Below are 115,341 nucleotides of genomic sequence, written 5' to 3' on the forward strand. Positions count from 1 at the left end.
ACTGGAAAGTCCTACTAGCACTGGTATGAGTAGAGAGCAAACTATAATGAAAAGAATTTAGAGAGGTTTGTTTGACTTCAGCTCAAAGGAATACCTTGTGTACTTCAGCATTTACCTGAAGTGCCTGGCCTGTGCAGGATCCAGCTAAATGAGCAAGGCAGCTCCCATTCCTTGGTCCTAAACCTGCCTCTACATTTGCCTTGCTGGAAATGGCAAAAATAGAAGGCTCTAAACTAATGTTTAACTTAGCTCTGATCCCATAGGAGCCTTTAGGGTGGACCTGGAGCACAGCAGCACCTGGCTGGCAGGAGTCTGTGAGGGAATAGGTGTGCGTTGAGCTGACAGTGACCTCCTGGGATGTGGGGGTCCCTAACAGCACAATTCTGGCTGCCCAGGGCTGCATGGTAGTACACAAGGAACACTAATGTGAGGTTACTTGCTTGATTTAAAATCATGACTGCTCTCTGATGTATTTGTCCCAAATTTTTAATCCTCTAGTTATGCAATGTCTCTTTTGGATGTAGGAGGTGAGCTCTGTCCCAGAATTGTTTGGCTTTTGCTTTGTGGGAAGGGCAAAGGAATTTTTATTCATTGCAAACATCCTCCGTTGGAAGAAGGATGGAAGCAGTGAGACCTGGCTGAGATACAAATATGCTATGGAACAAAAACTTCTTTTATTAGGTTTTAGATGCAATAGATAATTCCATAGGAAAGTTCCATAAAACCAGAAAAAAAATCATTGTGAAGTATTTGTGATGTTTTAATTTAAGAACTTAAATGATGAAAACAATTTAAAAGAAAATTTTGACAGTAAGCTTGAAAAAAATTTAAAAATTAATGTTGTGTATTAATTAAATAAAAATACAGTGCAAAGATTCCAGCAGCGGATTAGGAAAAAAAAATATACATGCTTAAGGGAAAAAAAATCTTCTTTGTGCTTTAAGTATACATCATAACATGACCCTCAAGTAGTAGTAGTAGTTAAGTTTTCCTGTTGAAAGGAAAGTAGTTAAGTTTTTATTGTTCATAAGTTTCACCAGTTGGTTTTAGTCCATTGGAAATATTCCCTTGGATAGCACTTATGGCACTTCAGGAAGCTGAATGGTAATCTTAGTATCTAAGTTTTCTATTAATTATATGCAATAGTATTTGAAGATTTCGTAACATTGAAAAATCACAGTAAGACTTTTCTGACAGGAGATTTGAGATGTTTTCCATAGCTAGGCACAACTGTACCTTGCCCCCGGCCTTCCAACCAGCATGGGCATGCCAAGAGTACAGCACCTTCCCCACAATACCTTTATATTATATAGGTATATTATATATAAGGTATATATTATACCTTCCCCACAATACCTTTATTAGCTTATCCTACTTCTATGGTTTTGCTCCAGATAATGTCATGAGGCAAGTGTGGTGAGATAAGGGGGCTTTCTGTCCTCTGGAAACCCTGCTTTGGGATGGGCACTGGCAGAGCCAGGTGCCAGGCTTAGATTTAGGAGACATGCTGTGAGGAAGCAGCTGTTCCTGATGCCATGAGAATGTGAGTGGCTTCAAAGGTGCTCCAAAGGCTTGCAGGATGGCTTTGGACACCCACCTTTGTACTGTGCTCTTCTGAGCCACCAAACAGAGCAGCAGAAGGGCAGTCTCACAGGGTGACTTATTTGTGAAACAGGAACTGTCTGCTTAGGTCCACCAATTTGTCCATCCTCATTACAAAGGATTTAATGAAAGGCAGACTGTGCTCTTGTCCATAGTAGGGATTTTAGTCATTACGGCCCTGGAATCACCGGTCTTGATGTCTTTGGATCAAGTCTTCAACCAGCTGATTAAAGCCAGATGCTGCAAATGTGTGAGAATTTAAGCACTGGGCCCCAGTAAATATTGTGGCTATTCTATGAAGGAAAAATGCTTGTTTCCAGAGCTATTTTTTAAGCCACATCCTTTCCTTAAGGCACTGAAATCCAAACTATATAGACTGAGTTGCTGCCAAGACTTAGTCCTTAAATTTCCTACCCCCACATAATATGCTCAACTGGAAATGAAGCAGGCCCTGGAAAGAGCTGGAACTAACCATTCATTCAAGAGCTTATGTTATCAAAAATCAAATCCTGAGGGAAAACTAAGAGGAATATCTTCCTCTCTCAGCCAGGTCATTATTCTTGCTGCATGAGCTATGTCAGCCTGAACTTTCACCATGTTTTCAGGCACAAATGACAGGATGATGTGGAGGATATATGGGCAGGCACAGGATATGCCTGTGTTTATCTCTTGCTGGAATTTCTGCCTATAATGTCACATGTTTCAATCTCAGACTCCCAACTTACAACTTTTGTGAGAGTGCGAGGCTTAGTATTTAATACAACACAAGCTAAATGATGGATGTTCATATTTACTTTGCATCAGGTGTTCAGTCCAGTTCATGCCATAACAGCACAAATGCAAATGTCACACAGAGGCAGAATATAGCTCAGAAAAACAGTGGGAAGGTGCAGCAATTAAATCCTGTGTTGGTGCCAAGGACTTGTTCAAGAAATAGAGTGTTGACAAGGGCCATATCTGGTCTGTGCTTGCACTTCATTTTCCAGTGCTCACCGATAGAAATAGAGAATATAACTGTACCAGGAATCCAACATGAGAGGTTAAGTAGCATAGACATTTATTTTTTACAGAAATATTCATAGCTGAGTTTGTCTGAATTCAAAGTGAACATTAAGGCAAAACTAATGGAAATGCCTAGACATATTCCCAAGTATCTGATATACATGTCACTGCATGGCTCTTCTCATACCAGAAAAATGGTAATTCTAATTATCTTTTTATTACTATGGGTCATCACCTCATTGCTAGGTTTCATTTGACTACTTATATTTAAATTAAATCCTGATGTATTGAAGTTACTTTGTGATGGCTAATACCTGCTGTTGAAGCAGTGGTAGAGCAGCAAGAGAAGACAGGTTTTCTAGCCTTGAAAAATTCTTTATGCCACAAACAGAAGTAACAAGGTTCAAACCAAGAAGAGAATGAGAAAAATTTAGTTTAGAATGTAATTTACTTGTATTCATTTACTTGTTGAGAATTTAAGCAGAACTTTGCTTGTGAGCATGCAGCTGAGTTTTTGCAAAGCTGCAAGTAAGAACATGGCCCTGTGGCCACACACCTCAGATAATTTTGTTTCTCAGGGATGCACAGCAAAAGCTATCCATGGCACCCTTAAAATTACAGTATTTGACTATACAGCTGTAAATGACCCTACATATGCAAAGATGTTGTGTGGATATGTGTTATAGGATCCCAGATATGTTGGCAAACTTCAAGGACTTATGTTATAGCCACTTAAACCTATTTATAGCATTTTAATCCTAATTAAATAACAGGCAGTTGAAGTCATGGAGCAAGAAAATTTAAAGCATTTAACAAAAATACTCCATTGATATATCATAAAACATTTTGTATTATAAATGTCTCTTCTGGATCTATCTCAAGAAAACTATCTGAATTTGATTGTAGCTGATAATACTTTGTAAGTAATGAAGCAGGAATACTTCAACAGCTACCTGCAAAAAACAGTTTTCTATGAGCTTCATTGTTCAGAATGAGAAAACTGTATCAGTTGAATAATAATCTTAGCAGGCACATGGAAAATGAGGCATTAAGGTCTTTTTTTTAATCAGGTGATGTGTCTACAAACTATGATGTTTTCAAGCCAAACCACTTTAGTACACTGCAGTAGATGTACTAATTAATAGCCATAACACTGTTGAACATTCAAAACACTGTTTTTCAGAACAGGTTTCAGGCAAATTTTCGGTTTTCTTCTGTTCCCTTCCCTAGCTTAGGACCATTCTCCCCGTACCTGGAACAGCTCTGTGAATGCAGACAGGGCAGATGAGCATAAACACTGAAGAGTACATTGTGCCCCAAAGAAGTAAGAGCCTAAATCTTTAAAGAAATTGTCACTTTTCTAGCACCAAATTTGCCATGCTCTGTTAGACTACTTAGAACAGAAACAGCACACCTTATGTGATTAATCTGTGAAATACGAAATGGGATCTTTAATGCACAATCCTGACCTTTCCAAAATATGTTGGAAAACTAACAGTGCTCTGAGATAGGATAAAGAGATGTGATCTGGGGGGAAAATAAGCCTGTAAATCTGCTAGATTTGTTTTTCTTCCTCTCCCTTGCAACTTTTAAAAGAATAAACAGCAGGTGTTTAGAAAGTGCTGACAGCTATTGAAAGGATATATTCTCCTGGATATGGTATGGTGAAATGCACAGAGGTGTAGGGCAGAAATGAAAGGATCCTTACTGAGTTGAAAGCTTCTGAAAGTTAGATTCTGCCTGGTGCACATCAGCCAAAGTCCAATGTCTTCAGCACAGCTCTTGTAGTTACTGTCAGCCTCTTACTAGCAATTAATGTTACTTGTAATGCTTACAAATACAAACCATGGAGATTAAAAAAGAAAGATAAAACACTCACACACTCATCTCAGATTCTACTACGGATCTAATAAAATATTTCTCTATGGCCCTGCAGCAAATTTGCATTTAAAAAAATGCACAACTCTGGGTCAAACCAGCTTTCACTGCCCTACAGAAGTCTAGCACTCTTTTCCACAACGCTTTTGTTTTTCATAGGACTGAGGGGGATATTATTTTCAGTGGGGTTAATTAAATCAATATTAATATTTAGGGATTTCTTTTTTAGTAGGCTGATGTCATGAGCATCAAAATGAGTAGAAAACAGATAGCAATCTCTTCTATTGGTATATGAGGTATCATGCAGAATTAACAGGAAAACTTTGAAGCCAGGGATCCAGGTAAGAGCAAACATAGTCTGAGAGCACTGAGTGATAGACATTTATCTTTGGAACAGTGAGAAAGCACACACACATCACTGACTTCTCATTTCTGCCTCTATCTCACATAGGAGTTGATCAAACTCTATGAAACATAATGAAGACCTGAATTTGTTGTGTTATTCCTAATGATACTTTCATACCAATTCTGAAGAATGACTTCACACTTCACAAATAATCTTTGTGACCCAGCCCAAGATTCTTAAAGGTTTTTATCAGACTGTCAGGAAGACTACCTTATCTTGCCTTCTCCTTTCTAGCAGTCCATGGGTATTTCCTGAAGGATAGGTGGGTAGATGGACTGTCCTTTTCCTTTCTCTAACTAAAAAAGTACTTCTGTTTATTCATAAGGCATTGACATTTTCCTAGTACAAATTTAATATAGTATAAATCTCTGAATAATGCAGGCTTACTTAAGTGAGATGAAGCTTTGTCTGTCCATCTTACTTAGTTTAACATCAGCCAGGACTCAAAATATTATTTCCAGAGGACTGAAGACATGCCAGCATTACTGAGGTTGCTTGCCCAGGAACAAGCTGTATTTGGCATAAGAATCCCCACTTGTGCAATGAAAATTAGCTTTGCACCTAGCAAAATAGGTGATTGTTACTGTTATAAACACATAGTCTTCATGGAGAACACAGAGGAACAGGGAGTCCTGGAAATCCTCCACAGATTAAAACAGATACAGGTGTTGGGTCTCACTTTCTTCTTAATAAGAAACTCCTTGCTATGTTGCAAGCAGATCTGAAAAGATGCCCTTAGCTGATTGGCTGTATTTCTAAGTATTCCATACCAATGGAGTTCTGCCTTTCACTCAGATGTAATGGATATAAATAATTTTAACTCTTGCTAGATTTTCTCCTTTTGGCTGTGGCCTTATTCTGGCAAATTTGTCAAGTGTAATAAGAGTCTAAACATTTAAGTAAAAATTCTGGTTTAAGTTTCTCTATGTTTGACTCTAATAAACCTGTGGTCTTGGAGAATTAATTTTCTATGAGATAACCAGTGGAAAAATGGAGTAAGGCACCAGATACAGAAAAAACAGGGCTTACATACTGCTTTTTGTCCTTTAAGAAAGAAATAAAAATGGGTTTTATCTTCAACAGCTTTCCTTCCATCTAAATAAAAGTATAAATGTTACAATGTGTTATTAGGAAAGTATGTATCACTTAAGAAATACAGCTACGACTTGCTCAAGCCCAGAACTGCACAGAGCTTTAGCATTACAAGCAGAGTAGAAGGGCTGGTCACATCTCCAGAATACTGCCTTTTAGTCCATCAGTTCTATTCTGCAAGAAGGCAGAGATATGCTGCAGTGAAATGTTTGTTTGCTTTACCCACAAGCAGTAGAATTATTTTTTTAAATTTTATTCTGCTTTTATTTTTTAGTGAGTAAGACATACAGATATTAGTATCATTGTGCCAGAAGGCTGTGCTTGTGTGTTAGCTCACACAATGTTGCATCCCAAAAAAAGGAGACAGCATTTTGAATATTCAGGTCAAGAGACCTCATGCACAGCAGGTAAATGTTTTTTAATACATCTTTTAAAAACTAGCAAAAGCTAGGAATACAAGTCATTCGGAGCACAAGTAAACATACAAGCAGCAAGAGGTAAACATGCAAGGAGCAAGAGGAAAACATGCAAGGAGCAAGATGGAGCACTTTCTTCCCTCAACTGCTTCAAAAATCCAGGAATCCTGAGTTTGAAAACTCACCTCTCTTGTAGATCTGCTTGTCTGGAAATTGTCTTGATGTAAAGATGGTGTTTCCCATGTAGAACTCAGTCACTAAATTGTGGGATATGTGGTGTGTGTCCTGTTAATTTTGCTCTCTCAGGTCAAGTGGTCTGTGGTAAAAGGCTGTGTTTCTTTATGCAGACCTGTCACAGCTACAAGTCATGTGTGAATGAATGGCTCTGCAAACATCAAGAACTGTAAGATGCTGAGAATATGTATGTAAGTTTATTACCTATGTTTAGGAACAATGTTGAAAGCATTTCCTAAAAACTTGACAGGGTCATCAAGCAGATATGAAGGCCTTGTTGCTCCAAAATGTGGTAAACAGGGATGGCTTTGAAACATCAGGGTGCCTAGTGATGCTGTAGGCTTAAGTGGCGATACTTGCATGAGCAGCCACCCAGAAATCCATTACAAGACACTGACTGTACTCTTTGAGACTCAGCTTTCCTCAGTCTTCAAACATGGTCAGGAAAAAGGTGTTACTCTTTAGGTCCTGATCTCAGAAAACATATTCCTCTTCCTCCAACACCACAGGTTAAACACCACAGACTCCTGGAATTTCATTATTAGAGCTAATATGCACTCAGAGGCTACACCAAAGGGCACGGAGCTCAGTTTTGCAGCTGAGTGGTCAGAGCCCCCATCTTAAATCCCACTCAAGCCTTGATTGTGTCTTAAACAACCAGTAAAACTCAAAAGTCAGCACAAAGCCTTTAAATTTCTTGATTAAAGGAGGTCAACAACCTTGCTTAACAAAACGTATAGAGTTATAAATATTTGTGTGCATATGTGTGTTCTTCCAAACAGCCCATGAATCATTCAGTAATTACAAAAGGCCAGGCATAACCAGTGGCATGTAAAAATGCAATATTTAGAATAATGATTTGTTAAAAACCTCAAATTTGTTCAGAAGATATGTGGGGTTTATGAGTTGTCATGCTAATGGGAGGCTCTGGGAAATATACTGAGGGAGCTTACAGTCAAGATGGAGAATTAGTGTCTTTCTCAGTGTGTCTGTGAAAAAAATAGCAATATATTTGTATGAAAACAGAGATTTATTTTTTTTTACCTTTTATTTCATGATCTAGATGAACTAGACCTGCAATTAGATGCCAAGTGAGGTAAGCTCTTTGCTTTGCACAATAGAACAAAATTCCTAAAAATTCTTGTAGTGATGAGCTAAGATTGATCAGAAATTGCTCCAGATTCTTCTAAACTTCTCTGAGAGTAAAAAAATATTCTTGGCTTATTTCCACGTGGTTTCAGTTTTTGATAATAACATGCCTCTCCATATTCACCCAAATCTCCAAGGGCAATTTCAGCACGTCTGTAAGATTAAACAAAAAATGTCAACTAACATCTGTTCCTGTATGAACTCATAAACACAAGGATAATCAATAGCCAGGTACACAGAGTTATAAATGTCACTGCTCCATACTCACGGCTCTCAGATTCCAGGTGGGGCAGCTTGCAAAGATCAAACCTTTTCATGCTCCAAACAGCTGGCATTATACTGCCTGTATTGCCAAGAATATGAAACAAACAGGCAATTCCAGTGTTGTTGTGTAAGAGGCTTTCATTCATTTGTCAATTTATTATTTGTTAATGAACTGGTGGTTAAAAAATGAATAAACAACTCTAGATACTTTTCCTTGAAAATACTAATGAAATTTAAGCTGTTCCCAGAAGGAGTACCTACTGAAGGCTTTCTGCAATTAGCAATTAGGTAGTATGCTAGACTGCATTAATAGGAATAAACTTGTAAAATTACTAAATCCACACAGCTTCCTCTTTTTTTTTTTTTTTTAAGTAATGGAAATGCCAAGATTGGAACAATGCTGTGTTTACCATAGCACAACAGGATGACAACAGGATGATCCTATTGGTCAGTCAAGTGAAGTTTGTTACCAACAGAATAAACAGAAGAGCTGGTAGGGGATTCATTTAATAAAGAATTAAAGGTGAAGGGTGTGATTAATGTAAATTAAGATAATAAAAAAACAGGTAGCTTACAGATCTTGGAAGGTAATTGTTAATAAAAACAAGAAACAAAATGTAATATTTCTAAAAGAATTTGTCAGCAATCAGAAGTCTCTGCCAGAAAATAGTTTTCTCATAATGCAAGAAAAAATATGGCACTAAAATTGCTTTAATTCTGCCTTTGAAATTCTGTGTTAAAAAGGCATTTACCATCAAGAGGATAAAGTAACCTCTTTAACTTCACATAACTGCAGGTCTCAAGTAAGCTAAACCTGATACAAGTAAATTCAAAGAAAAAATAAGATGCTTTCAGGAGAGCAAATGAACAAATATTAACTCAACCAGTGAAGAAAAGGAACATTTTTTAAACCACAACAAAAAACACACCCAATAAAGAAGAAGTAATTATAAACAAGAAAAAAACCCCTCTACAGAAAGCCAGGCTAACATCAAATGATCCTTTTAGCTTCAGAATCCCTAACTCTAGTCACCTGTTTTCTGTCTATATACAGAGGCAGTTTTCTTTTAGTAGGCCAAATTTTTGTTTTCCTTTTTTTCCTCCCAGTCTGGAAGTTAAACTTCTGGAAGACTTCCTGTAAGGTATTGGAGACCAGTTTTTTACCCATTTGAAAGATGGGGGAAGAGTGATGTCTCATTTTGCAGACTCAAGGTAACAGAGTGTATAAAAAGGTACATAATGGTATTGGTTTCATTCAGCAGCAGTGGAATTCATGGCACATATGGCCATGTAATCACCATTCTTTTTCTCACAAAACTGAAATATTTTCAATGTTTTCCAACCTCAATTCAACTCTGCTATTGATTACACTTCATATAATGTGTATCTCACTGTTTCCAGAAAAATTCAAAAGCTATAACAATAAAAGAGAAAAAAAAATCACATTAATTGGAACAGCTGCTCTTTAGTTCTAGAAAAAGAAAACATGAATAAAGCTACTACAAAGTGTATTTTACTCATGGATTATTTGATCTTTCATGATCAATTGCTGTCTACTTCCCTGTGATAATGAATACCTAGTCTACTTTTGCTGCTCATAGAAATTGCAAGTAAATTTTGAGAAAGTTGAGAAATAACTTGTTATCCCTATTTGACTTTTCTTGTAGAGAGCTCCACTGTGACAGTTCGTGCCTGTAATAATATTTATGTCGGTGTGGAGCAATTCAGGATCAAGGTCCCTGAAGAGCTTATGCATATAACTATTGCAAAGTCAGTACAACCCTTTGTAAGTCTGCCAGGAAAAGCTACATGCATATATTAGAGTTTCTTCCAATATGCTTTCCCTTACTTCCTTCTTTTCATTACCATTATTAATACATAAATTATATAACAGTACCAGTTTTATATCTTCTATTTAAGAGAAGTATTTATATGCACACATCCAGTACATTTTAATACAAGGTTTTTGCTGTCTATCTAAGTTATTTTAATTGTATGTATGCCTTTCATTTACTAAGGGTACTGTTTGCTTTTCTTTAAATAGATAGATACTATTGGCAGGAAATAGAAAACAGTAATGCCAGGGGTTTTCTGGGGTAGAATTAATTTCTTCTTCCCTGTATGTAGTGTTTTCAGACTAGACAGGAACTGAAGGGCTCTGGAGCATCATTTTCTCAGTTGGCTGGACACAGAAAGCTGAAAAATTAATTTAATGTCTTTTAGTTGCAAGCCACTTAGAGTGCTGTGAGCCACAAATACAAAATATTTATGTTATTTATGATCAAAAAACATTCCCCCAGATAACCCTCCACACCAAAAGCTGCATATTTTAGATCACCTGAAACAGCTTAAGTAATAAGTAGCAAACAACCCAGAAAATAGATTACCATTGCTTTATCAGTTTCAATATGGCAAATCTGTCTTTCTATGGCCTACACCTTTTACCATGACATTTCTTGCCTTCAGCTATTCAGAACACATTCTCCTAAAAAAAAAGAATAAAGCATGTTATCCTGAGCCATGGCCTCCCACTGTTGACTCAGGAGACCCTGGACTGCCTCTCTTGCTGCCACTGACCAGTACTGAATCTTATGGGTTAGCATCCACCACGAATATATGGAGCACCTGTGGAAAAATCATAATAGACAGAGCAAAATATTGTGTCCAGCTGAAAGTTCAGCTAAGGATCAGGACTAATTTTGATCAGACTTGAACAGTTAGCTAACACAATCTCTGTAAATCACTTTTGTGAAAAGCCTTTCTTATCTGTCCCCCTCTAGACATAAGTGCAGCTGTTTTACTGTCTAAAATATACTTTCTGCTTTTGGCAGTCTGAGATGAATTGTAATGTCCTTTTCTCCAGACATACTCTGATGACCAGTGAATGATGTCCTTTCTTTATGAAAGAGATCTTAAAAAATACTACTTAAACTATTAGGGTATTTGTTGCCATTTGGACCTGAAATATCTGATCTATTCCATCCTAGGTATTTTCTCCCAAGGACTTTTGTAAATGGTATATGATTGAAATAGGCTGATAAATGGGAAATTTAACTCTGTGACTAAAGTTTAGGAAAAAAGGAACAATAATATACTATTAAGAATTTTTTAAGACTATTATTAAAATTAGTTTTATTATAAATATGTGCCAATATGAAAATTAATTTAGATTTTTCAGGATCAGCCTTAGGGTTGGAACTGAAGAGAAATGCTACTCACAACTTCTCAGGAAGGGTGAAAATTTCATGGATAACATAATTTAAAGCAACTTGAAACTGCTCTAAGAGTCTGAGCTGATTAATCCAGTATTAACTACATTTGCAACTAACGTACTCATCATAATAAACAGAAAAAGAGTTTTTCATCTCCATCACCCTTAGTGCCCCACCACTATGCTCATCACACAGATGTTTTGATACCTGCACTGTTACCCTAAGCCCTTTTACAAGTAACAAATTGTTTCTGTAGCCTAAAGCGAAATTTTAAAAAGTAAACCCACCTTTTTTAGTTTTGCCCTGTTCAGCCTTAGGATGCATCTCAGGGCCCAGGGACATCAGGCACTTCAGAAAGGAGATATTCAGCAAGAATGGACCCTGTAGTGAAGAACAAGAAACATGGAGGAAAGGTTCTATTTTGAAATCCCGTCTCCATGGGGCTGGATTTCTTGATCCAGAGCTATCAGGATGTGCCTCTACCTTTTTGGGACCCCCTAGCCTACAGATTTATGCTAAAGCTGTAATCTTGAACCATTCTTTTCGAAGAACAGAGCCAATATGTTTCCTTTTAAAATCTGTAGGAAGGTGGTTGCCTGCCTTCTTGCACCATGCCATAATGGATTGGATGATTACCTGCAGAGGAAGGAACTGTATCAACCAGAGGGTGGCTAAACCCACGGCTCAGATCAGGTGAAGGAATATCCTGCAGTGACTGGCTTCTCTGAAAATTGTGCTTTCCTGAAAAAGCAGGATAATTCAAAATTCACAGGAACAGAGAAAGGGAAAACAAGGAAAACCATAATGTCTCTGGAGCCTGATGGCCAGTATATTCAACTAGAGGACACATTGCATTTCTGTAGAATATTAACATATAGAGCAGAAACGTTACAAAACTTATCTCTCAAAAGAAAGAAATCTATGTTTCAAAAGCAGAGGTCTTATTTTAACAATACTAATAGTTCTGTATATAATTTTTGATCTTAAAACTTTGCATTTTAAGATGAAGAGCAGTGTGTTTAAATTCCCATTCAGAAATAAAAGTATAGTGATATAATAGTTGAATCAGTACAATGAAAATGCAAAGTTATGGGTTTAGGTTCACACCTTCATTTTCAATACTTTAGTCAGGAAACACTGTCAGCTGGACTATTATTTATGTAAGATCTACCAGTACAGATTAAATCAAATATCTGGGAAAAGGAAGCTATAAATATTGTTAGCTCAATCGAAAGTCACAGCTCTTCACTCCAGTGGTTTTAGTTGGTTGCATTTGCTGTGCTTCAGACAAACCAGTGTTCATTAGTTTATATCAGTGAGCTGTTGAGCAGCCCATGTGTTTTCTTGCTACACGCAGGTGTGATTCAATAGCAGGAAAGAAACTTAAAGTGAAAACTTGATTAGGCAAAGGAAAGTTATCTGTTACCACTGAAGTTTTAAACTTAGGAGGGTTGTATTTTGGCACTTAGATTTTGAGACAAACAAGCTGGCTTGTGGTAGAATAGTATGAGCTCATGTCGGGCTTTTGTTGTATCTTGTACAAAAGGCAAAATCCTAGAATTTCCTCTCTTAATGTTTATGTCAAAATGATCACAAAGCGGGGGTGCATAGCATGGGCTTCAGAATAGTAAACCTCCATGTCTCAGGTATCATATATTAGTTGAATGTGTTTTCTTTATGTTAAAAACCATAATCCTAAAGGCCAGTTACTTTTGCTTTTAACCTGTCATCAGCCTGAGAGGTGTGCTCCTCTGGGGGTTAGATACTTTCTCACATAAACATAACCCCAGCTTCTGTTTTTATGGGAGGATGAGAAGATTTATTAGTAAAATAGTCCTCCATGCAGGACTTTGAAAATATAAATATATGTTTAAATGTCCAATATTTCAATTGGTCAAAACAGCTACAGTCTCCTTTTCAAATTAAATGTTGCTCCTGTTCTTCATATCCAGCCAACATCCAATATAGTTTTGCTGCAAGTACATCAAGATGCACAAGAGATGTAAGATATGCAATAGGAAGTAAGATAATGCAAGTAGGAAAACATGATGTAGATCTAAGTCTACATCCAGTAGATGACTATTTGGATCTATTTATATTTCCAAGTGGGTGCATTATTTTGTCAGGTAAGGATATCCCTTGTCCTTGATATTAATATCTTAGCCTTAAGCATTTGGTCTGAATGAAAAATGTTCATTTACAAATGAATTTCAGAGGAGCCATGGTATTTGCATATTAAAAAACACCCACAACCCTTTTTTCTCCAGCTAGCAGGATGACTACACATTGTAGGATGAGATTAATTAATGTGTCCTTGAATTACCTACTAATGCTTAGTAGAAACAAATAAAATCCACTTTTAAAACTGTGAAAACCCAAACTTCATAAGAATGCAGAAAAAAATCCCCAAATCCCCTCCCCGAAATTAATTTTTTAAAAACTACAAGTTCTAAAGTAAGTATTTTAAGTAACTAATCCTTTACACTTAATACACTAATACACTTAAAAGAACTTCACCAGATGTCTATTAATATTAAGACACAACTTTGCCACCATTTAAAGTGAAACTTGCTTTATATGCTTATTACTGATACCAGTAGAAATACTGAAATTTAGAGGTACATAATTCACTTGCAAATGTGAATTCATAAAATTCATTTATACAGTTATGATGGTGCTCTCCCATCAAGCTTGCTGCTGTCTTCACCCTCATTATACTTATCTTTTTCTTTAACGTTAAGTGGAATGGAAAATGTACTTTCAGAATTGCAAAAAAAAAGAAGAAAGTAGCAGGAGAATCATAGTTTCTGTACCTTAATGCAAAATCTATTTTCCTAGAAATGGATCACTTTTCACAGTTTTTCATACAGAACAGTTTTCCAACTAATTTGAAAGGTTGATATTGAATAATTAGTAAGGAGTATCTAACATAGTCCTTTTCTGATATTCTCTTAATCTCATAGCTTTTGATGGTGGGATTTCTTCATCCATCCATGCTGTGGAGACAGAATTAATTTTCTGTAATCCATGTTGAACATCTCTGTACAACCATTCCATAGATTTTGCACCATATTGCGAAATTTATTCTAGTGATGCTGGGACTCTCACTTGCATATCTGCCCTTTCAGGTTTTTCTACTAACAGAAATGGTTCAGTGTTTAAAACATTTAAAACTGCTTTTAAAATCAGGATCAATAACTTTTTGGGGAAGGAATTGCTTCTCCATCTCAAATTCCAGTACAAGAAATGTTCCTGAGAATTTCACTCAAATAATTCATGACAGCTCTGACAAGAAGATTCACAGTTATTACCTGTATCACAGAAACAGGTTTGATCACCTCACTTTTGTTCTATTGTTCATCTATCACGTATATCTATTTTATTTGCAGCTGACAAGGGGGAAAAACCCACCCAAAACATGAGTAACTTTGAGTTTCTAAGAGAAAAGGAGGATGAAACAAAACTGCTGTCTTAGTAGTCCTATGGTCACAGCCTTTTCAGAACATATATGAGGCAAAATCAAACCTCTCAGCATTGCAAAAGAAGCAGTAAGGTCAGGTGTTTAATGAGTGAGGTAAAAGGAAGCAGTGCAGGTGGTGAGAGACACTGGGGGAGCCATTAAACAGCTGGAATCATAAGACGGGTGAATACAATTCTACAACACTTTAGAAAAGATTCTCTGCTGCACTCTGTGATTTTCAGTTTTTGAAACCAGGAAATGAAAGGCTAAGAAGGGATGTATCTATAAATACACCAGGACTGTTATTACTGGGGAGGATAAAGAGCTATTGCAGTTAAAAGGCAACACTGGCACAGTTACGAATGGTTATAAACTTGAGCTGAATACATCTAGTCTGAGAATTAGAATACTTTCTTAACCATCAGGGTAGTGGAACCACTTCTTAGTGCAAGCACCGGAAACATAAGCCTGAGCTAGATTTTACAAGAAGCTCTACTAAATGTGTTTCTGGGATTATAACCCTGAAAGAGGATTTGACTTGATGATGTGAGGAGCACCCTTTGAATCCTTAACTTTTAATTCCTTGAGAAATAATGGAGATACTCCATGTGACCACATGAGTAGAACTGTGCATAGGCAAATTCTGTGGAAAAGTTGCAGGAAAAAAATTATTCTGTTCTTTTCCAGCTAAATCCTAGAAGATTTTAAATTTATGCCATCGCTATTAATTCAAGTCGATTCTTAAAATTCAAGTCTGCTGGAATCCTGTAATCCTTTCAGAGTGCTAAATTACCATCTCCAGTGCCTGTTGCACCACGTGACAGCAGAGTACTCTTGTGGTGGCAAAGGTTATCCACTTCTGTGGATATTGAGCTGTGAAAGTGAGGTCAGCAGGTAACTTGTAAGGAGATGCAGGTGGAGGAGAGGGAATCTCAGTGCAGCCTTCCGAGTTCTGGGGGAAATTACTGGGAAAGCAGAGGCAAACTCGTCTCCAGGGTGCAGAGCAATAGGGCAGGCAGCAGCCAAAGGTCGCAAGCAAGGTAAGAAAGTCAGTTTCATTAAGCAATGAAAAAGGTTTCTCACAGAGACTGGAATCTCCATCATTAGAGATTTTCAAAATGAAGCTGAATAAGGCCATGAACAAACATCTCTAATTTTGGAATTATCTCCACTCTGAGTAGGAGTTAGAGGTTCCTTTCAGATGACTTTTTTTTTTTTTTTTGATTGACACTGAGAATTGTTCACAAATTAATTTCTACTATGATTTTTCCAGATAGATGTGCACTTTAGATGCCTAACTTAAAATATGTAAGGATATTTCTAAATGCATATTTAAAATGCCACTTTTGCTAAGCTTGTCTTCTGCCCATTAGGTCTATCTGCTAAGTAAACATCTTCCTGCAGATAATTCAGCTAAGAGGCATGCATTAAAACTTTCTGGCTGACTTTACCAAGATTACACAAAATAAGCTTCTTGGTGACTTTAAGATTTGTTTATCTTCTCAGAATGCATTTAAAAGGTGCAGAAATGCTCAGTCTCCACATTACCAGTTGGATGCAAGATAGGTATTGAAATACTTGAAAAACTAATATCCTATTTTAGAGTCTGTTAACTCATTTCAGTGTTAGATATTATGATATGTGATAAAACCTCTGCAAAACCAAATCCACAAGAATCTTAGTTTTTAAGAAAAAAGCTAATGAAAGGAGGTTATGACACTAACAACTGTTTTTCAAGGAGTACCTTGCCAAAAAGTCCTTCATTTTCCTTCTTCTGACTCCATGCTTCTCATATCATGGCAAGCCCACTTTAATGACCTACTGTCTCATAATGATAGTTCTAAATCCATACTTTTTTTGGTTTGTTCTTTTGAAGTTTAGGATTGTGCAAAATGAGAGTTATAAATAATGAAGTGTGAAAAAGGACTATATCCAGATTCTCCAAAACATTGTCACTACTTGTCATTACCAAGTTATTTGAACTGTAAGTACTTAAAGTGTGTTGCAATAACTTACATTCCCCCTCCTACCCCCCAGAAAAATCTGTGACCTAGTGACATTAATCACCCATTAACTTTTGTGGAAGTTAAAATCACATTTTGAATGTGGTGAGTACCATATTTCAGTGATTTCACATTTGATTTGCACTTCCTTGGACACAAATTAGTTGGAATTGTCTCATAATTGTTTATCAGTTACTTTTCCTAACCACTCTAAACAGCTCAAACCTGGCTAATGGGTACATTGTTGCACATGGTGCGATTTGTTTTCTCTACTACTTAACTCTGGAAATGCAAAGTGCTCCCTCAAATAAAGTCATTCTACTTTATTCACGGTCAAAGCACACAGTGCACTAGGTCTATTGCCTTTTCAAAGTGGTTTCTTCACTATTTCAATAAAGTTACTAGACTGAAAAGGCTAATATATAAAATATATATAAAAAATCCAAGAAACTTATGTGCACTTATCCCTCCTTCAGAAGGAAAATCTGCTGCCTGCATAAAGTCAGTATTAATCTTCAGAAATTGTTGCAAGCAAAACTTTCCTTGCCACTTCCTAAGGATTAGAATCCATGTCATTTAGCCTGATATTGTCCAAAACTTGACATTGCTCTTACTTTGTAGGTATGAAATTTTGTGTATGTTTGAAGAAATTAAATTAAGGAAGGTATTATTAAATTATACTGAATGTTTCTGAGAGTATCTCAATGAGATCAAAGAACATTGAAAGTAGGTTTGATCATTTCTCTGTATGACAGGATCACTAATGGAAACTAAAGGAGTAAATGGATTAAGGTATTGGAAATGGGATGACATAATTTTCTGAGCTCAGCAACCTGGTTCTGCTTTCAGCATCCAGGTGTATCTTTTCTGAGCCTTCAATCAGTTCACTTTGCAGTGTGCAGAATTTGGATTTCACCATGCTCTTCTACACTTGGCTTGGATGTTAAGATGCACTTAAATGCCAAAAGTCATTTCACATGACTTGTAGAATGGCAAAAATAAACCCTCTAATAATTGCAATGATGGGAAAAATTCTGCTGATTTGAAGCCAAAATATCTAAACATATTCAACATATGCCTTGTGTTTCAATTTTGTTTTTCCATGTTAAAAATTTCCAAGAAAACTAATAGCATCGTGCTTGCATATTAACTATAAAGTTCTATGACTATTTTTCACAGAATCATAAATCATAGAATCATTTATATTGGAAAAGATCACCAAGAGATCACCAAGTCCAACCCTTAACTCGGCCAAGTCCACCATTAAACCATTAAACCAGTGTCATATCTGCATGTCTTCTAAGTAGCTCCAGGAATGGTGACACAACCATTTTCCTGGGCAGCCTTCTCCAGTGCCTGACAACCCTTTCTGTGAATAAATTTTTCCTAATATCTAATATAAACCTTCTCTGGTGTGAGTGAAGCAACTTTTTACTTGGGAGAAGAGGCTAAGCCTTGATAAAAGATTTTTTTCCTGTTTGAGACACATGTACCCCACCTGTTGCCAATGGGTCTGGTGCCATGAAAACTGAATTGTGATCAAAAAAATGTCAATACAATAGGTCTCAGCTAAGCTTGACTATATATATTGCAATAAAGTTACTGTATGGATTAAATGTCTCTCCAATTTTCTTCAATCCCACTGATAGAAATTCATCTTGTGGTTTGCCAAAATAAAATGTTAAATACAACCTCTAACTGAAAAGTGTCAGCATGCACACCATCATGGTGATTTGCTCTTATCTATTGGTGGTTCCACCACCTGAACTTCTGGGAACAGTGGCAGAGCCTCTCACAGCCTGATCCATAAAAATGCTTCTGTGCACATGTGGGTTACCTGCACATAAGAGTTACTTAAATTAACATTCATGAGAGTTACTTGGATTAACATTCATGAAGACATTCATTCCAGCAGAGAGACAACAATGTCCCTGCTAACTGCAAGAGAACTGTGTTATCTTAGGAATATATCCATAGTCCCTCTCCTTGGTCAAAGTGATATTTAATTATGTGTGAGGGAGTATGTAACCGTACAAGGTGCTTTACTGATAAATAAGCTGAGAGACTTAAGCTCTAAAGAGTTGTCTAATGGCTGAAAAGTATGGAACACAAGTGGTACAGACCTTAACCACTAATGTACCATTAATTTTACTCTTTGCCTGTGCAGTCGTTGGCACTGGGACACCTTTGAAAAATCTCATTACCTAATTGCTCCTTAGGTACTTAAACCTCTTACTAAATCTGGCCCCCCAGGCTCCCATCATGACCAAAAATCCATCAGGAGCTGGGCATATAAATGTTACTATTGCTTAATCTTGTTTTTGTTATAAGGAGACTTAACATATCTTTAAAAATGAGCATAAATTTTACTTTTATTGATATTCTATGAAATTTGTATAATATGCACTTGTGATATGAATCTTCATTTTTTGTCATCACACACTTCAGCTGTTTCCAGTTAGCTTGATGGACATGAATTTGAGGCTTCAGCAAGATCTTATTTAACACATGAATAAAAGGAGTAGGTTCACTTGAGATTCACTCTCTTTCTAGTGGAGTTATTAATAGATTATTGTGCAATAAGGAGAATGAGTTCAGTCTTGACTATTCAACAGTTTTAATAATGCACACATTACTCTATGCAAAGAAAAAGAATGAAATAAAAATTATTCTAAAATAAAAGTAATTGAATCATGTAGTTGGAGGAACAAAATGGAAAAGCAGCCAAAGGAAAGCATTAATAATACCTTTTTAATCAACAAATGAAATTGAAAAATAAATACTACATTCCCTTTGACTAAGAATCTAACTCAGAATTTCATTTTTCTCAGTAAATTCCCAAAGCATCAGAAAATTAATGTACAAAATTAAGCTTATATTGAACAAAGGAACTGCAGAAGAAGTACTGTATGGAACATCTATTTTTTTAAAAGACCCAAAACCCAACCAAAAACAAGACCAAGAAAACAGCATTGGTACCAAAAAAAAGTACATATTATTCCCTGAATAATCCATATAAAACTTAATCCACTAATTCAAGATGTTTCCCAGTCATTTTAGCACACCTCCTGTCTGTACTAACCTTGTCTGTTCAATTCCAACTCAGTGCCTCTGTCTGCTCCTGATCCTTCCTGGGGAAGGACTGTGCTCTGAACAACATGAGGAGAGCCACCCAGGCTATCACCATCCCCATGCCATGTGGGTACATCACTCTCAGTCTGATTTGAATTCCTAGGAAGATTTTATAGCTTCAGAATCATTGTGGTACCTTCAGGTTGTTCAGACCCTCCATCTGTGCATCAGACTCATGTGCCCAGCATCAAGGAATTTCTGCCTTCTCCACCAACCAACATGCTAAATTTATGATGCCACCACTTGGAAGGCACCCAGCTTCACTGATCTTTGTGTTGCAGTCTTGTTTTCCAGAATTAATTTTTCTGACTTTAGGTCTTAAACCCTCAAATTAGGAAGTGTATTACCCATAAGGTGAATACCTTTACTGAAACAGCAAAAGGATTTTAGAAAGCTATCAAGGTTTTCATGTCCTACAAACAACAGCTTAGTATTTTACCGTACTCAAGATTCATTCACCATGAAAATCAAATCTGTCAACACACATACTGAAGTTTTAACTTGGTTAACTGAACCAAGAATGAACTCCTGCTTTGCAAAGATCAGATCTGTACCTGTGGTGGCCAGTCACAATTCAATACACTTAGGATGTACCCTAATTTTCCATTTGATTACTCAAGAACATCCGAGTTAACCTGTTCAGATTTTGACAGCTCAGTATGCAATGTCACATCTAATCACATATCAATTCTCCCAGCCTGTTTTATAAATCAGATTGTGGGATTATTAAGGACAAATAGAAAACGCACTGAATACAGAAAGCTATGAATTTATTGCTAGTATAAATGAAATCTTAAAAATATAATCAGAAAGATATTATTAGAGATTATGTATTTTAATGAAAAAAGAAATTAAACACTGTTACAGAAAAGAAGTTCCAAAATAATGAAATTAAAATTCATATAAATTTTTTTTCCTGATGTCTATGCCCTTTTTACATTTTGTCCAAACCCTTTCATTGCCTCTTAGATTCCTAATGTTGACAGCAACCATTTGATGGTACTAATGAAATGCACAGCTGGTCATCACCATCTTATGTCCTTTGCCATGTGCTGTTGATCTTGATGGTCTCCTGTCCCTTGCTAGATGACCTGCCTTACAAAATTATTAAATTTGCTCATATGTTTTTTACAATTTGATTTCTCTTCATTTTTTTGTAAGTTCATGCTACTTCCATTATACTATGTGTGGTGGTTTTCATGTGGCTGCTCGTATTCACTCTTTGTTCCCTTTGTCCTAACCCCATCCTGAGCCCTGTAAGATAGTGAAGAGGTCTCCAGTGCCAGCTTGTGACCTGCCTGTGTATCAGGTCCTCTGATCCCATTTCTCAAGGCCTCATCTGTGATACCACAACTCTCTGTCCACAGTTTATCTTTATACTGTCCTCATAAATCTCTTATTCTGTGAAGACTATATTGTTTTATACTACCTATATAATAACATAGCTACACCATATGAAGAAAAGTAAAAGAAATTACATATAGGCATTAGAAAAGTTGCTGTTAAGCTAAAGTAAGAATGAATGAGGCTCCAGCCAGGCCAAGGGAAGTTCATGTGAAGTAAGCATTACAAGCCCCAACGCTGAGGCTTTGCAGACTCAGTACAAAGCTTTTTGTTTTGCCAGCAGTGCCACTATTGCAATTACTGTAGAGTTACAGGACAACTGACAGTCACAGCTGGAAACAGAAATCCTAACCTGTACCTGTGTGTATATAAATAATATCCAGATACAGAGTAGGATCACACCTTGCTGATCTGACCAAAACAGGGTGCCATTTGGGAAATACTTATTGGAGAAATATTGCAATTGCAAGTAAAACTGACATAATATATGTAATGAGTCCCAGCAAGATATCAAAGCCAATATCAAAGCTAGTTCATATTTGCTAGGGACAGCTGGAACAAATCCCGGAAAAGTTTAAGTCCTTTAAGTTTGTCTATACATTGAGACTTTAAAAAACTGCATAAATTTGTTTGATATCACTAAGTTTCTGTCTCATCATTTTTCTGAAAAGAAAAGGGGACCCATACTGGTTCCACTTGAAATAAACTAAAGCCATTGCATGTGTTTAAGAGAATGCTATGCACATGGCAGTCACTTTATCCTTTCTTCCAAATATTTTGTAAATTGTAATTATTTTCTCACATATTTCAGTCACAACCCATAGGCCATTAGAGCATTTGTGACTTCTGTTAAAATTGGAAGCTTACATGTTAGTGATTCAGCAAAATCTTCATAATTATTTTCCTTCATGAGTGAATTTTCACCATCACAAATTGTTTACACCTTAAGTACAAAAATAATGGAATGTACAGCCAATCTTGATTTTCCCAGTGTAACTTTTATAATCTATTGTCTAATAGTAACCTACATTTGTTAAGATATTGTTTCTGATGATTTATTCGGTAATCAAACAGTAGATATTTAATTGTCATAATAAATAAAAAATGTAGCTTTTCAGAGCTAATGTGTGGTAACTTGTGGCTGTGGATTCTGGATGGATTTTGTAGGAGTGAGGACCAGATATCATACCGCCATTCTTTTTTTGTACATGAAAATAGCTTTTCCCCCCCATTTTCCTCCTAGCTGCATGCCCATTACAGTAATAAATGGCACAATAAGCTTCTTCATGGTGATATTGGAAACTGTATCCAGGCAGAGATTAATCAAGTACTATATAGGTAATCTCTCTACATTCACAGCTAAATGTATTTAGATGGTTTGGCTAACAGGGTTTAGATGGGCTGTTACCATCTGAATAGATGTTAACACTTTGATAAGGGGTTTTATTACATTAGCTACATTTGGAAAGCAACTTGCATTTACTTATTGTGCATTAAAAGCAGAAAATTAAGATATTCAAACCAGACCAGTAATGAGATTGATCTGAAATAGCCATAAATGCTCAGTTTGGAAAAGAAGCTGATTTAAACACTGTACTACCATAAAGAGCAGCTCTTAAACATACATTTATCTTGGCCATTTAAATAATTCCCTAGGGATTAGGGAGGCACTAATGAATGAAATATCATAGGGGAGTACTGTAGAGTCTTGCAAGGGTAAACTGTGCAGCCCAGCAGATTTGGACTTACAGACTTATCTACATTCTCTGCAATACCTCTGCCAAAATCACCTTGGACTCCAATGCTGTACAATAATGGGACTTCTATGATATTAGTGCAGGTTATTGTATTAAAAAATCAAGAAAGACATTTTCAAGAACATGAGATTTTATTTAAATGAAGAGTCTTCTGCTAAACTCTCTCAGCAGTTATAGCTATTTCTACACCAGTGCCTTGGTTTAACCATTAATTATGAAAAGTCCCAGATTATAAAAACTTTACATAAGAAACAGAAAAATAACTTTCAGATGTAGTGTCTTCTGCAGTCCACATGGGAATGTATGACTGCTTGTGGGCATGCAGTACTTTCCTCCACTGAAAATCCAACAGGAAGGAGGGATATTTAAGGAATAGTATTCATGCTGAGTAGTGTTGGAGAATCTGGGATGATAGACTGGAGTCTCAGGCATGTGGGCACAATGTTAATATAAGCACTCTGAAACCCTCTCTCAACACCTTTTGTTCATCCTGGGTGGCTCAATAAGAGCAACCTTGTCCTTTAGTACCAAAGGACAGACAGGGTGAATTCCTACAGTGTTGCACATTATATTTATGACCTCTACATTCTTCAGTGCTCTTTCACAGTGTATCTTCTTTGGCTTGAAATATGGGAGCTCACACTGATTAAGTGATTAAATTTTCCATTGGCTTTCCACAGCATTATAAAACTTTGCAGATAGCAAGATCATTTTTAAATGTAGCTCCTTATTTTGGTTACCTACCCTCCCAGTCCTAGCCAGGACTCCAGGATTTCTGGATCAAATGTTATTATTTCAGCAAATTGTGGTTATCAGCAGCATAGCAGCAGATGTAAAACACCTTGCTTAGTCTGACAAACTGATATTAGCCAGATCAAATAAGCATAAGCAAATCTGCCTGCCTAAGGTCTTGTGAGAACAATTTATACAATAAAGAACCAGAAGAGAATCCACTCATGAGGAGCTGTTGTCATGCAGGCCTGAGCCAAATTTTATCCTTTTCCTTCTGCCAGCCCTATAAAAATATATTCTAAAAGAGAAAGAAGTTGAAAACAGCTGCCTCAAATGTGCAGACTGCAGACAGAATGTTGGGAATACCAAAAGAAAATGATCACACATGGTCTATTAGATGTTCAGAAAGAACTGAGACAAGCCACATCTTTAAATGACAGTTTGAAAACACTGTACCAATATTTTTCTGAAGTAACAGCTCAAGTAAAAAAACCTGTTAGTCTTGCTTAAGAATCTTCAATATAGCAGAAGTGAACCTCAAATGAAAGAAGAGGGACAAGAGAAAAAAAAACAGAACTTGTTTTTCAAAGTTATTGTGGCTTAACACGAAAAAGAAACCCCTTGTAAACTGTTTGTGTTTGGCAGTCGAGAACTGAGAAAATAACCCTCTTTTATTATGACTGTTCTTCTTTGTGACTTCTCATTTCACTCTAATCACCCATTTAATTTGTGATTGTAAACATGTTTAATCATTTATATTCACAGATGCAGAATCTCCACCTACCATTTAGTGCTCTGCTGCAAGACAACTTGTTGAAGTGCAAGTTAGGCAGCAGCATTAAACATGCTGATACACCTCAACCATTTTTCATAGTGACTAATTGTTTTGAAAATGGACTCATCTCTTCACTAGAACTTCACTGGGTACATAATTTCATTCAGAGGAAAGAACCTTTCAAATGGTGTTACAGATAACCTCTGCCCCAGCCTGTAATGTGCCACATCTTGAAAAGCATCCTATAAAAATGAAAAGCCAAAGTGAGATCTTCTGTGGAGATCAAAGAGAGCCCTGTAATATAAAAGACACCTGAAAATCAAAGGAAAGAGGTTTCAGAGCAGGCTGTGGGGTGAGGATGTCCAGCTAAACCTAATAACCCAAGCTGAATGACAGATTATTCTCTACCTCTCTGCCATTTCTGTCTCCCAACATGAACAGGAAGACAATCTATACAAAGAAGTACTCAGTTCTTGACATGTTAAACACTAGTTTTGTTTTCCAGAATTTAAAGAGAAAAAGGAATTTTCCAAGTTTTGATTTTGTTTAATATCTCCAGTGTATGTATTCTGTCTCATGTACATGTACTGGTACGTTCTTGCCTTTCCTAACATGTTTTTCTACATTCTTAGATTTCGCAAACATGTAAACTCAGACTTTTACAAGACATTTAAGCAGCAGATGTGTGAACAGTGCTTTGGGGTGCAGATGTTTCCTGTAGATGCAGTATTTCTCCTTAGACACTGAGAGCTTTAATCTATGAAAATAAATCTTATTTGCAAGATATGTCTAGACTAAAAGAAATGCTAAGTACAACAACTGGGTTTTAAAAAAACCCAGTGAAGATGGTTTCCTCAGATCAGTTCTGCACACAAAACAAAACACCAAACAACAAAAAGTCTTCAGATCTTTTTATCTAAAAAAAGTGTCTCGTCCTTCTGAGCAGATAATAGGAAATCAGAATGTTCCAAGTCCATTGAGTACTACCTTCTATTTCTCCTAGGTTCCCTTATAGTTCTCTGATCAAATACCTTCTATCTCTGCTTTCAAATCTTTTATTTTTATTTTTATTTTTGTTTCTGGCTGTGTGTGCACAGAGGGACGGGCGAGCAGATGTACTTGCTGAGAGATGCAACGCTGTAAATGAAAAGTTGTTTTAACGATGCTTAATCTGCATCTTTCAAAAAATATCTACTCAGCAGAAGCCCAGAACTTCACATGGTAGCTGATTAAAACCATCGCCAATTTTTTTCCGGGGAATTTTAAAACTCTTTGATTTTTATCCCTGAAACAAACTATTGAAGCAGCATGTTGTTCTGTTATGTAAGGGATCTATCAGTCATAGAAAAAATGAAGTTATATAAAATGTGCAAGAAGAATTGTTTGCTCTTGATAAACATTAACTGTTGGGATTTACCATAAAGAGATCTCAAGATAGCAAAAAATTCTTCAGATAATTTAAAAAAAAATCAAAAGAGAGGCATATTTATTCTCTATCAAGAGGAAAACAATAAAAATGAAGGGATTAAAGTCTTTAATTTAGCAGTCTTTTAAATTCTTTTTAGTGTGAAACTGAGGCAAAAGGCATTACTTTCCAATAAGCAGTTAAGTGATCATTTTTAGAAGCTGCATTTTTAACAATAATAAGAGAATGGAAAATGACCTGTTCAATTTTACTTCACATTGAGCCAGAATTCACTGTAAATCACTGATCCTTAGCATTCAACATTCAATTTCCTTCTATTTAAATGTGTATTTTTAAGAGATTGAGCTTACATGGGCTTCATGTATAATTTAACCTCCCCAGGCAAAGCTATTTTATTACTATAATCACATTAAATGTAAGTGATCTATAGAAAAAAATATTTAAGTGGGATGGAAATGGAAACAAATGGAAATGTGAAATGAAATGTAAATGCTGCTTGAATATATTTGTTAAGTCAAGTCTGCAAGTGAGAGAATATGGAAAGAAAAGTGGTAGTGGAACTCCATCTCTATGGAATCTACAAAAAATGCAGGAAACTGAAAAATCAGTGAATTGAAGATTCATCTCTTGAGTCAAATAATTCAAAAGGCAAATTAACATCTCCTACATGGGGACTTGAGTTCTTTCCAAAAATCTGATCCATTACTAAATGATAGACATTTTCAAAAGCTCTGGAACTCAAATGGGTTTTTGGTTGGGATACTAAACCCAGAGGTACACAGACTCAGCCCCAGGAAATTCAAACTACTCAGCCAGCTTTTCAGATTAATTTATTCTGCAGATTTACAGAAGTGGCTAAAAATATTAAAGACTACACTAGCTAAGAATTGATGTCTTCCATGTATGCAACATTCTTAATAGGTTTACATTAATACCTGCTTCCTGTCTAAAGTGTATGGATGGAGAAGGAAATCCACAGTAAACAACCTAACAGAATAATCCTGCTGTTAAGGAAGGGCCATCCTGAATGGCAATTGGAATAGCTGCTGGCAAGATAATTAGCAGTACCACTAGCACCTTTAATCTAATTGGACTCATGCATGCAAGTTAAATTATCCTCAGGATTTATGTCACTTAAGGGAAAAGCTGAACTGAATCAAGCATTTAAACATTATTTTTGGATCTGGCTCATTATACCACTTGGGATGGAATGTGCTGATCTGCTCTGATCTGCACTGACCCCTATCAGTAACAGTCTCTGCAGCCCAAAGGTTCTGGACTGGCACAGGAGCTCTGCACAGGTGCTGGGATCTTCACAGGCACCCCTGCTGCTGCTGCTGGTAAATTGAATTAACTTGTTCCTAAGTGCATCCAAAATGCTGACACCACACCATGATCTTAGGAACTTGTACACTGCATGATTTCTAATATTCAGGGAGGAGAGAGTTCTCTTCCTTTCTCACCAGATTTTTCACTGAAAACTATGTCATTTTTCACAATTATTTTCACTGTGAAGCTTCTGGTTCATGTTGTTGAATGAGAATCAACAATGAGGATTGGATTATTGAATTGCAGTAATTTTAGTGTTTAAAATGATGATTATTTTTAATCTGTTCTGGTTAGGACCCTAATGCCCTGAAATAATCTGATCCCAGAGGAAGGGAGGATTTTTCCTGTCAACCATTTTTTTCCGTCTTTGATTTATTCTTCATAAGTAATTTCATGACTCATATTTTGTGTCCTTTGAAAGGATTGATTCAAGCCACTGTAGGGACCTTCTGTGAATTCAGCACTGGAATTACATGGCATCACTAGGATGCACCAATAATATTCAAATTCAAGTGAGAGATGAATTATGGAAAATTTTAATTATGATCCATCACTCTGGTGATGTTTAATTTATGAACATAACCTGGACAATGTTAGAACCTGACTCTCTGTATGCTCTCTGGAAATGCTTCTCAAAGTGGAATCCCACAGAGATCTTCTACAAGATGACAAATAAGTCAGAAAGTGACAGAAAGTGTGTCTTGCACTTTCTGGAGAAATACAGCAGACAATTTAGGAATAAAGTCTAACAAAGGATATTCAATCAGTATACATTTACTCTAAAGGCGAGAGTTACAAAACCTTGCAAAGTCTCATCCTCCTGTGTGGTGGGAAAAATTTTTGGCACTTCAGTCTGGGTGAAGTCCTACAAACCATTTGCTTTCCAGTCTCTCCCAGTGTGCAATATCCTTTTGAGTGGATATTAAGACATCTAATTTGTTTCCTGCTACTCCTAGGGTATTGAATGGAGATTCTCTTGTTTTGCAGGGACTGCTAAGAGCTGGTGAGTCTGCCAGAGTCAATGCTCCTGCTTTTGTCTTGAAAAGGTTTTAAAGATGTGCAATAATAACAGAAAAGTGGCCTCAAGATTGTCACAAGGATGTTGGGACCAGAATCAATACATAATTTATGACAGACAATTGCCAATTTTTTGGACAGAAGATTCCAACCTTCTCAAAATTGCTGTCTTCCTAATTTCACCAACCACTTACAGAGAAACAGTAAAGTGAAACTTCCTCCCAGCCTGACAGTCCTAACTCACCTGGTCTTTGCTGATAGCTCATACTTCCCAGAGTGCTCTCCTAGGCAAACCTTGATAGCAGCAACAACGCAGGATGTGGCAGGTCCTAAGCCACATTCTTCCCCGCAGCATCTGCATCATGTTCCCCATATATTTTGAACATTTTAAGGCTGCACGGGCCATCCTCTGGGGTGCTGGTCTCTCCCTGCAGGTCTGTAGATAGTTGCAGGAGAAACACACCTCTTTCAGTTTGACCTACCTCAAATAGCTCCTATCCTTAGCATTTGAAAATGAAAACATTAAGTTCACAACAGAAATTCCATGAAATACTTTTTTTGCTTTGTGCTTTAAAAGAGACTCATTCTTTTGCTAACATCTGCAAAATCTTTCAGAGTTTTTCAATTATTACTATGATTTCCTTCCTTCCTTCCTTCCTTCCTTCCTTCCTTCCTTCCTTCCTTCCTTCCTTCCTTCCTTCCTTCCTTCCTTCCTTCCTTCCTTCCTTCCTTCCTTCCTTCCTTCCTTCCTTCCTTCCTTCCTTCCTTCCTTCCTTCCTTCCTTCCTTCCCTCCTTCCTCCCTCCCTGCAAACCTCTATCATTTCCATTTTTGCATTGCTATATTTCAAGCTGTTCAAAAATGTAAATATCAAACAAGCTTAGCCTGTGAGATGCTCTCATGTTTCACTGGTAACATCTTTTGCTTTCAGCACAGTTGGTTGCTCTCTATGCTCTAGCCTATCCCTTATCTTCCACACAATTCACACACTAATCCCTATCTTCTCCCTTCTAAATAATGATTGTCACATCAAATACTTTATTGAAACCCAGAGAGATTACATCTACTTCATTTTTCTTGTTTAACATGGTCTTATTTTATCAAAGAAAGTATCACATGTGTCTGGTGGTATCTTTGATGAGTACAAGATGGCACTCACAGACTCATCCAGATATACCCTAATCATATGCATTAGCAATTTACATCTCTTTCCCAACCCAAATGTACCCCACCACTATAAAACCATTTCACTTCTACAAAAGTCACACTTCTTCTAGGAATTAATTCTAATTTCATTCTTGTATCTTGTGATCTGAACCACTCTGAAGATCCCATGTAAGGCCAAAGGTGGGACTAATACCAGTGGAATCAAGTATCAGTGGTATATTCTCTGGGGAAAGTGACTTAAAAAGAACTATACCTGTGATTGTCACACCAGATAGATTTTATCTATAATAGTTATTGTGTTAGAGGCATTTTTCTGCAAATTCCCTTCTGTGAAAATATTAGGTTTTACAGTACCTGCAAGGAAAACTGATGTGCAGGTATTCCAGTAATATCTTCTCTAGTCCCACTCTTATACAACTCAGCCAATGCCAGTAGCAAGAGAAAAATGCTCCAAGAAAAAAAAAAAAATTCCTTTGAAACTATATAGGATTTGGCATGAAAAATCAGTATATTCATTCCCTACAGTAAATAAAGGATCCCATTCTCAGGTGAGGGAGTATTTCTGATGCTTCAGAGTAAAGACAAAGAAAAAAATAGTACAACATCTAATACACCTGACTGCTTAATAAAATTCTTCCCTGACTTTCACAGTGGATATAGTGAAGCACCCATGAAATATTCTTACATCAAGTTCAATGGAGCTGGTGTCTAAGTTCATGCAGGATTAACTTAACACTAAATATAGCTGCACTAAGAACATTGTCTCTATGAACCAATAGTTCACACGGGAGAAGATCAAATCAGCCAGATTCTTATCTCAGAGTTGAGAGAAAGGGATTAAAAGCACTTTCCAAGTTTCATCAGTTCATATGGTCAAAATCAGAGCTTTGGTCATGGTCCCACAGGTTTCCATAGTGAAAAATTACAAAGATTTTGAAAGCTGCAGCTCCATTTAACTGTCCATCACTCTCTAGCTCTCCTGTCTTCAGTCTCTTTCTTTTCAGGGTTTTCTTCTCTCTTATGTCACAATAAGAGACATAATTATATGTCTCTTATTATATGTCTCCCTGCTTCAATAATTACAGGGAATGGTTTTTCAGCCATCTGACACAGTAGATTTGGGTCTGGATGATGCCTTTTCTTTTCTTTTTGTATGACCAGATTGGGAAAGTGGTCTGGAACTGAAAATAGAGATGAGAAAGAAAAGGAGTTAGGAAAAAACTGTGAACTCTAGTACAGTCATCATGTATATTATAACATTAAATGACACCTAAGATGATCATGGAGAAGGTTCTAAAATAGTAATTTTTTTTCCCACTTCCAGCTAGATGAAAAAAATCCAGAACTTTTTTCCTTTTAGCTGAGAGGAGGGTATTACTAGAAAGGAATAAGTAGGTATCCACAGCACAGAAGCTTGGTGACTGGTTGACATTTACATAGGAAGTGTGAAAAGTAGACCAAGTAGGTCATCAAACCATGTGTGACTTGAAGAACACATAAGTCTCTTAATGGTGTAAATGAATCAGAAATTGTGACCGTGTATGCATTTTAGAAGGGCAGAATTTGTCCCATCATGTTGTCTGAAGAAAAGTATGACACACTGTAATGTGCTTTAATTTATTCTCCTGTGTGCAAACTCATTGTGAATGCAGAAACAGACATTGTGGTGATTAGATTTAATAGGATTAGGACTCCCTGATGCCTTGCTTGTACAGTGATTGTTCAAATTCTTGTAGAAGGAGCATTTTAATTTCATTTCTTTGTAAAATTCAAACTTCATTAGCTCTTCAGCTCATTTATAATTTAATTCATTACATAATATTTATTTTCTCTTCTAATAATGACACCATTACTTCACCTTCCTAACTGTGCTGGTAGAGGGCTGAGTTTTGGATTTGTGCTGAGCACAAGGTTGATAATATGGACATGGTTTTGTTATTGCTGAGCAGGGCTTGCATAGAGCCAAGGCCTTTTCTGCTTTTCCTACTCTTGGAAAGGAAGTTGAGGGCTAATGGGAGGTTGGGAAGGGTCACAGCTGGGACTGACCAAAGGGATATCCCAAATCACATAACATCATGCTCAGTATTTAAAGTGAGGGAAGAAGGAGGAAGAGGGGGACATTTGAGTGATGGTGTTGGTCTTCCCAAGTAACCTTTATGTGATGGGGCCCTGCTCTCCTGGAGATGGCTGAACAGCTGCCTGCCCAAGGGAAGCGGTGAATCAATTCCTTGCTTTGCTTTCCTTTTGTGCGCAGCTTTTGCTTTCCCTGTTCAACTGTCTTTATCTCAACCCATCAGTTTCCCAGCTTTTATCCTTCCAGCTCTCCCTGAGTGGGCTACTGTCTGGGGTTATGCTATGACAAGAACAAATGATCACTCTTTCTGTACAGTACTCTCTCTAACAGGCTTGGTACTTTTATTCTGTGGATGATTTTCTGTTGCAATTCTCTCTTTAGTCCTAATGACTACCAGACCTAGGTTCCTTTAACAGGATGCTCCTGTATATACAGGTAGTTACTTTCTTAACCCTTCCCTACAGTGCAAAACTCAATGTCCCCTTTTTGTTTAAGCACAGCTTTACTGGAGAGAATCAACAGATTAAAGGGAACAACTTTCAGATACCTCAGACTCATTTCCCTCTAGGTATCCATTATGCTCAGGTTTTTTTAAATCATTCTCAATTCTCTCTTGTATACAAGGTGGTGACTTAACCATGCCAATGACCAAACAGAGGTTCTTAGGTCATTGTTACTGCCGTGAGCAGGAGCATATTTCTGGCAGACTGTTGCAGTCTCTAGGTTTTTGTTGTACTAACTGGGATTGGACAAACAGGGTGTCACCATGCTGGTATCACTATCGATTCAAGATCCTTGTTGTTGGTGTTATTGGTATTGCTTGGAAAATAGGGCTGCATTCCTACTGCTACTCTCTCCCCCTTTTAATAGGAACTGTGAGCTCTGGTGTTAGTATATGGGCATCTTCTGGAGCTTCAGCACAGGGAGGTACCTGTAACATTTGAGCCCCTCCTTCACCCTAATAATTGACCACATGATTCCTATACATGTGCTTTGTAACCAAAGCAAGACACAAGCTAGCTCATCCATTCTATAAAGAATACGCTTAACTCAGTGTGGTCTAATAAGAAATCAAAGCTGGAATGATAGTACCCTTCTATAACAGATTGTAAAAAATATCTAAATTAAGCCACATTCAGATGACAATTTTTAAAATTCTACTCTGCAAATGGGCCAGCGAGTTAAATATAGTGTTCTCTTTAGTAAACTGTATAATCACAGTGGTCTATTCTTCTTAAATATGCCAAACCCCACAGTTTCTAACATCTTCTCAGTGCCAAAGCAATGGCTGGAAAGTTAATTTATTAATGTGGTCTTATGGTTTGGGTGCAACTGCAGTTTATCACCCAAAGCTCTAGAGGTGAAAACTTCTATTTCAGAAAAATAGAAGCCATTTCTTTTTCCCCTAAAGATCAAGGCAGAAGTTAATAGTCGGGGGTCACACTTGTCACTACAGCTTTGTAGGAATGAAGCCTAAAGCTGTGAGATATTTGGTGATTTCTTTCTGTTCTGTTCTACTGTGCTCTGAATTCTGTTCTGTCACAGTGATGTAGCAAGACCCACAGCCTTTGTAATCGTTCTTTTTTTAACTATCAATAGGTCCCTTTCACATGTAAAGTGTCTGCCCCCCACTGTTGGTGCAGGATATTTGACTACAGACTCATGTCCTCTTCTTCCAAAAGTATAAATTGACATTTGAAATGCTCCATGGCAGAGGATGAGAATACAGCCCCATCCGCAGACAGGACATCTGCTCCTCTCCCCAGAGCAGAGAGGCCTCTTCGGTAAGATTTGCCCCTCTGCCTGTCTCAAAGCATTCATGGATGAAATTAAGCTTAATTAATGGTAAAGTTAAGCTTAATTAATTGCCAGTTATGGGGTTTCTTTGGTTTGATTTGGTTTGGTTTGGTTTGGTTTGGTTTGGTTTGGTTTGGTTTGGTTTTTGGGGTTTTATTTTTGGTTGGTTGGGGTTTTTTTGGTTTGGGTTTTTTGTTGTTTGCTTCTTTCTAAGATTTAGCACTAAAGCATTAAATGCATTTTTCAATGGCAATTCCAGACTTTTTTTTCTGTTGCTTCAATGAACCACACTATTTGTGAACCTACAATTGTGAGAGCTCCTCTTGAACGTGACCAGGCTGAGAGTGACAAATGGGCTATAATCAGAATAAATCCCAACCACAGCCACCCCCTCTGATCTCTGAGGAGCAGATGGAACACAAGGAGTTTTATTTTCTGCTGAGTTTCTGTACTCTTCATGCAACAAGTTCATTTTACCCAAAATTATATATAAATTGATAATGATAGGTAAAAGATAAATACTGTCACTCTGCTTGACTTGTAATACCTGATCTTTCACATGTTGAAGGTAAAAAATATATGGGTTTTACTAATTATTTAGTAATAATATATAGTTCCATTTGGAATAGGATATTTGGAGGTACTTTTTTTGACATTGCATACAACATGGACTGTGAATGATCAGCCACAGTGTGGAAACACATTTCTCCTGCTTCTTAATACTCCCAGATGATGAGATAAAGAGTGAGATTGAAATTATCACTTTAGCATAAATAACTCTGTAAATCTGTTTTCATGATTCATTATGTAAGTTATAATAATGTTCCAGTACTGTATGAGTATAATTATCAGTGGTAAAATGACAAAAAAGCCTCTAATTAAAGAAAAAGAGACGTGAACAAACAGAAGATGCTTCCATTAAAGTCGAGGAAGTAGAAAAATATATCTTGGGCATCAATTTCATGAAGAGTAGCAAATATTAGTAATTGAAAGAGTAAAAAATCACCAAGTATTAACTGACATTCCTTCATGGACTTTGTAATCAGACTATAAAACTTTTAACAGTGCTTGACAGACTGCCTGCCTCAGTCCTAATTTTTCACATACTTGAAACTATCTCTAATCAATTTAGTTACAGCTTTCTAAAGGACTGGAATCATATGAAGTATGCTTATCACCTTTTAAATATCTCAGATCAAGCATTGCTGCTAAATTTCCTGTTAAGAATTATGTAAATCAAAAATCCTATGAAACTATCATAGGAATTATATAGGCCTATTTTTATAAACTGTACCTTGGTTCTTTGAAGATTATTATTCTATTAAAGATAAAAGTGTTCAAGGATGCATTATAATGCTAAAGTGATAAGTAGATATGGATTAATTGTGATTTCCTATAGGTGAATACAAGTTTGGATCACTAGCTTCTGTGGCATTAAATGCTCTTGGAGTATTTTATCTACTCCTTCATTTTTTTTGTATACATTTTAAAATGTTGTTCAGGGCACAGAGTTAAACTTAGCACTTAAGCAAAAGCAAAAAAATTATCTTTTTTTTTTTTTCCCTAAATCCAGAGGATGCATGAAGGTTACTTTGGCTTATGCCCACACTTTGAGATTTGGAGAGAATTTAATTTGTGACTTACTAAGCCTGTGATTTTTTCCAAGGTTAGTGACAACCTTGATAGTGCTGTGTCTAGTGACTTCTTCACTGTTCAGTTTTTGGTCTAAGATGACACAATTAATAGCAAGTGACCATGTTAGAAAATAAAAGGCAGAATTAACTACCAGTTTACAAATCATTCAAGTTCAACTCAGGCAAAAGAACTCAGAGAGAGGAAGACTCAGTGGGTCTAGAGTAACACAGGGCATTAATACAGGAAAAGGTGATTTTTAAGCATAGAGGTTATTTGGACAGACATTTGCACTGCCCATTTACTAAATTTTCTGTTCTTTGCTTTGTTAATTCACCTTACCTTCTCTTGCTTTACATACTAACTTTTCAATGGCGTATTTAGGTTGACCAAGAAATCCACACTAGAAATACATGTTTTGCCATGGTTTTGGGGAGGGAGACAAATAAATCAGTTCGATTAATAGCACAGTTCATTTAAAAAACAGAAGAGGCTAAATCAAATTATATAGACTCTCCTTCTTTACAGAATTGGTAAAGGACATTTTGCTGTAATTTCTTTATGAAAAATTTAATTTTCATGTACGCATACTTAAAATCTACTGTTGCTTTAAAGAGCTTGAATAAATGAAAAGTCATTCCTAGGGAGATTAATGTAATGATTCATTATCCTTGTTATTAAAAATAAAAATAGTGCCTTATTTTTTATAGATTAATCTAATTTCTGTAGCCATTAAGACTTCTGATAAAATACAGGCCTGTCTACTACCAGAAATTTCTTTCCCACATAGGAATTATAGGACCACCTGGTAAATTTTCAGTGAATGACTGGATTAAATTTCTCTATAGTATTACTGGAAAACTATTTCTAACATCTTAGATCACTTTTTTTCTTCCTGATGAAGCTTGAGTAAACTTCTTGTATTTTGACAATGACAAATAGACCTCAAACCAAAACAAACACGGGTGCATATCCATATCTAATATTGCCTTGGTATTTCCACACTGACATAGTCTAGAGTGTTTTAACCTTTTATTCTATGTGAAAAAGAGAATTTTTACTTATTTTTGGCTAGATTGAGAACAGCTTTTTCACCTATTGAGCAAGCTAGGACCTGCCAGATCCTCAAAGGTCAGTTGCTGCCTGAATGATAGACACCCACTTTTTCATAAGGGCCTCCAATTTTTTTCAGAATAGGTGCAAATTTAATCTTATTCCAAGTAATTTTATTTTTATGACTGTTCAGAAGTCTGGACCCAGCTCACCTTTACATCCTGTAGAAAGCCATAAACCAGATGTGTGTATTTTCTTTACTGCTTAATCTGATTGGTACTCTTAAAGCACCACTGGCTGAGGTCAGCCAAATAAAAAGATATTACCTTCCCTGCTGAAAAGTACCCTTTATCCAAGTTCAGCAGTAAAAGTTGCTGAGTCAAGTTCCAACTTTGCCAGGTTAAAACAAGACCTATTTCTCCTAATCTCTTATGATTTCCCTTTTAGCCCTTCCTTCACAAGTTGATATAACTTTACAAGAAATAGGTGTTCATTAAGAAGAACCTGTTCTATAAGGATCCTTAATTATAACTATCTTTATTCATAATCATAACATTTAAGAATACTTAAATTTATATTTATGCAGAAAGGCATATCTTACCTCCTTTGAGAAAGAGAAAGGTTCTTCTCTATCTTGACAGCCTGTTTCTGGGGCATTTATGTATTCAACATGGAACAGAAGAGCTTCAACAGGCATTTTGAAACTAAAGAGCCTCTAGAGCCTGTCTTCTCCCACCACCCCATCTGCCTTCCCTCCACCACTGCAAAATGTTCTGTAAATGGTGGTGCAAGGCTTGCTTTCAGTGGAGGACAGACTTGAACCTGAGACTACCATATGATACAGGGATTGCTTTGGTATTGATGATTATTTTTTATTTGTATTTCATAACTGAATGTATGCATCTTTAAATTCCAAAGGGAGACAGTGAACAGAGGCCCAGAGAAGTTGTGAAATTTCCATCCTTGGAGAAGTTCAAAGTTCAGGTGGAAAAGGTCCTAAGCAATCTCATCTGATAGCAAAGTTAGATACATCTTAAAAATTGGCGCTGTTGGAAGATGAGAAAGAAACAGACAATTGCATTCCAGCCTGAATAATCTTATAGTTCTGAAACTGTGTTCAGTTCTACAAAGCATTCCTCAGCCTTGGGAAAGATTGAGTTACATTCCATCTGTGTCCTCACAATTCTATGTTGATTGGGGAGCCTATAATTGTACTCAGAATTTATTGGTAGCATTAAACTATTCATAAACATTGCCACATTCCACAGATTACTATGGAAAATAGGAATCTCAGGTCATTAAATAACTGCTGGGAGCCTAAGAGCTAGGAGCTAAACAACTGTGCACTAATGTGGACTTCCTTTGTGGATCTGTCTGTTCACTAGCAAAACTGAAAAGGCCTTTTCAGCTTTTGTGTAGCTTTTGCATGAAGTTCCCATTACTGAAAATTGAGTTTAAGTTTTCTAAGTCTAAAGGTATGACTTTTTTTTTGCCATTGAAATTAATTTTATTACTCTATTTATTTAATAAAATAAATTAATTTTATTACTCTATTGAGGCTGTATCCTCAATTTTTTTTTCCTAGTTCATATCATTAAAACACAAAAGAGAAAAAAAATCTGAGAGTTCTCACCAAAAATTTGACTACTTTACAAAGAAATAGAAAAGCTATAATTTTTATTCACTATCATATTTGTATAGATTTGGAGTATGAAACTGTTTTGGTTGAAGAAAGGCAATAATTTGCCAGTTGAACAATGTCACTAAAATTGGCAAGGATCCATCATTCTCCCAGAAAACACAGCACACTTGTGGAACATGATTACCACAAACGAATCTGTCATTTCACACACTTGAGAGCGACATAATTGTTGCCTAATGTGTGATTTTGTTTCAGTTTACATTACCCTAAAAAATGAAAGAAGTGTTAAAGCCTACTATTCTTTACTCAGGTTTGTTGGGGGTTTTTGTGTTAAAACTGGATACATTTCAAAGATTTGTGTGAATTTTAACTGTAACATGTTCTAGAATCCCATCCCACTTCTGCAAAAACTGATGCTTTCCTGTTTGAATAAAAGCGAATTTTCATGTGGGTTGTAAGGACTGACCAATCCATGCTGTGGTCTGGCTGCACACTGCCAAACACCCTGGTGCATTAATTTGGTGTCTTCCTTGAGAAACTGCACCAAACCAAACATCTGCTTGGAGCTCTCCATAATCCAAACTCCTGGTTTATGAGAACTAAAATTCCCAGCCCATACTGGCTTTTGCCACCGGAGGATCTCATCCATCAAAGAGAGCAAACAGAAGGAAATCTATTCCAGAAGGACAATTTACCTAAACCTCCTGATTTTATACCCCCTTTTCATCAAATGCACTATTTATAGCTGTGATTAATTAGTTTTAACCCTGATGAGGTAGTTTGCACAGCTTGCATGTAGTTTCTGGCACAGAGGTGGGCCCAAAAAATGTGGATGTACATAACATTGGTTGCAGGCATCAAGAAAACTGACTTGCATTTTCTTTACAGAGAGCTGGTGAATCCTGGATAGTTTGAGTAGGCTCCTCCTTGTTTAGACAGACTTTCCAATGAAATTTTACTTTGCTCCAAGGTAATGTACAGCCATTTTTCACTGTCAAATCAACTCCACAGAGGTATATCTGAAATTGCTCTACATGTTCTCAAATCAGATTGTGGCTGTCAACGCTATATATGTTCCCAGTCCTACGTGAGGTTTTTGTATTAGATATTTTATAACCATTGCTGCTTTGCCACCTTTTGTTATGTCTTAGAATCCGCAACCAGTATCTAATATTTTAGAATATTACGCTTCATAGAAGTCACATGTCCTGAATTCCTTTGAGGGGAGAAAAGGACCTTAGCAAGTAGACTGAAAACCTATAACCTAGAGAAAGTAAGGTCTTGTAATTTTCTGTATATGTACTAGTACACTACTTTCTGTAAAAAATACATTTTCAGAATTTTTTTTTCCTCTAAGAATATGCTTTTTGGATTAAAAAATTATTTTTTGCTTTATATGTTTTGATGATGATGTAATTGTTTTTTCTCATTTTCATTGTGGTCATATAGTCCACCGTCTGGATAATTTCTATATGTTCTTTACATACATGTAGAGATAACTGGGCAAGATAAGGGAATGTGAAACATAGCATCATTGTGCTTCTAGGCCATTTCATCATTAATCCCATTATTCAGAAGACAAATCACTTCAGGCTGGATGTTGGTATAGATATATTTTGATTCTAAGCATATCATATATAAAACTTTTTGATTTTTGTTTTTCTTCCACCAGAGCTATATCTTTAGGCTCGTTATAGTAGCGTCAATATTGTATAAGGCTGCCCTAAATATTTCCTTATATAAATATTGCCCAAAGTAAAAATTTTAGTCCTCTAGTGCATCATATCATTTGCTTACATTAAATCAATGGTAAAATTGGTACACTTACAAGAAAAAATCTATTGCAATTACTCTGAACTTAAAATAAGCCTGTTGCCACCTTTCTCCTTCTTCTCTTTCATATCTTTCTTCTCTTTCTCATCTTTCTTCTCTTTCTCTTTCTTCTAGGGCTGAGTGGCTTTAGAGCCTCTGCTACCAAACCCAGTTTCTTTGGCATGTACCTCCAGGCCACATTAGCATGCAGCTACCTTCATATTTTGAAACATTTTTCTCAGGCCATGCAGGAAACATAGAGCAGGTTTTGGATAGTAGTGGTCTAGAGTCAAACCAGAAGATCACACTGACATTCACATCAAGATTCAGAGCTGGTCCTCATTCATGAATTGTAAAAAATCAATAGGAATATCTGAGAAACGGCCTGAAGAAGGCTGAGGGAGGGATCTAGGAGCTGGTTTTGGTTACCTGAGACCCCAGGTGCACAGTGAGAATAAGAGGCTGCTGACACAGATTGCAGCAGGAGAGGCTCACTGTCAAGAGGGGCTGCTGGGTGTCCATCCCTGGACATACTGTTTGGGGATAACGAAAAAGAGGAACTTTTGCTGCAGTCTCTCTGAAATTCAGCAAAATTTTCTCAGCTAACACAGAAACATGTTGACAGCTATATAAAAAAGAGGGCTCTCTTAATAGGAAAGATGGTGTCATCATGCTCCAAACTCTATGAGAAAGCATAGAAAACAAAACTCAGCCAGTTCCTGAGTAACCTAGTGTGACCTCACAGCTGGCTTCACTGGGGAGGCTGGGCTGCCCAATTTTCACTGCTTCCTTCCAGAATAAGTATCTCATGAATCTGTTCCACAGCAGTGAGGTTCATCACGTTAGCAAAAGTTTATATTACCTCTTCAAAAAATACTTGAATATGAAAGCAATTTCTTCTATGTTTCCCCAAGAAACTTCCCAATACAAGACCTTGTAGTCTTTTGTAAAAAAAAAAAATAAAGTTCCAATATACTGGTAAATTGTCTGCAAATATTACATTCCTCTTAATTCTCATATTTAACACAGTCATCTCAATTGAGCAGAAAAACTGTTTATGTTTTAAAAAAAGATTCATGTTTTCACCAAAATAATTCCTGTAAACTATTAAAAATATATTGTATTATATCATATTATATTTAAAATATGTTTTAATGTAAATCATATATCCTGAAATAATTTCTGAGCAATAAATACTTTTTTTTTTTTGCTATCTCACTTTTTCAATATTTTGGTTCTGAAACTAGCAGAAATATCTGTAATCCAATTATGTAAAAAGCCTACTTTTGGACTTTAATTTCATTTTCAAGAAGGCTGCTAGAACATTCTGAACTTTCAAAACGTTTAAGAATGCACAAAAAGACTAATGAGAAACTTATCAGAACTGGTGACTTTCTACAAAATATTTTTGTTTTGATCAGTCTTTTTCTGATGAAAATTACTTCCAAGATTTTAAATACTACTCATTCAGTTATGCTCTGAACTCTATAAAAATCAAGCTGCTGCTGGTGCTGCTTAGATAATAAAGGCAGGCTGATAAAAGCTTGCTGCAACAGAAATTCCAGTTCAGCCTTTTATAGGTATCCAGACTACATGAAAGTCACCTCTCTCTCCTCCATTCCCCTTCTCCTTCTTTGCCCTTCAATGTGCAGTCACTCACAGCCTACAAGAGTGAAACAATATTAAAGTAAACTCAATATGAAAGTAAGATCCAATTTCTGCAGGCTTTTTAATTTTATCTCTGCTGATGGTCTTTAAGACCTAAGGACAACTTGAAATGAGATCCTAAGGACAATACTATTGTTGTTTACTTCTAATGGAATTAATTTTGCATATTTTTCTCATAGTTACAGGCATAGAAATGTCATTTCCAATTATTCTTTGTGAGGGGATGAAATAGAATAGATAAAGACATAAAAATACAATAAAGAAGAGTAAGTAGATAAGAGTGAATAATTCACATTTCACCAATGTCCTTCTTTTTGATGGATATCCTCCTTATCAGGCCTATATTTGCCTCTAAGCCTGGCACTATCTGACTTCTATTACTGCAATAATATTGGCAATATTGAATTGTGGTACTAAAATGCTGGACAAATGACTTAAACGTAAGAGTATTGCTTTCACCCCAGTTAAAGCTGCTTGCACAATCGTTTTGTCCTCATTTTGCCTCAGTACTCTGTTTGTCATGCTAATGAATGTTTGCAGAGCCATACTTGCCAGCAGCCCTAGGCAGGATCAGCTCTGCCTCCTGCCATAAAGGCAGCAAGGAAAGTATATCTGCTCATGGAAACTTCCTAAAAAGCAGCTCATGGAGTCAAGGGCTGATCCTCAGAACCAGAAGAATTTTTTTCTCTATGACAGTTGTTTGCAGGCATAAATGCTTGCAGATACCAAAGTAGCAACAAGGGAGTATCAAGACTGAGCAAGATGTAGAAGGCGAGATATATCAAAAATACTAGCAGAATGTTCTTGTTGAACACCTTGCAGCTGTGGATTTGCATTCAAAGCAGGGACTCTGACTTGCAAAAAAAAAAAACCAAAAAAACCCCAAAACAAAACAAAAAACAAACAAACAAACAAACAAAAAAACCCCAAAAAACAAAAACCACCAACCAAAAAAGACAGAATCTCTCCTAAGATGTGATCCATTTAGTTTTATACATCCAAAACAGGCGAGCAGCCCCAGAAATTTTGCATGTGAGTTATAGTCCTGGCTAGATCAAAGAAAACACGGCAAGAGAGAGAGAGAGAAATAGATTTCCAAATGCCTGTGTATGGCTGCAGTGGTGTCTAGATATTGGTCCTGTCTTACTCTCTGGTGTCAGGTTATTGCAATCTTTCAGAAGGTGGGAGAAGCAGAAAGGACAGGTTATTTAAACACACTGCAGTTTTCTTCCTCTGCTGTTAAATTGTGAAGATAAATTTAGCATGCAGCTACAAAACATGAGATTTTATCCAAGCCTCTGCTATCCTGAGTCATAGTAACTTAAAAGGACCTGTCAATGGCAACAATGGAAAAAATATTTGGCAGAATAGACTCCAGTCAGAAAAAAATGAAGAAATAATAGAATTACCTTAGTGAACTTTCTAAGGGTTAGAAACTAGAAAGATCATCACCCAAGTAGAAAGATCATCACCCAAGAAGAAGAAAGATCATCACCCAAGCATGGAAATCACCATCTCTATACAAGTCTTACGATCCTTTGGATTTCATGTGTCTGGTGAACAAAACAATGGATAGAATATGGTTTGGATTATGGTTTTGGTTATAAATTTATGTCTATTTTTATGTCCATATACATGTTTGAGAGGCTGAAAAAAAAGGCATAAAGCAGAAACCAAAATGCACCTATTAACGTCCTAAGAAAACCAAAGAAAGTAAGAAAAATGTAACTTGCTTGAGAGTCAATATTTTAAGGGTGAGTTGATATTTTGAGAGAGATCTTGTACAATGTTCAGATATCTGTCTTCTGCTGAGTCAGGTTTACTATGCTTGAAAAATCCAAAACACATTTCTTTCTGTTTCATTCTTAAAACCTCTTCCTAAAGGTGTCCCTTGGGATAGAAAAACACACTGCACAAAACTGCATGAGAGAAGCTTTGTGATGGGATTGCACAATTCAAAATCTAAATCTCAATGCAAATTCTTATTCACAGCCATGTTAGTTTGTGGGAAAACAGTTTAGTGTCCTTTTTTTTGAAAGACAGAACTCAGTGTCAGATATTTTTAAAAGCAGCATGCAGACCTAAGCTATCACCCAGAAGTTAGTCTTAGCTTGAAAACACTTTCCTGTCATGGTTTATATATAACTCATGTAAGTTTGCACATCATTAAGTACCATCACCTATCCTGCCACCTCCCAGTATCCCAAGATGTGGGAACATTAACAGGCTAAGGACCATGTAAACATTCAGCTCAAATATGCCTCTTGAATTTCTCAGAATATGTTTCAAAAGCAGGAAAGGATCTAAGTACATAAAAACTAAATAATTGCAATAAAAACTTTTCCAGGACATGACATTTTTCTGCTACATCTATCAGTAACTCAGCATGTAATTCCTGAGTAGTTACATATTTTTGTCAGAAAATCAATTCTAGAAATATTCATTGTCTCTGTGCCTATCTTTTTATTTTTGGATAAATACTAAAGTATTTATTTGGATAAATACTAAAGTATTTATCTGTAGTACTAAAAGTAGTACAGATAAAATATTTTAAAGAGATTTCAGTTGCTAGTTCTCAACATCAATGGGCGTGGAGGACCTAAGTATCTTTTGAAAATCTGACCACTTTCACTGGACTGTTTTTTCTGGCAAATTCTCTCTGAGCTCTCTGATGAAGTTAAAAAACCCCAAAAAACTAAAGAAAATAGAGATTCCTATCAAAATTTTGTCTTTAGCTTATCATTTATCTTAAAAATGCATTGTTTAGTTGCAAGACATTTTGAAATTATGTTTTGTTTGTTCCTCTACACCATAATTTTTCCTAGAAGCCACATTAGATGGGCAGGAGAAAAATGATACATTTGCTTTCAGGACAATTACTAAACCTGAAAAATGAAGTACTACATTCTTCTTTGACAGGTCACCCACAAAACAGACCAAAAGGTCTTTTCAATCTTTCTGCTTTCTCATAGAGTCTGGAGCATGATGACACCATCTCTCCTATTAAGAGAGCCCTCATTTTTGTATAGCTGTCAACAGGTTTCTGTGTTAGCTGAGAAAATTTTGCTGAATTTCAGAGTGACTGCAGCAAAAGTTCCTCTTTTTTGTTATCCCCAAATAAACATAAATCTCAATTTTATTGATAAAGTAATATTATTTGTTTCTTTCTGCTGGTAAAATGACAGCAACATTTGCTTGATAGTAGTGCCCTGGAACATATTTTACCCACTGAAGGTGGTAAGAAGCTCAACAAAATTCTTTTGTTGACAGAAGGAAAACAGGCCTTTAAGGAAATTAATATTGTCCTTGGAAAAAAAAAAAAAGGATGTTTTATAAAAATTCCTTCAATTTACCACAAAACAGCTTCTCCGAAAAAATGTGTTTCTTACTCAGAATTCATATCTCCAACTTCCTTACCCCTTGCATTTCTTCTCTGATTGTTTAAGTTTCATACCCTTTTAAGTCACTAAAAAGATATACTTAGACTGTTATATACATCTCCTTCTATTCCTTTAATTCTGCATAAATTGCTTTTTGGAAATGGCAAGCCAAAGAAATTTTTTCAAGCTATCATCTATATTATTAATTTCTTACTATTCATTCTTGAATTGAGAATGAATGAATGAAGTCTTCATTGTGAAACTTACCTCTAGAAAACTAAAAAACTCTCTGTCTCCAATATGAGCTACCTGAAAAACTAAGACAAATTTAGGGGGGTATGAATTTTCACATGAATTTTTATTTACCATAAATAATTGCTTGGTTTTAATTTTTTCATTTATACTGCATCGTATTTCAGATTCCACATGTAATTATTTAACAGAAATGTAGAACTGATAAAAAAATCAAAAGAAACAGAAAATTCTGGAGAGCTGATGTTTGCACAGCTTGACCAGATAGTCTGCAAGACAGAAATGTTTCTGAGTCTGATACTCTCTGCAAGCATGTCCCAAGAGCTTTCACTTGTATTATCTGCATAATGCAGGTAATTTCTTATGTCTATAAAATAGGGAAAAATCAAATATTCCTTTACCTGATGTCAGAGTTTCATCTGAATTCCCCTCATTCTATACAGCTCACTGAATCATGATTGATTTTTCTATGATGCCTTTCACCAAGGTTTGTCTTTGAGCTTTAATGGTTTTTTGAGTTTCCTGCCTAGTCAATCATCTAAAAAATCACTGTGAACACAACTCCTTTAAATAAGCATCAAATTTACAAAAAAAAAAAAAAAAAAAAAAAAAAAAAAAAAAAAAAAAAGGGGTCGCTGGGTAAACCATAATTTCTGCCAAAAATATAAATGTTTTGTTAATTTATTTAGACCTCCCAAGTTCATATTGCATGTATGACAGCTAGTGAGAAAAATACATTATGCTAATCTCTATTACATATGTAGTATTAAGTTTCCTGGAATATTTAGGAAAATTTTGGAGAAAAATCCGACATTATAATGTTTTTGTGCATGGAGTACATGCAATTCTAGCCAGTTTCCCGTTAGATCATGTTTTAATCTGCTAAGGTTATTTAAGAGCAAGTGCCAAAAATCTGATATGATACTGTAGGTCAGGCTACCCTTCACAGGATCACTAAAAAGAAGGCACTACAATCAGAATAACATCCACTGAATGTTTACAGTCCAATAAAAATATCATCCAATAACCTATATAAAATTTCTTAAAAATCAGAATAATTATGTTCACTATATTGTTATTATTAATAACAATAACAACAATAAAAATATAACCCTACAACTCTCCAGTGTAACAAGGATACTCTAAAACTTGGCCTCTAAAAGAACAAGTTATTGCATCCAGAGTAACTGAGGCAGAGGACCTCCATTTCTGAATGTCAGGTAAGAAGTCCAGTAAACACAGAAACATTTTCAGGATCCCTGAAGAATTAATCTTCTGCTGAAATCCCATCTATAGCAGTAAAACACTTCTATTGCCATCAAATCTGCAACAAAAAGTGGAGCTGAGGTATGTTTCATAGAGATAATTTTTTTGTGAGTCCTATCTCTGGAGGTTTGACACCTCTTACCAGGTGTAGAGACTTCCCAGCCATCTCTAGCAATGAAAGATTTGAAAACTTGGACAGGTATTTCCTGCCACTGAATTCAACAGTATAGCCTTAATTTTATTGTAACAATAGTAGTTAGATTATCCAATATAACAGAGAAGGGATGTCATCTATAGCAAAGATGTGAGAATACAAAATGAAGCTGTTCATAAATATACAACTTGTAAAATATAAATAAAAAGAGCAAAACCAGTGGGATTCATCTCACTTGACTCTTATCACCCAAAATCTGTATTGGGGGTTAATTCCTGCATTTTTGCATACCTATTTAACAAGTAAAGGGTGTGCTACAGAACCTGCTTGTTTCCACTGACCACAAGAGCTTTAATGCTGTGAATTTAGATCTGATACCTGACTTTTAGCCAGCTACAGTCAGGTGAGATGAACTTTATCCTAAGTGTCTAGAGAAAATTCTAGAATGGGTCACCTGAATTAACCTAAAATATATCCAAAACATGGAGTTTACATACAGGTATTTTCATATGTGTTTGAGATAATCTGTTGTTTCTCCCTGGCACTACATACAGAATGTTTAAGAAACCCTTAAGTACGTAAAGATTCTCTGCAAAATAGACCACATATTTTGCAGTTGAAATTGAATTTCTCCTATAAATCACAAACCTCTTACAAATCACAGGGACTTTAAGTTATATAACAGTACTGTGAAAACTCCAAACTCCAGCTCTTTTTCTTTCGGAGACAGGACTCAAAAACTGATATGAAGTCTTGTCAAATGAAGAAAGATTTTTATTTTCACTGTCACCACCAAAAAAAGCTGAAAAAGAACAACTTGCTCAGGATTGCTGTACTTAAGGGATTTGTCTTTCCTTTTTCAGAAGTTTGAAAGCCACTAAGAGTGACAGGACTGAGTTCAGCATGCCCCGTTCCTAATGGACCATCCACACCTTGTGCCTCTGCCCTGGGAACTTTTGCCAGCGCTGTACACTTAGAAGAGAGATTGGGAAGAGGAGAGAGGTCATAAGCAACATTTTTGAAATCACATTTTAATTAAATGGAATAGATTCAATAAATTTAATTTTGTAACCTAAAACATTTTATTTTAATAAACCTGAAAAAACGGTTTCTCCAAGAGCTTCAATATTTTTGGTTTTCACTCTGAAGTGGAATGGAATATATGTCAAAGTAGCAACACATCAATTCTTGATGAACATATTTTAGACATGGTTCAAAAATGGCTCTTCCTTCATAGAAACATAAGTCATTTCTGAACATAAAACTGACTTTATAAAACATGATGTCTTTAAGAAATATTCTCAATATAGAACCCAAAGTTACTGAAATTTATTCAACAAATTCATATGATAATAAATTTATAAAAAACAGAATTTTTGCTGATATCTGACATCTTTTTCTATGCAGTTTTGGCTATATTTAGAATTATAATAGTTTCAATGAGCCAAAAAAAAACCTTTAGTAAGTTAGAATTTATCTAACATTATGAATTAATATTTTGGTTTTCCTTTAACAAATCAAGAATTTGTAAATGTTAGTATGAAAAATGAAATATTTCTTTGACAAGTCTTCACAGTGGGAATTAACGGACAAAGTTATTTCTCTAGAAATTATATTATTGGATTAATATGATTTCTTTAAGTTATATTATTTTCCAAAACCTCTGGACAACCCAGTGGGTTTATCACACATATTTTAAAAGGTTCCTTAAAAAAATAGCATTCCAATAATATTTTTTATATTTAGCCAAATGAAGTTAAATAATTTATCATTTTAGAGAAAAACTGAATAGGACTGTAATAACTTAGGGGGTGAAAAGACTATTAAAAGCACTTTATTTAATTACCTCAGTATTCCTATCTGCATTTTCTGATTCAGATTTATGCTGAAGACTTGCAAAGGAATTAAGTTTTTTAATTATATTAAAAATTATGTTGTTTTAGGGAAAAATAAAATGTGATGTATTTACCGAAAGCACTTCTAACAGCAAATGTAACTGCAGGCAAAAAAAAAAGAGCAAAAAAAGAAAAAAGTAATAATTTTAAATAATCTCAAACTCTGTAATGATTTTGAACTTGCATGAGCATTGTTCCTTAGCTTGAAGAGCTTTCCAAGTCAAACATCTATTTTGAGGAACTTAAATAGCCTACAAATTCTCTAGCTTATTGTTGCAATTTGCATTCCACGTTGTGCACTATTAGAGCACTATCTGATGCACCCACACAAATACATAAAGACTGATTCAATAAAGTTGGCTGTTCCAGGGCTGGTGTGCCTTCCCGAGCTATTGGGGAGGTGTTTCAGCTGCATAATTGAATAGATAAAATCTCTCTCAGTCACAAAAGGCATAGCTCACTTCCTGCAAGGGAATAATTCATGTGAATGTCAGGACAAATTTCAGCAAAAGCTGCAGAGTCATTGCCCTCGTGCCAGAGAGAGGAGACATCTAAACAAATTTCCAGATTCATGGTATCTAGATGTTTTTAAAGTTTGCAGGTAGAATAGGATAATGCTGTAGTTTTGATAAACACCAAATAACTGAGTGTGGTTGATTAATCTTTACATATAGATATGTGTTTCATTGACAATTAGATTTACATTATTTCATTGCAATTGTCATCTTCATGGAATGTGGAAACCCAGGGCACCAGGAATATTTCTCTGTCTGCTCTGGGGTGCCCTGACCCCAGGGGAGCACTGACTTTGACCCTCATTCATGGAGAAAGTTTCCTAGACCTCAAGATAGATTAGAATCCACAAAAGTGTGAAATAGATTATAGAGAGCAGTGTAGGTCTATCACTTGGTGAGAAATTTAGGTTTTGGGATTTTTAGTACATTGTGGATGGAAGCAAGATGGAGGGCACAGGGTGTCGTCCTGGGTTTCTTCTTCATGCTTCTTATTCCTTCTTCTTCTTGGGTTTGGGTGGCATTTTGTAATTGGGCAGAAAAGTCCCCATTGTGGGCTCTGTGGAAGCAGTTATTGGGTTAAAAGGGAAAATAATCCAGGTGTCAGTTCTTAATTGGATAGTTTAGTCTTAAAAGACCTTGTAACAAGAGATTGTTAGCCATTTTGTGCCTTCTAATGAAAAGCTGCCAAACTCACAGTAGTGAGACTGTTTTACTGATAAGAAATAATAAACACCTGAGTCCGAACATGAATTACTGTCTCAAGTGCCTTCAATCCAGAGACAGAGAAACCAATGTATGCATCTTAGCCTTTTTCTAAACTCTTAAAGGATCACCAGTTTTCTTCTGTAATTTTAAAACAGCTAAAATTTATCACCAAGACTGTCATTACTCTGCTGTGTTTTAGCTTAAACCGCAGTCCTTGCAGTCTTAATTTTCCAGGAAGGATGTTATCAGGCATGATGAACATAAATATAGTGAAATACTGGGAAGTGCCAGCATTTTAAGACATGTACAGTCTGATGCATAGTTTAGTTATAGAAGAATTTTATTTAAGTAAATGAACAGCTTAGAGTAGTTGACAGAGTGAAACCAAAGGAGCAAAAATGTTAATACAGCTGTCTACACCTTTATGTTTACTCTGTGTTTGTTTAATAAAGGAACCTTTTTGAATGATATGTGAAATATAGTAATTGAAAAATTTGCTGTCAGGGTCTTGGAACATTAAGCTAGAAGGATCCCTAGAAGATGTTATTTGGTCCATTCATACAGACAAAACAGGACCAACCTTAGCACTGTACTTCAGAATTTGGGGTCTGTACAGAGGTTCACAATCTTTCAAGTCACAAAGTTTTCCCTGACACCTTGTCTGAATCTTTTTTACATCAATAAAATTCTACTATTTCACTTACAAAGCTGAGACTCCTTTCACATACACCTCCTCCACCATTTCTTCTTCAGTCTAAACAATCTTGAATCGCTGTCTTTCTGTAGGAAATATTTTTTGCATTCCTATGAGTTGTGTCCCACTGTACTGTCTGCAAGTGGTCCAAATGTCTATCAGGGTGAAGTGGCCAACCCTGTTCTAATGTGTTACTCATTTTGCATAGGACAAGGTTATACCATTGCTCATCTCAAATTATTCTGTTTTCCAGAATGATATTTACCTTGTAAGGTATCAGTGCTGCCTCACATTAAATTTACAATCCAGACACCTCTGAACCTGTAGCCAGCTACAGTGCCAGTACCGTGTCCTGCAGCTGCTTCACTGTTTATACCTGCCAGGGCTGGGACTTAACATTTGTCCATGTCAAATACAAATTTACGTTTTACAAGCTATTTCTCCAATTTATCCACATAACATAATATCAAATCCTCTCAGCAAGTGTGCCACAAGACTATTTCTGTATCTTTGCACCTTCTAGCAGTACCTGGCCATTTACAAAACCACTGAATGGCAGCAGGGTTAGAGCAACCCTTACCAAATTGCATTGAGTTCTCCTTCTATTTCCATAGTGGCATGGAGCTATTTAAAATAAGCCTCCAAGCAGGTTCCTGGCCAGACTAAAAGCTGTGATATGGGGTTTTTTTTCCTAGACCATGCTGTCTGGCATCAGGACTACTCTGTAGTTTACAAGACTGTGTTTATGGAAGTTGTGTTGTTAATTAAATCTATCTTGCTATATATTCTTGACCACACTTAAGCTCTTGTCTTTGCTTAGTGAATGAATAACTCAAAAACAAATTATGAGCAAATATAAAAAGAGGCAGATGGAATGCTTTATTTTTTTCTTGTACTTGTTTACCACCCACCAGGGCAATGCTCTTGGGTCAGAATGGTCTGTGACAGGCAAGAAGAAAAGAGACCAGATGTTAACTATAAATTGTTGTATTAAATTAATGCTAGTCTGAAATACAACAAGCAATGGGGTCACTACTGCTGTGACACAAAAGAGAAAAAGCACAGACTGTGACAGATGTGTCTATTTTTTCCAAAAGGATTTTTTATTATTATTTATCACTAATCCAAAGCTTCAGTGACAGACGTTTCTATTACTAACCTCAAGACATACAGAGAGATGTAGATGCTTCTCAAAATTTTGTGGTTCCTGATCTGAACCTGGTCAAAAGTAGAACAGGGCTGTGCAGATACTAGCCTCAGTTGTGGAAACCATATTGAGAACCTAGTGGAATAATGCCAGGGGGCTAATTTTCCACTCCAAGGAGGCTCAGATCAGAAAATGGCCATGCTGCTGCCAGCGCCCAAGAAACCTTGCTCACAGCTAGGTCAAATATCTGTGCATGGCACTGTATCACATGGTGTAGGGATAAGGAAGTAAAGTAAAATCACATGGTGTAGGGGAAAGGAAGTAAAATACTACAAATGTCTGTAAACTAAAAAGTTATCTGATGAAATAATGCCCCCCACAAAACTTATAAAAAAAAGCAATCCTCCAATTATTCTAGTTACTTTAATTGTTTATTACTTAACTGGCAGTGAGACAGCTATACATATTATAGATGAATACTGCTTTTAAGGAAATTCCCAGCCGTGTCTCATTCTGAAGTAGATCCTTAGCCAGTGTAGAATGACATATCGCCCTTTAAAGCCAACATGTTGTAGCTGATTAAAACAGCTTCAGATGTGGCCCACTAAGACCTCTTCCATATGGCCTGCGGCCGTGACCATTTGGTGTATCTTATTTCTGTACATCTGCACTACTTCCCCTGCAGTGACAGGACAGGACCTTCTGTAGCGACAGTTGATGCTTGTTTGATGTGAGGTGAACCATGGGCATTGACAATAGATGTCCATGAGATAAGAACATCTTTTAAAATAGGCATAAGCTTAGAAAATTGAGTTGGATTCACAGGAAAAGCAAAGGAAATGCTTTCAAAGGGAAAAAAAATCATGACACTAAATGAAGTGATCCATTTCAAAGGCTGAGATTGACTCTCTTTTAAAATAAACATTTTTACAGCACTACTATTGAGGTGACGGCAAAAATTTAAGCATCCATAAGGATAACTTTCAGTAAAGGGGGTGATTTAAAGGAACAATTGTAGGCATAATTCCAGTTGCTTTTACCAATACTAACATTACAGTGTAGGAGAAACTGAGCACATAGGCCACTGGTAGCCTACAAGTTTGTTTCTTGTGCACTGCAATACTAGTAAAGGTAGGGCCATGGGTATTCACATTTACAAGTTCTGAACTATCATTGTTAAATATCCCTAAAAGCAGAAAACCCTTGCTAGAATCGAGAGTGTAGCTGTAAAAGCATAAATGCTAGAAACACAAATTGTCATGGATGTATTCACTACCCACTCTACATGTAGCTTTTTGTTGTAATCTTGAAATGTTAAGGTTTACTGCATTTCTGGCTACTAATTTAATTCTACAGTATGGCAAAAGAAAATATAGCAAAATGCGTTCATATCTTTATTTCTAAATTTAATGCAGTGGTCTAAGTTTATTTTTCTTTTAGAAAAGCCTATATGGGAGATACATTTCTGGTCTTCCTGATTTTACTGAATATCTTAGACACATCAGAAATCTTTTGGCCTACTCACTCAGACAGCATCAACAAACATAGCATGAAGATAAGACTAAAATAGACCCTGCAAAATATGGTCCCTGAAGAAACATTACCCTGGAGGATAGAAAACAGAACAGGCATGTTTCTGCAATCCCTCCTGTGAAGAGGGGAAGAGATAACTCTGCTCATAGAAGGCATCTAGTACTCCCACACAGGGTCTCCTTCATGCGACATCAGTAATCACAAGCAGAAATGAAAATGGCACTCATTTCAGGTTTAAGTTTTACTCTGCTACATATATGAGAGGATATATTTAATATTTGATTATTATTGTTTAATCTACAGACATTTTATCACTGACCAGAAAATGTTAGCATGATCAAAAGGTTTTCTAACTTCCTAACTTTTATATGAAATGCCTTTTGTAGATGTACAGAAATACAGTCAGAACAGCATTGGGCATTTCTTTGTAGAAACACTTCCTAGATGTGAATTTCTCAACAGCCATCAAATTAATTTTTTTCAACGGGACAAAAGCTCTGGAAACCCCTGTAAATCCCTTTGCTACTTATAGAGTTATGACAAAATATTTTTCAGCCTCAATTCCTTAACAGTCAGTACTTGCATTCTTACAAGGGGCGAATCAGTATCTCCCTCATGCACTGAATGAAAGCAAAAAGAGACAAAATGGAACATGGGGTTTAGAGTGTAGATCCTTCATTTCAGAGTACTCATCCTAAATCTTCTGCCTAAACCCAAAGAATAGGACAGCTCCAATCCCCAGCCAGTGAGATGTGTACTTATAATGATAACCAATCTCATTTCTTCAGTGTGGTCACCTCCTTCCATTCTTTTATCTTGATTACCTCCTGACTTTTGCAGTAAAGCAGCATTTTTAGCTGCAGAGACACATTCCTATCAAATGGCAAATATGAAACAGTAGTGTCTTGGCAGCAGTGGTCAAAATTTGGCAAATATATTTGTCAAACAAATGGAAAGGTAAATGTCTCCATACATGATGATAAGAGTTTTTGATTAATCAAAAATTTAAATATTAAATTCTCATTTAAATATTGGTGCTTCTTAAAGTACAGGGGAGAAAAATGAATGTCCAAAATTGGATTACGTAATGCTGCAAATTTCCTCAAGATGGCCAGTTTACCATAATCTAAAAAGGGGCTCCACCTTACAAATAATTCCTTAAGCCCAAGGTGGTCTCATTTAGCAGAGAGAAATGATGACATTCACACCAGTTGATTTCCTTCTGTTGAAAAAAATCACATGCATTATGTAGTTTGCACTCTTTTTAAACTTTTTCTAATAACATTGATGTCAGATGAGTGCAGGCATTCTGACTTGACAGCGAGATCTTCCAGCCAGGCAGAATCGGAGTGCCTGATATTAAAATGTCTAGGGCCTTCTCCAGACTTCATCACCATTTCTTTGGCAGTATCAGTACTTTGTAAAGTAATTTCAGGTTTACATCTCATAGTAGGTGACTTCATACAATCCTTTAATGGGTACAAAAGCCAGTAAGCAAAATCACATTGTAGTCAAAACCTGGTAGATGCCAGGCACATATTGACTGGGTTTACCTGGCTGGTATCATGTAAGTTTGAGTTGTTATTTCAATCTTTCTCCTGCATTTAGTTCTGTGAAATATAGGAAAAGAGTAAGCATTGCATAAATTTTGTAGAAATTCATGTACTATTTTATGTTCCTAATACCTAGGAACATCCCAGTAGATGCCATATCTCACTCCCTGCTGATATTGCCATAACAGACATCCAAATAGTGCTAGTAAGAGGATTAAGAAGCTGAAGAAGAAATTTGTTGAGAGGAGTAGCATCTGGACATCCTTACTGAGGCAGCAGGAAAATAACCAGTCAGTGCTGACTCAGCTGTTTAGCTAGAGAGGGGCGGGGAGCCTGGTTGGTGGCTCTGTGTAGGTAACATGGGCAGTATGGCTGAACAAAGGTCAGCTATCCCAAAATATATTTGGGTGGATGGTTCTTTATTACTGAACAAGACATCTGTCTAGAGGCTCATATACAGTCTGTCTAGTCAGTGGAAATGTCACACCTGTGTAAGATGTTTGTTTCCAGATGTAGTAATTCTATGGCTTTAACAGTGTTTAACCATGCTGCTGGCAAACAGAAGCTGCTGGGCAATCTTTGAGCAGTCCAGATGGACTAACTTCAGTGATGATAGAGCTAGACTGTTCTCAGTGATGGCCAGCTACTGGACAACAAGAAATGGGCATGAACAGAATCACCTAAAACTCTATTTAAAAAGAAACTTTTTATTTTTATGGTAAGACAAGTGAAGTACAGGAAATGGTTGCCCAGAGAAGCTATAAAGAGAAAGAAACCCAACTGGAGGGACGTCTGATCAACCTGCTCTAGGTGGCCCTCCTTGAAGCAGCAAACTGGACCAGTTATCTCCAGAACTGCCTTCCACCCCAGCCATCCTGTGATTCTGTGGTGTCCAGGATTTGGTTTTGTCCTTTTGCAAATTTTGCAACTCATAACATTTCATTCTCATAACAATTTCTACAGAAAATGGCTTTAAACAGAATCAGCTTGTCTTGTGAAAGGCTGTTTATATTTCAGAAACTGGAGTATTATCCAGTGAATCTTCAACAGCCAAAAAGTTCAGTGAGATTATGCAGAGCATAACTGGTGCCAAAGAACAAACATGTGCATGGTTATATTGCAGTGCTGTTGCATCAGCTACTCAGCTAGGGACAGCTGATATGATTTATTTTGATTGTAATAGGATTTGGGATACACACAAGAGAGCGAACCTTTACAAGTAGATGACAATTAGTTCTGTAGATACCATGGAAAGTGGAAGTTATGGGAGCAAGTTTTCTCAGTTTAGGACTCTATCCAAGGGTGTTTTGATACATGCACTTGAAAGAAAAGTGCACAGAATCTTAGGAAAAAAAATTATTCTTTTTTTTATTCTAGTCATCACCTGTTAGCATCCTCTCCCTGTCCTAGCAGATATTGCTATCATTATTAGTATTTCTAATTAATAATACTTACAATTAATCACACAGAGTGATTCTTAACTAGTATTAGAATAATTTCAGCAGAGTGAAAGATACTGTGATACCATATATTGTTTCTACCAAAGAAATACCATATACATTTGACCCCAGACAGTGTTCGACTAAGACTTCACCAACTGATTTTCAGAGAGTTAGTTTAGCTGTTAAAAAAAGTTTAATTTATGTGGTCTTCTAAATATTGCCATGCACAAATATTTTGTAAATTTGCTACAAGGTCTTGAATGTGTCCAAAACATATATAATACTGTAGAAAATAACACAAATGTGTTACTGCTGTTACATATGTAAAAAAGTAAAATACAGTAAATAAATTGTCAACAGCAATGGGAAGATAAGGAAAGTTAAATAACAGCATACTGTCTGCTTCATTCTTGCTTGAGAAGTGATAAAAACTGAACTAAATTAATAGTCAGTGTATAAAATAGGGAATAGTGAATAGTCAGTGTATGTTTGCTGAAAATTAGAAACCTAAAGTGTAAAATTACCTGCTGTAGATCAATAATAAAAATGACAGCAGATTGATTAAATGCATTAACATGGCACAGAGACAGCCTGCAGGGCAATTTATATAATCTTTTCCAAATTTTAGCTGTTTTTGATGAAAATTCATTTCAGATCTGGATGATATGGGGTTTTAGACTGTCCATTTGAAATTATTTTCATCTTTAATGACTATTGCAAAATCATGTCTGGTCTTGCTTTAAAGAAACACTTTTTTTCAATTAATGAGGAAGCACTCTTTTCAAATGCATATGTTATGAAAAATCAAGTCAAGAGAAATATCACAATATTCAGCTGCTGTATCAGCTTTTGAACTGTGTGCATGTCTACATAAATGAAAAAAACCCACAAAAATGAACCAAAAAAAACTACACATATGTACACATGCACACACACATATTTCGATATATATGTAAATACTAAAATCCCAGATTAAATTCAATAGTGGCTTCTGATACAAATAGACTTTAAAGCTATTTCCAATGTTAGTGAAATTACATAGCATTATTCCTTCTATAATTCTTCTCCTTTTGAGGATTATTGCTATTATTATTATCCCAAATCCAGAGATATACATACCTTATCCATTATTGCCATATCCAGTTGCCTTCTGATTCTAAGTCACATATTCTGCAATATACTAATGTCATTTATATTCTATATCACATTTCATCCTGTACTTACAGGTACTGCTTTTCAGTTCTGCCAGGTTTTTTCAGTCTAAGTAAGGAATGTGTGGATTGTGTTTTCCAGTACATATATAATTAAATATGGGTACCTATCAGGAGCCAGAATCACTTCTGAAATGTACCACCAACTAACCCAAACTCAGTAGAAACATTTTTTTAATGTCACAGCTTAAATCTTGTATTTACTTACTTCATTTGAACAATGCACTAGGAAACATTTTTAGTACATTTGAACAGTGATAGGAAATAAGTATATTGTATTATCTTCTAAATTATACTAAACATGTACAATGCTACATATTTGGCTCCAAATATGTTAGTTTGATTAGTTAGTTGTTGTTTGATTAGTTGATGTTAGTTTGATTAATGAAAATCACAAGGAAAATAAAGATTAATATGGGCCTCTGACCATGCATAATGGTCACAGGATTTTGCTCATGTGACAGAATTTCCCTCTGTTTTTAGTTCAACACTAAATAGATAGCACAAAATATGTATTCTGGCAAATAAAGAGGCATGTCTAAATTTTTGACTGTCTTCATAGATGGTAGATATTTACTCTTTTGTCATGTTTAATAGTATTTTGATGCCTTAGGAAACAAATAGAATTCATACTATCCTATGTATACATGGAATGAGAACAGTACATTAAGAACAGAAAAATAACTTTCTAAAAAAAGACTTTGTTCTAACTGGCCTTCAGCATCAGTTTATACATAAAAAAATCTAAAGATAATTATTAAGATAATAATTAATAATTATTAATAATTATTAAAGATAATTATTCCTATTATTACTGCTACATTACTATTAATAGAAAGTCCTCTTATTCATCTATTTTCCTCTAGACTCAGCTTGCTTTACTAATCAATATGGGTTGTTACTAAAAGATAATAAGCTAACTGACATATAGTCTCAGTGTTTTTGTAAGATAAAGGACAGTACTTATAATAATTTCTTATTTCAAAGAGTATATAAATATCCACATACTTCAGAGATCAGGTTTTTTCTCGAAGAGGAAAAATTAAGATTTGAGATGTAATTTTGATATTTTTCTCTGTTTTAGTTGGGAAACACTTAAAGTTTCAATAACAGCAACAAAAGTCATGCCCATGATCAGTTTGGGTTATCACAGGGTTTTCAACAAGTTTTGAAATTTTACATGTTGTTTATAATAGTTTATGTTATAAAATAACAGTATTATTTCAAACTGGTTTTGCCTTAAAGGCTTTAGAAAAGCATTTTTTAACTGTTTCAAACCACTTTTTAATTTTCAATTTTTTTCCACATAAAAATATATTTTGGAAAGGTGGAACAAACTGAAACCAATGAATTCTTAAAAGGAAGATTAGATTTTGGTGAATATGTATATTCCAAATAAAAAAAAAAAACCAAACAAAACCACAACGAGTTTTAGCTAGTCAAAAATACCATTCCAACAACTTCCCACTAAATCTGTTGGAGGTCTGGTATTCATGTTTTATATCAACATTCACAGTGACTACTGCTGCAGTGAAGTTCCTTGCCATAATTTTTATATTTCTCCTTAACAAAGAATGAAGGTTTTGTTTTTCTTGGTCTTCAAACCCTAGGTAAATCCTAGAATTTGTGCTGAATTAAAAAGTTTCAGTGTTATCTGGAAATATCAATGGTTAAATTGTCAATAAAGTAGTCAGAGGTCCAAAAATAATCTTTCATTTGCTAGGGAGCTGAGCTGTAAAGCCTCATTAGGTTCTCTCTACAGTTTTCATTTAAAAATAATAATCTCAGAAGTGAGAGCAGTAGTCTGTGAGGATGTAACTGAACAGATTTCCACATCAAAGTGTCACCAGTTAAGATACTTTATCTGAAATATTTATAGTGTGAGATAGGCAATCACTTTCAAGTCACATGGCACTACTCTTGCTATGAGCTAAAGCCTTATTGCAAAAATAGTCTTTCTGAGATTAATTTATCAATATAGGTTTTATATTGATATGTCAAATCAATATTTTATTGAATTTTTCAGTACAAGTACCTGGGTGACACTTTTATAGATTAAGGCTGCCATGGCCCCTTCGTTCAGATGAGTGGCCCAAATTAATTGGTTTACAGATACTTGCTTGTAAACTGACTGGAAAATGATGAAGTAATATAATGCAGAGAAAAGAAGCAAATCTTTCAGGTTAACAGACTGATTCAAGAGGGGTGGGTTTATATTGATCATGGGAAAACTGCAGATAAATGTTAGATGCCAATAGGTTCAAAATGCATGGTAAATGAAGGAATTTATCCTATCATTTTTGAATGGTAGGAGATACTTTTTAAGTACAGATTATGACAGAGATGGTAGATATAGAGAGGTCAAAGTCTCACCAAATTTAAAGACAACAATGAAGAAATAAATGGCAAGATTCTATATTCCCCTGTCTACTCTACTAAAACTTCTTGTCTAACTAAATATACAATTATCTGTTCTCCACACACCATGTGACAATGTCCAATACTGGAATTGGACTGAGGTTGCTTACAGGAAAGGGGTTTGGGTATGGCATGTTCATTAATCAGAACATTTCAGACAATGAGTCATCAGGAGCTCTAAGAAGCAGCATCATCAGCAAAATCCTTTACTGCATTGCTGCTGGGAAGGATGCATTAATGACACTGATAATGTTGAGAAACTGACAGTGTAAAGATTACTTTAGAGTAAAAAGTACTCTGAAGAAAGTAGGTCACATAGTAGTTGCTCACATCCAGATCATATGGCCACTCATCCTTAATTTTAAATTATGTTTCCTGTTATGGGGCGGTTGGGTTTAGCATTTTTTTTTCTTTGATAACCTGAGAGGAATGCTTGATTTTTTTTCAACACAGTAATGAATTCTGCTACAGCAAATATACTGTAGTTGATAAAAGCAAACTATTTGACAAACTGTCAGAGATGCATATACAGAATGACAGCTACCCCCTTTAGTGGTGTTGGAATAACAGACTTGAAAATTAAAACCAGCTATAATTAACTTTTACAAATATTGGGATGCAGAGTAGAGTCTCCAGACAATCATTTCTAGGATGTTCAAGACTCAGACTTGACTCTCTGTTCTCTCTAATTTGAAGAAAAATCTACTACTTAGCAGTCTAATGGCAATAATCCACAAAGGAATGTAATGGAAGCACAAGAGGAGTAAGGACATGGGAAGTCCAGCCTGAAATGATGTGATTCCTCAGGAGTATGTCAATGAAAAGTTGTGTCATTTGGAACCCTTATTCTTTGCTGGCTTCTTTCTTCTTTGAAGCGCAGATGAGAAAACACAGTTAAAGGAAGAAACATTTACTTTATGTGCCCTCATCTCCTGCATCAGTGAATGTGGGAAGGTCTGCTTCCAACCTCATGAACCAATGTGCTGAGGAAAGAAGTGAAGCATAGCCCTCATGTCACTGTAGAAATCCCCATGCAATGGTTTCTCTGAATATCACTCCAGGAATTCTAAAACTTAACTGAAAACTGGCAGACTTTTTACAGGCTCTTAAACCTTCTATTACACTCTCTTCTTTATTCTGGAATAGCCTACTTGAGAAAGTAATAGAAGATGAAAGTGCTGGAAAGCAGTAGGAATTCTCTTCCAGTGGCTGAATAGGCTTGAATCTACTTCTCAGATGTTACCTCAAAAGACCTTACAAAATCAGGACAAAGTAACATTGCATCTCCTTCCCATATAGATCCTGGATAAGGCTCTTCTTTTATTTCAGTGACACAGTTCTACTGTTGAAGACCTCTCTCAGGACACAGAGAAAGCATTTGGGCTTGTCCCTTAATACTGTGTTTAGGAAAATGACTCTTATGAAGGAACATTGCATAAGAGGCATGTATCATAGGTTTTCAAGGTTTATTTCAACCTGTTTTCTTTGACATAAGTGTAGAAGCTTAGGAGACATAGAATGTTGTTCCATTCTCAGAAAACCTGACCTGTGCAAAGATATATCTAAAGCTCCTCTATCAGGATGATAACTCTCACAATGTCTGAGAGATGTTTTTTTCCTAGCCTATCAATATTACCTATGAATGCTACAGGACCAAATGTATTATAATTTGGTTGTAAAAGAGGCAAATCCTGAAAGCATTTGAACCTCACAAATAATATTATTTCACTGGTGTTACTTCAGGTTTTCACTAGTCCAGAGCAGAATCTGGCCAAGCCTATTAAAAGACTTGACAGTTGATGATACAATGAGATATATCCCAAGACACTGAGCAAAAAGTCACCATAACAGATGCATTGCAGAAAATCAATTTCATTGTACTAGAAAAAGAAAAAGCAGCTTCCTTAGTTTCAGAGGAAATTTTCTGTCATTGTAGAAAGTGGATTCAAATACAAAAGGTGGTGATCCTACATGTTCAGACAGGAAATTTCTGTCCTTTTCTCAGAAGAAATCACTAGTTATTCAATCACTGTTTTTTTCAAAGCTCTGTTCAGCCATTTTAAGGTGATGTTCTGCTGGGATGGTGATGGGTATTCTTAATTTACCACAACAGTACAGTAAATAAAAAGTAGATCAAACCTCAGCAACATGAACTGAAATGGAAGAAAGAAAAATAATATGGAATAATAAAGCAGAAACATAGGGAGTGATATTTAATTAATTACTAGCATTAATCAATTAAAACCATACTTCAAGATCACCTCAAATAAAGCCATTTCTATAGATATGTACAATTCACCTGTGTACATCCCATCCTAATAATTGATTTTTGCCTCCTTGAGATGGCAACAGTAATTGCAGGATTGTGTCAAGTGTTTACTCTACAGGAAGAAGATAAAAAGGTGTAAATTACCTGACACTCATGGGTGGCAGCAGATATGTGCAAGAGAAAGAACAGATACAGGAGATACTTTAAACAGGAAACCAATTCATATGCCCAGCTCCAAATGTTTTGGAAGTTCTTGTCTACTTGATCCCACACAAGAGGAACTCTTCTCATTCCCATGGCCCTTCTGCCCAGAGTCTTCATAAACAAAATCTTTTTGTGATTCACCTAGATCCAAGTCTGGAAAGGATGCTTCCCACTGCTAACAAACCGCAATATCAAGAAACAGTCTTTCTGTGGCAGTTCTTAAGTGAACTTGTCTATAATTTGCTAAGAATATGTCCCAGGTTGTCCTACTCCCAAACAGAAGGGTTGTCATGCTTTGGAGGTATCTGATGGGTACATCAAATACAAAGAAATATTATTTATATAAAAAAATACAACTGACAAAATGAGTTCAATTAGATCATTTGTAGTAATTTGGTTTATGCTTCACTAATAGCTTTCCTAATTGCAGACAAGCAACAGGCCTGTAATTCAGCACACTTACTGAAGATTCACTGAGAATTGAAAACACATTTGCAAGATTTGTCTTGAGGATGAAATGAGCAGAAGCTGAATTTTTGGTTTTTTTGTCTGTGATTGAAACCAGTCAAGCTATGAATCCAAATCCTAAGGAGAAAGTCAAATAATTCAAACTAGTAAATAACACACAGACAGAAATGTGGTTTGTTCCTAGCTCAGCAAAAATAGAGTGTTAATGTCTGGAAAAAGTCTTGGTCTTTATGATTGCTTGTGGGGGAAGCACAATACAAATGATTTAGGGGATCCATCTGAACAAGTGCAAGACCTTTCACTGAGTTTACTGATGGTGGAATTGCAGGGAAGAAAATGAATGGGAAAATAGACAAGTACTCCTTACACAGCATCAGTGTCTCTTGGGTTCTGCTGAACAGCCACCAGTATCATCACACACTCCCTCTGACAGACCAAATACTGCAGCAAATACTGCAGCAGTGTCATGAGCTGTGGTTTCTGCTGATATGCTTTCAGATTGCTTTGTGTTTCATCTTGAATAGAAAAGTGTGGTAACCCAGCTTTCCTACAAATGATTGTGGACATAAAGTTGGCTCAGACTGCATTTCTACACATGGTTAAGCCTACCACGTGGCTTACTACCACTAAAAGCATTACTCCCATCCCACCTCATCCCATCCCTTTCTCCTTCTTCACTCCCTCACTCCTCATATCCATTCCAGGAAATATTGTCTCTTGAGACAGATAAGGGTCTGGCTGAACTCTTCTGCAGTAGAAGAAGCAGAACCCACCTCAGCAGAAGACTACACTGTATTTTTCTAGATTATTTTTCTGACAAATTTGTGAGAAGCCATGGGGGAGAAGAGTGTGTACTAGAGCAGTCATGAGAGGCCACAGCACATGAGAGAGATGGGAATAAAATCTATGGGGAGAAGGATAGAGAAACAAGAAAGCCATGGCATGATGGGATGCGTTCACAAGTGCTGAGAGAGTTGGTAGGCATCATAGCAGGGCTGCTCATGATTATCTTTGAAGGGTTGTGAAGATCAGGAGCAGTGCCTGAGAACTAGAAAAAGAAAATATCACCTCACTTTTTAAAACATGGAGCTGAACATGGAGAAGAAATTCTTTACTGTGTGGGTGACAATGGACTGGAATAGATGGCCCAAAAATATTGTGGAGTTGCCCACACTGGAGATTTTCAAGAACCATCTGGACACAATCCTGTGCGCTGTATGCTCTGGGATGGCCCTGCCTGAGCAGGGAGGTTGGGCCCCTCCAACCTGACTCATTCTGTGATTCTGTGAAGAGGAGATGTGCTTAACATGACAGTGACCTGTCAGACCAGCTTTCCATGTCATAGCATGGCAACTTGGAAATTTGTCTGAAAACCTCACTTTGGAAATCACCCTCTTTTTCTCTTCTGACCATCTGCCATTTTTTACCTGTGTTTACCCTTTCCATGATCTGTTTGTTGTCTCATTTCCTCTCCTCTCTCTTCCAGCATTTCAGCTCTCACATTGATTCTTGTTTCTCTTGCCACATCCTCATTTTCCCCTAATTTTTTTTAATTTGCTTTAAAAAAAATTTAAAAGTCCCCAAAAATCAGTACCCATTTTAATCTGCTGCATAGAAAATACATCCTCTGTAATGTGTTAATGCCTCAAATCAAACTTTCATACTGAGAAGTTACATGACAATAGAGATGACAGCTGTATGTTAAATTCTAATAATTGAGATTTCAGACTGTGTTGACCTTTCTCTCACCCACCATTTTAAGATCTGTGTCTCACTTCATCCAGTTCCTACCAAAATGTTTTTAGAAGATGCTTTTGAAAGAATTAGAGCTGCCCATGCACCTTAGCAACCAGCAAGACACTAATCTAATCTAAGCACAAATCTCTGACATGTCCCATGTAGCAAAAATCATCACTGAGTGCTTATGAGTGTGAAGCAGCTCTTGATAAACCAACACAGCTCAGCCTTCACACAGACTCATCACAACAGATGAGGAATCTCAATTTCTGCCCTGCAAGCTCTCCTCTCTGTGGGAGGGTTTTCAGCATCACTGGAGACACAAAGCTCTCCCAAATCCTGCACAAAGGAACAACAGGATGCAGGAACCAGTCCTGCTTCAATACCCAGCAAAGACAAACAGGATAATTTTCCACACACTTCAACAGATGTGAGGAGTGAAATACACACGTGTCTGTGCTGTCAGATGCATGGTGACCCTGGGTGATATTGAGAATCAGCACAGGGAAGGGAGAGAGTGATATGGAAGAATTAGCACAGAGGAAGGAGTGAGCGATAGATACTGAGAGAAGAAGCCAGCAACCAAGCTGGGAGCTAATCTGGGTCTGCTCTGTTTCTAGGTCATTTTACTGAGGAAGTCAAATGCTGCCTTTTACTGGAGATAGACTGTGGGATGCAGTTCCAGCTCAGTGATCGCTGAGTCTTCAAAATGAGGTTCAGTCAGATTAGGTATTTCCTCTATTTCCTTAGAAAGGGGAGAAAGCAGCCGGATGTATCATTAAAGTCAGTATTCCAATAGCACAACTAATTAATCAGACTTTGTGTTTTTCACATTTGACAGCCTTGATTGTGTACAGTATTTCCTATTTTCTGAAGTGTCAGAGGCCCTCAAATTTTCTGTATTTTCTGAAACTGGACCTTGACCTCTGTAACTTGAAGACAAACTGTTGGAGGTTTTGATTAAATATTGATTCTTGCATTCAACACTGTTTGTAAATGCCTGTTATAGAACACGAAACAAACAGATCTCTTTATCACAGATATAGATATTTCATTTTGCAGCTAGTATATTTGACCGGATTAAGTTGTTTCCCAAAAGTATGTTATATATTTTGATAATTATGCCACAACTATGTGAAGTTAAATAACTCTCTTATTTATGACTATTTTCATTTTGGTTATCTGGATCAACAGGCTATTTTTGAAGTGTACACTTTCCTCTCTCACTGCCAAAACTATACTCTAAGCCCTTTGTACCAGCACAGTGAGCAGATTTTTTCCTTCCAACTATGCTTGAAGGATATTAAAGCCATTACTTTTTTCCCCGTATATTTTCATAAGCTACTTTTAAATTATATTATTTTTTCTTGCTACCATAGGATCTTCTCAGTTCCCAATTACTCGGCTCCCACTTAACAAGTTGTCAAGTGACTACTCAAGCAGCAAAAGGCATGCGTCTATAGAATTGTGAATTATTTATTGCTTATAGGTAGCTGAAAATTAGCCTAACCAGTCCTATGAAAAAGAAAAATAAAAAATAACTTCTTGATTAGTTGGAGTGCTTGGCAACACTAAACAGAAAGTTTCAAGGCACTATGAAGACAAAAGTATAATTGTAGAGATGCTGTTCCTGATCTTATTTGTCTGCTTTGAGAATTCACAGATATCTGCTCCCTACCTGCCTTCCCTAACCCTGTCATGCCTGCATAGTCAACAGCTTTTTGTATCCAGTCTGTTCTGATAGGAAGTGTGACATTTCAGTTTCTGTGCACTGATTCCATCCTTGAGGAGAGGGACTCTCAGTAGAGGGAGGAAATGGGAAGGATGGGTGCGCAGCTTCCAGCCTGGGAGTACAGAATCATCTCCACATGACTGCAGGTTCTTTGTGTGACAGTACCCTTCCTGACTTCACAGTGGTGCTCTGACCTTCTTCAGAGATCCTACCAGACCTATTAGAGGAATCCAACAAACCTTGCCTTTCAAGCAAACATTTTTTTATTCCCCATTCACCACTGCATAATATTTTGGTTTATTTTTTTAAAAAAGGATGCCACTGTGGACTTAAGCAAGTATGATAAAGTGTACTACTCACGTGATGCTCTTCTTAAAGTAGTAGGTCAAAAAGGCAATTTAGTTCCCTCTTCAGCCTAACAAATGCACGTCTACTATAATGAATCTTTAAATGCAAACTTCAAGACTTCTGTTTAATTTGGGCCAGTGAACAGCAGCAAATGAAACCATTTGGAAGTAGTGCAAGCACAAAGCAATAAAGATACAAGGGCTCGTTCAGACTGAAATTTTTGGCCAAATTTATTAATCCAATGCCTAATACACTGAAACAACATGGAGTTAAACTATTCTCTGATGCATGACTACTTACTATCTAGACATTTTCTTCTCTTCTTTTTTCCTCCCTTTGTCAGACTGGCGACCATTCACTCAAATTTGGCAATGTTAGAAACCAATTCTCCCTATGAACTTGGCCAGCCAATCTTTTGGAGAAAGGCCAATTCACTTCCCACCTGGTGGCCTGGACCCATGCCCATGTATTGTTTAGGTGAGAATTGAGGGTCACAGGGGGAAAAGGCTAGAAGCAGCAGGGGAAGAGGGAGGAAAAGGAGTTTCTGCTGGCTCTCTTGTCTTAACACTTGGCACTACTCCATATGTCTGGAGTCATCACTTTTTCATTTCTTGCTTTACATTGCTTTGGCTTCAAAAAAACTCCAAAAACATAAATGAAAGTGATTTCCAATTAGAAAAACTGACAAAATGTTGAACAAAATGTTTTTCTGGACAAAACAAAAGTTGTGTGCTGGTATTTAGCAGATCAGCAAAAAGATAGAAAATAATTACACTTAACACACTCAATTCAATTTTAAAAGCTGAAGACTGTCACTATTAGAAATTATTGCATTCTGTAGAGCATATGAGGCTTAATAGGACTTTAGATGCCACCAGTGACTGATCATCTCCCATTAGGCACTCTTCAAAAAGCGGAAAAGACTATTAGTTTAGCTAGACACTACTGTAAGTATTGAACACAACCCAGCTCTTACCTCAATTACTTCTCTTGTCACAATATTCCCTCATATATATCATTCAAGTATTTTAAACAAATTGGATATTTTATTTTCTTCATTTTTTGAAATAATGCTCTCATACACTTTTTTCAAGATTTCCTAGGCTACAGATTCAGTTTTATCTCCTCTGACTCAAACAAAGTCGAGTTCTACTTATCCCCTTCAAGAGTGAAAATGGATGAAAGTGTCAAATTAAGTAACAGTTTTCACCCAGCAGATATTAAGGGTACAGGAGGACACTGGAAGTTATGGATTGTAACCCTGACTTGCATAGTTCATTTTAAGAAGTACTGTCAGCTCTTTATTCTGATAAGATTCATCTGTGAAAGACCCAGACTGACAGCAGTAGATAACGATTTTAATGGAACAATATTTATAGCTGATTTAGAATGAACTGTAATGGATCATCACAAAGAAATGCCTAGCTGGCTTGTGTTCTCTCTGACAAATATTCCCACAAGTGTAATCGTATTAGGGAAGGTTTGCATTAATTTTAAAAGAAAACCATGTTTTATGCTTAAAATGGCATAGCTGGCAGCATTATTCCATGATTTTCATAACAGATTCATTTGAATGACAATATCTGCTCTGAATTAGCAATACCCAGATATGAGACATCTAAAGAGCCAGATGAAAATTTCTCCACCACTTTAGAAATGTCTGTATAAAATTAAGAGAATATAGAATTGTGTAAAACTTTACATTCAAAATTATGACCAGTGGTAGAGGAACAGTCTTCCTGGAAGGTTCTGGAGTATGCTGGAACATGGGAATCCCAGAATCAGTGGTGCAAATCATGAAACATAGAAAAAGGTAAGCAATGCAGCATCTTGTCATCTCTCCCCAGCACCTTCTACCATTGTCCATGAACTTGAAGGGAAAACCACTTAGAATGAAATTGTCTTGCAATCTTTATTTTTTGTCTACATCTTCAAGCCACCATTCTTCTCTGCGGTGATAGCTTAAGACCAACGGTGATTTTCACTGGATTATCCAGTTTTCTTTGTAATAGGATTTAAGTAAATCACCCAATGGACTATAGATTTCAGGAGCAGAAATCATTTCACTCCTCACATCTAATTGCTTGGGTACCAGAGGGTCTGCCAAACTTTCCTATGACGGAAGTCCCAGACCAATGAAACACTACCAAGCCCCTGACTACCTCTTGTGCTGGATACCTCAAGAAACAAACCAACTACACCTGTAATAAGGTCTTACAACATAAAGGAAATGAAACCAAGATGTGTGCAATACAATTATGCTGGAGGTGATGGATTAGAGCTCCAGGAGGAAAGAGCAGAGGATGAGGTTTCAGTGCAGACTTAGTAGACTTCTGCAACTGATATTGGCAAACTTTTATCTGGGTATTACACATTCAAAATTCAGTTTCAAATGCATGCAGTTTGATATTGCAAAACTGCACAGCACACAAAAGATGTCATTGCCTGTATTTTGCCCTTAGTAGAAGAGGAATAAACAGGTTCAAACACTGAAAGAAGCTACACTAAGCATTGATTCTATCAGTGTGGATGTAGGCATCTCTGTGTGCTCTGCAATGTGAAATGGACACTAGTCTAGCCCTAGACTGCCATTTCATAATGGCAGAATCTATTAGTCCTCTGACAAACATCAAGACAAGAGCAAAATACTCACGTGACAAAACTATATTTGCCAAAAAAACCCCTACAGCAATCAATTAAAATAAACCAGAAAAAATTTAGAATTCTGTTCAACTGATCTGCCATAACCACCTAAATTAGAAATAACACTACTTATAAACAGTGAAATACAATGCATCATACCTTATTAAAACTAATTTGATTTTCATCATATAAGTAAGAAGTCATGCACTTACAGAGGCACTCCCATGAATAATAAAAAACGGAAGGGTAATTTTATGGGATTAAATTGAAATTAAGGATTATTTTATGCAATTCATAGAAAAATTTACAAAAAACTGCAAATTCTGTGACATAGGAAAGTTATTAATATTCCTTCTAGTTTATACCACCATTAACTACAACAGCAGATGAGAGGTTCAAGAACTTTAAGGTGATATTTTGAACATCAAAAGTTTAAATTACACAGTAAACTGAAGGCATTTTTAATGACCTCTGAAAAGGGTTGCTACTAGCTCATACCATGAGCCACAAAAGCAACACAAAAATCATTCCAAATTAATATGTGCTTTAAAAGCCCAGCAAAGACTGAAGAGAAAACCTTCATTTATAAAACCAAAAGTGTGCAAGTTAATTTAAAAATTAAATGTTGTTGCATCTCTGCTGGATAAACTTATGTCTCGTGAACAGATGGGTGAACCCAGCCACAAAGGAGTTCAGTAACATGTTTAAAACCACATAGGAAATTACTGGTAGAATTCAGGACTGAATTTCAAAGTACTGCTCCCCAGTGACCTGCGCTGTCCCTTGTATCACACTTTTTAATCAGAATGTCTCCACTCCCAAACTGTTACTAATGAGTTAATCATCAATTTCTACTGCTTAATTAATTTTAAAAATTCTACAGGAAAAAAAAAAATGTTTTAATAGGAGAATTTTGGAAGAGCACAGCTAAGTAGTCAGCTTCCACAGAAAGGCTGAGGAGGAAAAAAAATAACTATGGAGGAAAAGAATTAGGGAACTGATCGTGATTCCATCTATTTAAATACTCAAAAGGAAGAGCTCTCTTGATTGCAGCACATCCAGGGGCTACTGAATAATTACAAGTGAACTTATGTTGACTTCTTCAGAAATCTACTGAAAATTTCCTTTGGGGGAAAAACTCTGTACGCAGGAGGTTTCTTTTTCTTTTCAAGCATAAATACCCATAGCCCACATGACACCATTCTGTGTTATGAAATAACTGAAGAAAAACAGATCCCTGTCTTATAAGAAGTACTCATCACTGGCATTTCAGCTAGGCTAATGCAACAGTGTGACAGACTATCTTTATATGTAAGAATCTGGGACATTAAAAACCCCTCATCTTTGAGCAACTCATTTTTTAAAAATTATTCTCTCCATTTTGAGCCCATTTGAATGATCATGAAGAATTTTTTGTTTAGTTTTAGCAAATATATGTAAAAATGATGCTTGATTCCAAGTTTTAGAAGAACCAGTGTATTTATGATGATCAAATGGTGCATGTATTTACACATCCCATCTTGTATTTGATGGGATTGCACAGGATGTGAATGAGTGGGGAATTTGTTGTGTCATGACTTTTCCTCCTCTCAGGAAGAACAGATTTCATTTCTGTGAGCATGAACACTTTTAAATTTAACTTTTCCTCTTCCTTTTTCTTTCCTTCAGCTCCCAACACCATCTGGAGAAAGGGATGGAAGCCCCTGGCAGCTCCTTACGGAAGACAGAGGGTGACTAGAGGCTATGCAAGAAGGGAAAATGCTGCATTAAATTAAAAATGCATCTTCTTATGCAACAGGGAGATCTTGTTCAAGATCTGGTATACGTAGAATTAACTAAGGAACATTCAAAATACCACCATTTTTCATTCCCAGTGCGAGGCATGTATTTTGACCTTGTCATTTCCAGTGCAAGCACGTGTCAGTATCTACGTATGAAAATTCAGAAACATAACACTCCACTGCACACACTTCTTCCCCTGGGGAGACAGTGAGCGAACAAACACATGCCAGATGGTAGTTGCATTGCTCAGTGCACTACTGGAAGGCACTCAGATATTGCAGAGACAAACACAACACACACTGAAAGCAGAAGGTCTCCCCCCTTTTGGTGCTGTGTGCTCATACAGCCCCTAGCACAAAGGATTCCTGGTCCACAGCAAGGTCCATGCATATTTGCAAACAAAGTAGCATATCCTAGATTTTATGTGGTGGATATAATGGCTGACAGGTGGAGTAAAAGCACCTTGAACAAGAAAAAAAGCTCTGGATTCAAGTCAGACATTTAATCCTATTACAACATAATGCTAGGGAGAAGACCACCAACACACAAATAAATATCCTAACACTTATAAGAAGTTAAAAATATTATCAGGTTCCAAGGCTCATACTGCCAGCCCTTAATTTATGGAATTTCAAATGAAACCTGCAAATCTCGATACCATTTTCTCAATTCAGGCAAAAGTATTCATCATCTCTTTTTTTAAGGGAGAATTTGTAACATTTAAAACAGTTGATAATTTTCACTGCAGAGGGTACTTTCCACTGCAGTAGGAAAATTTACTTTGAGAATTGTACTGATGCCAGTGGGTGTGCCATCCTTTAAAAATCAGCAGTAGAAAACAGGCAGTAACATGTTATTTAAATTTATGCTATGCAATTTCACTCAAATTTTACAGGATGGTTTAAAGGGAGGGAAAAAACAGTGTTTCCCTTCTGCTGCTTGCACTTCTTGAAAGATTTTGCCAAGGTAAGGTGACTGAAAACAGCCACTCAAAATAGCTGAGACAGCTTGAAATAGCTGTGAAGACCACTGCAGGAGCAGGAAGACCAGAATGAGCCAGTAAGGCTGTGAGGAACATCCCACAATTCAAGTGCCAGGTGGGTACTCAGGATTCAGGAATCATGGCAGGTTCTGGGTCCACAAGGCCATAATTCTCAACAGTACTTAACTTTAAAATGTGCAATTATTTATTTTCTCTTAGAAAATCCACACAAATATGAGCAAATTGTGTCAAAATAGTGACAATTTGCTTTGCCATGCTGGTTGAACTCTGCTTGCTTTTGCACAAATGGCAGAAACAAATGGTCAGCAAAGGGGGGTATGTTTGGATGGACAATAGTGAAAGGGGAATTTATTTACTTCTGGGAATCTAATTTTTCTATCTAGATAGTAATCTTGTTCTAAGCACCTAATTATTATTAGTTATTTGTGGGCTGCCCTCACAGCTGATACAAAAAGAGTTTGTTATTCAGGAGTTTACACAGCAACTAATTATAAATACATTAAACTTAAAGTGAATTGAAAGACCAGAAAACCAACAGTTGTACCTGTAATTAGAAATTAAGTGTTTTCAATAAAGGAGGCTGGGCCTTGACAGCACTAATGAATGGATGAGCTGAGCAAATTTATAAGAGGACAGATGCATCCACAGACACCTATCAGGTGTTTCTCTGAACCTGTGTATTTTCAGTATGGGACCTTCAAAACTCAAGTTCAGAGGCCTGGACTTAGTACTTATGTATTAATACATAAATATTTCCTCCATCTCTAGAATGCATGCATAAATTTAAAAGACATAGAGAATAAAAACCAGCATACTAGAAACATATTTTATTATTATTATAATTATAAAATGTATATTATAAAGTTGCACATTATTAAAAAGTGTAGGCATGGGCCCATGAAGCACTGCTTCACTTTTCTGCACGATAGTGCAACAATGGTTGCACTCGGTCTGTATCTTTTTTTACCAGCATAAAATAGGGCATAGTGCAAGGCATGCAGAGGGTTATTGTCCTGCTGATGTTCCTCTCATTCATTTTTTTGGACATCCATGCATTTCTGCTTGTCATGCTGTAATGGCTTTCTTGCCATCCAAGCTTTTCCTTTTTTTCTGTTTTCTTAAAACTCAGAAACTTAGTATATATATTTTTTTCCAAAAGCTTGCATGTTACAGCTTAAATTGAAGTAAAAGAATCTGAACAACAAACACTGCAGCTGAGGCTGACATATCCACTGACAATGTGGATATTTCATAAGTAATTTTATGAATTCTACAACGAATAACTACATAATCTATTTTAAATGTGTCAGTGAGGTACAGGCCCTTGAAACTAATCAAAATACACAATATCAGAAATGGAGAAGGAATGAAGTCAGATGAGAGAGAATAAAAAATATCTTTAATTTTTTCCTATTATTCTTTAAGTCTCAGTCAGGTAATAGAAAATCAAACAAGAGTCATAAACTGTATAACAAGACTCATAAAAATTGCTTACAAAAAAAAAAGTTTTTTCATGTTTACATCTCACGTATATTGGTCAAATCTTGTTGAATCAAGTTGTCTTTTATTTTCTACAGTCTTTCTTCCACTTTCTCATCTTGCAACTGCACAAACAGCTCACTGAAGAGTAATTGCAAAAACAGCTCACTGAATTTCCCAAAATTTCTGCTCTTCTTTTCCCCAAAGAAATAACCCATGGAACTCCTGACACTCTGTATAATTTATAAAACAACAACGGCAAGCCCAGCCAGTTTTGTTACAAATAAGAATATCACTGACCTGAGAGATGGATTTTTTTTTTTCAAGTACCATGCTAGCTGATGTCACTATCAGCAAGGTAACTGGGAGTTCAAATTTTAAAAATGCACTAGAATTTATTTCTCAGCAATGTACTTCAAAAGAATTTGTTTATAATGAGCTCCATAGTAGTCTGGAGATGAAAGATGATGACTTATTAGAAGAGATTGTTTATCTGAACGTTACCACAAACAAATATTTGATGGAAGTGTCAGCTCAGTATTCAGAGATTTACTTTCTTCTCTGGCATGCCAGGGAAACAGAAGACTATCTACAGGTTTTGAAGGTTTGACAACATGTTGGCTGCTTAGCAGTCTATTGGAGACTGGAGAGAGAGATCAAAGCTTATTTTTAAAATTCATGGCTAGCAATGTATAGAGAGAATGTCTCTGAAATGGCAGACACTTCTGACACACACATTTCAGAGAACTGTTTCTCTGCTTACCCACCTATCTGTTAGAGTCAATGTTAGAATGAGGAAGTTTTATGCAAACACTAGTCAATATTTCCCCCAGAATTTAATAAAACAATCCTTGCTATTTCACTCTGAAATGTTTCCATTTTTATTATAATAAATAGAGATAAATTTCTATGAGCTTTATTTGAACATGAGAGTTTGAAAAAATATTTGCTGTTGATGTCTTCATTCAACCCTTTAACTCAATATAGAAAGATTTTACTAAAAGCTCAGGAAAAAATAGCATGTTTGCTTCACATGACATCTACATAAAGAAAAGTGGTTTTTTTTATTTTTAGTTCTGCTGCATACAGAGGAAAATCTTCTTCCTGGAGATCAACTTTGCCTCACTGCCAATATCCAAACTGAGAAATCCTGGGGCCATGGATAATTTGAATCAGTTGCTCTCCAGCATTTGTAGGGAGTATCTCCATCCTTACAGTACACTAGCTTTTGCAAGTGTCTGGCACAGGAATTTCACTAAGGTATAGAAGCATGTATCTGTCCTGTGTACAAGAAATTAGCCATATGTAGCCAAAAGCTGCCTCAGAGCACCCTGACTGTCTTGCTGACTACACTGAGGCAGAATTACCCCAAGGAAGGATGAAAACACAAGCCTGTCAGGCAAAGGAGGTCAAACACGTGGAAAAGTGGCCTATGTCTCCACTGGAAAATATCTAGGAATTCACCAAGGGAAAGGCTGCACACCATGGCTGTGGAAGTGCAGGGTCCAACAGCTGCATTCTCACCCTGCACTCACAGGAGCAGAAAAATCAAGTCTGGAAAGGCACTCAGCAGTCATCTGGACTGTGCTATGCCCAGAGGCAGAACTGCCTGTGCACAGGCTTCTCCCTCTGCTCACACACTTTATTACTCCCAGGGGTGGTGGTACTTTAATATTAGTGCTTCTTCATTGTTGGAGCTTTCTCCTTTGTGTTTGTATGAAAATATATACAGAGAGGATTGTCATGTTCCAGAACGGAGAGATCTTTGTGAAACTTTATTACTTTTTAGAAAGTTTTAATATATTAAGCAATGTAGATGAAAATTGAGGTAGCTTGTGAGTTTTCTCAAAGGGAAGATTATTTCCCTCACTTTAATTCAGAAATAGTGATCTTATATTTTTATGTAAATTAGCTGAGTGAAATTGGGTTGTAGAAAGATTATTCCTTATGCTGACCAAATATTACCTTTTTTTGTGTGTTCCATGGAATTATTTTATTCAGTGATGTACACAGAAAAAAAACTTTTTAAAAAGTTAAATGAAAATGTGGAAACAATGTTTAATTCTTCTCACTGTCCCTTTTTTATGGGGAATAAAATTAAATGCATATGAAATTAAATGCAAATGTTTCATGCAAATATAAAATATCATGAAAGAAGATCATCAAATTCCCTGAACTATCTATCTTGCTGACTACACTGAGGCAGAACTACCCCAAGGAAAGATAAAAACACCAACCTGTCAGGTAAAGGAGGTCAAACACAAGGAAAAGTGTTACTCTCACCTAAATTTTAATTAACTCATGTTTATTAATTTATTATTTGTGCTCTGGACAGGAGTGTTTGTGCTGTGGATAATCTATCTGTGAGGAACTGCATAGAGGAATTTGCAGTTCCTCTATCTGTGAGGAACTGCAAATTGCATACAATTTTGTAGCATGGGAAAAGGATGTCCTGGGGGAATTCAGTTTATTAAACAAAAATAAAAAAAAGAGCAGAAAGGAGGCAAAAGAGAACTCTGCATCCAATGGGGAAGGGGCCACAGAGAAGACGGATGAGAAAACATGTTGATATCTAAGGTGGTCCTGATGGTCAGCTGATGCCTCACAAAAACTGTTGACTCACTATTACTCCCACTCTGGTTGCAATCAATTGCAATTATTGGAGTTCTAGGATAAGAACAGTAGTGAATCCTGATCACTCACTCTTGTCCTTCCAGGCTGATTTAGCAATAGGCATGAAAGTCAGTAGCTCTAATTTATTTGTGGAAAAAGGCTCAAAAAGTCTCTTAATGTTGAAATATATGGAGTTGATTGGATTATTGCTGTGAAATGCTATCATAATCCAAAATGCCCTCTGAAGAATGATTTTGAAATACAACCTACTTGATTTTGAAATACAACTTGGCATCACTCTAGCAAGCTATTACTCTTGCACCCTGATAGAGCAGTAAGGTTTTAAACTCTACCTCCCCTTCTGTGAGACTGCCTCTGTAGATGTGATTGAAACCTTTAATTAGGATTTACAATTTCCTACCCTTATGTTCTTAAACTGACAGATTACCCTTTGACTGCTAATGTTTGTGATCAGACAACACCCATCTACTTTTTTATTCACTATAGAAAGTAAATGAAAGTTTCTCTCTAGCCTCTAGCTCTTTACCCTTTCCTCTCTTTCTTGGGGCTTAGTATATTAGAGACAGAATCGGAAGCATCAGATCATGCTGATTAATTACCACCCAGAAATATGTGGAAAAAGAAGTGTTTGATATCAATGTTCAATGACAGCTTCATAGCTGAAGCTCCTCATACCAGAATCTGAAAGGATTCAGGGGAGAAATCATGCACTATTAAAGTTTATGGCATAGTTTTACTGAGGTCAATGCTACCCACAAAGAAGGTAAAGAAAATGAAAGCAACTTTTTCTCTTAGTTCCTCAGAAAACAAATTGCTGTTTGTGAAGAATTTTGCAGCAATTTGAAAAGCTGTATCAAAACCCAAATTTTACTCAAATTTCCAAACAGCTTGAAACACTGTATTAAAACAGAAAATTCATGTATTTTAAACTGTCATGACTGAGGCCTTCTGTTCTTCCAAAAGAACAATTGTATTATCTCAAATCAAAGCCATCCATAGTCCAGTAACCAACTCCACTTTTTCCCAAACCATCTTTTCATGGTCACTTATGAGTCTATCGACCTCTACTTCTCATAATTTAAAAAATGTCCTTGTCTGCTTGCCATGTATGACTACCCCTCTGTAACTTGTTCATCCGTATTGTTCCTCTCTAAATCTTTCTGTCTTCTGTGACAGAAGTTGGCAAGATCAGAATTGCATACTTTGTTGAAGGTTCAGACATACTGTGGAATTATAGACCAGTAAAATTAGATTTTCTGGGTTTTTTCCTTCTCATTTATAGCATTTTTAGGTGTTGCAGGGCAGTTAAGTCTTACTGGATAATGAGTCCATGCATCTGCAAAACACCTGTAATTTTAAAAAATATTTCTGAATATTAATATTCATTTGGTTTCTGGTTTTTTAAGGTGTTATTAAAATATTTTCCTTTAATGAATTATTTTTTATTCATGTACATAAAATTTCCACTGTTACCTAATCATTCAGTCAGTCAAAAATGAGAACTTATTTACAGACTGTAAGAAAAATAAGTAGGAAAAGAATTTTGCTAAAAAATATTAAGTTTATTCTCAGAGCAAACCAGAACTTAGAAGGTTCTGCATAGCCAGTGGTGTAGTCATTTTTGCCTCCGGAGACAATGTCAACATTTGGATGAAATGTAATTTTTTATAATCCAGATAAACAGTGTAATATGCTACACTGACATGCTGTAGGATATTTGCTTAGAAAATAATTGCTCTGGTTCCTCTACTGGCATGTGATAGAACCTTCATTCACTGGGCTCCCTCTCAAATTAGCTGCCTTTTTCTTCTTTGAGGCCTTATCTAGGCAAAAAACACACACAAATCTGGGTTCCAAGTGAGATAAAACCACACAGCAAACCCACCATCACCATCAACAATAAAACCCAGAGAAATTCAGCTGTGGTGGCAGGAAGGCTGTACCAGCTGTGGAGAGCTCAGCTGTCGCAGGGCCCAGCGAGGATGGCTTTGCACAGCACCTGTAAGCATTTAGGGAAGCCTCTGCTGTGCCAGCTGGAGCTTCACACACCAGCGGTAGCAGGAGCAGACCCTGGAGAATACCATGTGTCACTGTGCAGTGACAGCAGTGCTGGCGTCACTGAGCAAGCTGAGATCCTTCTTCTGGGAAGCATATTGAGAAAACATCATCTGCATGCATACAAACACAGAAAATAACAGTGCTTTGCTCAAGTGAGAAAGTCCTTGTGCCGCTTCCAGGACACCTTGCCTGAGTGCTTACTTTTAAAATAAGCCATGTCTAAGTTATTAGGCCAAACAATGGATCTAAAAAGCAATAAATATGTACTCTCATGTCTTATGTATTTGCATCTATACAAAGAAGAGTGAGAAAAACTTGGCTCTGCACATGTGTAAGGGTTAAAATATGATGTCCACTACCACTGACTGGCTGCAAGACCTACAAACTAAGCCTCAATTGCAACTAACATAACCAAGGGCTTGGTAGCCATAATGCATTAATAACATGTAGCTGCAGAAAATTTCATGATCTTCATGATCTTCATGTAAATCAGAAGCATGTACTAATATTAATGAGAATATTGAAAATATAAACATAGGAAACATCAAATGTAGCAGAATTGAGAGTAATTTGCTTATTGACTACAGGAAAACATCCAAATTGCTTAATTTTGCCACAGGGCTTGTAAATCAGCCTTAGTTCTGCAGCCTTGCAGAACAGCATTTCAATATTGTTGGGCCTAGTGATCTGTAGAGCTGAAGAATTTTAAATGAAGGGAGTGCAGATCTGTAATTTTTGTGGCTAACTATCAAGAAATGGTTTAGAGATCATCAAGAAACTACTATTAATTGCTGACATACTGACACTGACAGCAAAAAGTAGGTAGCATTAGTTCAAGATGAAAAGATGCACATTCAAAAGATATCTATTGATGGAAAGTTCTGATTTGCTGAGACTTGAATAACTGCAAAGCCAGTGAAAGAGCTTTGCATTTGTAAAGGTCCATATGAGTTTGCTTCATACCCTTTGCAATTGTGATTTTTTTTTCTTTTTTGAGTGTTAACACTTTGACTAAGGGAGGAAAGCAATATAAACATGCAAGTGTATAACAGCACACTCTCTAAGTGGTTCTATCAGAGAATTTCTGACTTACACAGTAATTTCATTAAAATTCACCCACACAATATTTCAAAAAATTTACTAGCCCCTGCCCAATCAGATGTAGCCTCAACCAAGATTCTCATGCACCCTGAGCAGCACAAACTGCAGCAGCAAAGGGAAAGGCTACTGCTGCAGCAAAGGGAAAATCAATTTAAGAACTGAGAAATATCTTCTCTTCAGTCTTAAGCTGAAGGATCTTGAAGAAAGCTCAATGCAGCCCAAGGCAGGTTCTCCTCACTACAAATCCAGAGCTCAAAGCTGCACCCCAGAGCACCCAGGCACAGCAGGGCAGAGAAAGCTTGCCCTGACTTCTCAACGTGCAGTGCAGAGCGGGTGGAGTAAATCCAGCCCATCCCTGATCCTTGCTTGATTCATTTTATGCAAAGTCTCACTGGGAATGATCAGGGATCTAACACACGGCGCTCGGACGCTGTTCAGCACCTCCAGCTTGCAGTTAAGCACTGCTGTCAAAGGGGGTCTGGGGGATACTGCAGGGATAGATATTGGAAACCCAGGGCACCAGGGATATTTCTCTGTCTGCTCTGGGGTGCCCTGACCCCAGGGGAGCACTGACTTTGACCCTCATTCATGGAGAAAGTTTCCTAGACTTCAAGATAGATTAGAATCCACAGAAGTGTGAAATAGATTATAGAGAGTAGTGTAGGTGTATCACTTAGTGAGAAATTTAGGTTTTGGGATTTTTAGTATGTTGTGGATGGAAGCAAGATGGAGGGCACATGGTGTCGTCCTGGGTTTCTTCTTCATGCTTCTTATTCCTTTTTCTTCTTCGTGGGTTTAGGTGGCATTTTGTAATTGGGCAGAAAAGTCTGCATTGTGGGCTCTGTGGGAGCAGTTATTGGGTTAAAAGGGAAAATAATCCAGGTGTCAGTTCTTAATTGGATAGTTTAGTCTTAAAAGACCTTGTAACAAGAGATTGTTAGCCATTTTGTGCCTTCTAATGAAAAGCTGCCAGACTCACAATAGTGAGACTGTTTTACTGATAAGAAATAATAAACACCTGAGTCCAAACATGAATTACTGTCTCAAGTGCCTTCAATCCAGAAACAGAGAAACCAACAGCTGGTACCACCCCAGGGCTGTGCCCACAAATACCTATTGTAAGCGGGGAATCAAAGAGAGATACATCTTAAAGATAACATGATTAACTGGGTACCTAGGAAAGTCTTGCAATTTTTCTTCTGGTGACAAGAAGAAATATGTACTTTATATATATACTTTATAATTTTTATACAAATATTTAGTCTTTTTTTTTTTGTTGTGCACCATGGAAAATGCAAAAAACACTCTAGTTACTTCGAAAACATTTTCAGAAGGCCTCAGGAAATCAGAAAAAGGAGAAAGAAATTAAGAAATAGATATTAAAAGGATGACTGTTGGATTTATAGGTGCCCTAAAATGCCTTCCCTTTCCAGCCTGGAAGAGATTGCAGGAAGCATGAAGTCACCAATCAAGTCACCACCATGGTCAAGAGAAGACACTCAGACTGTGGAGTATAAACTGTGATTTCTTCCAATACTCAGGTTTTCACCAATCATTTCGATTTGGGCTCTGGATTTCTATATAGACACTAACAATACAACTATAGTTCCCATTCATCAGAGGCTGCAAATTCAAGTACTTCCTTTGGATGCAATAGGAGCAGCTGCCTACCTGATCTCTTGGATGAGCTGTCATTCTGGTCTGACATTCAGAGCAGACACAAGTGCATATACCAAAACAACTAATTAAATCAAATGCACCCATATGAAATTTACAGCCTCCTACACAACTGAGACTAATAAAAATGTGAAGCCCACAGGAAAATTTTAGGTTTAAGAATGATATGCTATTTAATATCTTCATGAAGTAATTACTTAGGTGCTTTAAAAATTATTAGGTAGTTTTAAAATAAACCCCAAAAATTGGACTAGAGGTTGAGAAGACCAAGATTATGTCAGTTGCATACTCAGTGGCTTTTATTGCCATGCAGAATATTTCATTGCCATGTTTACCTAACATACAGTTTGGCATTGCTTTATTTTTTTAAAAACTCATCTTCTAGGGTTTGGTTTTACAACATGAAGCTGTTCATTAGAGTAAAGAGGTAGAAATATTTGTTAACAAATGGCATGAACACAGTCCACAGAGTATCTGTAAAGCTTTTATCTGATAATATAGGCTGGAAGCAAGGAGGTAGAACATTTTGTACAATGATTCATAGAGCAAGTCTGCATTGCAGATGACTGAGCAGTGAAAACTAGAACAAATGCACCTGAGTGAACTTCCGGCTACCCCACTCCTGACAGCAAGAGTATTGCATGTGAAACTGGCTCAGATGTCTCTGTACCACACAGCATTGTGCACTGGGAACCTGCCAGACACTCAAACAAATCACCTTTCTAAAACAAGTATAATATCACCTTTTCACTCATAACAAAGACTGATGCTTCTCAGCCATTGTGGCTCAGAATAAGATAGTCTGCAGTGGTGAAAAACAACCCATTCATCAAAGAAATTATTCTTACTTGCATGTCTTACTTGCAGTTTGGTTTGTTACTGTGGAAAGTTTGCTATTAGTGTTTTCCACATTAAACAGAGAACTTTGTCTTTTTTTTTATTGTCCAGTTTGGAGTTTTGATCAGCTTTGTACAAACTCCTCCAGAATGTCTTTGAAAGAAATGCTCTCTCCACTAGATCTGAAAAAAAACTGTCTCTGATAAGCAAGTGGAAGGAAGGAAGGAAGAATAAAATTTTAGGAAAAGTAATGAATAAATACTGTTAAATGCAATAGAGGCTATGTGCTGAATTATAGTACTGAGTCATGTTTCAGTGTCATGGCCAAGGTTGCTTTATTGATCTGTTGCTTTTCTACCAGTAAGCAGACTCCAGCTGGGACTTTTCAAAGCCATCTAAACTTGAACATATACTTTTTAATAAATTGGTGCCCAAATAACTTAGACTGAAAACTGTAGCCTGACTAAGCTGACATCACTTCTTGAGGACATTATGAACAGCTGTTGTCTGAGGAGAAGCTCAGAAAGAATTTGTGAATAGCTAAGGCATTAAGAATCTTTCCATCCACAGGACCAGCTGGTGCATAGGAGGGATGCACAGGTTTAACCTTCCCCCAGCCCCTGCACAAATTTCATGAGAGGACTCTCACTCATGCTCAGAGGAAGGCAAGCTGATTACTGGCAAAGCTGAGAATCATATCCCCATACAATTTCATTGCAGAGGGGAACATTTACAATGAATCTGTTATCCTGGCCCAAGTACATCTTGTGCAATACAGAATGTACTCATTATAAAGCCCTCCTTTAGTGGGCAGGCCAATTGTACTTCCCTGCGGGCTGCTTTTCCCCTGCACCATTGTTTATTGTACTCTCTACTTGATGATACAAATGAGGTTTACTTTTTCTGAGCATTTCTGTTCACTGATAACATTTGCTGTAGAGCCTGAAAAATACCTGTAACAACACAGCTAAGGGAAAGGCAATCAGAGAGGAAGAGAGCTGGAGATGAAAGGAGGAGAGGACTTGGACAAATATGAGCATTCTTTCTCAAAGCCAGCTTTATCACTGCAGCCAGAGACATGTAGTAAAATGGCAGTACAGTCACAAAAGGTAGGCAATAGCCAGTGCTCCTTACATACTGAAAGAGCAGATGGCTAAAGGGAGTCAGTAAACAGTGGGAGAGAAGGAAATTGAGGTGCCCCTAAAGTAAGTGCTAATTCTTATCATTCCCCTCACAGGGATGGGAAGTCACCTTACCATTTTCAGGACATAGGTAACACTCAACAATTTTAAAATATTTAAAAACTTGCTGTGAAGAAAAATAAAGAAACAGTTGCCAGCACTTTAAGAATTAAAACTTACCTAGAGATAGTAAGAAAGAGCAGGAGGAGAAGGAATATACAATGATAGGGAAAAGAATGGAAAATAGGGCAAAATAAGTGCAAAGCCAGACAACACGATGGAGAGGGAGCCTCAGGGCTCACAGAGCACTGGACAAGGCTGGGCTGCCAGGCTGGCAGAGGATGCTGCTGGGAAGCAGCAGGGTCTGTGCCCAAGTGACAGGCTAGGCGAGGGTACTAATCCCACACACTGCCATAGTGATGACAGACAATATAAACATAGCCATAAGTTGCACCTCTGTTTAAGGGGCTCGGCAACAAAAAACTGATTTAGTTTACATACATAAAATCTGTAACTCAAAAATTATCTGAATAGGATGATGAGGTCAAGACTTTCAGGTATGAAAATATTCTTTCTACCAGCCTAGCCTATTGCCCCTTTTATCTTCACTTCCTTATCTATGCACTCATTACCTCTTTTCTACTTTCATTTTTAGCACTTGAATAAGATGAGGGTTACCATATTTCTGTTGAAGATGCACACTCATGGAGGTTCATGCATGATGGATGTTACTTTTTCCACATATGTGGTGCATTTCACCTCACCATTTCAAGCTGTCATCAGTCCGAAATTTACAATAATAGATACTGAATAACCAGCAAAAAAAAAACCCGTCTACATAAAATTTCCAAAAGAGCACACTTCCTAGCAATCCTGCATACTACTTTACTTAAGGACAGTGAAAGGAGAAGAGAGGAGAGAAAAGAGGAGGAGCGGAGAAGGGAGAGTTCATTTTCCAAATGCAAGATAAAAAAGTGACAGAAAAGTCCAAAATACCAGTCCAATTTTTTTGTCATTAGGGCATGCACAGGAACTTTTAGGGCTTGAGTTCTCTGATTTAGACACCCACTTTAGGACTGTGCTCTGAATATACCTACTTCTCCCTATCATCTTTCATAGGAGTTTAGGATTATTAGCTCCATACAGCAAAATGAGTATCCATGGACAGAGCCACTGAACCATGTTTCACAAGCACTTTTTGTGTTAGATAAAAAGTAAGTTTCACCTGGGTTTTGACCCACTCACTGTCTAACTTCAGACAAATTGTTTCTGTGTCAGTTCTCCTGTAACACTTTGTCTTTTATCTGTCACTCTTAATACTCACGAGAGAAATAGAAATGTACCTGGTTATCACGAAAGCATTTACTTGGTTATCAGAAACCTGCTCTGAGAAACAGGAATTAGTTTACCATTGTAATCATCTGCATATATCTTCAAAGTTTTATTCAATCTGTGAGTAAAATAAAATGGGGTAATTTTTCTCTACGCCTAAGAAAGTCAAGCTGGGCTTTGCCCTTGTTGAGCATTGGGGTCTGCACAAAATATCTGCCAAACAAATAGTCCCTCGAGGGCCGTAGTGCAGCCCCAGTGCCTACCTTGTGATGGACATGACCTCAATAATGAGCTCTGCTAATGGCACTCAGGAGGCACAGAGGCCACAGCTTTTTCCTATAGCTGTGTCAGTTCAACAAAGTTAAGAGAATTAAACTGAAATGGGAGCACTGCATGAGACAGTTGTTGAAGGTAGATCCAGATGAATGAACAAGAAACTGCAGCAGCTACATAATTTCTCCCATTAGGACTGTATTAATTAATTTTCCAATACCTCCATCTCCCTGTCCTTTAAAAAGGGGTAGTGCACCTTTCTCTACAGCTGCCAGAAGATTTAGAAACATGCTTGGCAAATGTTTGGGTCTTATACACAGCATCATCATCATCATTGTTGAGAAGCAGATAGATTATTTCAAGGTGCAGAAATTTTGCTGCCTCGGAGCAGAGACAATGTTAGTGCTGCAGGCAGAGAGGAAGGCACTGCTCTGTGCCCTGGAGAGCTGTCCTGTTGCCCTGAGAGCAGTGGACACTGCCAGGTCTCTGCTTTGGCAAGGGCTGTAGAGCAGACCTGGATGATTTGAGGACACTGCAACAGTCATTTGTGAGAGCATCCATATTGTTTCTTTAAAGTTCTTTAAACTATAAAAACAACCCCTGTGTAACATTGACCTAAATGCATTTGAACTGCAGCAGGGTAGGTGAGATGGCTCTTTATATCACTGTTGGCTGCCTTTTGTGTTAGGAAGGCAGATTCCCAGAGTGCAGGTGTCTGCCACAGCAGGTAGGACTCTGGGCAATGGCACTTTTATGAGGCATTTAAAATCTGCAATTTTACACTGCCCAAGGGAAACGGCAGATAATATTCACCCCAAACGTTCAGCAGGCAGATTTTCAATAATCACACATATTTCACTTCCCCCCTCTTATGTTTTAATCTATTCCTAGAGTTTCCTTCATATGGTGTTTCATATTTCTGAAATTTCCTTTACAATTCTGTAATCATCCTAGGAATTTACATCATCCTTCTTTCACTTCACGCAGCAATAAGACCCTTTCTTCTCCACTTTCTTCTCAAAGCCAGGCTGTTCAAGGTTCTGTTTCAAAGCCCAGCAAGGGTTGTTTGTCATATTGGAACACTACACAGACTTCAGAAATAATGATATGTAGCTGTATTCAGTACTTTCTATACTAAGTAGTACTGAAGAACTAACAGAATTTTAGGTAAAACTGCATTTTACGGTTGGTAGCTATAATGGGATTTAATTTATTTATCTTAATGGTAAGTAGTACTTTTAAAAAAAAACAGTCTTGCATTTACAGTATTCTAATAATCTCCTTTTTCTCCTTGACTTAATTTTGTCAAATTTTATATTCAGTCTGACACAAAAAAATTCTGATGTACATGATTTTAATCATGTTCACTGCACAAGACTGCAATTTAGCACATATTTTTCATCTCATAGTTTCTAGAAATACGAGTGTACTAATGGAAAATATCAATATGCTAGAGACTATATTTTGAAATCTAAGAGTGAAGTGAGTGAAAAATAATTTAAAATGTAATTAATTTTCAATACCAGCAGTAAAATCACAATTGTGATTAGTGACATATATTCAATTACAGCATTGATGAACTACTTGTTTTACAGAAAACGTGACTTTGTTGGGAAGTCAATATTACTGAGCAAATTAATTTTGAAGAGAAGAAAACCATCTGAGGAAGGAAAGAAGTCAAAGGTTTATGAACATGTGAAAATGTTTTCTTTTAACAATTCAGGACAAATTTCACTGGAAATAGTTAACAACTTTTATATGATGACAGAATTTCAACAGCAGAATGAAACCAAGTAGAAATGTTAAGGCAAAAATTACTCAAACTTTATTGAGACATGAGTAAGGCAGGGGAAGAGAAAGTGGCATCTATTTTGTCCATATCATGAATTTGCTTGTAAGAGGAAGATTATGACTTTGCTCATGATTCTGGTTTTTCATATCAGGTCACATCAGTACTCCAAGACCTCCTTGTTAGCAAATATCATGTTAATTTAATTTTTGCATGTGACTTCTTCATACATATATAGTAGCTTATAGTTAGAATTTATGTGTGTCATTTATCCTGACTTCTCAATGCCCCTCAAGGTTACTCCTTGAGGCTGAGCAAAAGAGATTTGCCCAAAGTCATCAGCATGGTTGGGTGATATTCATCTCTACATAATAATAGTTTTATCTAGCTTTAATACCATTGTTTTAATATAATTGCTTCAATTTTGCTTCATATTGCACTATAATAGTTGCTATAGCTCCTATACTCTGTTGCAATTCATTCTGCTTAAAGTATTTTTGTCTAATCCTTATAATAATGAATGTTTTATAAATTATAAATTTATAAATTAAAAAATGGAAATTTATGAATTCCATATCTGGTTTGCCATCCTTAATTCTGCAGGACAAAGCTGTATAAAAGTTCAATTACACCTGTACAATACTTTAGACATAAACGATTAATAAATCCATCTGGTTTTGGTTTGTTTAGGTTTTTTTACAAAACCCTAATAAATACCCAGATGCCTTGTGCAATATTTCCTGGAGACCTTACTAACTGTGAGACAGAAAATAGGATAGCAGAAAACATTAATGTTCTTGGCAGGACATATGGGACTGTGTCTCCTGAACCCTTATCAGCTATGCCCTTGGGTCTCTTGTTGAGCAATACCAGCACTACTCAAACAGATAACATGCAGAAGAGGAGAAGTATTATAGGTGTTTTCAGGGGGGAAAAAAGAAGTCTTTCTGTACTTTCTGTACTCCTGTGGGTGAAACTGGACTAATTGAAGGCCAGTTCCATTCCTTTACACAGGCATACTTGTCTGCTGTCGGCATCCTTGTCTGCTGTCAGCACCCGTGCTTCTGCCGCTGGTGCCGTCAGCGGCTCTCTAAGGATGTTCCACCTTGGCTGCAGGCCTCCTGACCCTTCTCCTAACTGATGCCTGCAGTCCACAATAATCCATATGACCAAGACTGACTTAACTCACTGCCTGCAAAAAGACGATCTTCTGAGACTAAGGACAGCCTGAATCAACACCCAACAGCTTTGATAAGGTATCATATATTCAGAACAAAAACATGACAGGGAAAAACACTCAGAAAACAATCCCGACTGTCATCCAAATTCCAAGCTGTCATCCAAATTCCACAAAGAGGCTCTAGGGCTGAAGTACCTCAGACCATCTCTGCAGACTGTCTGTATTGGTCAGTCCTGCTCCATTCCCAAAATGATTTAGCAACTCCGCTGCTTCAGCTAGTGGTGTCTGATCTGACTGAGAGCTACCAAAAGCAATAAAAACAGTAACAGCAGATGCCTCACTTCCCTGTGGGAGTGCAACTTAAGACCACTCACCTACTTTTCCTCAGCACTAGGGTTTTCCATTCAATTAGTGCTTTGTGAGGTGAACTTGTGATCTGAACCACTGAGGTGCACATATTTACATATTTGTAGAGTCTTTGAATATTCCACATAGCCTTAGTGTCTCCACTAGTTTCACTCAAAACTGTTTCTCAGTAGATGAGAAGCCTGTCTCTAGTCTTTGTTTAGAAACAGCAGCAAAGAGATTATAGGACCAAGCTGTTCTTCTAACCGAGGCTGCAACTTTAAGAAGCTTCTCAGTGACAGATGGTAGAGGAATATAGAACCATCACACTCACTATATCCCCAATCTGATCTGAAATTTAAATAACTTGACTCATTAAAGGATAATGCATATGCACTTATACAACATAAAAAAAACCCAACAAAACAACCTAAACCAACAAGCCTGATTTCAATGCTTATGTTAGTCTGTGGTAGGTCATTAAAGGGTATCAGCTTTGGCAGACGATAAAATTTCTCAGATAAAAATGACAGCAACGGGAGGTTGTCACAGGCACAAGCAATCTCTTCTAAAACACTGAGACTCTATGGCTGCAGCCAGAAATCCTGCCCTCTAAATCATGTAGGAATGATCCAAACCAGAGTTAGTTTTAAAAAAAGCAGTAGTACATACCTGCAAATTCTGTTCTTGACTAATACATTCAGTTAGCTTGGTATCCATGCATTGCAAGGCCTAAATCTGAAACTGTCATTTAAAATCTTTCTAGTGCCACACAATTCCCACTTTTCTTTCCTCCTCTTCTCCTCCTACACAGCATTAGTAAATTATTTTAAGGTAATGAGGGCTCAAGGGTGTTGTTATTTACATACACTTTACTGTGCCATGGGAGTCAGTAACATTTGCAATAGATTGAATCTGGATAGCTGACAAAATCTAGACATTAAAACACCGTTTGAGTCAGTATGCAATAATATAATGCCAAACACCCCGTTAAGAACAGCAATTGCAATGTAAGGGGAGTCATCTCTCAGAACTGCAGCTCCAGGTGCTGATATTATTTTGCTTGTAAGAGCACAGCAAGTTCTTTGTGGTAAAAGTAACCTGGCTGACTCTATCCTCTGCAAGGGAAGGGACCATGTGGAGAGGAAGGGACAGAGTATTGATGTGTTGCAGAAATGTGAAAATGCAGGGAGTTAGTCCAACAAATAAAACTGCAGGTTAAGTGGAGGTGGCCAGGACCTTTACAAGGCTAAGAACCTGGAGAGGTGAAAGGAGATGAAAAGCAATTCCATGCTATTGCCATATTTACTGGGATAAATGTATCTGAAGAAGGCAATCAGGGCAGAGACATTTTCTCAAAGATATAGTTTCAAAACTGCTTAGTAAAATTCCAACCACATAAAAATAATAAGAAGGAGCAATCAGTACTTTGTTTTTTTAAAATCATCCTTCTCAACAGAAAAGGCGTAAACAGATACATCAATAACAGGAAAAAAAAAAAACAGTGGGGATTTTTTAGTCATTTAAAGGTTTTTTTTTTAATTTTATGTCAGCTACTTGCCTGATTGTGACACTTTTCCTTGGTTATTTTACCTGATGTTAAATTCCATTTTCTACAGCAGCCTCTAAGTCATGTTTTCTCCTATAGTAAGCACCCTGGTATTTTTTAATTCCTTCCTTAGACTTTTATTAACTCTGATTCAAGAGTCTAATCCTATTGAGTGTTTAGTTCTTTACCACTTTCAGTCTGAGGTATTTCACATTTTCCTTCACAGGAAAGCAGTTATTACAGAAAAGTCTTCTATGGTATAGGATGAAGGAGCTTGTTCCAGCTGTGGAAAGGAACAAAGCAGGAAAGAGTCTGGAAAATATACTAAGAGTTCAGTAAGAATACATTGGGAATAAGGGGAGTAGCCACCTATCAGCTGAACCTCCTAAAATAAAGGCCATTTCAATTTTCCCTGGGTTCAGTGACTTGAAAAGTAATCATAAATCACTGCTGATAGAAAACAGAAATTAAATTTGAGAAAACCATGGAGGGAAAAAAAAAGCTATTTTACTTTGCATTTTTTGAGCAAAGTTGTTGTACTGAAGAGAGGAGAGGAGTCAGGATAAGCTCTGGTGTGCTGCAGCAGACTGCAAGGACACTGCACACCATGGGGTTGTCTGCTGGGACCCCCTAAGAAACAACTTCCAAACACAACAGAGAAGCTCCATTCTGCTTAGATAGTTACTTTTTTTTTTTTTTTCCTTGTAATTAAGAAGAAAGCTTAAGTCCAAGATACATTTTTACATGTTACGTTTTAGCATTGCTCCCACCCACTTCTGGCGAGCTCACCTTAGAAGAGGTGGTAGGGCTGGGGGCTCTGTGGAGTCTAGACAACAACATTCCTTTCTAATCCTTGCTTGAATTAGCTACCAGGAAAGGCAAGTCAGGTATTTGATACAGACAGTGGAGAGATAAAGGCACAAGCTGGAAGTGCCGGGTGAGCCAGGCTAGCCTTGAGTTCCCCAGCAACTCCTGCAGGCCAGTGCAGTCTCCGGCACTCACATCACAGGATGGAGAGGAAATCGCAGAGGTCGGTGGGTGGATGCACCTGCTCCTCTCAACTGCACCAAGCAGGATGAGACTGCCAATTCGAATTTATAAATCAAACTGTAAGCATTCTCTAAATCTAAGTGTAGCATCGAGCATTTAATCCTGAAATAGGGAGGAAAAAAAACAAACCACCAGTGCAGGAATGCTTTGCTTACTTTGGAAAATATGGTAATACTACTCTTTCACTGTTACACAGACTGTCACAGTAATTGCAAGCACAAAAAATGTATTTCAATTGTTCTTCTGAAATGCACGTGTCCTTTTGAGGTTTGTGGATAGCTGTTTCCCATCCAAGCCAGCTATGGTAAGGCTTCTGAGCATCTAGCTTTCAGCTGAATGTGTGCATATGCATGTGAGAAAAAATGAGTCCCCAACTTAAAAGACCTTTGAAGTCATTCATGGCAAACATATGGCTATTTTGCACCCAGACACGCCCATTTTTCTTCTTCCAAGGCTTTAATCAGAGTTATCCTGCTAAGCTTCTAAACAGGGCTGAAAAAAGAAAATATAGCTTTTCTTATGCTTGCTTGTAATTTCCCTTCCCTCTGTATTATCTAAATTCCGGACCTGGCAGGAATGTCATTACATAAAATGATCAGTACCCTTGCTCCAAGTTTTAGAAGGCTATTTTTTTAACAGTAGTATATACAAATGGACTTTTAGCTTTATTAATAATCTACATAAAGGAAAGGAGACATCTCTCAAAAACATTTTTCCAGGAAAATGATGAATAGTGCTGAATTTCATAATATAAAATTCTTCTTCTCTTTCACAAAGTTTGTCAGGAGGAAGAACTGTCACCAATAGTAATATTATTAATCTTTATGATTGCCAGAAGTCCTGATTTTGTTTATACTTCTGAATTACAGATATTCAGGGGGGGCAACCAAGACAAGTATCTTGATAACTACTAAGTGGCATGTAGATGGGTAACTATGACAAATGCTAAGACAGAAAAAGGGGTGATTTCTTTTAATTTCTTTCAGGTGGAGGCTGTATATTCTTTTGTTTTCTAAATCATGGCTCTCTAAATCATGGCTAAGGCCATGTTTTTTCATGCAGATTAAAAAGCAATTTGAAAGTGCAAGGTAGCACAAGTAATGGACAATTAGTCCAGCCAAAAGGCAAGATGTACGACAGCTTATTTGCTTTAAGTGAATCTCTGCCAAGCAAACTTTAAGAAAATAGTTTCAGTTATTTTCAGTCACATGGCTCCATGTGACTCCAAGTAATTCTTCAGCAAAGAAACAGACATGTACTACTTCTCTAGATCTAAAATACTATGAAATTTTAAGTGTGCCTTATTATTTTAGTCATAAATTTTAGGCTTGAATGCTCTTAGGTAAGCATACTACTGAATTGAAAACCATTTAACTTTGTCTCTGTCTGGACAGACATTAAACAGTGGAAGTAGAACACAGCCAGATAACAGGAAAAAACTCCCAAAACTTAAAACCTACGAACAACAAAACCTTCCTATTGTTTTCTCTGTTTTCACACAGACTTTCAGAATCCAAGTTCATCACAAGGTTATTGAAGTGAACCAGTGGAAGGATATCAAGAAACTAGAAGTCACCCTTAATTTCTGAATGTATATTAGAGAATTAATAAAAACCTTCTGTAGAAGTTTTAGAGGTGTAGACATCATGTTTTTACTTGTTTGAATGTTTACATTCAGCAGCAACACTTTTCAGTTTGAATACATAGGTGCCAGTAGCTCTGTAAGGATGTTCAACTGAAAAGACTTTGGATTCACGCAGATCTTCTGTTTTCAGGCAATTGCTGAACATCCTTCCATGCACAAAGAGTTCAAGTTCAGCCCGACAATTTACTAGAAGAAATTTCAGACTCAAGCAAATACAAACCTTTGGATTTCCAAGTTTATTCCTCACCAATTAATGTCTATTTGTTCTTTAAATGAGAAATAATTTTCTTTAAAAGCCCACTCCTTTCCTGTCTTTCAAAGCCTTTTTTTTTTAATTTTGCCGAACTCTTAGACGTCAAGTGCTCAAAGGCTTTATTCTGTATAGCTGTAATAAGTGCAAAGTTAAAAAATAGTTATAAAGATAGTATGTTGAGATGAGGATTTTAAGGAAGTAATCAAACAGTGGGCAAAAAGTATTAGATACAGTAAACCAAAAATCACTAAAATTATTTTCAGATGACAACACTGTCAATATATTAAGAATGAAATGATTTATGGCTTCAGACACAGAACAATTAGCATAGATAGAGTGATCAAAATTAAGCAATTTTTGACATACAAACAACTGAAGACATGACTTACCAATGTAACCACCTGAATGCAAGTGATGTGTTTTTATGATATCCTAGGCATAGGCACACTAGAATACTCTTTATGTCTGCTGGATTTGCTGGTGTTTCATGACCCCAGAGAATCTCTAAGTAGATTTTCTTTAATGCAATCTTCCTTTTAATTTCCATAATTTAAAAGAATAGTGAATTTACTTCAAGAAAAATTTCTTCTTCTCCTACGTCAGCAACTCCTCTGAACCAACATGTTTTATAGAGACAACTTCCCTTTTTAAAAGCAAATTATACAAACCACCACCAAGGCCTGTCTTTAAGTTAAACATACATGTCTAGCATTTTCACAATGCATTTATAGAGGGACTTGGATTTCATGGGTGGACTATTAAATGAATAAGAAAATGGTTGAAAGGTCACATCCAGAGGGTAGTGTCAATCAGACCAATCAGACTCCTGATGGACATCAGTGACAAGTGGTGTCCCTCAGGGGTCTCTACTGGGACCAGTGCTGTTAAATAAATTCATTGATGACATAGAGATTGAGATTGAGAGCACTCTCAGTAAATTTGAAGATGACACCAAGCTGACATGCCTGAAGAATGAGATGCCATCCAGAGGGACCTGAACAAGCTGGAGAAGTGTGTCCATGGGAATCTCAAGAGGTTCAAAGCCAAATGTAAAGTGCTGCACTCAGGTCATAATAATGGGCCTGGTACCAGCACAGGCTGGGCATGAACAGCCCCAGAGCAGCCCTGCCCAGAAGGGCTTGGGGGTGCTGTGGGTGAGAGGCTGCACATGGCCCAGCCATGGCACTCACAGCCCAGAGAGCCAAACGTGTCCTGGGCTGCATCCAGAGCCCCGTGGGCAGCAGGGGAGGGAGGGGATTCTGCCCCTCTGCTCTGCTCTGCTGAGACCCACCTGGAGCACTGCATCCAGAGCTGGGGTCCCAGCACAGGAGGACAGGCACCTGCTGGAGCCAGTCCAGAGGCTACCAAGATGATCAGAGGGATGGAGCACCTCTCCTACAAGGAAAGGTTGAGAGAACTGAGTTTGCTCAGTCATGAGAAGGTTCCAGGGTGCCCTGATTGTATCTGAAGTACCTGAAGGGAGGCTTTAAGGAGGATGAATGGAAACTGCTTCTAAAGGCCTGTAGTGAGAAGACAAGGGGAAATGGTTTCAAACTTAAATAGAGGAGGTGATATTAAGTAGAAATCCTTTACTGTGAGAGTGGTCAGGCACTGGAACTGGTTGCCCAGAGCCATTGTGGATGCTGCATCCCTGGAAGTGTTCAAGGTCAATTTGGATGGAGGTCTCAGCAACCTGGGATATTAAAAGGTATCCCTGCCCATGGCAGGTGGGTTGGTGATTTTAAGGTTCCTTCAAACCCAAACCATTCTACGATTCCATAATATAAAGGGAGTAAGTGAATATGCTCAATGTGCTAACTAACCAGCACTTGTCAAAAACTACAGGACTAAGGCTGTTACTGTAAAAGTTCTTTGTTTATATGCAGGAAACTAATTGGGGAATGTATATCATATTCCATAAAGAAAGTAGAACATCTGTTATTGCAAATATGATGTAAAATACAATTTTTTCCCCTAAAAGCTATTTTTCATTTAATAAAACAATGTAAATATGAAGAACGTTGTTCAGAGAGAGAAACCATGGATGAACTTGTGTTCTCACTCTTCTGGTTCATCTTATCTTCTACAAAATTGTTCACTAAACATTCATTAAGCCTAAGGTATTGAAGAAGGAATGGCATGAAGCTGTGTCAGGGAAGTTTAGGTTGGGTATCCGAGGGTGGTTGGGCACTGGAACAGGCTCCCCAGGCAAGTGGTCACAGCATCAAGCCTGACAGAGCCCAGGTGTGTGGACAACGATCTCAGGAACACACATGGTGGAGTTCTTGCCTCTGTACTGTGCAGGGCCAGGTGCTGGACCCAATGATCCTTGTGGCTCCCTTCCAACTCAGCATATTCTGTGATTCTATGAAATTTTTGTCAGTTCCAATGTGCCGCAGAAAGAGCCTAGGTTTTCAATAAAAATGCATATTTTAAAATAACCAGTAAAGAACAAACTCTGCAAAGGGAAAATCCACCAGTTGCCTCCTTGAATCTCTCTGCTACCTCTAACACCCTTCCTGCATCTCCCACTGAGGAGCTCCCTGGCACAGGAGGGATTTGCTGGTGTCACTGAGGACACGCTACAGAGGTAACAGGATTGCAGGAGTGCAACTGAGGACAGATTTTGGCTCACAGAATCTTTCTTTCTGGTCATGTAATGTGTGATGGAAAGATCCCAGTCTGACTCTGACAGACTGCATCGGCTTGTCAAAGCTGGCAGCCAAGGAAGTAAAAACCTTGTTTATTGTAACCTGGGAGCATTTGATAAGGATTGATTGAGACACAATACACACAGGCTCCCAGACTATAATACTTAGAATCTCTCTCTGTTCAAATAGAACCATGTTTCAAAGAAGCATTTGGGGTTTATAACCTCCCCTATCTCCCATTCATCCAGAATAAACATTTTAATTTGCATGCCCAGATTTTAATTGGTACAGCATGTGGAATTAATAGAAACCATTATCAGCTAAATCAGCATGACCCTTCTGTGAATTAAAATATGTCGCATATTTAGAACACTAAATGAGAGAACGGAGCTCTCTAACAGCTAAAGCCAACACTTTTCTGTAAACTAGGAGCACACTCAGTACACTGCCACACAGTTTCTGTCTTTGAAATACGTTCAAAAAATTAAGGAAGGAACAAAGGTGCTGGTGGTTTTATTCCTAATACTTTCTCAGCCCTTTGCACTGAAAACAGTGTTCAGGAGAAAAGAAAAACTAACTCTTAAGGCCTCAATGTTGAATAGAATTATTAAAGAGTGGTTGAAGATAGAATTGGCAGGAAATAGAAAATATATATAATCAACTGAAAAATCAGAGGGAACAGAAAGGATGAGATTATTTCAGAGTAACAAAATATGCCAAAAATTACTATGATTCCTTTCCACCCAAAGGTACATTTGAAACGGCATTACTGAGAATCTAGGATGGTTTGAAATGATGGGAAAACAACACAGTTTAAGACCTCATTTGGGAAATTTCCTGCTAGCCTGTCTTATATAACTAATAAGAGGATTATATACTTCAAAGCTGGGTTTTATCATCCTATTGTGCTGACCAGGGCCATCGGTTCACTGGTTTGGCTGATAAACTGGAATTAGATGTCAGAAATGGACCTTTTCATAATAGTAAGTAGTTATATATCCTGAGCAATTTATAATTTAAATAACCAACAGCAGCAATTTGCAAAATATGGTAGTGAAATTCAATAGCTAACTGAACTTTAGACTCCATTAAAAGTGGAAACAGTTTTGACTAAAATTAGAACAATGCCAAGATGATAGAAAAAAAATGATTGTATTACTTATCACCAGAAGAAAGCTATTATAATAACCTGCAGTTTCCAGCAGCTGAGTTCCAGATGTCTGAAGACTGTCCTCTCCCTTGGAAAGTCCTCTTTCCCACTACATGAAAGATGCATCAATCTCCTCTACCCTTCCAGCTATACTTGCATGAGCACTATTAAATACTTTACAGATTTGTGAGGATATGATATTTATCTAGGAGTTAAGAAATCTATTCTCTAAGAACAAACCATCTGATATGTGAGAAATTACTTATTATTCTTCTATTAGCTGTGCCCTCACATAGGGAGAGATGACCACATACATATCTGCCATTTAAAAAATAAATTTTTCCAAATCATGGTTTTGACCACTGGCATTGAAGCTAGTCTGCACTAGTGCCCTGACCATTGTATTGCTCCAAAAAGGCTACTCAGATTATTCTGTTTGCAGTTCAGTTTCATGTTTGTGATGTAGGTGCACTCAGCTGGCCCCCTGAGCTTATCTACAAGCAGGTAGATACAGACAGAGTCAACCTGTGTCACTTGGGCCAAGCATCTCAGTGAAACTGTAGCCAAGATGGGCTGGTCAGGTAGCCCAAATCTCAGCTATGGCATAAAGTAAAGGAGCAAAACTGCTCAGAGTGATACTGTTACATGACTCACTTCCATGTAATGCAGTGATAGAGCTGTTATCGTGTCCTGCTATTCCTGGAGCTCTCCATCTCCTTGGCACTCTTCTTCCATGGAGAAGGTGATGAGGCTCCCAGCCAGACAAATACTCTGGTCATGGCTCTAAAGGTCAGTTGGGAAATATGGTCATCACCTCCTTTAAAAAAAAAGTAATTTTAATTCAATGGAAAGTTAGGTTATTAACCTCCTATGTTATAATGCTTCTAATGGTTATTTTTAAAAGTAGTACACCCTCACTCTTTGGAATTTGCTAAAGCTAATGATTCTAAGAAACTAATTAGAATCGGGAGATTTTAGACTCATCAGCATGACAGAAGTAGATTGCCTGCTCCCTTCCTACCCTCATTGTTCCATCTTGCCCTTGGTCAGTCAGATTTGCATGGTGAGTGGCCAAATGTTATCTCATTATTTGACTTAAGGACCACTCACCTGCAAGGAAATGAAATCTTCCAAACTGAGATCCAGGTTAAGCTTATGTCTGAAGGATTCTGATACTGGCTGATTAGAGTGCATGAATTTTCTCTGTTGCCATTAAACAAGACCCTTATTCATTGTTTTTACCGTGGAACAACAGGTACCTCAAGAGCAGGCAAAAAGCCTAGTACGCTTTCAACCCAGTGAGCTTCTTAAAATGGCAATTTCCTAGTTTCATGAGGTTTTATCTCTAGTTGGATCATATTCATGACTTTCCCTGAGGCAAAAACTGATTTTTTTTTAAGAGGAAACCAAGGTTTTGAGTGGGTAGTGAGTGATGTGTACAGGAAAACTTATGAGTAACTTCTATGTGAGGTAAGTAGGCAGAAGCTCTTCATAGGAAAAGAGATGACTGAGTAGTTATGGTCTAGCTGTCAAACAGCAAATGTCCCTGCAAATTAACTGTGAAAAGCAGCTTTCTGCTATGGGATTTTGGGGTTGTGGGTTTTAAACAAAAGGAGATTTTAAAATAATTTTCAAGGGGATATTGTTGTTATTATTATTATTATTATTATTATTATTATTATTACTACTACTACTACTTCTACTACTACTCCTATTATACTCATTGCCATGAGATGTCACTGATCATAACAGTGCAAATAAGTTCTAGATTTAAAAAGTGTGTTAATTGAATTCAGGAGTTAATGAGCATATATAACACAGCCAATACAACCTTCAGGAATTTTCTTAAAATACTGAGAAAATCATGAGAGGAACAGTAATCTACAATTTGTAAAATTTCTCATAGGTTTCCCAAACCATCTGCTACTGACCAGTCGAGCAAGGATACTAAGCTGAGTAGACCACCAGTCTGTTCTGCTATTGCATTCTCAGTTAAAAAACATAAATAAATGATCTATTAGTTTACCTATACTTCACATATGCATAGTACTAACAACCAGTCATAGAAGGAAAAGATACTTATTAACAAAATTGTGGTATTCATATATTCAGGGAAATATAGTTATCAGGAATAGTGACTACCTGTGTGTCACCTGAACCAACAACTTCATACTGAGTACCTGCACTAAATTTTAAAAGAGCTCTGCCAATTATCTCTGGGGGCAAAAAGCAGGCATTTTTCTGAGCACAAAGAGCAGACAAAGAGCAGAATTTTTGAAGAAGGATTCTGAGCTCTTCTTCCATGCTCAAAACATTATAAAAATCTGATACTGACCCCAGCTGTATTTCAGATTTCAGTCATCAGAATTTTGCAGAGGCAAAAGAAATCTGGTCATAGGGCACAAAAACCAAAGCCTCTCACTTGCACCAGTGGAAGTAGTGGTGGCCACACCAGACAAAGGCCACAATGCTAGAGAAAATAGCTTTGTACAACAGAGAAGGAAGAGAAGTGACTACAGCCCCTCATGCTCACAGGTCCTTGCTAAGTAGGGACACTGAGAGCAGACCTCTTTCAACATGACCAGGTTGCCTCTGCTACATATTTCCACTTGCTGTACAACCTCTCTAAAAACAAACCTATTTGTAGCTTCAGTTTTCTGGAGGCCTCTTGTTAAAATGTGGGTAGGATGGGTACCTAGGCTGTAGCACCATGGTCTCCCCCACTCCTTTGCTACAAACTCCCAACATATCTGTGAAACAGGGTGCTCCAGGATAGCATCTCTCTTACCTCACATTGGTACTTAGTGAGGCCCAGGTGTTAAAGGAATTAAATTTCCCCTACAAGCCTGTGTCTCTCGTTTATTATTTACTAGTGCTGCTGAAGATAGAAATTAAATTCTCCTGCTTGGGGGACCTTACACTTCACATCCAGCACAGCTGGCAAGGCCTGCTGAGGATATTGTCTGAACTCTAGCATTGCCCCTCTGTCAGTGTGCTGAATCAGACACAGTCCTGCTTTTGGCAGCTTATGTATCAGACACCTTATCATGGATTACCAAATCACTTGTCTTCACATAAAGAATGAGAAAGAGGAAAGAATCAAAAACTTTGATTTAGGAGACTTCCAACTGTTAATTTAACTTTTACACAGAAATTTACATTTTTTTAGCTGTAGATAAGAGTCCTATGAATTATACTTCAGAATCATGGGACAGACCAGGATGGATAGGTTTGGAGCATCACACAAATATCTAAGTTTTGGCATAAGGCTCATGGGGAAGCACTGAGCAGAATTCCCAGTGACTTTGCTTGAAAAGGGTTGCTTGCTTAAGGTATGGCAAAGCAGGCAACTGTCTGTCTATAAAAGCACACTAATGTTGGCTGTAGGAAGATCCTTGAAATGAGCAGCTTATCTCTCCTGCCTGAGTAGCCAACACGGCTTTGTGCTTGCCTCCACCTTATGCACTCCTGCTTCTTAATCAACATTGGGAAGCTTCACTGTGAAAATGTGGAGAGACTTGTTGTAAGGGGAGGAGTGGCTTTTAATCCAGACTGCAAACTGGAGAGCACTAGTGCTTAATTCTACTACGGAAATTAAGTTCTGCCTGAATTGTTGGGGAAGTCAAATTGCCACAGAGGGAATTTCCCTTCATGTTAGGTGCAGCAAATTAAATTTAAAAAAAAAAACAGCCATGAGCTTGCTGGCCATTTTGTGAGCACATGAGAGAAGAAAAAATTTGATCTAATCAAGTTGTCTTTGCAGAGCTTAAAATTAGGGGGTTTGGTTTCATTATTACTATCCTTTTTATTTTTTCATTCTTTCAAACCAGCTATATTTGACTAAGAGTTTTTGCCTTCCTTGAAGTCTCACACTGTTTTCATGGAATTACACTTTGTCAGTGAAGAGAACTTCTAACACATTAATAAAACAGGGCTAAGGAAACATCTTGTAATGCACTTTTTAAGCATCTGCAAGTATACAGTCTGGTTGCAAAGAACTAGTAATCGACAAAGCAATAAAAAGAGTATGGTGCACAGTATTGATTTGTTTTTCCTTTTGTACCACTTACAAAAAATGGATTATTTCAGCTGAAGTGCTCCATCCAATTTTAGTCACCATCTATTAGACAAGCTACAGAGAACACAAGAAAGACCAGCAACAATTAAGAGGCTTAATTCAGAGAACACAAAAAGAAGGATTCAGGTTTCCATAGTTTAGGCAAGACCTGGGAGAGCATAACAATAAAGTTCAAACATGCAGAAAAGTGAAAAAAAGAATTCAATTGTCACCCATGTCAACCAAAGGCCAGGCAGGGAGCAAATCCTTTATTTTAAAAAACAGAAGTCTGCACAGGACATAAGGAAAAATATGCATCCAGAATTATATTTAGGCATCAGGACTGGTCAACTAAGAAAATAGTAGGAACTTCAGGGACTGCTTTCAAAAGATTATAGGATGAACAACAACTGGAGACCGTCTAGTGTATTTAATCTTGTCTGGAGCCAAAACAAATTTCAGTCTGGTGTGAACAGGGAGAGCATCAACAATGTTGATCCCTGTATTCCAAGGCCAGGCAGAACCATTTCAGTTATCTCTTCTGAATTTCTGCATAAGAGAGGCTGGGAAATTCCAGAAAATGAAGATTTTATTAAACAATGGAATCTAAATGAACCAGGAGACGAAAAAAAAGGAAAAAAATTATTATTACTACAGTTTAGCAAGAAATTAGGAATTTTAGACTCCATGATTTGTAACTGAGTTCCCAGAAAAAAAAATACAGGAAAATATCATCTGACAAAGTATTATTTCTAGGTACTTATGAAACAAACAGGTAAGAAACTTACGCCTAACCACTCAGTGTGAAAATAGAGCTTGTGAATTTAATTAGGAGTCTGACACTGTATGACCCAATATTTTTATAGGTAAACCAAAAAATGTCCTCAATAGCTACAAATAATTTGTTGTGAAAGTTTGTGTTCTGTTGTGGGCTTGGACCTTGATAAATATTTTCATCAAAGACAGAGATGATGAACCATGGAATATCTTTAGATGTTAACCATTGCAACAGGCTGCCCAGTGACAAGGTGGAGTCAGCATTCCTGGAAGAGTTACAAAATAAAAGTAGGTGTGGGACATAGGGACAGCTTAGTGGTAAACAGGACCAAGCTAGGTCAATGGATGGACTGAATGAGGTTTTTTCCAAGTTTAAAAATTCTGTGATTCTATTAAAGGCAGAAAATACTTTGGAGAATACAATTTTAAAAATTTCAAAATACCCAGACAAACTGCAGAAATAGCTAGGAAAAGGTTACAGTTTAGTTTAGGACAAATAGCATATATAACATTTCAGCATGTTCAACTGCCATGGCAAATAGAAGATTGAAAGTAAATGAAGAGACAGCAGTTGAAAAAAGAGAAAAGAAAAAAGAAAAAAGAAAAAAAACCCACCAATATCTGAATAAATCAAGGCTTAACAAAAATCAGTGTTGCCATCATCTTGGGGTAAAAAAAAAAAAGCAAACAAGTGTATACATAGGAGTGTTATATGCAGGAGTAATAAAGTAATCCTTCCAAGTGTGATGAGGTATGATTTTAGGGTCCAGCCATAGGCCACATATTTAAAAAAAGATATTGAGAAAATTCTGATGGAGTCAAGAAAACAAGACATATAGAAAAAATAGTAGGAAAAAATAAAGGTTTTCAGTTATAAGTGATACGTGATGTTTTGAAGAACACATCAGAAAAGTACAGATGTGTTAGTCTCCAAGTGTACTGAGGATAAGATTCAAAAAATAAAAAGTGAACTAGTACACAAACTTTCTAATATAAATAGGGAATATAATTCTAAGGAAAAGTCTGGAATTTTCACCAGTGGAAGGCTTTGGAAACTTCTTCCAAAATGCTCAATGAACTGGGATAGGAATGCTTAAGAACATCAGAGCATTTTGGGCATTTACAAATCTATCCATATATTTCTGAATGTAAGTTGGCTTTCAGGAGATTTTACATTTTATTTTTATATATTTGCCTGCATTTCTTGCCTGCCAATCTTTTGATAAATAGAGATCTCAATTCCAATTTAGTTGTGGGTGGAGTGATCCTAAAATCTAAATTAAGTCTGTGGGTACCTTTAGGAAATCATTCTTCACCAGATGGACTTAAAAATTGTTGAGAAACCATTTCCTTAAAGGAAGACAATAAAGGAGGATATTAAGTCATCTACAAGACAATGAGGGCATTTTTTTTAGTTTCAGAGTTTAACTGAAAATGCAATCGTAGATTGAACACTGCGTAATGTAATTGCTATCAAGGACATAAGGAATAAGCCTATATAGTTTGCATTAGTCAAGAAAAATCACCAATATTTTAATTTAGATTAAAACTTTTTTCAGAAACACCCTCTCTGGAGAAGTTTGGTGTTAAACCATGGCTCTTCTGAGCCGCAGCTGATTGCATTGGCTCTCAAGAAGCAGCAGCAGCTACTGTGATTTCCTGAACATGTAGTTTCTGACAACTTCCCTTTGCTACCACTATTCCATTCTTTATTGGGATACAAGGACCACAGGTAGGAAGCTGGTTACATTGGTTTTCCATCTGTAGCAGTCCCATAAAGAGCCTCAGAACAGAGTTTATATATAGATAGATAGATAGATAGATAGATAGATAGATAGATAGATAGATATGCATGTATCTAAATTTGGAAGTAACTAATTCAATATGAAATGCTAAAAAGATTATCCTTTTGCAAAAATTGGAACTTATTCTTGCCTTAGGTTTATAGCAAAGTTGAGGCCTTGAGCAAAATCCAAACTTCTCAAAATCTACCAGCATGTCCACATGTGGCTGGCATTCATAATACCAGCATGTATGTTTAACTCCTTCTACATATTGCACAGGGTTTTCTAGCCCATGGATTTAATCTTTTTTAACTAACAGCAATTAACAGTCAGCTTTCAAGCTCATTAATGGAATCCTGATGACTACCTTCTCAGATATGCAGAAAATATACATTATAGAAGATAGCAGCCTTGTCACCTCAAAAAAACATAAGAAATGGAAGATTATCCGCCACAGAAGAAATATCATCCCAGTTAAAAACACTATGTAGAGATAGCTACATGTTGATCACTTAACATGGCAATTCCTTCCTTCTTGTTGGAAGGTTAAGATCCACCTACAACATACTTGTCCATCTGAAGGGTCTCATGCAACAAGAATAGCAGAACAACCACCTTTGTTCTTATATATGAACGTCCTGCTAAGGCAGCCCTCTGGAGAAAAAACAAAAACAAAACCTCCAAAACTTTTTTTCCCCTGTTTTTCTTCATTCTTCTTTGGCAGAGAATATGTGTGTTTACCTTTCCCTTCATAACATAATTGCAATGTAGAATAAATGGAGTAGAGGAAAGCACCTGAATATGATATCATCATTTTTCTTGTTTCTTGGCAGCAAAGGGAATTTTCTTACTATTCCATCTGTCTGGAGAAGAAAATATAAAAAAACCACCATAATAAATTAACAGTCAGATGAAGTTTATAGTGCTGACTTTTTCAAAGTCACATAAGGATGGCCAGATGGAGTCTGCAGGAGTTACTTTAAGGACAACTGACCAGAAGAGAAAAGGCAAGTATTAACATTCTTTGTCAAGTATTTTATGTAATGCCCCAGGCCTTAAGTCTCCCACCATTGCAACTTATTCTTTCATAAGAACATGAAAAGATAAAGCTGTACACTATCCAGACTCAATGTATCCTTTTGTAAGCTGAACAAATTCTGCAACATTTCCTATAGCTGCTGCCCTCTCAAGCAAGGTAGAGCACACTGATATAACATTCCTGGAATTTCAGATATGTATGGGAACAGATGAGCTCTCAGCTTCTGATCAGTTCACCTTATCTGGGGCCACCTTTGACAGGCTCTGTGCTGTACCCAGACAAAGTGGCAGTGACTTTTGCCTCCATAAACACTGTGATAATGCCAAGCTCTTTCAGTTCTTCATGGTGCAAATGGTTCTGCTGCCTGGAGGAGAGTGTGCCAAAAACCTAGGGAAAACAATCAGAGACAGTGTGGAAGGTCCAGGAGGAGGTGTGTCCCTGCCTCAACTGAAAAAAATCCACATCCCTCTCAGGTCGTCTCATCCTTCATCGATCACTCACCACCCTCTGTACCCACAGCTTAAGAAATATCTGTATTATAATAGATAATGCTGACAGCACCTAGTTCTGCCATCATAATGTTGTTAGTAACTGTATACACCATTAGCCACAGTTCCTGTTACTCAGATTAAAAAAAATCCTGACAAGGCTAATGACTGCAAGTGTCTCTGGATACAAATCCCACGAAGCATTATAATCCATCTTCACTCTGAAAGAAATGCAAACCTTCCTCTTGCTCTGTCCCACAAACTTCCTGACAAATTTCAAGTACAAAGGTATCCTAAAGTAATTTTATTTAATTTTCATCACATAGAAGATATACTAGAGTCCTGCACACCACATTTGTAATTTTTCATTGTGCCAATACGCCAATATGGCAGAATGAAACTCTAAATAAATTTCTGACATCTGATTTCCAAATATGTATGAATTTTTTAACTTTAACGTCCCTATTTCATTATTTAGACAGTTTCAAGTTTTTATATTATTTCCTCAATTTCATACTAAGATCCAAACATTACTCTCCACTACAAACTGACAAATATCCTTTAACTAAATAAACAGCAATCGAACTACAAAATGTAAAGCAGAAAGTTATACATGGACTGACAAGGTAGAAGACTAAACAGTTAATTTGCAGCACTGCTACTGTATCTGCTGACTTAACTTTTTATTAAAAGAAGAAAAATGTAATCTTTTACAATAAAAGCATTATGCATGCTGCATAACTTACAGAGGAGCAGCCAAGTGTTCCCATTGTACTTTTATCCTCATATAAGCACCACATTGTCAGAACACAAACTTCCTATCATATGAGCTTTTTTGAGTAGGACTATTTCCCACATTAGAGCCCTAAACAGATATATTTATGTCACTACAACCACTCTTTGCAGTTAACACTTTGTTTTAAAGACTCATTTCAAGTCAAGTATCAAAATGAAGAGACAGCACTCAGATGAAATTCTCTGCAAATAATTTGGTCCAGGAGCATTTAACTTGTCTCTCCATCCGAGAGAGATGACTGAGTATTGGGGTAATCAAACACAGTCCTTAGGACTAACTCCATAGTTCAGAAAATGGCCTTAGCAATTCTCCAATATATCTAAATCTGAAAGAAAATTTTCTAGCGGTTACATTTGTGCTGAGAGTAGCCTGTACCATGGCACCCAGACTCAGGGCTGAGCTAAGGATCATTGTCTGAAGGGAACTGGAATTAAATCCTCACAGATCTTTTTCTCTAGGTCTAATATAGGTCTCTATTTTCTACTTCACTGCATATAATCTTGCATTGACACAACTCACATAGAGCCAGTCACTTGAAGTGATAGAGTTCCACCCAGACTTGTAAACAACAAACGCCGGAGGAGGGGCATGGACCTCTTGTCAGCCTTCACCAGCAAAGCACTGGTGTTTCCTGGACTGCCACTTCACTACTCGACTGTATCTAGTTCCTGACATCCTTTCCCAAGCAAGCAAAGAAAAAACCCAAAGGGCATTGCACTCTGCATCTTCTGCCCCAGCTGTACAGGAGTCTGCACTCCCCTGCAGCAAGGGGACCTCCACTTGTGGACTGCAGGATTTCTTTTTCCTTTCTTTTTTTTTTTTTTTTCCACAAGCTTGAGCTGAATGTTACTCATGAGCAGAAAAGCACATAAAGCTCCTGAGCCTAAGGCTGCAGTGCATCTGTCAGAGCAGAGCTAAAATAAGGTTCAATATTTTGGCTTTCCTATACTGTACAAGATTATTTGGCACTGTGCTTTCTGAGTTTGTGAGGTCAGGTCTTCAATGTTGCTTTGTTATTATGTGGACTTAAGAGGTCAGTTTAAGGTCTTCTGAGCTTTTAATTTTGGAACATTGTTTTGCTATCCATCCGCACCCTTCCAAACAAAATGAAAGCAGCGCAACAAATATTCAGTGAGAATCACAGCTCTATCTGTGCGTGCCACAGGGAGACGAAAATCTCCTTTCAGCTTGAGTATTCATCATGGAGATGCCTGTAAGCTCCAGATACATTTTCCAGGCATTTAAGACTTGCAAATTATAAAACTTTTCTCTGAATCTTTCATACAACTATGACTCTATTAAAACTGCTTCAAAAGCTGCTTTTTTAAACTAAAGATGCAGGAAGTTGCACATATCATCTTTAGTTGAAACATCTGAGTTGCTGAAGTGCTCTCTTCTTGGACAGACTGTGTAATGAGTTTTTTATACATACATAATAAATTAATAATTTAATTTGCTGGTTTAAAACTACCAGTGTTGGTGTTGTAATGAAGATCATAATCAACTCCAGAGAGCAAATAATGCCTGTGAGGTTAGATATTGACTTTAAGGACAGCAGAACATGACCTCACACCTCATTCATATGTTATCAAGCTGCAGGGTGAGTCACGAAGCAATTTATTTCTTTGTTTGCCAGGACAAAAGCACTAATGAAAAAAATATCCTACTGAAATTCTTTTCTGTTAAGAATATGCCAGCTGCTGGAAGTGGGGTTGTCCATGAGCCTATTGAGCTACTCACTTTATTTAAACTTCAGCTTTGTATTGCACACCAGTTTCTACCATTTCAGGAAGACTGTATGGCAGAAGTTAAAATTTCTTGCTCACACAAGAGAAAACTTACACTTTTATTTCAGGGACATTTGGGATAGATCTGTATGCTGTTTTCAAAGAAAAATCTTGAGTATATCATATTAAGTAAATAGAACACCTACAGAATCAATAGAATATGTTATTTATTAAATTTTCTGAATATTTTCTTATTCCTTGTTAGTCTGGTTTGCACAGAATTACATCTTTTAACTATCTTCATACATGTCAAAATATAAAAGAGTGCATAATTGCTATTATGCAGTCACTGAGTTCTACAGTATTTTGGTTAACTGTATAGAACTTTTTAACGTAAAACATATTAAAGACACATGAATCTGTTACTGTATGAGAGTCAAAGCCAGATCTCTGAGGCTTTTGTATTTTATGCTGTGTTGGCACAAACCTAGGTATTACTCTAACTACAACTCTATTGCAAAACACTTCCAGAGGCAGCATCAGTAATACTTTGGATGACAAATGACTTTTCTCAAAATACCTCTCATTGAGCCAATGACATATTAATTCTTAAATCATAAAATCCATTTCTTCACAAATGTTTGTTTTCTAACACTGCTGTTTTGCCTGCAGGTGTAGGACTATTATTGAAGTGAACTGGCATGTTTATTAGCTGACTTCGCATTTACTGAAACAACAGGGCCTTACAAGGTCCTAGGGAACTTTCTGACCCTGAAAAAGCAGAGGCCTTTACAGGTAGCCCTATCTGGTTACCTGCTTTCCTGGCTCCAGAGGAGATGCTCTCTGGGAAGAGATGCTTTTTTTAATCAGTTTTCATCCAAGAAGGAACGTTTCCTTTTTTTTTTTTTTTTTGAGTATGCATTAGTTATGCTAGTTTTTAGCAAAGAGATTAAGCTAGATAAAAAGCAATTTATTGCCAAGTACACTGAGTATTTGGCACCAGCTACCCTAACCAACAAATTTTGTGTTGAGCTGTTAAATAATCTCTTGTCCTACTTCTCCATATGTGAGCCTAGAAATACCTATCTGAGATTATCCTTTTCAGATGTAATCTTCAGTGACCCAAAATAATGAGAGAGAAACATTGTCTTTCTGATTCCTGGGGCCTTTATTCTTCCTTGTCCCCAAATAACATCATCTTGAGTTCATACTTCAGTAACTGTTTTCCAGCAGCCTATGGATTCAAATAATCATAGGATCTTCCTAAACGAAGGAAAGAAAACTGTAGAGGCACAGCACAAAAATTCAACACTGCACTGTAATTTAAATTCTCTGTGCTATTCTTAGCCTTGAAGTGATATTCTGAACAGCTCTACAGCCTCTAAAGGAAATGCTTCATTATTTCTTTGATGGTTGCCAACTGTCTACTACTGTCTTTACTACCCTGGAGGTAACTACATACAGAAAATTTAAAAAAAAGTCCAAACAACAAACTAGAGACAAAATATAGAGAGAGACAACATGACACCCTTGATCAAAGCAGAATGGACATTTTGTGTTCCAGCTTCATAATGAACAGAGTATTCAGAAGCACTGAAAACTTAAAACTGGTTATATCCTTTTCTTAAAAGCACCACCCTACTAATAATATACCCATTATACAGGGTTTTAGCAGTATGCTAAAATACAGCTAGAAATAAATACAGTGATAGACAGTACACAAATGAAAAACATTTCTGAAGTAGTGTCCACCTAATAACTATATGCTAAATGCATATTTTTTCTTAGTTCTTTTAAATTGTGATTCCTATGCAAACCATAACATGGCACATCTGCTAGTCCTCATATTTTTCTGTCCTAATCTATAGGCAGTCATATACAGAGCTCAAAACCAGAACAGCTCAGTGCTTCACTGTATAATGTTACCTTGCCTGTGCTTTGCACTGGTTCACCAAAGAGTGCTTCATCCCTAGATTATGAACATCCTTCATCTGAATTGTATGGAACAAATTATGTTGCTCTAACTCAGAGTAGGCTGGTCCTCAGTGACGTGAACTAAGGTTCCCATGCCAAGGTAAGGGAAGTCTTTTCCTGATGGCAGTGGACTCTTAATATATTTACTTGCTAAATGAAAATAAAACATGTGGTGGTACTGTCATAAATTAAAGGTAAAGGAAATGTCCCATATTGCTCTGACTGGGAACTGGGAAGCTGCAAGAATTCAGGCTCCCATCTGCAACACATAATGACTGTAAAACAATTCTGCAATTTTTCACTGCAGCTGCAGCCAGCCCTGAAAAAATATTCTCATATTTAACAAGTTTGCAAAATTACAGTTCTCAACCAATTGCTCTGTTTGGCTGCCTCAAATAGGCCATCTGGGTTTGTAGATTAAGTCAAAATCAAATGGTTAGAGTTGATAAAGTTTTTAAAATACATTTCCAGTGATCAAAAATATTTAGTAACATCACCTTTGTTGTCTCCTTCTGGAATTAATCTCTGCAATGATGCTCCTGGTTGTGAATATATTTTTGGAAAAAAGAGACATTTACTAACCTGAGGTAGAGTTGCCAAAACCTATGAGATCATTTGATCTTGAAATGGAAAACAGAAAAAAATGTTCATATCCCATGTAATTTATTGGAGAAGAAAATACTTGTCATGGTTCTAAAAGCTAAATTTAAATTTAAAGCCCCTCTAATTAACATAATTTTTGCATATATTTTTCACTACTATCATTCAGAAAGTTTCCCCTATTTAGCTGAAGATACTTTCTTTAAATCTTACAAGAGATTAGCTATGTGTGAAATAGCATTGGTTTCTATTTAGCTTTCAGAAGCCACTAATAACATAAGGCAATAGGAAAATCTACAGTGAACATTCCAAATTCTGATAAAGAAACCAGAGTCTTCCTGTGCCAGAGGCAGTCAGAGGATGAACAAGTGCTTCACTGATCATAGTGGGAGATCCTCCATCAGACATCAATGGTTCAACAGCAATTTTCTGCATTTGATGGTTATTGACAAATGAATCTTCCTGTTAATGCTCTGATGGAAAATAACTTGCAACTGTGTGGAGCATCCCAGTTATCCAGCAACACTAAGGCACCTGGTTCCAGACCATGGAGACAAGTGCTTCCAAGGAGAATCTGTCCCCTTGAATCCGATCTTCCTCACAGATCTGACTGGGTTTGTCCTGTAGGAAGGAATCATACTGTGTTCTTAAAGGTAGCTAGAATTGACACAGATCTTAGTCTTTTAGAAATTTTTACTGATCTCAAGCCATGCCTTTTCACATGGAAAGCTTGGAGCAGACCTGGAAACTGTAAAAAGAACATCATAGCCAATGAAAGCCTCACATCCATAGTCTTCAAAGACTCATAAAACTGGAGCAAATGATTCATGGTTCCTATTGCTGCATCGTAATCATACACAACTCGCAGTTCTACATGGTTTGGGAGCAAAGTGAAACTTCACAGTTATGAACAAGCTGTCCTTAAAGAGTTTGAATATATTCAAGCCCTAAACTTGTATTTGAAGGTTGTAGTTTTGAATGCAAACCCACACTCCCTCAACAAACATAATGAAAGTGTTTGCATGACAGCCCCCAAGCCAAGCTGAGCTGTTTCAGACTGCCATGGTGTGATATACATGGTGCTGCCTGAGCTTCCTGTTCCTCACAGCAAAAAGTAGGAGGCAGATACAGAAATGATGATGGTTAACATTCAGCTCTGAACATCTCAGAGGTCATTGTTTGCCAGGCCATCCCAGCTGGTGAATCAAAGTACCTAAGACATCTCTGGCAACTCCCCAGTCTTTTATTACAGAAGGGGTAAGAATCTCTCAATTTGTTATTTTTCATTCCAGATTAGTTAAAAATAGTTATAATGAAAAAGAAAAAAAAAAGAGGCGGTAATCTTATCCTAAATTTTGCCTTTCTCTTACTTAAATTTGCCTTTCCTTTAGTGGAGATGAAGTATATTAGCCCATCTGAAATTAAACTATTTGGCATGAAGCCAAGTATTTAATAGCCTGAAATGAAGCCAAATTATTTCCTTCTTTCTTTGCATCTCTCTTCTATCTGCTTTTATCATCTTGGTTGGATCAAAGACAACAAACTAATATTAAAATATTTCCAGCTACTCAAGATGTCTATTGGAAAACATCTCCCATGACTGATAGAAAAATATACAACATGGGAATAATATCCTTAACTTCTGAGAGGAAAATTAAAAGCATCTTTTTTAAACTGACAAATTATTTTTAGTTTAGAGTCCTACCTTATTTTCACAGACAGGGATGATCATAAACTGTGAATAAACTCAATAAAAAATAGTAATTTTATTTACCTCTCCATTCCTCTGGCTGTGAACTGTGAGTCAGATCATCTGTCTTCCTTTGGACTGCTGAGTGAGTGGAATAACATGAGCTCTGACCAAACACAAATTAATACATAGCATAATTCAAAATAATACAATATCAATATCCAAAGAAAAATGCCAGCTACTGATTTTCTAGAACAATACTTATATTCAAACTGAAGCCTCCTTGGATACAAACCCAGGGAGTATTTATTCCATTAGTGTCAAACCCACTTTCCTTTAAAATTACCTGATAAAATCAAAGTAAACTTGGACCTGTCATATCATTAATACATCATTTCTGTTTCAGACTAGAAGGAAGGATTATACAACAGGAAAATGACTTCCCATCACCCCCTGGGCCCCCGCTCCCAAACTTAGTAATTTTCATGCTCTAAAATATATTGCTTATTCCCACAAACACTCTCCAGGACATAAATATAAACCTTAATGAACAATGTACTGATGTATGAGAGACTAATTAAATGAGTTACTAAACTAAAAGTTTTACACAGCATAATGACACATAATAATCAGAAATCTCTGTGCTTTCAGATACTCCAAAATATAGCATATTCATCTCAATATTTAAATACTATTTTCTTGCATTTGATTTTAAAAATAAAACAAATAAGTTATATTATGTCATTGACTAAAGTTGTTTTGAAATAGGTTTGGCAGTTTGCTTATAAGCTACAACTTGCTTTTAAGGTGCAACTATCATTGTCAGAAATAATCAAATTCCTTTAAAATACTGCTTGTAACTGAGTGACAAAATGTCTGTGGAATTTATTTGCATCAAGATTATTTGAAGATATGACTAAATAGGCATATTAGTGTCATATAGCTGTCATTCTAAGAACAGCTTCTTTTTGAAGTTGATTGGAAGCACATATTAAACTCCCTTGTATGGTGTAACTGCCAGTAAATTAAATATTCTCCTTAAGCTATAGATTTCTGTTCTCAATTAAGCATTAACCTTAGACACAGAACCAGTAAATAGATTTTAATATAGTATCACAGTCTTTTCATCTTAATAAAGAGCTAACTCCAACTCGTAAATGTTCTATCCTAAAATAAATAAGCAGAAGTATGTCATGGCATGCTCTCATCTCAAGGGTTACTAGGGAACTACAAGCATTGATGCCTGCTTCCCTCATTATGGATAGAATACTTCTGTTCATAGGAAATTCTTAAAATTTTTAATACAACTGCACAGCACTTTTAGTGCCTGACAAAGTTTATCTAGTCAAACTTCTTATATGATTCAATCACAGAAGGCAGCCAACCCTTTACCTTACTACATAAACCTACTTACACTCATCTGATATAACCTCACAGTTACCATTTGTCTCCATTACCTTTGCACATCCAAATATTTATCTGCATCACCTCCCTTTATTACTTAAGATTTGAATTTCTCTAGATTTTGCTATTCATGGACGCTCTGATTTCACTGAAGGATTAAACTACCCCGATCACTATGTCTTGTAGCACCTTGAGTCAGTAGATGTAAGCATCTTTACAAATGAGCTCTAGACAACATTACCTCACTCAAAGCACCCTTACAAAGGAATTGTAGACAACATTGCCTCTACTGGAATGCCAAATGAGGCCAATATGGGGAACTTGTGACAGTAAAATGGGCAACAGACATGTTGCCAAGGCTGATAACAGCAGGCAAATCTACTGGAGTCAAGGTAATAATGCATAATACTTTCTGATGAAAACCGCAAAAAAACGTTGCCTGGGGTCTGGTGACTGTGCTGGTTTTGGCTGGGATAATTTTCTTCCCAATAGCTGTTGCAGATCCAATCTATTGGACAGCTGATCCCAAAGGACCACAAGGATATTCCATACTACATGGCATCAGGCTCAGCATATAAACCTGGGGGCAGAGGGCTGAAGTTCCACAGCTCAGGCATTGGTGTGGCATCAGTGGATTGATGGTGAGCAATTGTTTTAATCTGCATCATTTGCCTTTATTTCCATCTCTTTGATATTTTCCTTTTCATTACAAACTATTATTATTACTACTACTACTACTACTACTACTACTACTTTAGATTTAATTTCATGTCATTTAATTCTAGTTATTAAACTGATTTTATTTCATATGAAACATTTTCTCACTTTTACCTTTCCAAGTCTCTTCCCCGTTTCCCTGGGGCAGGAGTGAACAAATAGCTGTAATGGCATCAGTTGCTCTTGTGGATTAAATCATGACACTGGGCTACAACAATAAATTTAGGAATATGGGAGAAGTGCATACCTGCAGGTTACTGATGTGAGAGGGGCACGGTTACAACTCATGTGGATTGGTATGAATGTCAGTTCATGGTGCGCGGTTAAACTGAATAATGCCATGAATGAGTAATAATGTGTAGAAATGTAGTTCCCTCTTGCAGCAGCAGAGAAGCTGATCCAACATTTCTATCAGATCAATAGAAATCTCATTCATGAAAGAATGCAAAGAGTTAGCCAAGAGCAGCTAATCTTGAATAAGCAATGCATTCACACTGGATATGTGTGACAACAAACTAATATTAAAATATTTCCAGCTACTCAAGATGTCTATTGGAAAACATCTCCCATGACTGACAGAAAAATATACAATATGAGAATAATATCCTTAACTTCTGAGAGAAAAATTAAAAGCATCTTTTTTAAACTGACAAATTATTTTTAGTTTAGAGACCTACCTTATTTTCACAGACTGGGGGATGATCATAAACTGTGAATGAAACTGGATGTGTGTCTCAGGGTTAACTTTAGGAACATGAGGATGGATGTCCACTTACAGTGACCAGCAGCCAAAGGAAGAAAACAGCAACACAAAGATTCTTCACCACTGAATATGCCTTATTAGAGCAAGGTATCTCAATGTATATTGCAGGCACTGACACCAGCCACCAGGCATTTAAACTCCCATTTTGAGGACAATTGGTTTGGAATAGAACACAGTGTTGTTCAGGTCTTGAAGTAAATTTAGAATAATTTGATTTGTCTAAAACAATCCCCATCTTATCTTCTCTTTGCTGAAATGCTCTTCCAGAGCAGGAAGAGATATAACAGAAAATAGGCTGATTTCCTATAACTTTCTATCATCTGACATTTAAGCTACCTGCCTCTAGCAATAAGGCATTCTTCACAGCTCTCACATATTCATTGTGAATTTCAAGAGATTATATATCTTCTTTCCCTAGGCCCTATTGTATTATAGTTTCACAGAAAGATACAATTCTTCATAATTGCTTGTGAGGGGCACGTGGCATATATGAATGACAAGTCATATCCAAGCACTGCATGACATGCCCTTTACCCAAAGAAAATAATCAGCCCTAAGAGAATGCAGCTGGTGTATCTTCACTTAGAATATTTCATAGAGGCTGAGACAATCTAATCACTTTTTGTATCAAAATTTTTATAAAACATTAGAGAAAAGCATGAACTCATCATAATTTCAAATTGTTCTTTCCAAGGTGCTTCAAACCTCAGGCCTTACATTGCACAAAAAGAAGCATTTACATGTCTTTTCAAAACCACCCCCCTACTTTCATACTATTTCTATCAGAGAGCATTAAAATCTGAAATATTAAACATGATTCACAGCCCTGTAATAGGAAACCAAACATAATTTTCAGCACTGGCATGCTGAGGTTGCTGCTGTTCTTTCCTTTGTGAAAGACTAAATCTTAGTACACAAGTTTCAAGGGTTCTTGAATGTGAACCCAAGAAATTTGTCAAAATTAACTGAAGCATAAGGACCATTAAAAAAAAAGTAGACACTAAAGGAGAAAATTCCTTTGAAACACATTAAATTTTGGGCAGTGAATGCAGACAGCCAGGGTATGTATTTATATTCACACTGGAGTATGTAAAACTTGCTATGTAATTCAGAGCAAAAAATCTCAGGCTGGGAGAGAATCATATTAACAGACATTTACAGGAACTTGCTCAGTTGCAGCCACTCAGGCAACAGAATCTCCTGGTGAGACCCACTTAATCCTTTCACAGCCTTGGAGCCCCTTTATGCCACCAAGGGGTACATTAAACATAGAGGTGGCACTTAGAATTGCATAACTGTACTAAACTCTCAGGTCTTGATAGTTTCTGTCCATTGCAGGAGAAAAACTACTGAAGTCAATGGACATCTTTTTCTGAATAAAAATACAAGGGTTTGACTCTCATACCCAGTCTCAAGCCAAACATACTTAAAACCTGAACACTAAGATTGAGGAACAGCCATTTTCTGATTGTTGAATCTACCAGTTATATATGAAAAAAGATGCCCAATTTCCACTTAAAGTGTCACATACCAAGAAGCAAAGAGGGAAGGGAAAGCAATACACTGCTGTAAATTTATTGTATTCCCTTGGAGTCAGCTTTGCTTGGCAGCCTGCACAGCTTTTGAGGATCTTGGGGGAAACCTGCAGGTTGTGGAGAGGTTCTGCAGGGACTCTTGCCAAATTAGACTTCTCTCACTGAACTCAGACTGGTTTGAGAAACTCATTAAAAAATCAAAAGCTTCCTAACATATTTGTTTATGTTGACAGCCCCGTTCAAATATAGGTGATGTGTTTAAAGAAATTTGCTGTAAATTCTTTCAGTAGAAGAAATGCACTAGCTTCAGTCATCTTACAGCTCCTGTCCCAATGCTATGCATCAGAGCAGTACAGCAAAAACCCCACACAACCAAAAACA

At 36.9% G+C, this 115,341-nt stretch overlaps 1 long non-coding RNA gene across 1 annotated transcript; it reads right to left on the reverse strand.

Moving 5' to 3' along the window:
• Nucleotides 1–7,191: 7,191 nt before the first annotated feature.
• Nucleotides 7,192–88,052, reverse strand: LOC139589514 (uncharacterized). Its single transcript, XR_011679037.1, has 3 exons — nucleotides 87,984–88,052; nucleotides 11,543–11,636; nucleotides 7,192–7,932 (listed from the first exon to the last, which is right to left on the reverse strand). It is a non-coding gene; the product is annotated as an uncharacterized lncRNA (long non-coding RNA).
• Between the last annotated feature and the right edge of the window lie 27,289 nt (nucleotides 88,053–115,341).

Source organism: Agelaius tricolor, unplaced genomic scaffold (assembly GCF_023055355.1).
Source record: "Agelaius tricolor isolate 1412-34295 unplaced genomic scaffold, bAgeTri1.0.p SCAF_4, whole genome shotgun sequence".
NCBI classification, from domain to species: domain Eukaryota; kingdom Metazoa; phylum Chordata; class Aves; order Passeriformes; family Icteridae; genus Agelaius; species Agelaius tricolor.